Source organism: Astatotilapia calliptera, chromosome 7, assembly GCF_900246225.1.
Source record: "Astatotilapia calliptera chromosome 7, fAstCal1.2, whole genome shotgun sequence".
NCBI classification, from domain to species: Eukaryota; Metazoa; Chordata; class Actinopteri; order Cichliformes; family Cichlidae; genus Astatotilapia; species Astatotilapia calliptera.
In genome coordinates, this window is record NC_039308.1 from 31,991,609 (window position 1) to 32,113,504 (window position 121,896).

Genomic DNA, 121,896 nt, shown 5'->3' on the forward strand with positions numbered 1-121,896 from the left:
CACCGCGAGCAGAACTTCGGTTCAAAAACCGCTGTTTTTGAACACTTCTGTTTACTTAAGCATTTTTATGGGCTTACTTTGAAACAAAGTGCGATTGAATGATTATTGTTATGTGTTGCCTTGAATTCGGCTATGCTGTCTGTTAGACAGTGGTTTTTCTTTATTGTTGTTTTTGTATTGTTTGTAGCGAACGCTACTGGAATGTATAGATTAAGCTACGTAGCCAAGATGATTAATGATTTAACTGTTGTACATTGATTGATGATGATTTGCATTGTTACCTAGACTTGCAGAAGAATATATTTGTTTACCGGTACACTGAATCGAACTTGATGTGCTAATGGACATTTTTCTGACCTACAGGTCAGGTTTTTTCTCCCCTTTGAATTGATCTTCTTCATATTGAAGTGGCGAGCCGGTGGGACCATTCTTTGTTTTCCCCTCTTTCCCCCCACTTAGCCGTCTTTGGATTACGGACATATTTCCCATTGTATGAAGCTGGACCCTAAGGAGGAATACCTTAAAAGTGAACTTTAAAAAGAAAAGGACCAAAAAAAAAAAAAAGGGACTCTTAGCAAAAGGACTCTTGCACAGAAAAATCACAGCATTGATTTATTATTTAATTGTGGACATTTACATTGTGTGTTGTGTTAATTATTTTGTTCCATTTCCCCTTTCCCCTATTTATTCAATATATTTTTGGTACAAGACATTGCAGTTTTTGGTCTCATCATTCACACCATCTAGGCTCCATAAAGAACTATTTCTTCTGCGCGTCAGTCAGTAAATTCATCCATTGACATAAACTAGTCCTTTAATAACTTAGCGTTACAATTACATTAGTCTTGATACAGCCTCTGCCACCACATCAGATCAATTGCTCTGGGCTCCTTTGATCAGCTTCATCACCTAGTGGGGGTGGGGGGGTCATAGTTTGGTCCCGCCTTCACTGTTGTGATTGGTGTGGGGGTAGGGACAGGCTTAGGGCGTCGGGGGGTTCCCCGGAGGCATCTTTCTTGGGGGGCTCAACCCGGGGTAGCGGTCATGTCCAATTAGGGGCTCTGTTGGCTCTCAGGTGACTGTTTCCTCGTGGCTGCGTGCAGCGGGGCTAGGGGAGGGTCTGTGCTGACGGACATGGGTTACTGACCTGGTAGCCTGGCTGCCCCTGGGTGGGTCCGGGATGGGCGTGAGGTTCTGGGGGTGCTCCGTCTCTGGGCTGGGGCCCTGGCCGGGCCTCGGGGGCTTGGGTCCTGGTTGGTGTGTTGCCGGGGTTGTGGGTGCATGGGGGCCCATCCCTGGCGCAGGGTGCCGCCGGTGCGTCGAGCCACCTGGGGGGCTCTTCAACTGGTGGGGGAGGTTGTCACATCTTTCTTCTCTTCAGGAACTCTCTCTGCAGGAGGGGGAGATACAGGAGAGGTGGAGGAAGATCTCAGCCTGGGTGTTTATTGTCTTATGTAGTCTGGAAGAGGAGTGGATGGTGGGGTGGGTGCAGTTTTCTCTGGTGGGGTTGGGTGGACTGTCCCGGGCTCTGTGGGGCCGGGCGGCGCTGCTGCACTGGGCCCCGGTCTGGATGGGCCTGGGCCCCTTTCCCGGGCGGGTCGCGGAGTATGGGGGTGCCTACTGGGGTCAGCGGGGGAGCTGGCCCCAGGGAGGGGTCACTTGCCCCTCCCTTCCTTCCCTCCCCATCTCCAGCTGCCTCCCCCTTCCCGCTCCACCACAACCACCCACACATGCAGGACTTTGGAGTAGGGGTATGTCACCAGGGTGCAGAGGAGGCTACCCCCCCCCCCCCCCCTCTGTCCCCTTCTGGCTGCCTCTGCCTCAATTTTATCCTACAACTTAGACATTCACATTACTCACACTCACGGGCGTGTCACTGCAACTCCCCCTGGCTTCTGCTCCGCAGCTGCTGAGTGAGCCCTCATCTGGGACTCTCCTCAGCTCTCTCTGGGACAGTGGCGCAGCTGCCCCTCTGTTGGTCTTCCTTGGTCTCTTGTGTTCTGGGGGCCTCTGGATGTCTGGAGTTTTGATCTCCTCCATACCTGCTTGATGCCCTGGAGGACGGGGCAGTGGCCCCCCCACACCCTCTAGCAGATTATTACATGAAGGAACCTTTTAAAAACAAGCGCGTCCATGCTCACAGGTGTACACACGGGTGATCACACCCACAAACTACACCCTTTTTGGCTCCTACCTCAAAGCACACTGTGTTCTGTTGATCTTATGTGCTGCACAATAATGTTTAATATTTAGTATTTACTGTCATATTCCCATATATCATTGTGATGTTGCTTATTCTATTACTCTTGTTCTCTTCTGCTTGTTTTCTTTTTTTCTTTCTCAACAGGTGACCCAGGTGATCGATAGATGCATTTTTTTTATTTTTTTTTCTGCCCGTTCTGTTGGTTTTTGTTTTTTGCCCTTCTCCCCCGTCCCTCTTCTCAGCTGTCTCTCTTTCCCTCTTTCTTTCTTCCCTTCTTTCCCCCAGTCAAGTCTGTCCCGTATTCAGCAAGTGAAAATAAAATAAACAATAAAAGGTGAATCAAATGGACCATTATGGAAAGGCTGGGATGGTCAATTTGGTAAAGTAAATCCGTTGGGCATCTTTCTTTGCCTTTAGACAACAATTCTGATGGCAAAAGAGTCAAACGGGACAGGCAAAAAAAAAAAAGAGGCTGAAAAAAGCTTGTATTTATAGTGTTGTTATGGGATTTTAAGTTGTTTAAAATGAATTTATAAGTACACACCACTGTGTACTTATAAATTCACAGTGGTGTGTACTTATAAATCACAACAAACATTGTGAAGTCTGCAGACAACACAACTGTGGTTGGTCTCATCACTGACAATGACGAGTCTGCCTATAGAATGGAAATGGAGCAGCTGGAAGTGTGGTGTAGATCCCACAAGCTCACCATCAATGTGGACAAAACAAAGAAGATGGTGATCGATTTCATAAAGTCTGGCAGAGATCACCACACAGACCTCATCATAGATGGTGCTGCTGTCGAGAGGGTCAGCAGTGTTAAGTTCCTGGGTGTACACCTAGCTGATGACCCGTCCTTTTCCATTAACACTGCAGCAGTTATCAAAAAAGCACAAAGCGTCTCTACTCCCTCAGGAGACTCAGAAAAGCAGGATTCTCCACACTTCACCTCACACCATTGAAAACATCCTAACACAAAGTTTTACATATTGGTTTGGCAATTGCAAGTCCTATGGGAAGTGTCAACTCAATAGGATTGTTAAGACTACCAGGAGGATTGTTGGTGTCCCTCTCTCGTCTCTGGAGGAGATCTACAAACAGCACTGCATATGCAGAGCTATCTCCATCATCAGAGACCCCCACCACCCCTCGCATAGCCTGTTCTACCTCCTGCCGTCTGACAAGAGGTACAGGAGCATCAGCTGCAGAACCACCAGGATGCTGGAAGGGTTCTTTGCACAAGCTGTGAGAGTGATAAACAGACTGTGCCCCCTCCCCACCCACTCAGCTATTCACACAGCTACACTATGAGGTCCACAAAGGGACTGTAATGCCCCCGCACGCATGCACACAGACACACAGACTACCTAATTTAACCATCCCTTTCTGTGAAAGGACTGCTTCTACCTACCCAAATGAATGTGACTTGAGTTTGTTTTATAACTTAGATTTTATGTCATTTATCCATACCCATTGTTGCAATTTATTACTGCCTTTTTAAGCTTATTCTTTTTTAAACTGTATTGTTTATTGCACTGTAGACGCTGGCGAGAAACACTATTTCGTTTTTGCCTGGGTTACACCATACAAAATGACAATAAACTTCTTGAGTCTTGAGTCCTGATTTTGAAAGGCTACCGGAACGTCATGCGTGCTGAAATGTTTCCGCCCGGAGTTATTTTGGACTTGAACACATGCTCGTACGGCTGTTGGTGCAGGAGTTAGGTGTGTTTTCTTTCGTGTTCTTTTTGGCTAAAGTAGTTGGTTCATTACATTACTCTTAATTTTTAGTCAGCTAAGGAGTCAGTATGGCGGATATGAGGGACGCGAAGCTGGATTTTACTCTCAAAGAGCTGACGTTTCCCGCCGAACACGAGGATGTCCCGGGAAGCTCGTCCACCGTGGAGCTCCAGGACAAGAAGTTGGTGTGTGTGGAGTATCCGGGGGTCTTCAGCAGCGCGGACAGGATGCTGGCCACTTTGGGTGGTGAACAAAAAGTAACAAAAGTAAGCGGAAAGTAAGCTGGGACACAGATCAGTCTCGGGCTTTTATTTTGAAAACCATTGTGTCGGCTAATGAGCGCATAGAAAATATATTTTCATTTTTTTTAAACATTGTAACTTAAATACATCGCTTTATTTGATGTATCGCTTTATTTACTTGGTGTTTTAAACTATATCAGTTACAGTCTTTCAGCATTTTGTAATTCAAGTGGTCTGTGAGGAAAACCGGGATCTTTTCAGGCTTTGGATCAGCGCTGTAAAACGCATTTTAGGGCTGGGTCTCCTATACAGTTCCAGTTTAAAATCAAGCTGGCCACACCTCCCTATAATTTACTCTTTCTATATTAAATGTAAAGACGTAAACGTGTGTCCTGAAAACCTCCACATTTTCACATGTAATGAACCATCTACACCTTGATAGTACATGGTTGGACCCCCTTTTACCTTCAGAACTGCTTTAATAGTTTGTGCCATACATTAAACACGCTGCTGGATATAGTCCTCAGAGATTTTGGTCCATATTGGTATGATAGCATCACACTGTTGCAGATTTGTCAGCGTCACATTCATGATGCAAATCTCCTGTTGCACCACATGCAAAGCTGCTCTTTTGGATTGACTTCTGCTTACTGTAGAGCCCATTTCAGTGCAGTGAAACCAATTTTAGATGATCTTTGAGCTTTGTGACATGGACCGTCACATCAGAATCTTGCCGGAGACAGTTTTCCAGTCATCTGTTGTTCAATTTCTGTGACAATGTGTGAACCATAACCTCAATTTCCTGTTCTTAGATGATAGTAGTGGCATCAGGTGTGGTCTTCTGCTCCCATAGCTCATTTGCTTCAGAGTTCGATGCGTTTTGCATTCATTGATGCTCTTCTGCAAAACATGGTTGTAATGAGCAGTTGTTTGAATTACTGTTTGAGTTGCTGCCATGTGATTGGCTGATTAGATGAGCAGTTGAACACGACCAGTGAGTATATGTGTATGCATATAAAACATGAGCCTAAGTAAAAAATAAAAAATCCTATTTTTCAACTCCACTAAAATTTGCCAGTCATCAGAAGGTATTATTCCCTGTTAAATGAGTTTGATGCCTTAATGACTGAACCATTAACAAAACAGATGAAGGGCAGCCTGAGATATTTTAAGAAGAAAAAAAGATTCATTGCAACAATGTGTCTGAGCTTTTCCTCATTCAGTACATGCAACACGCAGCACCTGTATAAAAAAGGCCAAAGCCGACTGTACTTCCTCAGGAGGCTGAGGTCTTTCAACATCTGCAGGAAGCTCCTGAGGATGTTTTACCAGTCAGTGGTCGCAGGAGTCCTTTTCTATGGCGTGGCGTGCTGGGGGAGCAGCACAGCAAAGAAGGACTCATCCAGGCTGGAGAAACTAATCAGGAAGGCTAGCTCTGTGGTCGGCATGAAGCTGGACACTCTGGTGACAGTGGCAGAGAAGAAGACCTTAAAGAAACTGATGGACATTATGAACAATGCCGGGCATCCTCTGCACACGGTCGTAAACAATCAGAGGAGCCTATTCAGCGACAGGCTGCTTCTCCCAAAGTCAAAAACCAACAGACTTAAAAACTCCTTTGTCCCACACGCCATCAGACTGTTTAACTCCTCACTGGAGGGGAGAGGGAGGGGAAACAGGAGGACAAAGGAGGGGGGAACAACTGAGTTGTAGGGGCTTTTCTACACTGTGCAATATTTGCAATATTTGGTTTTTGTTTTGTTTTTTTTCTTATATTTGACTGTGCAATAATCACTGTGCAATATACTCACTCAAATGAGCAATCCTGTTTATCCATATTGTATATTCTGTATCTATATATGTGTATATATGGTGTATTTATGCTTATATCCTTACTCTCATTCCCCTTAATGTATCTGTAACTTGCAACTTCTTTCGGTGCTTTGCTACTGGAAACTGAATTTTCCGGAGGAACCCACCCGAGGGATTAATAAAGTTTCATCTAATCTCTAATCTAATCTACATCTGCTGAATGAGGAAAAGCTCATTCATGACCACCAGAACCTAGGATCACAGTGGAAAGGCAATAAACTGTAACACCAGTTGTTTTTTCCATCTTTATGATTATAACAACAACATTTTAACATTTTTAACCTTCCAGATAAAAAAGCTGTCACGAAGGGAGGAAGGCCATTCGTAAATTGTTACCCAAACAATTAGCACAAATTATTAGAATTATTTTGCCTTTTACCTTCTTTAGCTCCAATCCTTTGAAGACTTTCTCATGAGCGCCCTCTCCTGCAACCTGGCTTAATTACAGCCAGGTGCACTGGCTCCCATAGGTTGAAACAGAGAAATTTGAATGCTGTGCTCCACTGAGATACACAAATAACAAGTTGGTATTTAAATTTCTTTGAAGTTTAAATATTTCATAAAACATATGAAACATACGTTCCTGCCCTTGGTTGTAGCTTTGTGGGATTGGAGGGGAGAGCTGTTTTATTTAAAATGTATTGTCTATTTTGCATGTTAAATTGTTTTTTTTTTTGTGGGTAATTAACTGATACTCAAATCTTTCTCACTTTTGTGGTTAATACCTGTACCCTTTATTTCCCATTAATCCCACAGACCTATTCCAACCCCAGCAAGCGTCTCGAGCTGCGTTACCGGCCCCAAGACCCTTTCTGTCACTCACTGTACGGAAACCGCGTCTCATCAGGCAACCTCCTCCTCAGAGTGCGACGGCGGGCGCGAAAAAATGACCCCAAGGATGCTGAAATCCACATGGACATGCTCGGAGTCATTGGAACCACATACAAATTCACGGGTGTGTCTCTCAGTTATCCACCTGTAGCATAATAAAGTGTTAATTTTGTTCGCCTTTGGTCCTCTTTCAATGTTTGGTTTCACTTTTTTAAGAATCTCTAATATTTATTCGTTCCTCATACAGTTTATACGTAATTTAGTCATGATGATCTTACCGATGTGGCATCTTGATCATGTTAAAAGTGAGAATTTAAACAATCAAAGGAAATCCAGTTTGACTGATGCTGTACATGTTTACTACAGTGCCCTCCAGTGGCCAAATGGCAGATTTATTTATTTACTTTTTGTTTTAGACAACTTAGGAAGATTGCTTCAGACATCAAATGCCAGCACATGAAACAAGGAGATGAAATATGAAGATTATCGGTGCAATTTATTGGGCGCAGAATTTCTTTTTTTTTTCTTTCAATGAAATTCAGTAATGGGGGGTCACATCTGTGGGAATTATATTATATATTGTCTTGACACGGGGACCCTCCCATGATCTTACCAAACATCATATTAACTTGTTTTAGGCAGTGGTTTCTGGCATGCCACACTTCTGAAAGCGAAAAATGTCCATGCACTCAATCCCTTTGTCTTAAATTCCAGCATGGCAATGCTTTCTGTCACAGGGTGGTTTGATCTCAGACAGAAGATGACAGCGTATCAGAAAAAGTACAAATAATGCAAGTGACAATGTTTGTTCTGATGTTTGCCGTTTGCAGGGCTGGCAGACTTCCAGTGCCTCGCTGTGCATTCAGAAGGTGGAAAACATACGTCTTTGTATGACAAAATCATCCTCCGCAAACCCGAGAGTCAAGAGTTCTTTGAGCAGCCCATGCCTTACTTTCTCCCCCCACCCATCTTCTCACGCCTCGACAGTCCCGTGGATTATTTCTATCGGCCTGACGTCCATCTAAAGTTAGTAAACCACTGTAAACCCCCAAACAGCAATATTGGGAAGCCTTTATCGATCTTTAGTTTCAGGGTGATACCTATAATATTTCACCTCTTTTTTGCGTTTGTAGCCAAATGCCAGGTGACAGTAAGAATTTCATTGGTTTAAATCGCGCTGGCCGGCCCCACAACGCCATTTTTGTCAGCTTCACTGATCCCGTCGTGCCTGCAGAGTGCCTCGAGGCAGCTAAAGTGACCTGGAAGCGAATCTGCATGAATGAGTGTGACAAGAAGGCTGAAGAGCAGCTGAAAAAGGTGTGTCCAGCACTCAGCCACACTCTGATTGCAAGGGTCACTAGTTGATAAGCGCAGGAACTGAGGGGAGATTGCACAGCTGTATTTACATCTGCTCGGACACTTTGAAAACTCTGTCTTGTTGTGTTTTTTGGCTCACAATCTGCATCTACTGGTATTTTTGTTCGTTTTCCATCACCTGATTTCAGAAGCGCAGGTCAACCAACAATAATCAGCAGTTTTCTCTCCAAAATAGCAAAATGTTACAAGGCTATCTTTTATATAATGTTACATAAATATTGCTTTCCATCATGTTTGGTTATTATCTAATCTCAAAATACTTTGCACCTAGATGTTTGAGAGCCGGCCCATCTGGTCACGGAACGCAGTCAAAGCCAACATCAACCTCCACCCTGATAAACTGAAGCTGCTGCTGCCCTTCTATGCCTACTACATGGTGAGGTTATCAACGACTTCACTCAGGTGTTTTGAAATATTGAAATTTTAATTAAAAAAATCTGCTGTACTTACTCAGTCTGCCCTAAAATCTTAGAAATGTCTGTGTTTGCTTCCATTTTAATCAAATACCAGTGATATTGTCATGAATAAGAATGTACACTTATACAACTGTGTAGTGAATGAAATACTTAAAAAGACAAATTTAACCTATTAATATTTAATTTACTGCATAGCAATAAGCAGAATTTATATTTGTAGGGTGAATTTAAGCTTAGAGGTAATTTAGCTATAATAGTTTACTTTACATTTCCCTATTTGGCTAAAAGTTTAGCCATTGGTTTAAGGCTATGACTTATTTAATATGACACTGAATAAGTAATATCCATTTACTATACAACATTGAATCAAGTCAAAGCCTAAAATGCCACAAGTCCTAAAAAATAAATGCTCAAAAGTAATAAAGATTACTAGATTACATGCTTTTGTTGATATTGTTATGTCCATCTGCTGGATGAGAGACTTGTGCAGTCTCTCATTTCCTGTAAAAAGAGATTAACATAGGTAGACTTTTTGTATGTAGGTGACAGGGCCGTGGAGAAGCCTGTGGGTGAAGCTCGGCTACGATCCCCGAAAGACCCCAGAGGCCAAAAAATATCAGATGCTGGATTTCAGGATCCGTTGTAGCTCCAAGCACGGTGAGAGCAGGATTTCTCCGTTTCTGTTGAAACTTTTTCTACATTTAACATCAGCGTTTGTGTTTCAAAAGGGCAAAAAACAAACTTGAGCAATTTAGTCATTTTGCAAAATCAGCTAGTTTGTTATGATGAGCATTTTTGATTTCATTTGTTCCCATTTTTAGGCTACTTGCTATCCAACATACCAATAAAAGCCAAGAGAAGCTCCCTGAACTACAGTCTGCCAAACACATTAAACAAGTCGGGTAAGTGTTTTAGAAGTATGGAGGATAATGCACACAAATATTATTTGTGAGCCTATCAGAGCCTCTGATTTGCACATATATTCACACAAAAGGGAGAGCGGTGAGTGCAGTGTATGAATTGTCAAGACTCAAGTGTTTTAAAAGTAACCTTGTTACTAAGTTAGTAAATGAAGTCATTGCTCTATTCAGTGTTGTGCTGTCCTTTTTTCCCCAGCACCCCAGCCAGCTAGTGTGATGGATCTTCCCACTCAGGAGGGTCCCAGCAGCAGTCGAGATCCAGCTCCAGTCACATACCAGCTGAAGGTCAGTGACCATTATCAGAGCAAACATGCCAGATGTTTTAAGCACACACACCTTCTATAGTTACAATATCAGGCTTTAAAAAAACATTTTTGATAACACTTATATTTAGGCTTGATGAGGTACGCTTCCCATGATGTACTTCTCCTTCATTCCCCTCATTTTACTCCTCGTGTTTTTATAAGCCTCTGTTGATAGTCAGTAGGTTTTGTTTGCTCTCTCAGAAGTTGTGTTTGGTGCTGCTTGTTAATTGTTTTTTATATGTTCATATTTTCCGTTATATTTTTCCCCATCCAGTCAGAGCCTTGAACCTAGTTTTTCTGCCGTGTCTTCCTGTTAAACAAACCTCTTGCAGGATGGGGAGGGGATTTTTCATTTTGAAATTCTCTCTATTTTTGTGTCTTTAGAATATAAAGCACTGTAAGGTGACCATTGTTGTAAACTGGGGCTTTGTAAATAGAACTAAATTGAACCCAACTTGAATTAAAGCTCTCCTTCTTCATGGGACCCTGAGTATTCTTCTAGAAGCATGCTTAAAAAAGAATATATGATGGGATGAATTTCATGATTGTATGGCCAGAGTTTACAGTATTGTGCAAAGGTCTTGAGTCTGAAGCCATGCCTTATTTCTTTACATTTCGCTTGAAATACATACAGCATTTAAAGACTGAAACAGCTCTGGGGAGGCCAATCCATGACATGATTTTCTATCTTTTACTGTTTGGAAGTGGGTCGGGGATCATGCTGAAAACCGAACTGCTGTCAGTTGGATACTTTCCAGATCCCACTGCATGTTGGATTAAAATCTAAACACGCATTTCTGTGTTTATAATTCAGTCAGTTTTGACAAGACACCACTGGCTGAAATGCAGCCCCAAATAATGACAGAGACGCCACCGTGTTTTACAGATGACACTCAAAAGGAAATGAGGGGTGGATCAAAACTTTAGCCCAGTGCTGTATATTCTGTTCATTTATTGAAATCTTTTTTTTTTTTCTTTTTTTGAACACATTGACATTTCTATAGCATGATAGTGAAAATGCCTGAAGCTACAAAGGCATTTAATGACAGTTTAAATGCAAGCTGTCTTGCAAAAAAAGTAATGGAGAAGCTGTCTGTGTCCTCTGTTTCATCTCCACAGGAATCATCCTACATTTTCAGAGAGGGCATGCTGCCTCCTCACAGACAAATGTTTTACCAGGTCTGTGATTTGGATGTGGAAAGGTAATACACAGTAATGTTCATAACGGTCATATCTACTCGCATCTGTCATCATTTTTCATCTAAATAAAGTTGATCAAACTGATGTCTGGGTTTTCCACAGGTCCTTTCACCTAACTCCTAAAAATGTTGTTATCTAAAGATTCTCAAAGAGTAGATTTAACTGCTTTTCAGATATATTTTGTATACTCCGAAGTGCTGGCTGTTTCTGTTTTTGGTGGGATAAGAGAAGATAGCAAGATGTGCTAATGTTAATAGGGAGGAAAACATGAATGTACGATTCTGTGAAATTATTTTTTATGAATACATAACAGGAGCAACAATGAAAAAGATTTTATTATTTTAAAGTATCCAGTGTAGCATTTTAATTATCTGGTGGATTTATCAAATATGTCGTGGTTCCATTAGAATGACTAATGTAAGCGTTTGCCATTTTGCAGCATCCAAAAGGAGATCGAGCAGAACAACGGAAACGAGCAGCACTGTGACGAGCGTGACGGCTGGTGTGTCGTTGGCACCACAGACAAGCTGAGGGACATGATCTCAGCCATGATCAAGGCGGTGATCAGAGCGCAGAAGCCAGGTAAGGAAAAAGTTGTGACGCTTATTACTGTGTAACCGCCTTGATCATTAGAGTATGTTAACTTGACACAGTGTGCACCCAGAACTTGTTTTACTTTTACTCCAAATCATGCCCTGCTTTTAGTTTAGTTTCTCACCTGATAGTTTTCTTTGCTCTTCTCTATTCATTAGCTGCAAAGTTTTTTCCCTCTAAGCCTACTTATGACCAGCAGCTACTCCAGTTACATAGTCTAGTTTTAAGTAAAAGAGTGTGAACAACAACTGGATGGACTGAACTATGTTCAGATATTAACGTTAGTCAACCGGTGGTCCAACTGAGATTGCAGCCCAGGCACCTTTGCTGGGCACCTTTCTCTTTCTGTCACTATCCAATATCTGCAAAATGCCAACAATAAATCTTTAAAAAAAAAACATCCATGTTTCGAGCAAAATTGGTTTTAGCAGCTCTTGTTATCCATTAATGTTTTCTTTGATAGTAGGTCAACTTTTTATGTTTTTGGTTCCATGATTGGAGTCACAATTCCTGCAGAAACATTGATGCCCTGCGTTGTTCTAATAGAAAAATGCTAACATGCTACCCTAAAAATAAACCTGTTTGTTTGTGCACTAACATTTTGAAGCACTGATTATGGATTATCATGACAAACCAAAACTCATAGACAAAACTTAACAGTGACTATTTTCAGTATTTGAAGTAAATGAGTCATGAACAAGACCACCTGGCACCCACTTTTTACTTTTTGGTTTTGGCTTTTTGTTCTGTTTGTCCTTCAGTGCTGCCGGAATTACCCAAAAGACGAAGACGTAAAGGCCAAAGCGTAAAAGATGTTTATGCAGAGGAGGAGGAAGATGAAGTGGGGGAGTATGAGAATAGGGAGGATGAAGAGGAGGATGAGGAAGATGAATTTCAGCCATCTGAAGGAAGTGAAAATGAGATGGAGACCGAAATTTTAGATTACATGTAACACAATAAAACCACGTGTTGACATAAATTTGACTGTTAATATGTTGTGTCATCAGTTTCTTTAAAAATGTGACCGTGTAAATAAAGAAATTATGTTCTTTTGAAAGGTTTGTGTAATAGTTGTGTTCCCTTTGCTGTTAATGTAGAGAAACCGTTTGTGTTTGCGTTTAAATTGACATTTTTGTTAGTTACAGTATAACTGGAGTTCACCATGGACACAAATAAAGGTTCAGTTTTTCTGACCAAATAACATTCATAACCAACATTAAAAATCGCCGGATGCCATGTCCTGTTGTTGTGGTCTTCCTCCTTTAGGCGTATTAAATTAAAGATTTAAAAAAAAGATAGCAAAGTAACTAATAAACGGGTAATTACTTAAAATTTGCAACAAACGACTACAAATTGAATTTTGAATTTTCGACCGTAAGGCCCAAAATTGAGATTCAAACCAAACAACACTGTTCCAGTCTCCTGTTTTAAGTTTTTTTTGTTTGTTTGTTTTTACTGAACAAGGCACTCAGAAAGTACATGAATAAAATATTTAGAGTGTTCAATTTGAACTATGAACTGCAAAACACTGAAGAACAACATGAACTTTGGTCCTGTACTTGTACTGTTTTTGTGGATCTCTTTTTTTTTCTAAATATGTTCAGGCATTTTGGGTAAATAGAGGAGCCCCAAAAAGCAGTTTCTCTTAAGCTGTAGTCAAAGACACTGCTGACACTTCTGCTGGCAATTCAGATAAATGTGAGAAGGCTGACACTCCTATTTGTTACAGATTCAGCAGAGAAAAGCAGCTCGCTGGGTGCGCAATGCCAAGAAAAAAAGCTCAATTCAGTTCATTTTTGTCCCAGTGAAACTCCCAGTGTTTCTGACGGAGAGTGAGTGGGGCTTGTGTCTAGACACTCAGCCTGAGGAATAAGTGAAGAGTTTTAGGGCGAACGTTTTGGCACCACGCGCGCGGCTTTCAGCCATCCAAGCAAAGTGCCGTTTAGGACCTGGTCCTGATGACTTCATCTCCCGCTCCTAGAAATAAACTCTTTTAGCAGCAAATATCACAATCACGTTAATTCTTGTCCTGAAAGTGAAACTCTTACAAATACATATGCATGAGACCAGCCACCAAAACATCTCTGTTCACAACTTTCAGTCATAAAACTGACACTGTGGCGTTCTAGTAAATCCAGCAGCTTTCCAATGTCAAAAGCTGGTTTTGTGGTGCTGCTGCTGTCAGTTCATGTGGCCCTGAATGTTCCTTCTTTTTTAAAATTTTAACCTTTGAAATTAAGGAATATTTGGCTGTTCTTGTTTATACGACCAACACTGAAAAAAAGGGGGGTTGAACACGTTATGGTAAAGTCACATGCATGTTTTGTAGTCTATCTTCTGTATAGTTTTCACCCTGTTAAGGAGATACTAGTGTAAGGCTGTTCTGATTCTCAGCATACGCCTTGTCTTTTCCTTTGCAATTCTCCTGCCCACTTTTCCTTATCAGATGATAAGTAAGGAAAAACAGATATATATTGTGTCATGGTATTCCTTTTTTAATACACTGACTGTTTTTGAAGTTTTTGAAGTATTTAAACTAAATACAAGCCAAACACAATATTGGTGGCATCTGCACCTCCAGATATTCTTTAGATGTAGAGAAAACCTGCAAATAGAAGAAGTGCAGAACATAAAATAAAAAGAGACTATTTTTCTTTTTTTTCCCCAAGAAAGATTTTAATAACACCAGTTAACTCCAGCTAATTTTCACGAGTATGTATCGGAATTAGTTTTTCTGTTGACTAAGAATAAAAGTATTTGTGCTCCTTGTTTATCATTTGTAATTTTATTGTATATTTATAAATAATTATAAATAGCTTACCTACTTATTAGAGCAGACATTAAAAGAGATGTCTCATGATAACTACCATTAACCATTCTTTTTAGTCGATTTTGGTTTTCTAGTTAAATGTGGGGAAGTTTGGGGGAAGATGTAGTGTATACAAGGTGGTTAAATATTATTCAACAGTGAGAAAACCAGGGGCCACGGACTCCACGTTGGTCAGATGTTGTGCAATGTTGGTTCCTTTATAAAAGTCTGGCTGACAATCAGGGAAATTCTGACAGCTTGATCATGATGCTGAAGCTGGGGATTTTGTTTGCTGTTGCTGTTTTTCTGGAGACGGCCTCTGCAGCCTCTGTAAGTATCACATAAAATGTATTTTTCATGTTTACAGACTTTCTTTTGGATATCTCTAAAGGTTTCACTGTGCAGAATATGTTTCAAGTTCGGTTGTGCACTGATAATTCAGCTGTGACTGCGTGATTACAACATGTGTAATTTTGTTACACTAAGTGTTCAAATTGAAACATATTGTGCTCAATTTAATCAGTGTGGTAAAAAACCCAAACATCCATCTTTTTTTATGGCTCACATATTTAGTCCATTTATTGCCTTAATCTCTGTAGCTTGGCGTGGTGCAAACTGAGGGAGGGATGGTTGAGGGTGAAACAATTAGTCTTGGATTATCCCGTTCCATGGACATCTTCAAGGGAATTCCCTTTGCTGACATTCCTGGAAGGTTTGAGAAACCAAAGCGTCACCCTGGTTGGGGAGGTGGGTGGACAGCATTTTTCACTAGATTTGACCTCTTTAACAATTATGTTTGAAACTCACAGAAGCTTTTTCTGCTCATTTCCTTTTAAATATGTTTCATCTTCTGCTTGCAAAGTGAAATAAGTATTCGCTAAGGCCAGCTCTGTGTGAAGAAATATGTAATAATAACATACTTGATGCTTCATGGTAATCTTAAATGATAACACACTACTCTTTTAATGTGTGTTTCTGGTCAGGTGTTCTAAAGGCCACACAGTACAGAGACGAGTGCCTTCAGCTGAACTTCTTCCAGAATAGCTACGTAGGCAGTGAGGACTGTCTGTACCTTAACATTTGGGTTCCTCATGGCAGCTCAGGTAAAGACAGAAGCCAAAAATGTTTATATATTAAATTAGACCAGTGCTAACTGTCTTCATCCTTCTAGTATCTTCTGGTCTCCCTGTCATGGTTTGGATCTACGGAGGAGGCTTCATGATTGGAGGCTCCATGGGGCCTTACTACCTTGATAACTACATGTACTATGGAAAGGAGATAGCAGACAGAGGGAATGTTATTGTAGTGACACTTGGGTACCGTGTGGGACCTATGGGCTTCATGAGCACTGGAGATTCTGATTTACCTGGTAGGTACACACATCTTACAGAACCTGGTACATGCTGGACTGCCAATACAGAAATACTTCCATTTAAATAGTGATTCTTTCTACAAACTTGATTATATTTAATCCTCAGGAAACTACGGTTTGTGGGATCAGCAGGCCGCCATCGCCTGGGTGCACAGAAACATCCGCTCATTTGGAGGCGACCCTGACAACATCACCGTCTTTGGAGAATCTGCAGGTGGAGTTAGTGTTAGCTTCCAGGTAAGAGTATTTGTTCTTTTTCTGACCATCTATCCATAGGTGGAACTCATTTCAAAGCAGATAGTGAAATATGTATTTCTCCTGACATTCCACCTACAGACTCTCACTCCCCACAATAAAGGGATCATCAGGAGAGCCATCTCCCAGAGTGGGGTGGCACTTTGCCCCTGGGCACTCAACAGAGACCCTCGTAGGTTTGCTGAGGAGGTACATAGCAGCTTCTTTACATATAACCACTTTTCTTTTTTTTTTTGATCAAATAAGGAAATAATAATAGAAACATGCATAAAACATGGGGGTAATTACAGATAATTTGCACCCACTCTGCAGGTTGCTCGGAAGGTCAACTGCCCAACTGATAACAGAATGGCTTCCTGTCTGAAGATGACTGATCCTGGGACCCTAACAAAGGCGGGAACTGTGAATTTGCTCAGTTCACCTGATCGTAAGGACTACGTTCCACAAAACCTAATTTATACGTGATGAAAACAGTTCTGCTTAAATTACCCACCAAATTATATTCATACTAATTATTGCACAATTTCTGGCATATATATAATGATTTCTGATTGTGTGCATATCTTAGAGCCCCTTGTGTTGAACCTGGAGATAGCCCCTGTGATCGATGGTGATTTCTTGCCGGACGATCCTTCCAACTTGTTCCACAATGCAGCTGAAATTGACTACATTGCTGGAGTCAACAACATGGACGGGCATATGTTCACCAATTTTGATGTTCCATCAGTCAACCTTGATCTGGTTGTCACCCCTACGTGAGTTTGAGTGCTTTGATCAGCTTTGGAGTGATTTGGAATTGCATCATGAAACAATTTCAAACAACTTACACATCGCAAAACGGTAAACCATGATTTGGTGGCAGTAAGGAATTTTATCAGTTCTCTCTTTCTGATTGCAGTAATGATGTGAGGAGGCTTTTGGCTGCCTTGACAAAGGAGAAGGGTGAGTCTGGCCTGAACAATGCCTACTCCACGTATACCTCAAATTGGGGAAGTTTTCCCACCTGGGATACCATCAAGAAAACCATTGTTGATATTGAAACAGACTACATTTTCCTGGTTCCTACACAGGCTGCCCTTTATCTTCATGCTGACCATGCCACGTGAGAATGTGAACTTGAAATACAGATGTCACAGTTTATCTAATTAATTACTTACGAAATAAAAATACATATTTTTTTTAGCAGTGGTGGAGTTATCATCACATTAATTTTCCTGTTCTTTTTGTCTCATCAAAGAACTGGTCGCACCTACTCCTACCTCTTCTCTGAGCCCAACCTTCTGGGCGGTCCTTTATTGCCCTACCCAAGCTGGATGGGAGCTGACCACGCTGACGACCTGCAGTACGTGTTTGGAAAGCCCTTCAGCTCACCACTTGTATACTGGCCAAGCCATCGCCGTGTCTCTGACTATTTGATCTCCTACTGGACCAACTTTGCCAAAACTGGGTATAATTCTGCAGACACAGATTTTTGCGTCAAAGAAATCAAACAACTGAATCACTTATTGTAATACAAATTAAAAACACATCAGTGATGTTTTCAATTTCTCTGATCAACAGAGATCCTAACAAGGGAGATTCAGCCGTGCCTGCTACCTGGCCAACATTCACCAGAAGTGGTGAAAAGTTCCTGGAGATCAATTCTGACATGAACCAGAATTACATAAGGCAGGAAATGAGGCTGCGTTATGTGCATTTCTGGACCAGCATCCTGCCCAGCCTTCCCACAGTCACCTCTGAATAAAGGGCATGTACTATTCACTGTGGACATGTGCAGACATGTAGATCTAAATAAAGTATCAGTATCAGTGCTAGTTCATGAAAAATAAACATATTAGAGAAAATATGGTTGTCTTAGTTTTATTTGATCAACTATCAGGGGTTTCTATAATGTTTTCATCATATCTATTTTAATTCTTTCTTTTTGATTATATTATCCCTCTGTTCAGCACTTTGGCAGACACTTGATGTGCTTTAAATGTGCTAAATAAAGATGACTTTTGAATTTGCACCTGAAGCTCTAAATATGTGGAGACAAAAGGGCTAGCAAGCTAATGATAGCTTCATACCTTGCAAAGTTAGTTTAAGCACCCTTAGCTCAAAGGCCAGTTCAATTCAATTCAATTCATGTTGTTAATACAACAATATACACAGTATACAGCGAATCGAAATGCCATTTCACCCAAAGCCGCCCATGGTGCATTTATAAGAATATCAAAATATATCTGCAACAGATATAAAACTAGAAATTACAAATAATAATAACTCACAAAATTTAAATAAAATGAAAAAGATAAAAAGGCCCTAATACTAACTATATCTATGTAAGATAAACAAGGACAGGACAAGAGACAATACAGCTCAGAGTGCTTTAACACTGGGTTAAATTTTCTACGGTTCCTCATATTTTTCTCTTCTTAAAAAGTGAAATGGTTCCTTTTTTTCTGTGTTTAGTGATTTTGTGGTCCCAGATACCGATCATGTCACCTCCCAATGCCCACATTCATAATGGGTATCTCACTCAGCAAATTTGGCCACCTCATCCTTAAAAGATAATTCACCTGTTATTATGTCACGAAGGGAGACAGCGATTTGACTTGTGTAAGAAATGTGTCAGCTAGTAGGATTTTATTTTCTCCTCCAGCGCCGGCAATATTAGCATCGAATGCATGATGCACATCTCTTATTCTAGCACATCCCAAAGGTGCTCAACTGGATTTAGGTTTTGTTTTTGTGGAGGCCATTTAAGCACATTGGACTCAATTGGAAACCAATTTGAGATGACCTGGGCTTGTAGTCTTTGGCCTGTAGAATACTCGACCAGAAACACACATTAAAAGAGTTGAATATTACATTTGAAAAAACATCAGGATACGTTATGTATATTAGTCTCATTGTGCTTTATCTCTTTAGCTGGTGCAGACCGAGGGCTTCAGCCTTCCCACAGTGGGCTCTGAAGAAGGAGCATGTGCTGTCCACTGTGGACATGTGCAGACATGTTGATCTAAAAGTATCAGTATCAGTGATAGTTCATTAAAAATTAGCATAGCAGAGACAAATATGGTTGTCTTAGTTTTATTTGATCTATTTGAATTTACACCTGAAGCTCTAAATATATATATGTGGAGATGCCAGGGCTAGCAAGCTAATGATAGCTTCATACCTAACAAACCTAAAAGTCAACTCCTCTGATGTTTGACATCAACAAGGCATTTTTCACCCAGAGAACTGCTGCTCACTGGTCATTTTCTCATTTTCAGACCATGCCTTTGAACCCTAGAGATGATTGTGAGGGAAACTCCCAGTAGATCAGCAGTTTCTGAAATAGGATAGCATCAACAACCAAGTCATATTCAAAGTCACTTAAATTGCTTTTCTTTGCCATTTGGGGGTCAGCAGGTCATCTGGACCATGCTTACATTCCTAAACGCAATAGTTGCTGTCATGTGATTGGCTGACTAGATATGTGGCAGGTGAGTGTCATGCACATGCAGACACTGTTGCTGTATATGCATGGACCCCATAGGTGTATAGATTATGTCACAGATAAAATCAGTAGCCGTGGAAAAGCACATAAGAGATAACGCTGACTCAGCAAATTTGCACTTTATAGTAGAAATAGTTATTAATTGTAGGCTACAATAAAGGTATTTACAGTTTAGTTTTGAAGCATTCAAAACATAATGGTTAACTTTTCAGATTGGCTAGAGGAGTGTGACTCTGTGCACAGTCTGACAGCTGTGTAAACTCAATAGAGGATGGTTTCCTGATAAATAGTGGGGGAAAACTCACAAGTCACACGTGAAAGATTAATCACTTGCATGTCTTACGAAGGCTCTGGTCAGGACTGTAACACAATCTCTGTCTGTTTTGTTTGTGTGTTTTTTTGAACCAGCTCTCTATTTTTGAAGTAATTCATTAAATTAAAAAACGAGATGCCAAACATACTACTAGTAGCCTTCTTTGCATGTCCAGAATCAGACTGTCATTATTTGTCTGCGTGAAATATTTCAAAATACATCCTGACCTGTGGTCATTCTTACACATTAGGCAACTTACATGAACATTTGGCTAAATTTGTCTCTCTGCTCACTGAGTCTAAAACAACTTATTTTCCTTCTCGAAAATATGGAAATTAATGATATAATGATATGATACACGGGAAGTATTTGGGAAGGTGTAATGTACACAAGGTGGTTAAATATTATGTAACTGTGAGAAAAGCAGGCCCACGAACTTCACACAGGTCAGATGTTGTCCAGGGGAGGAGTCCGCTTTATAAAAGTCAGGGTGACAATCGGTGCCATTCTGCCAGTTACTCATGATGCTGACGCTGGGGATTTTGATTGCTGTTGCTTTGTTTCTAGAGACGGCCTCTGCGGCCTCTGTAAGTGTTACACAAAATGTGTATTTTTCATGTTTACAGGATTTTTTGTCATCTTGTTGTGCAAAGACTATTTAGCTACAAACGTATCAACATTTTTTTTATCTCATTGTGCTTTATCTCTTTAGCTTGGTGTGGTGCAGACCGAGGGAGGGAAGGTTGAGGGAAAATCGAAGAGTCTGGGATCAGGCCGATCCATGGATATCTTCTTGGGGATTCCCTTTGCTGATGCTCCTGGAACATTTGAGAAACCAAGGCCTCACCGTGGTTGGGATGGTAGGTAGACTGATTAAGTTTCTCATCAGTCTTTAGCTGTTATCTCTGAAACTCTCAGCAGCCTTTTCTGCATGTCTCCGGTTAACTTTAATCAGTCAATAGAAAATTACTTCTACTACTTGCAAAGGTAGGCAAGCTAAGACCTGCGCTGTGTGAAGTAACATACACATGTATCCTGATAATTTTTCAAATGTAATATTTAACTCTTTTAATGTGTTTCTGGTCAGGTATTCTACAGGCCACAGACTACAAGCCCAGATGCCTTCAGTTGAACCTTGTGATGACTGACACCATCGGCAGTACAGACTGCCTGTACCTTAACATCTGGGTTCCTCATGGCAGCTCAGGTAAAAACAGAAATGCACAAAAGTTTATTTTAGTGCTGGGCAATGATGAAATTTTTTAAATTGTGATCGCATGAATTGCATGATTCTCTGCGAGAACACGCAGGAAAAGGCCGCAGGTCGGACTCAAACCCAGGCCCACTGCTCTCCAGCCATACACCTGCTCACCCACTGAGCTAAACCGGCACCCATAGCACTGCTATATGAGAAGTGCACATCTCATATAGCGGATGTGCTATATGAGTTAGCAACGTTGCTATCAGTTAGCAACGCCTTTAAAGAAATAAGGTGCTTTTTAACAGCACTATTTCCTTAACACAGTAGCAGTTAAAACACTTCTTGTCGATCTCAACATAAACATGAATCTAATCAGATCCAACAAAGAATCACGAGCATAACTTTATAACAGGCACCTTTTGATCAACAGCAAGTTAACATTTATAAATATGTTGATTTTTTTCAGGTACCACCAGAAACATTTTCTGTTGTCAGGGAGATGTTCAAGATCATTTACTGTCAAAGGACTTTTATTCTGTGAAGTCTGTTTATTCTTGATTTCTGGTGGAGAATGAGAATCCCCCCCCCCGCCCCAAAACCCACCTTCACTAATCTAGATTGAGTTGACAAAATTTACTGCATTTATCTATTCCTCTAAATTGAAATTTTCTTACTCTTTGCCACTCTCTTCTGTTTTCGCTGCAGTCAGAGCATGCAAACGCAGCTCCCACTGTTCATCAATATAATGTACTGCAACTCTCAGGTAATTATGGTTACCTAGTGACATCCACTAGATTCCAGAGGGAGCAACAGCTAGTGCACATAATGACACAGTTGCTTTCATAGTGCTCTCCTTTTTGTACAGCTTGTGAATTCTGGTGTGTCTTGAGGGAGGCTCATCAGACCGACATCTTCCACGATAATAATTGACTTGCAGTTTGTAGCTAGCCACTTTGTTATGGCGATTGTTAGCTTCTCCCGTTTTGTTTAACTATACTTCTCCTACAAGCTGCATCCAATGTAGTCTGTCGATCCTCCTGCCACTGTTTGTTTGAGTGGGTGTTTTGCTGGCATCAATAGCGTGTAATGCATTTAAGTGATACTTCAGACTTGAAGTGCAGTGGTCCCTCGTTTATCGTGCAAGTTACGCTCTAAAAATAACCAGCGATAGGTGAAATCCATGAAGTAGTCAGCTTTATTTTTTACAGTTATTATAGATGTGTTAAGGCTGTAAAACCCCTCACTACACGCTTTAGACACTTTTCTCAGACAGACATGAACATTTTCACACTTTTCTCTCTTGTTTAAACACTCTCAAAGTTCAAACCTTCGTAGAAAAATAAATCCAGTATTATAGAATGAAACCAAAGATCAAACCCTGTTTAATGCGCCTTATAATCTGGTGTGCCTTATGGTCCAAAAAATACAGTAACTTATACCTTCCTTCAGCATATCCAGAAGTCCAACTTTTTGTGCGGTGGTTAGCATCTTCCTCTGCCTTTTGGGTGCTACCACAGGTGCCTTTGAAAAAGGTTTCGTTGACACTGTTGTGTTTGTTGGGGAGATAACCTACAAACATACAGTACAGCACGTAAGAGTCATAGTGCTAGCGATCAAAGATTTATGTTAATTTGACAAGCTGAACACATTCTGTACTGTACAGGAGACACGGCATGAGATTGATTGACAATGGTCTACAGTCAATGAGAACGCAGAATACAATGCGCAGGGGGAAAAAAGGATGCAAAATTGCACACAGACAAAAAAAAATCTGTGAAACAGCGAGGCTGCAAAAGGTGAACCGCGTTATAGCGAGAGACCACTGTACTCCGATGATAAGAAAACTCAACTTTGCAGCTCTTACAAATAACTTTAGTTCTATCAACTCTGCCCTGCAGTACTATCAAGCCCACCATAAATGATCTCATTGGTTGAGATGCATAATGTCACCCATTTCAAGCCTGCACAGATCAACATCCCATCCCTCCTGTGACCCGTGGCTTTTTATGTTCTGAGGCAGTTAGCATGGACCTTCAAAATAAAATAATTGTCGTTATTAATCAATGAATGCGTTGATGTGATAATAACGCATTAACTTGCGCAGCCCTAGGTTATTTGTTTATTTTTTAATGTAAATTAGACAAAGACTAAATTTCACTAACTTTGTCCTCTAGTATCTGCCGGTCTCCCTGTCATGGTTTGGATCTATGGAGGAGGCTTCCTGGTTGGAGGCTCCATGGGTGCGAACTTCCTGGATAATTACCTGTACAGCGGACAGGAGATTGCAGACAGAGGGAATGTTATTGTAGTGACGGTGGGGTACCGTGTGGGAACACTGGGCTTCCTGAGCAGTGGAGACTCTGGCTTGCCTGGTAAGTTACACACACTTTACAGAGCCTGGTACATGCTAGGTTGCCATTTAAAAAATACTTCCATTAAAGCAGTGATTCTTCTCATGAGCTGAAATATATTTGATCCTCAGGAAACTACGGTTTGTGGGATCAGCAGGCTGCCATTGCTTGGGTACACAGAAACATCCGCTCATTTGGAGGCGACCCTGGCAACATCACCATCTTTGGGGAATCTGCAGGTGGAGCTAGTGTTAGCTTCCAGGTGAAAATACATTTCCACAGATATGTATATATACACACATATATCAAAATCCTTGGTTGTTCGAACCAGTGACCATATTTGGACAAGATTATAGAGTTTTGAGCTATAAACTCACACTGGCAACTTAGTTTGCAAGGAACTGAAGAAGCGAATTCCTGCACAAACTGTTTGCTAAAATAAAAACACTGTAAGCAGTACAGCAACATCACAGTCAACAGATCAAATTTAGTAATTTATGTTGAGGTGACACTTACAGCAGACCTAGACCTGGTTCTCACCCATCTGCTACAGTGGTTACAATTGTTGGCTTGCTATTTGCACTGGAAACCATAAAGTTGTTGAACAAGATCAGACTAAGTATTCTTCCTAACCTTCCACCCACAGACTCTCACTCCCCACAATAAAGGCATCATCAGGAGAGCCATCTCCCAGAGTGGAGTGGCACTTTGCCCCTGGGGAATCAACAAGAACCCTCGCAAGTTCGCTGAGGAGGTACATAGCAGCTTCTCTGGATATAATCACTCTTTCGGAACAAATAATAGGAATACAAAATCTGTGTAAACAGCTTTAACAATAGCACATAATTATTAATTTACACCGACTCTGCAGGTTGCTCAGAAGGTCAACTGCCCAACTGATAACAGAATGGCTGCCTGTTTGAAGATGGCTGATCCTGGAGCCCTAACACTGGCAGGCACTATCAGTTTGTCCGGTTCACCCGATAGTAAGGATTACATTCCACACAGCCTACTTTACATTCTCATTTTAGACACGATGAAAGCTTTTCTGACAAGATTGCTCACAAAGTTCAATGGGATACAAGCAAATCCAACAGTTTAAACTATATGCTGGCTAACACAGTATATATAAAACAAAGTTTGTTCTGCATATAGTACATGTTCTAATTGTCTGCATTTCTCAGACCCCATTGTCTTCAACCTGATCCTGTCTCCTGTGATTGATGGGGACTTCTTGCCAGAAGATCCTTCCCACTTGTTCCACAATGCAGCTGAAATTGATTACATTGCTGGAGTCAATGACATGGACGGGCATATTTTCACTGCTTTAGATGTTCCGTCAATCAACTCAGATCTAATTAGCACCCCTATGTGAGTTTGAGCCATTTGATCAGTTGAAACAATAACAATGCCAACATGGATGTAACACTATATCAAACCTTAGGTGACAGTAAGGTGTTTTATCAGACCTTAATCCTCACTTTCGGATTTCAGTGACGATGTGAGGAGGCTCTTGGGAGCGTACACAAAGGAGAAGGGCACGGTTGGTCTGAACAATGCCTACTCCACCTATACTTCAAACTGGGGAAGCAATCCCAGCCAGGAGACCATCAAGAAAACCATTGTGGGAGTAGGAACGGACTACATCTTCCTGGTTCCTACACAGGCTGCCCTTTATCTACATGCTGACCATGCCACGTGAGAATATTATCTTGCAATACAGATGTCACAGTTTAATGAGATAATAGTGGTCTCAGTAAAATTTCATTCATATAAAGTAAATCCGTTGGGCATCTTTCTTTGCCTTTAGACAACAATTCTGAGGGCAAAAGAGCCAAACGGGACAGGCCAAAAAAAAACAAAAAACAAACAAACATTTCATTCATATAAATAATTACAGAAATGAAAGTCAAATAGTTTTTGTCAGTTGTGTAGTTATTGTCACATCAATGTTTTTTCTCATTAAAGAACTGGGCGCACCTACTCCTACCTCTTCTCTGAGCCCAACCGTATGGGTGGTCTTATCACACCCTACCCAAGCTGGATGGGAGCTGACCACGCTGACGACCTGCAGTACGTGTTTGGAAAGCCCTTTACCACACCACTTGGATACTGGCCAAGCCATCGCCGTGTCTCCGGCGCCATGATCTCCTACTGGACCAACTTTGCCAAAACTGGGTATAATTCTGCAGACACAAACGATTGTCAGAGTATCACAGAAACCAAACAACTAAACCAAGTATTGAAATATAAATTAAGCTGCTGTATTTATGTTTTACTTTTTTCTTTTTATGTCCACAGAGATCCCAACAACGGAGGCTCAAGCGTGCCTGTTAACTGGCCAACGTTCACCAGAAGTGCACCAAAGTTCCTGGAGATCCATTCTGATATGGACAACAACTACGTGCAACAGAAAATGAGGATGCCTTACGTGAATTTCTGGACCAGGATCCTGCCCAGCCTTCCCACAGTTGTTTCAGAATAAGCATCATGTGCTGTCACCTGTGGATATGTGTAGACAAGTATTGCATCACTAGCTCATAAAAAAATAAATGGATAGCAGACAAAAATACTAATCTGTTGGGTTTATATGATCATGTGTTTGGATTTACAATATGACCAGGGGTGCACATAAGTGGTCCGCAGGTGTGCATTTTCTGTCAAAATAAAAGACGCGCACCAGATAAGAAGTTGCAACACGCGTTTGCGTACATAAGATTTTCTGGAGGAGGACAAACATTTGTTTAGAACTCTTAAAGATGTCCAAGAAGCAAGCTCCTTTACGTAATTACTTTGGTGTTCTTCCACCTCCAAAGAAATGTCAGAAGGAGTCCGAACTGCAAAAAGTATTCTCGGAAAAGGGGTTGCAGGAGGTGAGCTGGCTTCAAACAAATGATGAACGCACAGAGTTTTGGTGCAGAATATGCAGTGAAAAAACCACTCTAGCAGACAAAAACAGTGGTTATCGTTCCCACCAACTTGTACCCGAGTATACACACTATCTCACTCTGTCTCTCTCTCACACAGACACACACTGTGTAAATGCAAAAATTACAGGAATAATCAACAGTATTAACTGTATCATTCCAGTGCCATGAACAGCAATCTCAAACGGAAGTTGGGTGAAGTCCATTAACTACAGGTCTTCACTGTGGTCACTGTACCAAACCAGCACACTAATGAATAGAATTCCTCATTCAATAACTATTTCTAATGGACCAGCTTCTCGATATATCCTACATACATCAGTCCTTCCAAAAAACAAACTATTGTTGAATCTGAATGTCATCTTTCTGGCTTTGCACTCAGCAAAGTAATTGACAACATTACTCAAGTCCAAATTTCTAGTGGTATACTTATCTTGCACTCTTTTGTCCTATATGTAAATGTAATTTATAACTGCGCCAACAAACTACTTCATGATCCATTCACCAAAAAACAAATTGTTTCATAGTTGATGTCAAGAGGTTCATTGGGCTTTTCCACAAATGACAGTGTTAGACAGACAGTTAGGAAGTACATGTAATATACTTCCCACTATGCCCCAAACCATTAAAACTAGGGGTGTATGGCGTTATTTTTGTGCCATTATTCTGAGCGCATGTAAAAAACATTTGCAGGTGCACGTGTTGCATTTTGAGGAGAAATTTATTTTGAGTGAAGAAAAGCTAAATTTGAGTGAACAAAACTCGTTGCTGTGTGCAAAACATGTATTTCAGTGTTTGCTATTATCCATACACACAATAGCAGCCCCTCTCGCTCAGTTTTTGCATTTGCGCTCGCTCCCTTAATCGATGTAATCAACTTTAATTTAATGCAAGTGTAAAACAAATGCACAGAAATCAATTATTTTTCTACAATAATTAAATAGACTCAACATCTTTCTTCAACAGAACTGCAGACTGCACAGATGGTACCTTCCCAAAGGATAAAGTACTATAGCTTACTAGGATGTATATTAGACTTATTAGTTACTATATACAATAATGGATTTCTATACATTTAATCAGATGGCCACTTTTGTTGTAAAATTCAGATAATTATTTATTCAAAGTTTTTAAATGACATAACAAAGAAAAATATTTCTTTGTGCCCCCCTTTCCCTGTTAATGCCCAACCTGGCCCCTGCACAGTTACCAGCCGACAGCTACGTAGAAAAGGATCCTGGTGTTATTTGTCTCTCAGAAACAGTTCATAACTTCATAACTTATCCATGTCACCTAAAAGGAAAACCTGTTTCTCCATCACCTGTTCAGCTGTGATGATTCAGTAAGGACATCTCCTGGTTTCATCTTCATGTTTCCCTCTCACCAGATGTCCAAACAGATATCATGACCAGCAGCTTTTACAGCTGTGGCTCCAGCAAACCTCAGCTGATACTAGAAAGTAATATTAAATACATTCTAACAACAGCTTATCATGCTTAAACGCGCTGCTGTTTATCCGCTGGTCTCCTCTTTCTAGCGCAAAGTGGGTGATAAACAAACAAGAAAGACGGGACTTGTGGCAGAAAAGCCGATCAGCTGATCATTGATCAGTTTCATGCTTGAAGTAATAACAGGAGAGGAAGGGGGAGTGAATGAGAGAAGTAGATGCAACTGCGCAGCAAAGACAAAAATGTCTATTTTTTAATTCTAGCTGAAGTACGGGACAAATCGCTTCCTTTTCACCTCAATACAGAACTCCGATGGCCAGTCCAGCTGGGGCTCAATATATCAGTTATCAGTTATTAAGCTTAACGTGGAAATACTATGCAAACATTCAGGGATGAACTTACACACTTGTTTTACTTCTCTGGGATAGTTTTCGCCGAGATGAAATGCCGCGTGTATGTAGCGTGTAGCGAAGCTCCAAATACTCCAACAGACCACCGACAGGTCTCGCAGACAACAGCCGCTCTATCACGTGACACATACTGCTCCGATGCGCCGAGCTGGGTTACGCCAAGTAGCGCGGTTTGTGAGGTGATTTTGTGACACTTCGGATCGGATTACATTTTTTATTTCTCTCTGATATCCGATCCAGTAATTTAGGTCAGTATCGGACCGATACCGATACGTAATATCGGATCGGTCCATCTCTATCACAAATATTAGATCTTGAAACCACATTATCAAAACAAAGATTTTTTTTTCTTTTAGGTATAACAGTTACATAATTGGTAAAATATACTATTCTGTGTTTTACCTGTCCCTTTCTCTCCTACACTACTGATAACTATTGGTCTCTCCCAGAGTCAGTGACCTAGTGGATACGGTACTTCCAGAATGAATGAAACAGGCATGACAGGAAAACAACAACAAAAAAAAAATGGTAATGCGTACCGTATTTTTTGTACCACAAGGCACACCAGATTATAAGGTGCATTAAGCGAAACAAAACAGTCAGATAAGTCAAACTTTACTCAATTCATTCTTCTTGCTTCCTCCACTTCCGTACTATTGATTCATTAATGTTGAATTCTCTTGCAGCTGCTCTATTCCCATGTTGTTGCAGTGTATTAATGACTAACCTCGTATTGTGGATGGATTATCTCAGTTGTTCTCCCAACTGAAGTTTGGTCCGTTTACAGCATCTTACCATGCAACTGCATTTGTCCCTAACTATTGGGAACCCTTGGAACTTGGAAAAAAGTTAGCGTTCATCCTCCAGCTTTACTGTTTAGTAGAGGTGGGAATCACCATACATCCCACGATACTATATTATCACAATACTTAACGCACGATACGATATTATTGCAATTTTTAAAAATATTTTGCGATATTCAGAGTCTGTACATAAAGGTAAACTTTATCAATATTCATTTTATCTAATATCAAATTCTCGCACTCAGTCTTTCTCTCATTTCAGTCAGTTTTATTGTTGACAAACTTGAACGGTTTGTATTACAGTCTAGTCCAACTTAACTGAATGCAACCATCTGGTACAATTATAGCTATTCTGAACTATGCAATTTTGAAAACTATGCAGCCCATTCAGCAACTGAAGAATTTGAAAGTAAATTAAAACAAAATATAATTTTGCATTAAATAAAAAAGAAACTAGCAAGCTAACTTCTTGTTAACTTCTAACTCCATTAAATTTAATAAATTCTGTTTTCATGGATCCCTGGCCTGTTAAACTTAATTGTCACACCTGGTAAAGCAGCAACGCTGATCATTTTATTAAAGGTGAAAGAATTTAGATGGTTTTTAACTCTCAGTGATGCTGCAGTGTTCGTTTGACTTTGGGACCTGAAACAGACGGAGTTTTGGACCCAGATTACTCCGCGAGGTTCCTGACTACAATAGCCGTAATGCTCCGTAGTGGTGTGCGATACTGCATATTTTGGTATTGAGCCGATACCAAGTAAATACGGACCTGTATCGCCGATACCAATACCAATACTTTTCAATAAATAAGGTGGGTGTGTTCTTGAATTGCTAAATCTCAATTAATTTTCATGACCTTCAGTGTTTTTTGTGTTTCCTTTTTATTATTAAATAGTTAAAACCCAGGACATAATTTAGACAAAGTTTATAATTGACCCTGTGCACGAGAAAATGCTAACTTCTAAATCATGTCCAAAACTCGAAAAATGGAAAGGTCGTGTTAAGTTACAAAGACCAGAAGGTGGGAACACTCACCACTGTTGTGTCATAAAAAATCTAATGATCAATTTTGATGTATAAAGCGTTTAGATCGATCAGTTGTTTACATCACTCAACACAAGCAGAACTGCATTACTGCATGCAGAAGACACATCATCCACATTCAGAAGCACATCTCTGTATAGTGACAGTTCTTATGATTTAAACAGGCAAATGTTCAGCATTCAAACTACAGGTGAAGAACAGTCAAACCAGATGTTTCTCCCATTATGTCGAGATCAGCTAGTCAAGTACACACCTACACAGCATGTTAACAAACCGTGAAAAAAGCCACACAAAAAATGAATGATTGCTGGTAACGGTTTCTATACATTAGTATTTACGAAGGGTATGTTGTGACTTACCTTAAAAATTACAGCGGTCCCTCGCTAATAACGCGGTTCACCTTTCACCTCGCTGTTTTGCAGTTTTTTAGTGCAAGTTTGCATGCTTACTTCTTTTTACATCACATTGTGTCCCGCATCCTGATCGCTGCAGACGATCTCCTCCATGACGTCTCTCCTGTACAGTACAGAATCGCTGCATCGATCGCTAGCGGTGTGACTCTGAAGTGCAGTACTGTATGTCCACGATGTCCACCAAACGTTTTGCACCGTCAAAAAATAAAATTGGCTACGGGGAAAAAATATTGACAAGTCGATGAACATCATTTACGGATATATTGGGTAAATGCCTAAGACATCTATAGAAATGTAAATCGCTGTTTGATTCATTCATTTGCTTAACTTGTTTTGGACCGTAAACAGGGCGTGAATAGGACACCGGAAACAAAGCTCCCCACAGGAGTTTCCGCACCAGAAGTAGCATATGCTAACGTGCACATAGTCAATTAAATAGAAAATGCTTGTGACGGGGCGTGGCCTGCAATGCCACTGCAGGTGAGAAATACTCACCTGTACGGCATCTACAATCACGCCTTGAAGGCTTAAAACCTGTTTAAACTCAACTGAGAGCTAAAACTCAGCAGAGGGTTCAAAGCTATGTGCCAGTGACTGAATATCAGCCGCTGATAAAGTGGGTTTGCCTATAAAGTGCTCTGTAGGGAAACAAGCACCAGCAGCTCTGCGCTCAGGAAACAAACCATATTTACTTACATGTCTGTTTCACCTGCTCTTGTTCCATTTCTGTTTTGTCCTCATTCTCCATCTCCCTCTCTGTTCCTCTCTCTCTCCCTCTTTGTGCTGACAATCAAGCCAAACACCAACATCATCAAATATACAGTTGAAAACAGGTTTTTAGGTTGATAAATATAAAAAAAACATAATTGTTAACTTTAAGAGTAAAGAGAGAAACTATCTGTATTTCTTAATTGCACATGGCACCAAATTGTATTCAAAATTGAGCCACACTTATGGAGGTCCACAATTCTTTTCCTGGTGTTTTGGTTGACATCTCTTGATTTTCCCATGTCATAGAAACAGGCTCTGTGTTTTGCCTTATATGCATCCACAGGTGTGCCACCAGTTTACTCACATGGACTCTACTAACCTATCAGAAGCTTCTTCAGCTCAGAATGGAATCGTCTGGAGTTTCTTATTAATTAACAACAAACTTGGTGTATATGTACTCCTACATTTGATGAAAGTGATAAAAAATAGACAGCTCTGTCTCTCTTTATTCTGACATTTAACTAATTCAAAAGATATTTCAATATTTATTTATCCAAAACAAAACAAGTTTACTCTAAATCAGGGGTCGGCAACCCTGGGCACGCGTGCCATAGTTGGCACGCAAAGGGTTAACTGATGGCACGGCCATAGCTGGACTGGCCATCGGGCATACCGGGCATTTGCTCGGTGGCCCGATGATTTTTATTTATTTTTTGTAACGGTATAAACAATGAAAGGTGTTGGATTGGCCAGATGCTGGCCGGTGTGTAAAAATAACTCAGTTGTTTGGTAGTGGCATCGCGGAGCTTCCACAGATTCAGTAAAATTAACAAGTGGTGGAGGCCAGCACTTGGATGAGGGAGATTGGAGGCAGGAGGAGGAGAGACCCGAGGCGGGGCGGTCCGAGTGTCAGGTGAACTGAACTTCAGGTAAGAAGTTATGGCCTGCAGTCTATCTGGGTCAGATATAAACCAAGTTTAGGTGGAGTTTATTTTCGTTGTGCTGACTTTTTACAGCCAGTTACAATAACTCGTACTGCGTACTAGCTAGCATGACGGAGTTTCTATACAGCTGGGTGGGTGCTACTATGTTACTGATAGTGAACTTTGTTTTATTCATAAGGTTAGTTAGTAGAGTTGCCAACCGCCCCGTAAAAAGACGGAATCGTCCCGCATTCAGAGAAATTATTGTGTGTTTCATGTTGAGCTGAGAGGGGACGCAGTTTGTCCCGGATTTCAGCTACAATGAAAAAAGACACAAAGGTGGAGTTATTCTTTGTCTTTGCTGCACAGCTGCCTCTTCTTCTCCTCCCATTCTCTCCTGTTGCTACTTTAATCATGAAATTGATCAATGATCAGCTGATCAGCTTTTCTCTCTTGTTTGTTTATCGCTCACTTTGCGCCAGAAAGAGGAAATTGCTGGATGTCACGCTAAACAACAGCAGCACGTTTAAGCTTGATCAGCTGTTGTTAGAATTTATTTAATATTAATTTCTAGTATCAGCTGATGTTTGCTGGAGCCACAGCTGTAAAAGCTGCTGGTCATGATATCGGTTTGGATATGTGGTGAGAGGGAAACATGAAGATGAAACCAGGAGATGTCCTTACTGAACCATCAGAGCTGAACAGGTGATGGAGAAACAGGTTTACCTTTTAGGTGACATGAATGAGTTGAAGGGAAGTTATGAACTGTTGCTGAGAGACAAATAACACCAATATCATTTTCTAAGTAGCTGACAGCTGGTAACTGTGCAGGGGTGGGTCTAGCAAAGTTTTGCCAGGGGGCCAGGTGGGGTGGCGGCATTAACAGGGAAAGGGGGGCACAAAGAAATACAGCCCGGGCTGTTTTTTTGTCCCAGTCCAGCCCTGGGCACGACATGCACTGAATTAATCTGAGAAGGTGCATCACATCGCAAATCAGCTCGCATAGACACATTAGTTGTGCCTCTTCTTAATGACGGTATCTTAACTAACAACCCCAACTACCAGATTCAACTTGTAATTGGCTAAAAATAACTTAGCCTACTGGTGAGAGGGACGTTGCTAGTTTTCCACATTCTGACACTTCAAAGCTTCAGGAGCTTTCCGCTCAGCACAGCATCAGCACCACGGAAATACACGGATACATCCGTAGACTCGAGACACAATGCATTTTTGGGACTTTCAGGTGTATGGACCAATGTTTTATTTTCTGATCAAACCAGAAAGCTTTAATGAGCAGCTGGGTTTGTCTCGCATTAACTGGCTGGGTTAATGCCAGTTAATGCAACATCGAAGCAGCTAGAATCCACAGCTGTGCGTGTTCATGGAGCTTTCATTTTCACCTGCTGGACATCACTACCTGACAAGTTTAACTGTCTTCAGAACATTGCAGAGGCCTTATTGACAGTATTTGGCTCTACATATCTGTGTGAGCAGATTTTCTCTCACATGAGTGTCCTCAGGTCTGAATGCTGGACACTCGGAGACCTGTGTCTCTGAGTGGGAGACCAGAGATCACATTAACATGTGTGTCTCTGTATTAACAGACATGCCATATTGGCCCAGTTTATTTTTCTTATCATTCTTGGGAGGAGACCATAAATAGCATTTGTATTTTCTGTTGTACAATTCATTTGCTGTTATGGATAAAAAGTGTCTTTTTGTTTCAAAATAGCTGATAACTATTCGCTGATAACATCTTCGAACAAATATAATTCTATAAAGTAGTTCTATATAGTGTGTAAGTGCTAATATAGAGCGTTATTAAATTTATTGCTAATGCAATCATATGGCACACTGACCTCTGAGGAAAATTTAAATGGCACTCACCATCAGAAAGGTTGCCTACCCCTGCTCTAAATTGATGTTGTACAGTAAAAAAATGTTCTTGTGTTTTCCATAAAGTGTACGTAAATATCTGGTTTAAACTGTGAATATACTGCTGTGTATTGAAATTCCTCTTGTTTTGCATAGAAATATACTGAACAACATACGAAGCATAATATAGAAAATAACATCTACCAGAGTTTTTTCTTTGAAAGAAGCTCCTTATGTCCATTCTTGTATATCAGTACATTACTGAAACTGATTTATTTAGCCGTGGAGGGTAACAACTGAAAATATGAAATAAACACACGTAAGCTAAGACTCTCTAAAGAAGCAGCATTGTTGTTGATCGGCTTTTCATTTCGCCATTTGTTGATTCACTTGAACAAGTAACGTAATATGGGTCAAGTGATCAGTTTGATATCAATCTTTCGTGATACACCGTCATATTTACATTATTTGTACAGTATGAATGATTTGCTTTGGTACCTGGTCGAACTTCAGTTTTCCTCTGTCTGCCTGTCTCCACTTCTCCAACAGCAAACTCGCAGGCAGCAGCTCCCCCCGCCCCCTCGCTCAGTCGTTTAGTGTCTGAGCTCGGATCATACCAATATTAGGGGGGATTTACGCACAGCCGTAAATTCCCACAGTGTGCACTACAATATTGTGTGTAGTTTTTGTTTTATACAGTTGTCAGCCAGGCATCTAACTATGAAAAAATTACACTCCAAAAGACGCCAGGCTTCTGAAAAAACAACCCGGGCTTAAGCCCAGTAAGCCACCCCCCCACCCCAGCTCCGCTACTGCTCCCAGCCCATTGTTCCCAGTGTTGCCTATATTTAGCGAGTTTTCAGACCCCTTTAGCGACTTTTTTTCTAAAAAGCGACTAGCAACAAATCTGGCGACATTTTCTGGTGTTATTGGAGACTTATTTATGACGACGTTTTGACGTGAAATGCTTATCGCTTTTACGCTAAATAAGCTGTGGTGCTGCCGTGGGCACCTCGCCAGTGCCAAAGCGCTCACGGACGGAGGATAGTCCTCCCCCAGCTGCTATCAGGGCACGAGACGTTCACACCTATGCGTCCAAACTGCAAATTAAAGTGCGTATGAGTGAAGCCGCTGCTCCGCACTGACTGTAACGCAGTCAGTTCTTCTTTTACTGTGATGCTGTTTTGTGGATCACAAGGTTTAAAACTACTTATTAGTGATGTGTGATACCACTGATTTCCTTTCCGATCTGATACCAAGTAATTTTCAGGGTGGTATCGACGATACTGATCCGATACCGATACTTTGTACAAAAACGTATTTTATTTATTGTATCTCAAATTATAGCATCATAATGATTGCAGGACATCAGATTACTTGTTCTTATCACTTAATGCAGAGTTCATCATATATAAATAAAAAAACTGAAGTTGTGGCTATCTGAACACCTTGCCTGCCTGCAGCACTAAAGGACTCCGTGAGAGACGTCTGTCTCGCCCTAGCAGCACCTGTCCCTCTCTTCTTCTTCAGTTCGCCTCAACATACGCTTGTCATATTCTGTGATATGATTTACTCTGAGGTGTTTGACAAGGTTAGTGATGTTGCCACAACCATACATGCCAACCCTCGCGATTTTTCCGGGAGAATACCGAATTTCAGTGCCCCTCCCAAAAATCTCCTGGAGCCACCATTCTCCCGAAATTTTCCCGATTTTCCACCCGGACAACAACATTGAAAAACCATATCGCAGAATTCATAGCGCGGCCCAGCCAATTCCAGTTTCCAACAACGGTGGCAGCTACTTAGTTTTAATATTACTCTTATTTCTCTTTCTGGGTCGCAAAAAACCTTTTAACATATTTACACAGAATGTAGCTGTGTAAACTTCAAATATCTGAGCCAACTGACACATCGTTTTCAATCCCCCACGGGCTTTCGCTACTCGGGTTAAACATGATATATAAGTCACTTTGATAACTTAAAAATGTTATTGTTTGGCTTTTTCAGTGTTTTATTTGTTCGTGAGCAAATCAGTTTGGCTGAGATTAAAATTATTAGATTAGATTAAATTAAATTTAACTTTATTAATCCATCGGGTGGGTTCCTCCAGGGTTTTCACACAGCCGAATAAACATCAAACAGAAAACTAATTAAACAGAAGAGTTTACGCCAGTGTCCGGTTATATTTTAGATTGCAAGGAGCAGACAGCAGAGTTTCACTCCACCAATGGAGCCTGTGACGTACTACCCGGCTTTCTTTAGACCGCGAAGGGCGGGTCCTCAGGTGGAAGCAGCCTCTGAATTTGGACACCCCCGCTGTTTCCGGGCCGGCCAATAATAACGGTGATATTTAACATATTTTATCCGATAAATAAACCCTGTAAAAGGTACAGAAATGCCCCCCCCCCAAGCAGCCCTTTTGAATGTCTCCCTAGTATGGCCACAACACCTCACTCTTGGAGCACTTTTTTTGCCACATGTATAGCAAACCACGTCTCAGCTGTTTGTGGAGGTAAAATACGTCCGCACAATTACGCTCAGCCATTGTTGTGAGTGTGCGCCAGGGGGCGGCCAGACATTTATACAGCCGTATTTCACACATGACTATGAAAGGCGGAAGAGGAAGTAGTTCCTTTGAATGTAGACAATCCGAATGTTACAGTTTCTTTCCACTGTGTTGCTGTTAATGATAAACTACAAATTAACCCTAAATTACTAAAATATCGATATTTTAATGTGAGAATCGATTCTAGAACATAAATGATTGGTATCGGAGGAATCGATATTTCAGGATCGATCCGCACACCACTACTACTTATAAACACACACACACAGTAACTCCACCAGAGTGCCAATTTCGGGTCACTTATGCCTGTCCAAGCCCGGGTAAAGGAGCAGGGTTGGAATTGTGACATTAAAAAACAATAATTGCTAAAAGAAATTTAATTTATAGTTCTAAATAAATTCTAAATGCATTTACAATGTTTTTACTCACTTCTTGTCTCTTCCACTATGTTATTTCTCTCTTCAACAACGTAGGTTAGATTAAATCACATTAGCATGACCAATTATGCAAATTAGGCAATGACGTCATTTAGTGACTTCTAGTGACTTTTAGGACAACCAATAGCAATTTTCCTTACTGAGGAGTTGGCAACACTGATTGTTCCTTCAGTGGTGCTAGTTTCAGTCATTATGAAGTTCAGCCTGTTTACAGCATCCTGCCATGCGATTGCATTTGCCCTGAACCTTCGGGAATCACGTTAACTTTTATTGAGTGGAAAAAAGTTAGCGTTCATCATCCAGCTTCACTGTTTATATTATGCTAACATAGCTATGTCGCTAGCGATCAAGTAGCACATCATTACATACCAGCTAGCCCGACTTCAGTAACCCTACAAACATCACTGCTGTTTAGTTTTCTGTCTTCATTTATGTTGGAAGTGATAGTAGAGCTGTACGTCTTAATTTGTGTGAATGTGTGGGTGAATGGGTGGATGACTGGATATGTAAAGCGATTTGGGGTCCTTAGGGACTAGTGAAGCGCTATATAAATACAGGCCATTTATCATTTACCAATTTGTTTCAGAAATCCCTCAGTAAGAACATGGTATGTTATATTTAGATGGAAACTAGCAAGCTAACTTACTGCTAACTTCTAACTCCGTTAAATTTCATAAATTCAGCTTTCATGGATGCCTAGATGTTAAACTTACTAGTTACACCTGGTAGAGCAGCAACGCGGATCATTTTATTACAGATGAAAGGATTTAGACAGTTTTTAACTCTCAGTGATGCGCTATATAAATACAGGCCATTTACCCTTTACCAATTTGTTTCAGAAATCCCTCAGTAAGAACATGGTATGTTATATTTAGATGGAAACTAGCAAGCTAACATACTGCTAACTTCTAACTCCGTTAAATGTCATAAATTCGGCTTTCATGGATGCCTAGATGTTAAACTTACTAGTTACACCTGGTAGAGCAGCAACGCGGATCATTTTATTACAGATGAAAGGATTTAAACAGTTTTTAACTCTCAGTGATGCCGCAGTGATCGAGTGACTTTGGGACCTGCAGCAGAGTTTGGGCCCAGACACGGCTAATGACATCAGACTTAACCCCTGGTTGTTCCTTAAAAAATGCACCCTTTCATGTTCCTAATGCTGGGCTTACACTGTGCGATTTTTTCAGTCGTGTTATTCAGCTTCTGCTCAAACTGTACGATTGACTTGCAGGGGTTGGAAGTTCGTAGGTCACGATGCAGGGTCTCACACTATACGGCCTGATGCGACCTGAGTGCTCACACTGTGCGTCCATAAAATGAAGGTTACAACAGAAATTCTGTCGCTCGCTCTCCCTTTCTGTCTTTCACTCACACAGACACGCACACCACCACCATCAACTTTGCTAAATTGCTAATGAAAAACATTGATCAGGCAGCTGTGATTGAGCAGCAGTGTAGATCCAACTATTTTCACGGTTGTTGTGGTCGTGATAATTTTGTGAAGCCACATCGAAAAGGCTCGGATGAGCTTGCCATAGTTCTACAAGTTGTGCCTCCATCGCTTGTGTCCAGATCACACGCTGCACTGCCGTGCTGCGCCGTCTTTTTCGCTGACATTTTTGTTTGCGTGTGCGCAGTGTGAGAAGCTGCGGTGACACCCTCACAACGGTCGCGAGGGATCAGGACCTGGTCGTGAGGTGTTAATCGCTTCTCGTTACCCCACGTATACTACACGATGCACGATGAAGGCCAAAATCGGGCCGATCGCCAAAACGACTCAAAAATCGTCTCAAAATGGGCCATAAATCGCACAGTGTAAGCCCAGCATAAGGCCACAAAACAGCCACGTTTGTGCTATAAAAATATTATATATTCATATTTTTTTCCACTTTAAATTAGTCAGTCTTTTAAAACTACTTCTCCCTGAAATATTCATATAAAGTTGTAATTATATTTCGGAGGTTTTAACCCTTTAAATCCCAGTTTCGTTACATGAGCGCACTGGTTTTTTAGCTGAAAAAAGCGTAAATATTTTCCATAAAATACATTTGAAGTAATATTTGAGTGTTATTATAATTAGGCCTTAAGATGGTCCAAAGATTGGCACTAACATTCATTTTGATCCACTTTTATTTTTTTTTTTGCAGGAGCACATTTCAAAAAATGCACCCTTTTGTGTTCCTAAGGCCACAAAACGGCCACGCCCCAAAAAGTGCTATAAAAATATTATATATTCATATTTTTTCCCACTTTAAATTAGTCAGCCTTTTAAAACTACTTCTCCCTCAAATATTCATATAAAGTTTTAATTATATTTCGGGGGATTTAACCCTTTAAATCCCAGTTTCGTTACATGAGCACATTGGTTTTTTAGCCGAAAAAAACAAAAAACCTAAATATTTTCCATAAAATAGATTTGAAGTAATATTCGATTGTTATTATAATTAGGCCTTTAGATGGTCCAAAGATTGGCACCAACCATTATTCTAACCAAGTACTGTTTTTTTCTAGGAGCACAGTAAATGTAATATAACGGTAATCATGTTTTCACATTTGCTTATGCTAACTGCTTATTACCACTTATTATTTACTTATTGCGTATTACCACTAAATGCGCGTTACATTGTTGTGTTCTAGAATAAAATATGAAAATAAAAATACAACATCACTTTGAACCAGAAAACATTTATTTTAGAACTTTAGAACAATGAACATATACTGTTTGGAATGGGGAAAGGTATGAGAGATATGAGATGTGAGAAAGAGTGAGAGATGGGAGTGTGGTGGTGGTGGGGCGGGTAGTCCTGCTCAGGTGGAACAGTTTTTGCAGATGGTCAGGCTGTGGTCCTTGCATGCGCCCTTTCCACATTTGCAGCAGGTGGTGACAACTCTTCTGTTTTCTGTGCAAAATTCGCATTGCCTCCTGCCCTTCGATTTGATGGCTGCAGAGGGGCCTGCAGAAGCAGCACCCTGCGCATGTTTGAGTAACTCTGCTAGGTGTGATGGGCGGGGAAGACGCTCTCTCTTCGCCATCTGCGGTTTAACTAACGTTTCTCCAACCTTCTCGATATACAACCTCCTCCTGTATGATTTGCCCTGCTGCCAGGCTGGGTCAACTGCGGTCCACAAGACGTAACCGTTGTAGTAAAGCGAGACGTCAATGACATGGTGGAAAAGGGCCAATGGCCACAGACTCGTTTGCCTACTACACGAGTAGGTGCCAACCACCTAATTAAAAAAAAAACAAAAAAACATTAAGCCTACGTATATTTTACACAAGAATATATGAGCAAGAATGAATAAATTCGTGCGCAACTGATGCGTAATGACACCTACCTGATCAAGTTTGTCGACACCTCCCTTGGATTTGTTATAATCCTTTATTATTTGGGGCTTTCTCTTTGGGTCACCACTTACGCCTGGAGTGCGGTGTTTTGTGCTCACCACCGTGTGCGTCATGGCAAAGGCGAAAATGGAGGAAAACACCTCTCTCTGCCTTGTCTGGAGCAGCTGTGGCGGAAACTCGGGTTTGTTTTTTCTAATGGTGCCAACCAGGGTCATTTTTCTCCTGAGCAGCTATTCTGACAGAGGAAAGGAAGTGAAAAAGTTGTCACATGTGATGACTTGTCCCTGGAGCCCCTCTGTCAGTTCCAGAACGACCCGCATCCCCTGGTTGACCTCAGCGCGTTCCCCAGCAGCTTTGCCTGTGCAGAGCTGCAGTCTCCAGGCGTATGACGTCGCAGACTGCCCATATTTTCAGACCATACTTCGCTGGCTTTTTGGGCATATACTGCCTGAAACCGCACCTCCCTTTGAACGGAACAAGTTCAAATGTCCTGGTCTGGGCAGAACATCATCTCGAGGCGGTGGGTCCACATATCCCAGATTTTACGAAATGGAGCAAATTTATTACCACGGCGTCTTGGTCTGGAAAGTTTATCATCAAATCGCAGAGCCCTGCTGATTTGATGAAATCTTTTCTGGGACATGGTAGCGCGAAAAACCATCTGCCCGGATTTCTCACTCCAGAGACTGAGCATAGATTCATTTTTGGAACGGTAAACACCGGCAAGAATCAGTAGTCCCACATAAGCGCGCAGTTCGTCTGTGTCCACATCTCTCCAGTATGCGATTGTGCGTCTCCCTTGGAGATTGGTCATTGACGCAATATGCAGCATAATTTCATCGGTAACAAACAGTGAAAAGCTGGATTGTGGGTCACTGATACGAGCGGTGGCATAATGAGTAGGTCCGGTGTGTCCCGTGGCTGCTGGAACATAGCGGAGCGTCTCGGCGTGTGTAGGAGACCACTTTATTCCGTTTTTTGCAATCCACACTGCTGGTGCTTCCTCCGTCTCTCCGCTCTCATTTTCAGACGACTCTGCTCCACATGAGTCGGAACCTGACTCCAGCTCCTCCGTTTCCTCCTCCGATGAAATCTCCGCGTCATCCCCAGAATCCTCGGCGGATGATGAGGAGCTATCCTCGGGGTCCAGGATCATTTTCAAAGCTTCCTCTGTGTTGCAGTGTCTTGCCATTGTGAAAATGACTACTCCCGCGCTTCTGCTCATTCTTATAACCACGGCTTTAGTGCAGCTGCATAAACAACCTGAGCTTGCAGACAAAATAAAGTCTAATTTGGCTTTGGGTTTTAGTGTTATATTTGATTTGTTTGTATTGCAGTGTGGACTTCAAAGGAGAAAAAAAGTTTGAAATTAGACGCACACTCTTTTATTCTGAGATTAGACACACCTTTATTTTTTTTAACACACACACATTGATAGTGACCCACGCTCATCATTTGAGCAGAAAGAAAATTTGCTGTAAATGTGGGATTTTCCAGCAGGCGCTAAATGTGAAACAATGGCGCCACCTGGTGGACATATAAAAACATTACAAGCCCGGGCTCCAAAGTGTCACCGTCACTTACAGGACTGCATTAACTTTAGTTAAAATAATCATGCAATGAAAAACAGCGTTTATAATGGTTTTCAATGGGGCACAAATCGACCACTAGGAACAATAGAGGATGTGTTTCTGTAGCTTAGCCACTGAAGCTAATTTAAGGAAATCAGACTGAAATTTTAAAAAAAAAACTTTTTTTTTTTTAGAAAATTTGGCTATATTCCATTCAACACAGTGCAAATGGCTTGGATTTGACAAATGCAAAAGCCACAAAATGATCCCAGGAACTCTTAAAGACTGGATTTCACAGTTGCTCGCTTCCGGCCTACCCGGCTTTCGGAGGACCCGGCCCACTTAGACCGCGAAGGCCAGGTGCTCAGGTGGATGCAGCTTCTGAATTTGGGCAGCCCCGCTGTTTCCGGCTGGACAATAATAACGGTGACATTTAACTTACTTTATCCAATAAATAAAAAATGTAAAATTCAAGTTTTTGGTATATATATGTATATGTATACTACTCCCCCCCCCCCCAACAGCCGTTTTGAATGGCTCCCTAATTCTGAGGTCTCAAGGTTGGCAAGTATGACTCAAACTAAAACTTAGCTTAGCCATAACTTAGCTTAGCTATATCTCCCACTAGGTAAAATGAGTGAACAGAAAATAACAAGAGCAATAAAATTGACAAACTATCCTTCTAAAACAGGAGATTTAATGTAACTCACCAATCTTGTGTACACACACTCTGAAAGAAACCACATCCACTGCCCCTAAGCATAATTTCTGCAAATTCACACTGATTCACACTGCCTCCATGAACACATTTCACATCCCAACAGAACATTACTCACAAAAACGACCGCGCCCTCTAGTGGCGAGGCAAACTGCATCACAGAATATCACATCTTCAGAATAACTAGTACTGGCAACGTCAGGGTCACGACATTTGTATATACTTGATATCTGATTGTACGGAAATTTGCGGAGGTGTAGACTCGAGTCACATGACTTGGACTCGAGTCAGACTCGAGTCATTAATTTTATGACTTTACTTGAAAAAAGGTTGTAAGACTTGTGACTTGACTTGGACTTTTACACCAGTGACTTGGGACTTGAATTGGACTTGAACCTGTACTTGAAAAGACTTGATATTTTACCCAAATCTAAAATTTAACATACATATTATATAAAAAGTGTGGACCATTAATTCACTTTATTCATTCATTCTTACCACACTCCGTATGTATGTGAGCGCGAGCTGTAGCACAGCCAATCAAATTAACCAGATTTACAAAAACAAAAACGCTCGAGCCAAAAATGCTCCCAAGAGTAATTTCTTTTGGCTACATAAACTACGAAGTAGTCAACAAAAAACGAAATGCAACATGCAAAACATGCAAGAAGAGAATTACAGACGGAGATGGAACAACTTCCAACTTTGTCCGACATTTGAAGTTGCATAAAGAACGGTAGGTGCTGCCTTTTTTTGCTACGATGAGATAGCGACTTAGCTAACTTCATCTTATTAGCAAATGTTCTCCGGGCTACGTTGATGATACTGTTTGGCTTTAACAGGTATGATATGTTTGTCATGCTATTTTAAATCCGGTCCTACAAGCGCATCCAAGAATAATATGCAACTTGTTAGCTCAGAATTGGTGAGCAGGGTCCGTTTCAGAAAGTGGGTTCTGTAGCTGTACTCAGGGAAGAGAGTTTCTCTCCGTCTCCTCCCCATCATTAACCCCGTAGATTTGACCCAGTTTAGACTGACAAATATTTATTTTACCATCACATCACAATTCAAAATCACTGTTTAATTTTCAATTAGTGTATGGTCGTGTTTAACTTTTGCAAGTCTGAGCCAGGGAAAATTTTTTTTGGTTAGAAAATCTGGCCCACCTTAGTGTGTAATTGAGTAGTCCTGCTATATATGGCCTTTTTCTTCTGTCATTTATGTCAATACATGAAATAAAATACTTTGATCTTATGTTATTAGCTGTTGTTTATTTGCAAAGGTCAGTTATTCTTAACAGGGATGCTAAACATTGCTTATTAGAACTGTATGCAGAGTTTTGAGAAAAGTGTTTTAATAAATATTGTTTATATATTTTTTATTTATATTTTTATTGTCTGAAAACTATGAGGGTTTAAGTGTTAATAGTTATTTATTATTATTAGGATCAACTTAATCAATCAATCAATCAATCAATCAATCAATCAATCAATCAGTCTTTATTTATAAAGCACTTTTCATACAAAAAATGTAGCACAAAGTGCTTTACATAGTTAAAAGCAGCCCACCCCACCCTCCAACTCACTCCCCGCACTCTCATTAACATAAATGATGTGAATACACACATATCTCCCCCCACCCCCCCACACACACGCACACTTAAAGTCAAATGCAATTCATGAATGGCTGAAATGGAATTTCTGACATGAGTCTAATTGACTATGTGCACGAGAAAATGCTAACTTACTGGTTTGAGACCGGATGTGGGGTTGTGCATTTCCGGTAGCTTTACTTTGCGGTCAATCGCTACTGCGAAGATATATTCCAAAATCATGTCCAAAACTCGAAAACGTAAAGATTGCGTTAAGTTACAAAGACCAGAAGGTGGGAACACTCACCACTGTTGTGTCATAAAAAATCTAATGATCAATTTTGACATTTAAAGCATTTAGATCGATCAGTTGTTTACATCACTCAACACAAGCAGAACTGCATTACTGCAGCAGAAGACACATCATCCACATTCAGAAGCACATCTCTGTATAGTGTCAGTTATTATGATTTAAACAGGCAGCATTCAAACTACAGGTGAAGAATAGTCAAACCAGATGTTTCTCCCATTATGTCGAGATCAGCTAGTCAAGTACACACCTACACAGCATGTTAACAAACCGTGAAAAAAGCCACACAAAAAATGAATGATTGCTGGTAAGGGTTTCTATACATTAGTATGTACGAAGGGTATGTTGTGACTTACCTTCAAAATTACAGCGGTCCCTCGCTAATAACGCGGTTCACCTTTCACCTCGCTGTTTCACGGATTTTTTAGTGCAAGTTTGCATGCTTATTTTTTTTTTACGTCACATTGTTTCCTGCGTCCTGATCGCTGCAGACGATCTCCTCCGTGACGTCTCTCCTGTACTGTACAGAATCGCTGCATCGATCGCTAGCGGTGTGACTCTGAAGTGCAGTACTGTATGTCCACGATGTCCACGAAACGTTTTGCACCGTCAAAAAATAAAATTGGCTACTTGATTTCACCTATCCCTGGTTATTTCTAGAACATAACACCCGCGATAAACGAGGGACAGCTGAGAAATATAACATTTGAATCCCTTTTCTCTTTTTCTCTGAGGCGCGGGGGAAAAATATCGACAAGTCGATGAACATCATTTACAGATATATTGGGTAAATGCCCAAGACATCTATAGAAATGTAAATCGCCACTTGATTCATTCATTTGCTTAACTTGTTTTGGACCGTAAACAGGGCGCAAATAGGACACCGGAAACAAAGCTCCCCACAGGAGTTTCCACACCGGAAGTAGCATATGCTAACGTGCACATAGTCAATATGCTTACCTCCATCAGATTTGAAGAATACCAGATGAAAAAGAGGATCACAAATGAACCTTAACAGCCTTTCATATCACAGTTTATGGACACTTGTGCCGGACAGTACAGCATGACTCATCCACAGCAGAAAGCTATCACGAATGCATTATTAAGTGACTTGATTATTGGTTGCAACCTGCCCCTTTGAATTTCAACCAGCATTCACTGTGTGCTTCCCCACTGAGCAAGGTGAGGAACATGATGATGATGGTGATCATCTTGACGACCCAGAGCTCTGGCATGACTTAACCTTGAAAGATCAGGAAACAGTAGGTGCTGCTATGGCAAAGACACAGCGCCTGCAGTGTTTTGCGCACACACTTCAGCTGGTGGTGAAAGATGGTTTGTCAGAGACCAAAGTGGCATCTCCTTCACTTTCAAAGTTATCTAAGCTCAGCTCTCTACTGCACACAAGCACAACATTCAAAGATGTGTTTGAAGCTGAATTTGGTGAACAGAAAGCGATCCCTGCAGCTGTAATCACAAGATGGAATTCAACACGGAGACAAGTGAAGGCAGTTATCCAATGTGAACATCTAAAACTCTGTGCTGTTCTTGAAATGGCTGGGCACAAGGAGTTATTATTCACAACACGAGAGTGGAACCTGTTGAAGGAGATGGTGGACATCTTGAAGCCTTTTGGAGAAGCAACAGATTTGACACAAGGTGAGAAAATAGTCACGATTAGTGCTGTTGTTCCATCCGTGCTGTCCCTCAATCACCACCTTGAGAAAGTGAAGCCTCAAGTCCGTTTCCTGAAAGGTCTGGTCAGGAGCCTTCAAGCATCTTTGAACAAAAGATTTCTTGGAATCTTTATCAATGTGCGAATGGCTAGAGCAGAAGATGGGATCACTGCCCCCTTTTCAGATCCAGTGTACCTTAAAGCAGCTGCTTTGGATCCAGCATTTTCTCTGTTGTGGGTGGAACACCATGTGTTGGGCAGTGTGACATAAAGACAGAGATGACACAGAAAGTTAAAGGTAAAGATTGAATATAGTTTATATTTTTTCTGTATTTTTTTGTCTAAAATTGTAATAAAGGCTCTTTTGCTGTTGTTAATTTGTTTTGCCAGATCTGATCCTGCAAGATGCGGCAGATCCTGCAAAGTCAGAGCAACCTGTCACTCCTGGTGAGGAACACCAAGAGGCCTGTGAAGATGGAGGACTCTTTGCTGCTTACTGTAAGAGGCAGAAGAAGGATGTGGGGAAGAGTCCAGCTCTACAGCTAAGTCACTACCTGGATATTGCTGATGGACAGAACGCCCTCTTGTTCTGGGCAATGAACATGCAGACTCTTCCTTCTCTGTTTCATGTGGCCACCAGAGTTTTGGTAGTACCTGCATGTAGTGCTCCTGTGGAGCGAGTTTTCAGCTATGGTGGCATCATTCTACGGCCTCATCGTGCACAAATGACTGACAGACTTTTGGCCAATTCGGTCTTTTGGAAATGCAATGCAGAATAGTTAATAGTTAACTGAAATAGTTAAAGTGCACATTCTTGCACATTCTTGTTCATTGTTCATATATATATATATATATATATATATATATATATATATTAGATGAGAGAGAGAGGACAAGCTAATCACACTGCACTAAATTTACTGCGATGGTTCATTGTTTTGTACATAAGGAAATCTGCTTCTGCTTTTGCATTTTTCACTGAATGTTTGTTCTGTGAATTTGTAATTTAGAGGAAGACTGTTCTTCCAGCAAAGTTTAATTGACCTGTACAAGGTGCAATTTCAGAATTTGTTTGTGCATATTTTGTAAGTTACTTGTTTCATCAGGTGATGAGATAAATACAGATTTTTAAAAAAAAGAGAGAACACATGGTCTATTATTTACACCTAACATATAACTGCAACATTGTTTTTACAAAAAAGACTTGAAAGGACTTGAAATTCAAAGTTTCGGACTTGGGACTTGACTTGAAAGTTGTCTGTCTTGACTTACGACTTGACTCTGACTTGCTTGACTTTACTTGAGACTTGACTTGTGACTTGAGGATAAAGACTTGAGACTTACTTGAGACTTGCAAAACAATGACTTGGTCCCACCTCTGGAAATTTGTATTGTCAAGGCTCCCAAATATGCTATGTCATTTCGTATATTAGATGGGAATCTGTGAGGACTGAGTAGGAACAAAGGCCCACCAACCAATACTAACAAGATCTAAGTTGTCACATATAATATAATTTGTTTTCTTGTAGTTAGTTTTAACTATAGGATCAGATCAGTGATATTTTGATTAAATCTAAAATCTTTATCATAGATGATCATCTTTAAATTATTTTCCCCAAGTCTTGGCAATGAGAGAACGTGAAAAATAATTGTTCTAAATTGCATGCATCATAAACTATTTCAGTTTATTCTTTTTTCAAAAAGCTTTTCTTCAAACTAGAACTTAACTACTGTTAAGATTGTTTGTAGCGTTGGGTCTCATCACCAGTGACGCCTCACTCAGAGGGTTAACTTGACTTTTGACATGATTCTTATTACAAAGGCCACTAGAGGGCGTTTACAGCACACGAGTCTAATCATGTTTCAGATAACATTGTAGAATCCTGCCAATATAACATTTAAGTATAAATAAATTATTATTAATAAAAACATATTTAATGTTAATTATAATACACTCATACACTGGCACACATCAATTTACATAACAGAGGGGGAGATACTTTGTCTCTTGTCTTGTAGTCATGAAACATACATATATATGTACATATATGTATATGTGTTCGTGTGTGTGTGTGTGTGTAATTTTCTCATCTACACGCCAAACATAAAAAAGGATTGAAGGATTTAATGTTAAACATTAGTCCTCAAGAGAGAAAGTCGATTTCACTATGAAATGGCCATCCCACTTCTGCGTTTATGTACACTGTAGTCGGCCCGGGTGTGGCTTAAAAAAAATGTTGGTCTGTGTCCAAAGTGCCCGGTGTTCGTTATAAAGTGACCGTGACAGTCTGCAAGTTAGAGACTCAGACATGTCCAACGCGAAGGCAGCTGCCGTCATCGGGCTGGGAGTGGGTGCAATGCTTATCACACAAGGTGGAGATCCGCTGGGCTCTGTGGGCAGCTGGTACCCGATATGGAGCGAAATGGGCTTACGCGGTGCCCCAGCCCGGGCCTTCTTTTGCTTCTCCGTCGGTGTTCTTTTCTTCGCTATAGGCTGGCTGTACCGGCAGCTCTTCAGTCCTCTGGAACTGCTCAGGTCGCCCGAAGACGTGGGATACGTCGAGGAGGACGGTCGCACCAAAGCGCAGGCAGCCAACGACGCCAGGCGCAGGAGGAAAATCGGGGAGCTCCCACCGGTTTACCCAAACGGCTGGTACCGAGTCCTGGACTCACACATGCTGCAGAGGGGCGAGGTCAAAAGTGTGTCTATTCTAGGTACGATGCATAGTGGTGGTTGGATCACTGCTCTTAACAGGGAATAACAGAAGAAACACAGTTACGTTACAGTATATGGTGTGCAAATGCTAAGTAAAAGAAACAAAAAGCACCAGCAGTTGTAATTAGCAAAAAATAAATAAATCAGATGCTGGTATACGGGCAGGCTGACTAGACAACGTGTTTATTAACAGAGTTGCAGCAAGTTAAAGAGTCATTTAAAGCTGTAAACTTAAAATTAGGCTATATATGTGTTCAATAAAAGTTTGGGGGATATTAAATGTGTGCTAGCAGCTTACTTTGGACTTTGGAAATTGGACAATGATGTAATGACCCTTCGTGACTGTTAAAGTTTAACTCAAAGTTTGATTGAGTGATTAGACTGAGCTTTGTAGGCTTATATGTAGGCTTATTTTTACAGGTGTTTATTCGGCTATGCATGCCTTTCAACAATATCAGAAATTCCATCTGCAGGGCTTTTCCACATAATTTATGGCTGACATAATTTTAATAATGGATAGTTGTTAATGGTTAGTTATTTTTGTCAAAACTGCATTTTTGAATGAGTAAACAAATTGCTGGTTGTTTTCTGGGTGCATGGTGAAAGTGTGGGGTACAGTATGGGGTAAAGTATAAATGCACCAAATTCAGTTTGCCCCCATCATGAGGGATAAGCTGAATTTCTTTTCAAGCAGTCAGGTAAGTGTTACAAGTGCCCGACACAGAATTATTTAAACTTTCATTTCCAGGTGTGTAAAAGAATAAGTGTGATACTTATTGAAGCACAGCAAGTAACATTATTGTCAGACCTTTTAGTTGTTTGCCACCTTTCCAGCAACCCAGATGTTTGCTATCTCATCCAGGTAGGACTGTTGCCAAGACAGACGAAACAAGCTCACATTACAATATTTTTGGAATTCAGGGAATGTAAAAGCATTTCAACACGTTGGCCAGGCCTTTGTTAAGAAAACGGTTGTGCATTATGGTGCTTAGTAACATTTTTTCTTTTACACAAAGGTTCAAGCTTCACCTGCATGTTTGGTTTGAAGGCGCCTTGGAGACACAGTGTTGCCATTACTGATGTTAATTACTTCACGGCAACATTAGTGCTTTGAAATAAGAGCTAGTTTCTTCATTAATTAATGCGTTAATAATTTTCTTGATTAGAGAATTAGAGAAGAAAACTTTAATGAATGCACATTTTCTAGAGCCTTAGGTTTGTTTTATAATTGTTTTTTATCATTCTGGTAACTTGCAAGAACTCTTCATTTGAATATCTAGTGTTTATTCTTTTTCTAATCCAACACTTGTTTATTATTACATCACATTTTATTATTAAGATCTGTCTTTAATGATAAGGTTTGATGTGTGAGCACTAGCTGACCCCTTTGATCTCCTGCATCAGGTTTTTCTGTGATCAACAACAAGACGGTCTCATCACTGATGGCCTAAAGTTTATGTGTATTGATTCAACCGCTGTTGTGTTTCACTTACAGATTTGTGCTTCTCATGTTGATATGTGGTGGGACTGTTTGATCTCTTCAGAGAGTTTCTTTGAGTTTGAGTTCAAAAGGGTTTCAAAGAGCCTGTCGGGCTTTTTAGGTTTCTGTCACATAGCTTTCAGTAAATGACAAACAAACAGTGTATGAGAGGATTTCACACCTGGAAAAGATATCCACCGGTAAAAAGTGAGACTTGCTCTTGTGGATTCAGCTCACAGTTGTAAATAACAGTCATCTTTTCATCAATTGCTCTTTAACACTAGGAAGGCCCAGAGCCCAGCCATTTGGCTTTTCTACCTTTAAAACCCGGAGAGCAGCCAAATGGCTGGTAGGCTTTTAGCTAAGCTTTAGCTTCAGGCAAGTGGAAGCTAAATTGGCTAGTCATTCATATGTAAATTGGGTTGTTACCTGGGAATTCTGGAGGGAGGGGAGTGGGGGTGTGTGGATGAGGGGGTGGGGGAGCTGCTAAAAGCGGTGAGCTTCCTTTTGTTTCATCTTGATGCATTCTCAATCATCCAGGGAAACAAATCTCCAAAAGTCACCAACTTGGAGTGTTTCAGTTTGCCATCTTAGGGAGAAATCAACACACATGGGTGTATGTCCTTTGTTGCTGAGATTTATTGATAAAAACAGTACAAAAAATCAACCATTTGTACACATTTTTACAAATAATTATAAAAAGTGAGTGAGTACATTTCAACATTTTCAGCAATCACTCACAATCCTGGCACTGCCATGGTATCTGTAGTCTGCATTTACCACATGTGTATCTGTTGCAGTGAACACATCGCACAGTGGCATGATTGTTCTTGCAATTGTGTTTGACCTGACACATGGCTCTTTTTCCAGGGCTCGGTGTGGAGGGTTGTGTCAAAGGCAACTGTTCTTTTCTTGCCTTCTTCGCAGCTACATGAGAGTGAGCTAACTCCCTTGCAAGCTCCACCAGGAAGTCCACCCGTCTTTCCTTCGTCCCGGAGCATGCTTGATACAGCACATGTGCATTCAGTGCTGCCATGTCAATCATGTTATAAAACACGGCAACTGGCCAGCGCCGTGTTCCTCTGCGGACAGTGTACTCCCGAACCATCTGGTCCATCACATCCACGCCACACTTTGTTTTGTTGTAAAGGGTGACAGTGTTTGGCTTCCTTTTGGTAGTGTTATCAGTCTGAACCACGCCGTGCATGCTGCTAAGAATATAGACTGTCTTCTTCCGTTTGGCCGCATACGCCGTCAGCGTGGCAGCAGAGGTTGAAGGAATGGAGAGTTTAAATGTTAGTTGTAAACAGCTATATCATATAATAACTGCAGCTGTAGCTGTGATCAGACATCCCCCTGCAGGCCCTGAAGCTGAGCTCTGAGGTCCTCACAAACCTGCTGGAGCCAGCTTCCATCCTGGGGAGCACGTTTTTGTGTTTCAGCGCGGGGCGAGGCACAAAACCCAGATGGTCCAGATGGACCAGATGGTTCGGGAGTACACTGTCCGCAGAGGAACACGGCGCTGGCCAGTTGCCGTGTTTTATAACATGATTGACATGGCAGCACTGAATGCACATGTGCTGTATCAAGCATGCTCCGGGACGAAGGAAAGACGGGTGGACTTCCTGGTGGAGCTTGCAAGGGAGTTAGCTCACTCTCATGTAGCTGCGAAGAAGGCAAGAAAAGAACAGTTGCCTTTGACACAACCCTCCACACCGAGCCCTGGAAAAAGAGCCATGTGTCAGGTCAAACACAATTGCAAGAACAATCATGCCACTGTGCGATGTGTTCACTGCAACAGATACACATGTGGTAAATGCAGACTACAGATACCATGGCAGTGCCAGGATTGTGAGTGATTGCTGAAAATGTTGAAATGTACTCACTCACTTTTTATAATTATTTGTAAAAATGTGTACAAATGGTTGATTTTTTGTACTGTTTTTATCAATAAATCTCAGCAACAAAGGACATACACCCATGTGTGTTGATTTCTCCCTAAGATGGCAAACTGAAACACTCCAAGTTGGTGACTTTTGGAGATTTGTTTCCCTGGATGATTGAGAATGCATCAAGATGAAACAAAAGGAAGCTCACCGCTTTTAGCAGCTCCCCCCCCCCCTCATCCACACACCCCCACTCCCCTCCCTCCAGAATTCCCAGGTAACAACCCAATTTACATATGAATGACTAGCCAATTTAGCTTCCACTTGCCTGAAGCTAAAGCTTAGCTAAAAGCCTACCAGCCATTTGGCTGGTGGCGGGTTTTAAAGGTAGAAAGGTAGAAGCCTGGGACTGCCAGTGTTAAGTGAGTTACACAAGTTAGCAACATACTGTAATCCTGTGTTCCTGCCCTGTCTGCAACACCCTTCATAAAGGAAAAGCAAACATCATCGAACAACAGTTGAGTTAGGCTGTTGTGCTACAAAAGTCTCCACCAACTGACTTCACCAAATACAACCTTTCACGTCAGTATACATTTTATTGGATCTTACAATCAGAGTTAGCAAAGCAATCTACTGGTCTTCACATCAAGGTGGAGCTGTAGTTTATTAATGCAATCTTCATTAATGTTCGTGGAGACCTTTTCATTTGTTTGTTCGTTCTGTATTTATAGAACGACTCATTTACTAGATCATTGCATTTTTAGATTTGTATGAGGGTTTGGCATTGTAGAAATACACCGTGCTCAAGGGCTAGGTATGTCCCAGGCCTGCGTGAGTGTGAAGGCAGGCGGACTGAGATGAACAAAAGAAAGCTATTTATTAAAGGCTGATGGCAGGATTGAACAAATGCAAAACACAGAGTACAAAGGAAACTGAAAACTACAACAACTTGAAACCTAAACGTGGAAACACACTAAGGCCAAGAAAACAATGAAGCTAGGAAACAAAGAGGGAGGAATAAAGCTGGAATCTCATATTTAAATGAGATTCAGATTTATTTCTCCCTCTAGAAACTAGAAAGTAAAAAAAAAAAATCAGCACCATAACAAAGCCACGTTATAGCAGCTACTATTTTCATTTCACGCCAATTTGAAACACCACCTGATATCAACCACCACAGACATTTTATACATTCCAATGCTGTCTGCTGTGATTTAACTAATCCCCTTACATCTGTTATATTTATCCTTTGTAAACATGTTTTATCAGAAGAGAGTGTCGCCTCTAGTTGAACTGCACCCAAAAGTGAACTGACATCATAGTTTCTATGACTGGCACTCTGTATATGTTTATGGGACTAGTAACTAAAAGGGATACCATAACACCAATATCAGAAATGATCAAACACGTTGTGACTGTGCAATTATTTTTTAACCCTGTCCATAACAGAGAATCACGTTACAAACTACAAGATGCATTTCCATCGCATTAGCTTGTATTGCTAGAATACTTAAATCCCAAGTCAATTTGCTGAACCAACTTAAATGCATTGCATTGCTAAAAAGATCATTAGAATTAATCCAGGTAAAGCACAAATTTGAAAAAGTTGTTGCACAAAAACAAAACGAAAATAACTGAGTTGAATGGCATTCCTTCAAAAAAGGGAATGAACTTTTATGTTTCACTGGAAAATACATGAAAACAATCATGACAGTTGAAAATAAAAATAAAACATTTTAAACTGTATAGTATAGTAAAAAAAGGCAATATTTTTAAAAACAGTATTTTGAAAAAATTTTGTTTTGAAAACACACATTGAAAGCTCACATGTCATAAGGAGCTCCATATTTTGATATTTGAATGATATAACTATAGCTTCAGATATGCTGATTCCCTAAAGCTGCCTTGAGGTTTATTTTGAAAATATTTCATTTCATTTGATTAACTGGGTGCCTTTATTTCGAAAAACAAACAACAACAACCAACACTATCTGGTACATTTAAATCATCTTTAAAAAACAAAAACACTTTTTTTTTTCATGTCTATAACATAAGAAAAAGAAGCAATTGCAAGGTTGCAAGGTTTGCAAACATAAAGATATCAAAAAGCTGGAGGTAACGAGTGAAAGAGGCTTTGAAGAGAATTTGGAAAGTATATATGCTAAAAAAAGATAAGCAATTGAAAGGTTTTGTAGCTAAAAGTTTTCTCAAGTAGATGCATGTTGACTGATTGGTTTTTCTACACGTTGGGAATCTTACTGTGAGTACAAGTGTGGCAGGTTATTAGACCTCCTACACACTGCAAGTGTGATGCAGAGCAGTGGTTGCCAATTTGAGAAGTTGCCAGAAACCCACCAGGGTGTGTCAGCATGTTGGAAAACATAATAAGAAGCATACAGATTGTTTTTCTCTAGATAACATACACATTTCTCTACCCATAATTCACACTGGATATATTTTATTTTTCTAACTTCTCTTTTCCGCTTTCTTCCTCACTATATCTTCTAGGTTCAGTTCTCCCTGTAGCCCCTGACATTTTACTCCCCCAAATTCTTTTGACCCAAAAAAAGATTGGCACCCATTCAGGATCTGCATCCTGCTGTGTCTCCCTCCTAACTTTTCTCTGCAGTAATGCATTCACATATTAAATTCTGCTGAGTGTGTCTTTTCCACCGTGCAGTTCTCTGTAGTGTCGTTAAATTCTGCTCTCCCAACAGTCTGGGGGCAGCAGTGCAGTGCTGTGTCACCCTTCATCTGGATTATTTGGTGTCTCAGATTCTTTTAGTACCCTGACTAATCACTAGTAGAGCTTGCTCAGCTGTCACTCTATACTACAGTTGCTCAGCTTGCACCAACCTGAGTGCTGTCTGAGCACGACAGATCGAAAGCTCAGCTAAAAATCCAGCAAAGACAGTAGGAAGAGATCTTCTGATCTTGTGTCAATTTAGACATGCACCACAGGAAGCACTTTCCAAGAAGACCTCCACTAGGAACGCCATTTGACCATAATAGGTGTGCACCGTTCCATTTAAAATTTTGTGCCGCAGTAATTCTGATGCAACTGCATTTGATTTTGTTTCAACAAACAAAATAAAGCTCATCAGAATCATTTCAAAGATCATACAAATCTTCTATGGGTGGCATTAATTGTTAATGGAATAATTTAAGAAACACAAAGTTGTGCATTATAAAATGTAAAATCTGGCATAATAATTACTAATTCTGTGTATGGGTTGGGTTGTTTCTTGGAAAATTTGTGTGTTTCTTCGTTAATAAGTGCTGTCTATAATTAGCTATATTGCTCCAAGTAGGGCACTAAGGAACATACTAAGAAGCGGGGAAAAGGGAATATGCTGCAAAGAATGCACGTTTGTTTTTCCTTTCTCTTGAACTGTACAATAAATATGCAAACACTGGTCTGGTTTGGATAAAACTGTACAAAAACTACAGTTTGCACAGTACTGTTATCCACTATGGCCCATTAGTGACAGTTCACAAACCCAGTATTAAAACCTTTCTCTGCTTATAATCATAGGTGAGCAGGTGGCAGTGTTTCGGGGCCACGATGGAAAGGCCTATGTGGTGGATGCCTACTGCCCTCACCTGGGTGCCAACCTTGCTGTGGGTGGACGGGTGTTTGGGAACTGCATCGAGTGTCCATTTCATGGATGGCAGTTTCAGGGGGATAATGGTGTATGTGTGAAGATTCCCTATGCAGAAAAAGGTATTATAATATTGTTATGTCACAGTTCTAAGTAACCTTGAATGTTTGGATAATATGCTCGCTAAGAAACAAAAATCACTATTTTAGAAAACCTACATAAAGAAAGCAAGTTACTGAACATTTCATTGCGATTTGTAATGAGAAGACATTTAAAGCCTTCATAAATATTAGGTCCAAATCTGAAACTGATGGCAGTTTAATCTTCAGATGTGCATGAATATGCTTAGCCAATGGCTTAAAATATTATATAAACTTAGAAGTAAACAGACCAGGGTCAGATGTTATTGGTCAGTTATTAGTTATTGGATTGGATTGGTTATGATTATTGGTTATTGGATGTTATTGGTCAGATGTTAACTGACATGGGTGTAGGGCTGCTCGATTATGGCAAAAATGATAATCACGATTATTTTCACTGAAATTGAGATCACGATTATTTGACGATATTTATTTCGTCCGCCAGAGCTTATATTATTTTTTTACATGCTGTAGTGCCATTTGTGGGAGCATTTCAAGTTGCTATACATCAATACAACTGTTATAGCCCATATTTTAAAAATGTGTATGCATTAAGTCCATAGTAACTACATTAATTGCAAAAAAGTGCAATAAACTACAAAAAAATTGAAAATCGTTTTTGTTTTTACATATATTTCTACTTGGAGAAATTTAAGAGGTTTATCCCTCAAAACTTTAAATACAAAAAAGTTGCAAAAAATAGTTTACAACAACAGGAAATTTATTTTGAGTGTCTTCATAGTTTTATTTTTGGAGATACAGCAATTTTTATATACTGCAGGAAAAACAAAAAAACAATCCTATGATGCAAATTTGCAAAGAATGTGCATGTGCATCAAAATAAACTATTTCCAGCAGTGCAATTCGAGTTCTAAGGCCTACAAGTAAAAAACTACATTTTCCGCAAAAACGACGTCACTTGCGATAGTTCGCGTTGGCGTCTTGTTCAATGTGGGAAGTTCATGATCGGATCGTCAAAGCGTGTTTCTGGAATATTATGTTTTTGTTCCTGCAAGCTCTTTTTATGCAATTTTTGCAAAGCTATATGTGGAAGGAAACCGTGACCGAGGACAAGCTGATGGCATAAGAAGTACGTACAACTCCTCTGGTTTCATATGGAAAAAAATTTATTGTGCTAGCTTAGCGTTCAGGTTCTACAGGGATTTAAAAATAGTTACACAAAATGAGCATGCTGCTCTGACCGGCTTTAACCCTTTACAGCCGATCGGAGCGGGCACGCTCTGTTTTGCGTAACTACTTTTAAATCCCGGTAGCTCTGCAACCACGTAAGCTAGCGCAATAATTTTTTTTGCATATGAAACTGGAGGAGTTGTACTTACATCTTATGCCATCAGCTTGTCCTAGGTCACGGTTTCCTTCCACATATAGCTTTGCAAAAACTGCATAAAAATCACTTGCAGCAACAAAAACATGATATTCCAGAAACACGCTTCGCCGATCCATCAGCTGTTTGTAACACTTCCTACGTCCATCAGCGCGAACTATCACATGACCGCATGACCTGCCCGAAACCGGAAGTGACGTCATTTTGCGGAAATGTAGTTTTTTACGATCGGGACCTTATGAGCTTGTGTTTTACTTGTTATGTGTTTTAAAAAGTTATGTTTGACTTTATGACTTTCTGTGTCGTTTCTGGGATGCTTAGGACTCATATTGCACTGCTGGAAATAGTTTATTTTGATGCATATGCTGTTATTTTGCAAATTTGCACTATAATATTTATTTTCGTTTTTCCTGCAGTATATAAAAATTGGTGTATTTCAAAAATAAAACTATGAAGACACTCAAAATAAATTTCCTGTGGTGGGAAACTAGTTTGTGTAACTTTTTTGTATTTACAGTTTTGAGGGATAAGCCTCTTAAATTTCTCTAACTAGAAATATATGTTAAAAAAACAAAAACGATTTTCAATTTTTTTGTAGTTTATTGCACTTTTTTGCAATTTATGTAATTACTATGCACCTAATGCAGACATATTATTAAAGGTTGGGCTATAATGGTTGTATTGATGTATAGCAACTTGAAATGCTCCCAAAAATGGCTCCACAGCATGTAAAAATATAATATAAGCTCTGGCGAACTTGGTTCTATGGTAGGTCTTAAAGGGTTAAAGGTTTAACAATAACAATGTATTGAATAATGACTTTAAAAAATAATATAAAATAGTGTGCAAATACTGATAACAGCGCAAATGTTTGCAATATAAGAAATAAATGAAAAATGTGAACTTTGCAGTGTTGCTCTGTGGTGCAGCTACGACACCATAGCAAAGTTTACACACTGTGTCTACTTGATCCACGTCTGACTCCGCGAAGCCATAATGTTTCCACACCACTTAAGTTTTTTTTTTTTACCTCTCTTTTCAACCAACGGCAGTCCACTCCTCTCCAAATAACTTCTGCTTAGCTTTCCGAGCTTCCCTCGGGTCCTGTGTAAGCATATTGTGTGGGCCTGATCCCTGCCATACCAATATTGCTGTGTGGGTGTCAGTGTGTGTGGTCATGTATTACTTATTGTTGTGGGGACACAAATTTGTTTACACACTCATATTGTGAGGTCTCGCCTACTTTATGGGGACAAATTGCAAGGTAAATCATTCAATTTTAGGGTGAAGGCTTGAGTCAGGGTTAGGGTAAGGTTCAGGCAGGGACTTGTGATGGGTAGAGTCAGGATAAGTGTCCAGGAAATTAATGTAAGTTAATGTAACGTCCCCAAAAGTGATGGAAACACAACGTGTGTGCGCGCGCGCACGTGCATGGGGTTAGGGTCAAATGTTGGATGTATTTTGGTGTTTTATTGTTTTGTGAAATGTTTACATTGTTTATTTATGTGTTCATCCTTGTTGTACTAATACAACTTATTATAGAATAACTTGGCATTTTACTACCTTTGTTGCACAGTGTTGCCTTGAAGCAACAAACTAATATCTGTTTAGGGGGGGGCAGGGTGTCAAATTTTATGATTGATATATTATTAGGGATCCTAAAGCTCCCCCAAAATAGGGAGAAATATTTTTTTCCCCCAAAATTAAAAAGTCATGCAGTAGAGGGTTAAAGGGGTTGTGATTTAGTCTGGGGTTTCATTTGTCCATCAGTGCCTGATTTTGCCAGCGTGCGCAGCTGGCCCAGCTGTGAGGTCAACGAGCAAATCTTGGTTTGGTTTCACTGTGATGGAGAAGGACCTCAGTGGATCGTCCCTGAGCAGCCGGAGATCACAAATGATGAGTGGGTCTATCGGGGGAGAACTGAGCATTTTATTAATGCTCATATACAGGTATGGTTCATACATCTGAGTGGAAATGTATGGAAACTTGTATCTTCTCTTGTATCTTCTCTGTTTGTCACCTATTAGAGATAGGTGACAAAAAGATATAAAGATATTAAAAATATAATGACATAATGTTTTTCAGTGGCAGAAGCAAGCTTCCATAAGGAATTCCAAGTCACTCTATAAATAAAATGTATGTTGTGACAAAAAACTAATCTATCTTCTAATGATTTGTATGTCAGTAGTGTACACTGTCTTTAGGGTAGTGTTTCTATATCCATCTGTACATCAGTTACCTTCAATTTAGCATCAGTTTCCTTTTCATGGTCACTCCTCACACACTGCAATGAACCATGCATTGTTGATATTTATTCAGATTGGTTCTGATCAGAAGCAAAGCTACAAGCTTTTCATCTCCCTAAAACAACACTTGTGCTAATACTAAGATATCTCTAGAGTATACTAAGGTGTCACGATCCTGGGTCTTATGACCCAGCGTTTTGGGTTTTAGTTCATTTTGATGTTTATAGTGTATGTTTAAGCTCATTAGGTTTTCTATGTTCATTTGCTTATTATATTCCCCTTGTGTTTTCAACCCTTGTGTTAAGTCTCCCTTATCCTTTATGTGTTTCACGTCTGTTTCTTATGTTGTTAAGTTCATGTAGTCATGTCAGTGTTTCATTGTTTCCTATTTTATTTTGAAAGAGGTCCTGTGCTTCTGTGTTTTGTTTTACTCTTTCCCTGTGGCGTCATTATGTCTACTGTGCCTTTCTGTCCCATGTTTCACGTCTCTATGGCTGTGTCCCAATTCAGGGTCTGCACGCTTGAAGTACGCGCACTACGCGTACTACGTACAGTGCGTACTATAAGTACGAGTAGTGCGGAAGTGAGAGGCTTGTGAAATGGGACGGTCTGGCCTTCGTTGCGCTGTTCAGGTTGCCTAGCAACCATGATACTAACCGCAAGAAACGCAAGATAGTATGACATAAATGAAGGAGAAAAAATGTTTTGTTGGTGATTCATTTTTGTCATGACATAACTTTGATTAGTTGAGTATCTGAGGCTGAGACCACGGGACTGTAAAACATGATTGTTGGGCTTCATTTCTGTACTGAACAGTCAGTTCAAGAGTAGTTAGTAAATAACAATTAGCTCTTGTTGTTCATGAGACTAAAGTCATCTCACTGTGGTAATGTAAATATAATATGACCAATATTATAGTATTGTCACATTATTATGATATATATACATATATATATATATATATATATATATATATATATATATATATATATATATATATATATATATATATACATATGTAGAGGCTGAAAGTACAAACATCACTAATGTCACATAACTTTGCCGACATGTGGGCAACAGCAATGTTTTAATGTTCTTCGTTATTAAACATTCGCACATAAATAAGTGACGTCATATTGAGTACTTACTATTGACAGTTCACTCTTAGGCCGCTCCCTTCTGCCGTATTTTGCGGCAAAATTATCCACACCCACCGCCGCGCTATGAATTGTGGGATATATGGGACCACGAAGCGTGCACCGGACCACACTTGATATTTGGGGAAATCGACGGCGCATTTGAAGTATGCATTTGAAGTACACTTCGAATTGGGACAGCCGTCATTGCGTGGCGGTGACGTAATCACACTTAAAATGCGTACTTCAAGCGTGCAGACCCTGAATTGGGACACAGCCGTTGTTCTGTCTCCACAGTCGGCTAAGTTTACATGTTTTGAGTTCAGTCAGTGTGTTTCCTTTTTTACTTTTACAGTCTGTCCTATGTTAATGTTTCTAGTTTTGCTTCCCTTGTCTCATCCTGCGTAATTACTCCCAGCTGTGCTCTCCTCCTGTGGCTCATTATTTAAGCCCTGTGTTTTGTCAGTGTTACGTACTCCATCATAGCTGTGTTAGTCGCCCTGTGTTTTCATGTATGATTTAGTTGTAGTTTTCTCAATTTCTATTTGTTCTTTGTTTCCTTTCCAAGCCTGCAATAAAGCAGTGTTTTGAGTTCATTTTTGTCTCAGTGAGTTTTGCATTTGGGTCCTTCTCTTGCCTGCACACAGCCAAAACATGACAGCAAGGCATTTATGCATTTCATGCAGTATAGTCAATACATGTTCTTTCTTGCAATCTTTGAATATATTTAAGGGACTTTACATGTATCTTAGAAATCAACAGACAGAAACAATATACCACATGCTAGCATTTTATTTTTTTTGCTAATAACTAGTTGTCTTCTCTTCTGTGTAGGAGATTCCAGAAAATGCAGCGGACATAGCTCACTTGTCGCACCTTCACACTCCAAGCATGCTCAGTGGAGCAGATCTACGTTACACCAATAGCAAAATCTGGGAATTTGTGCAACATGACTGGAAGGTAAACTGGAAACACTAAACTAAATTTGATGTTCCCGTTATCCACTAAGGTGAATATGTTCGCTGTTATACCTGCAACTTTTGATTTTGACACTGTTTTTCACTGTGTGTCTTGAAGGTTGACTGGAAACCAGAGTCAGAGCCTAACAAGCATTGTTCTCAGATGTTTGTGAAACATGCACTTAGAGTGTTTGGATGCCACTGGCCTCTTCTGGATGTTTCTGTTGTGGCGAGACAGGTACAGTACACCAGGAATGCCATTTTTTAAACAATTCCCTATGATTGATTGTACATTAAACTGGCACAAATCACTGGTCTTGTCTATAAATTTTATTCAAACTAGATATAACCAAAATAAATCATGCTAGATCTGTAAGCGTCCTTTTAAATTGGATGAGAAGTACATTTCAACAATAAACATTATGTTTCACAGTGCAGTAACAGTACAGTTTGCTGTCGGCATTGTAACAAAACCGGGTTTGACAAAGCTTCCTGTAATCTCTAATGTCGAACATCACTGGCCTGATCAGCCTGAGAAAAATGGTCGTTTTTGCTTAAGCAAAAAACACAGCACAGTGTGACTTTTTGCCTTGCTGCGTGAGTAAAAAAATGATATGCAAGTGTAGCCTGAAACCACTAATTTCCCTAGGTTAACCACAAGGCTGCAGAGGGAGCTGGATCATTTACACGCAACACAAATGTTGGAAGCAGGATATGTTTACTGTGGCCAGCAGTGGGAGATCGGCAGCAATATAATATGAGAGGCAGGCATTATTGAGCTTAACCATGCATGTAAATGTGTTTTTCAAGCATTAATTTCTCATGAACAGACTGATGCTTTTTTGGCATTTAATTATCTGGAAATAAGGCTTGATGTTAAATGATGCAAAATACATTTTTACTACAGTAACTGCTAGTGAATCTGACTAAATGAATGAACCCTAAGTGTATAGATATGCTTATCAGGAAAAGTTGAAAACTTTAAATTGTGCTAATATTACATGTTTATCTTTCAGGTTGGCCCAGGAATAGTATTTCTGCTGTTTGACCAAACTTTCTTGGGCCGGGGTGTAATCATGCATTGTGTGACTCCTGTGGAGCCTCTGTTGCAGTGTGTCACTCACACCATTTTCTATCAGTCTAATATCCCACCTGTGGTGCCCAAGTTCATCCTCAAAGTGGAGTGCATTCAGGTGCAGTACCATTATCTTTTATGATAACTATAACACAGGCTTGTTTACATATAATTTATGCTGCCATCATTTGACCCTTATCTATCTATCTGATAAATGGATTGGCTCTTATATGGCACTTTTCTGTTGTACTTGAGAACTCATTGAGGCTCATTTGCCCTTTAACACAAGCACTTGTTTCTATGTCAAAGTTCTTTCTATCTTACATTCATACTCCAATGAACACATCAGGAATAACATAGGTTTTAGCATTTTACTTTGGCAGGCAGACTGGAGCAACCAGGGATTCAACCACCAACCTTACAAATAGTAGATGAACTGCTCTAACTCACTAAGTTTAAGGCAGTATCATATAATGGCTTTTGCTGAAAGGCAAGCAAAGAAGATGATCCCCTCCCCCAAAATAGACACAAAACAAAACAGATCCAACACTGTTCCACTAACATGACAGATTGGAGCTGATTAAAACATATAGGATTTTTAATGATTTTGTCCTGGATGACTTTTATTATCTTCTATATCTTGCTGCACTGAGCCTTAATATATTCAACTTTCCTCTACGTCACACATGTTAGCCAAAGTGATAAGAGACAACTTACCTGCACTTTGATTGCTTAGTAGCAAATGTTCCCTCTTGTTTTCACATGTGTGTGGACATGTGTATAATAATGTATAAGAACTAATAACTGATCTCACATCAGTGAAATGCAGCTCCTATCTCAGCTTCCCCAGCTGCAGTCTTTGATACTGGGTTACAAATCCCCCTGTGAAAATGACAGAAACTATATTTAAGTTGAGCTTCCAGAGACAGTAGGTACTTTTGGCCAAAAGATGGCAGTAACTTACAGGATGGATGCAAACAAGGAACGATTCTTTATAGGACCAAATACTAAATTGTAAGGTGAGAGATCGCTTTCCTTTTAGTTCACTTTTATTGTCCATTTTCTAGATTTCACTTGGCAAGCACTGCTTGCCTTGCATGCCCCACTTACTCTCATCTAACACCCATAGTTTGTTCAAACAAGGGTTTCCCCCCCATCTTTTAGTCAATGGGTGGGCTATTATTCACTGGTTTGTTCCATCACATTTAAACTTTTGTTGTTTATCTTTCATTTCATATATCAAAACTGCAATTTATTGCTATTTATTAGTGAGATATACCCCAGTGCTGCTCTAACTTGGAGAGATCACTGTGCACATTAACCTCCCACTCTGCCTTTGATTAAATTCAGCCTCCACATTATCACGAGAAGTAACACCACAGTCACGGATAAGGTGTGAATAATCCTCATTAAACCTGATAATTAGCTTGGTGATAAAGACACATAGTTGCACTTTAACAAGAAATAATAGTAGGCTCAAAATACTTTGGGAAAAGTTGTCTGGTTCTTAAAATGTCTAGACTTGTCCTCCATTAAGATTTTCTAAAAATATTCAGACAAAATACTTTGATTAGCTAGATACATAGTTTAATTAAAAACAAACACAAGATAAAGGAAGATGATTGCACAGTTTCATGTTCCAAGCTTATGTTTTTAGATTAAATTTTTTTTTCTCCACTTGGTATTGACAGCAGTGGAAGGGCGTTCTCACTGAAATGTCAGCAGCTGACGGAGTTACTATGGAGTGACATTTAATGAGCAGCACTTCACAAAGAAACCCCTGCTGATAAAGTATTGTAATTTAATGCAAAAAGACACCAGTATAGTTTTCATTATTTAATTCTTGTTATACTTCAGTGAAAATCTGTTCCTTTACAAATTGTATTCAGCTGGGCTGCTTCATTATCATCAAGGACAAGTTGGATATTGTTAAAAATAAAAATGTTTGAAGTAGGCTTAAAACTTTTACTGTATAAAAATCTTATAATTATGTTTGATATTTAGTGCTGTCCCGTGACTCTCTCTTGTTTTTGTTTTGTCTTCAGTTTGAGCGTGATGTGATGATCTGGAACAATAAGAAGTATGTCTCCAAGCCTCTTCTTGTAAAGGAAGATTCAGCCATCCAAAAACACAGGCGCTGGTTCAGTCAGTTCTACAGTGAGAACAGCCCACGGCTGCAGTACCAGCGTGACAAGTTGGACTTTTGACCTCCCCGAACCACAAGAGGAGATTTAAGCAGAGATTATCAGGTCAGAGTACATTAATCTGACGCTTTGGACGAAGGCGTTCACCAATCATTTGTATTTGTTGCTGATGAAAAGGGGAGCCAAGAAGCCTGGCAAGTTTAAGCAATTTAGATATGCATTTTTTTGTAAAGGACTCAAACCTTGTCTTGTTAAAGACCTCTTTTTGGGGTATTTTTGATGTGTGTAATTTTACTTTCCAGCCTTATAAAATGCCTGAAGTGCCACTGAGATTTCACAAACATCTAAACAACCAATACCCTGACACCAGAAATCCCCTATTGACTGTTTGATTGTCAAAACTGTTTTACTCTGCATCAGGCCAACTATCTATAACATAAACTGTGAAACATATACATAGATATCCCAATATTTGCTCTTGACTAAGGGACTTTCTCTGTTTTGTTGTTTTTTAGTCTGCCTGTAGTTTGAGATCATAGGAAAGGCTTCCTTCTTCTGCCTCAGAATGCAGTTATTACTTCTTCTCCCCTGTTATGCTCTTATGCCTCACACTGTAAATTTACATCTTTAATGTGTACTCAACCTTGGCTGTGTTTGACCTGCAGGTGTAAGAGCAGGCGTGTTTGTTTTTTAAATGATTTCTCAGGTTACTCAGCAGCCAGCTGACAACAGTCTCTTTGTTTCAGTGGTGTGACACGACAACTTAAAAGGACCATGTAACAATTTTTAAGTCTTATTTTATTTTATTTTATTTTTCAACCAAGAGGAAGCCTCTGAAGTTGGAGACGAAGGCAATGCAATGTGTCAACAACTGCAATACCTCTAGTGGCCACTTGAGGCTGGCTCCAAACATAATTCAATCCCTACAGACTCCTGTGTTGAAACCTTGTTTACAGCCTGATTTAAAAAAAAAAAAAAAGGTTTCTGCCTTTATTTTGTAGCACTTTAAGGTGTGTGCATTACACCTGTGTTGTCCATAGAAGCAACTTGCTAACCAACCTTGCTAGCATTAGCATTAAACTGAACTATCAGAGGTTCGATGAGATGACTCGAATTAGCTAAGGTGAAGCCAGGTAGACATCTAGCAGTTATGGTCACCTGTGTTCGCATAACATTAAGCCTCAGAACAAAAATATTTGCACCCTCCATACAGTTGTGATTAAGATGAATATTTGATAGAGACCAAAATAAAATTTAGCAACAGGCCAAAAGTATGTGTCATAAATCCAGGCATTTTAGCTTCAATGTCTATGGGAATCTATTTATTTTTGGAGCTCAGAATTGCAGGTTTTTACATTTTGTTCTACATTTCTTTGTCTTGGAAGCTGCTGCTTGAAAACAAATCAGTTTTTGGTCTGTGTGCTATTTCCCTTCAAAACAACACTACTTGCTCTGGCTACATATTTGCACAGTTTTCCAAGGTACTGCTTGTCCTGCTTAGTAGGACCCATGTCATCATCTGCTTGTTGGTTGTATGGCTACAAATGATTCTTTATGACTCCAGTTTTGTGAAATATTATGTCATTCATATGATGACTTGGTTCCCATAAACATCTGAGAAAACCTTACACCTACTAAATGCTCGTGCCAGAACTGCTGCTTGTTGTTTATTCCTGGACAGTTAGCATGCAGTCATTTTTTTCAGTGAGAGAGAAGAGGACAACAAACAGCTGTTAGACAAACACACGGAGGTGAAATGGAGCTCTGCAAGCAGCTCTGACCTTTTCCACCTACATGTGCTCATGTGATTCTTTGTTGATATGCAAATCATGATTATAGCAGGCATTGAAATATTCATTGTTTTTTTTTAAGAAAATAATTGTTCATATATATAATGCATTGCAAATGATGAAGTGATCATATCGGTGTGATTTGATAATTGCAATTTATAATGCACTGTCACAAATGCTTGCTGCTGCACATTTGTTTTAATGTGATAAGACACTGATGCTCAATTAAATTTAGGATATTTTTTAAGATTGTGAAAGCAGATAGCTCTAATACATAGAATGCTAATATTTATACTTATATTATATTATTATTATTATATTATATAGAATATTACACTTGGGTGTTTAATTAATCTGGGCATATGTTCCCAATGTAATCACTGATGACTGCAGTACTGTGAGGAGTCTTTACTACACACTATGGTGTTTAACTGTATAAAGGTTATAATAATGTCTTATTGCATTTGCCGATGTGGCTTTCTGCACTTTTAATTTCTGTTGGATTGCATTAGATGAGAGAAGACACATTTCAAAGCAAACAAGCAGCAATGTTAAAGCACAATAGTTGTTAAAATATCAGATAAACTGCTTCCTACCTTCTCAGTTTTAACATGTGCTTTGTGCCTGTCTAATCTGCAGATGTGATGTTTGTATAAATATGAAGAATAAATCTGTCCCTTATGCTCTAATGTGCTTACTCATGCATTTGTGAACCGGCAAAAGCTTTCAGTTGCAGTGAATATGTTAGTATGTTAAATTGAGCATAATGCTGAAATGTTCACTGTTCTTCTTGGCCAGTGGCACTTCTCTGAGGTGCACATTATTTCTTAGCACTCCTTATCTGCGAATGTACTTTTCTTATCTCAGTTAGAGGTGGGAAAACTGTGTTGCTCTCCTTATACTAAAGCATTACATCAGTACTTGGCCCGCTTAGTGCAGGAAGAAAGTAGACTTGCCATAGTCGACTTTGTGCTAGAGCTGTGTTGCCTGTATTAAAATCTTATTAATGAAGGATGGCTGAAGCAAAAGTGTTTGACACTGAGGAGGAAGGTGTTATTACACTGGAAGAAGATCAACAGTCATCTACAGAGGAAGCTTATTTCAGAGAAGTATACAAATCCAACGGAGAAAAAACAGAAGATGTAAGCGACTCAGTGATAAAGCCTCTGCTTGGGTACAAACATCAGGACAGCAGTGACAAGAATCACAAAGCAGGCGCACAAACAGCGACAGATGGGACTGACCAAAAGACATCTGTTCCACAAGAGCTGGAATTGGCTGGCAGGGATCAGCCAGGCTGCAGTGAAAGTGTCAGGAGTTTGTGCAGTGACAGCAGTCGGCACGAGTGCCCCATCTGCAGCGAGCTGTTCGACTCGCGCGGCGATCACAGTGTCACCTTACTCAACTGCAACCACAAAATATGTCACCGCTGTACAGATGCCATCATGAGCCGGGCCAAGGACACCAGCCGGCTTCAGTGCCCCTTCTGTCGACAGACCACCCCTTTCCCTGAGTGGGAGATTTGGAGACTTCAGGAGGAGTCTTACAGTCACGGCACATATGAACCCGGACCGGCCCTCAGCATCAGTTCAGGTCCTGAACTTCAGCCTGCGCCAGCACCACTGTTATGTTGTTTCACTCTGGAGAGGCAGCTGGAGGCTGACACATGCAGAAATATATGCGGATACTGCTGTAACCATTCCTGTCTGGTTGAAGTACTGAGAGCCAGGTACTTCCTGTGCTTCCTGCTCCTCCTACTGGTAATGCTGGGCTGTTTTCTGTACATGGTCCTCCCACTTAAAATGCTGTCCATATTTTAGATGAATGAGTTCTAAGTGTGACCTGGCAGTGAGATATTTCTCATGCGCTTTGATTGACATTTGAAATATATTCCTCTGGCTTTTCCCACATTAACGAGGGAGCATGGACATTTATCTTTTCTTCTCCAGATTTCAGATGTCACCTGTTCCTGTTGATTGATAAACCTCACTTATTGTCTTCAAATTCATGGTGCACAGCTCTTTATTCTAAATAGATTTCCAATTTATAGATGGCACAAGTTCACTTGACTCCTAAATAATGTCAACTGGAGGTCTGCATGAAGAATTACGTTTTACCACTGTAATAGTTCATCTTACGCCACATTTAAAATATCTCTAAAACTGAAAGCATCCAATCTGCTGTCAGCTTGTCAACCTCCTGACTCTTGTTTTCTTTGAAGAGTGACACAGCTTTGCAGGATTTGGTGCTACAGATAACAGAGGTTTGACTTTGAATCAAAACTCCTATCTTATCTTTCTGGGTCTCATATTGACCTATTTCTCATTACAACATCTAGGATGTTCTGTGCTGTTACTGCTGCATATTATTAGCAACAAAAAACCCAGCTTGATCTCCTTTCCAACTGCACATGAAGGAAACCTGTCCCTACAATTTAAGCCTGTTTTTCTTTTCTTTTTATTATTATGCTTTGTAGTAGATGTACTTGCACTCAAAGATTTGTTTCTATGTATCTGTGGAAAATGTGTGTATTATCTTGATTTTTCAAGTGAACTGTTAAAAAACAAAATAAAACCTTGCAGAAGTCGGTGTTTCAAACATCAGTTGTGATGTGCAAAAGTTTGTCCACCCAACTTTGTTTTTTTTTAAACTTTGTACTTTTATCCTAACATTTTTTTTATCTTCCCTATCGTGTCCTGACTTTCACAGTTTCCATTACCTGGTATTTTTTCATAACATTTCAAACAGTGGAAAATGTCAGGCTGCCTCCTGAAATGGCTTTGACCCACTGAAACATGGACAGAGGGCATCTGGGGGTGTGCTGTAATGGACTGGACTGGCAGTTAAATGGAGCTTTTCTACGGTCACCACTCAAAGTAATCTAGACTACAAGCCTCATTCGATCATAGATTCATAAAGTGCTTTATTCTGTACACTTTAAGCACTTTGTCTGCCTCATATTCATGGGCACTGATGTAATGAAATGTGTAGAAGCTGGACAATTTTTGAGTCCTGTGAGTTCCCACATGGGACCAGTTGAAGAAAAACATGTTCTGCCCCAGAAGCAGGACCAGTGCTTTAGGATCTTTGTCACCACTCTGTCATATTCCTCAAAATGTTGCTCGACATTTTAAAGACGTTTTTACAGTGTGATTGGCTCATAAACTGTGTATAAAAGCTTGATGTTCCCTCTAAATCATAAAGGCAATGGCAAAGTGATTCCTTTGGTTGCAAAAAGGAAAGCAGTTTATAGATGTTTATGGAAAATTGTCCCTTCTGCTGAATAAATGTGTGATTTTATTGAAAAATGATCATTTTAGGTTATGAATTCAGTTTCTAGCTTCAAGTCTTAATTAATACAGCACGAATTTCATTTTCAAAATTATGGTACCGTATAAAGTAAATTAAATGTAGGTTATGTTTTGGAGCTACAATGTGATCAAGCATGTAATTGTGCTGTTTTTCAGTCAGATTCCCCTCTTACAAAACAGAAAAAAACTAAATTATAAGAGCTTAAATGCTCAGCTCAAGGTTTCAAAACAGGACTCACAAACCAGTAAGCACTGGCTATTTCAGATTTGTGCATGCAGTATTTGGCTGGGCTGCAGGAGGTTGAAAGGAGTCCTTGTCATGTGGGAAGATACTTGTTATGCAGTAATTTTTAGGTGGGTGGCACATCAATAAGATTTGGCCATGATTACAAATTGCTATCCTCTTTGGGTGTCAGCCAAAATACAGTTCTCAAATGATGTCAAATGTTATAAAAAGCTACTTTCGGCTACTCCTTTTAATCATAAGGGCTTTACCACAATGGATAGCTTGACAGATAGTGTCACCTGCTTCAAAATGTATTATCATGTAATAAAGTTTTCCCTTGATTGATGTGTTTTTCCTTATAATTTACATGAAATAGCATATCTCTTTCTTCTCTTGAGTCTGTAATAACATGAATGCTTGTTTTCCTTATCCCGATTCTCTCCTGACTTGGTGGACTGTCTCCGTTTTAGAATCACAAATTTGGAGCAAGCAGGCCTCTCTAATGTGTAACAAAAACATTGATCCATATCGATCCAACTCTGAGCCCTCACACAGGGCTTTGCAGCATGTTAGGAGCAGAGCTGGAATCTAAAATTCGTAAGAGTCTCTGTGTTCTCTGCAGCATCAATGCTTCAGCTCGGCATCAGGACAAGCGAGCGAGCACCGAGTGGGCTCACACATCTATAATTTATGCAAGGACTTCACACTACATGAGAAACGCATCAGATAGGCAAGCATCCATCTGCAGATGACTCATTTAGGCGACCCATTTCAAAGGCCTCACTGGCTCTGTTTATATCAAAGAAACATCAGAGCAGGACCTATTTCACGTCTCGCTTCAATCAGATAATGTGGGCGCCATATTAAAAGCGTCCAACTTCTACAGACAATTGTGTTCTGCAAAATGCTGCTCCATCACTTCTCATTTATGGTTCTTCGCAGCATTCAGCTTCGACATGTTCACGTCAGAGCAAATGTGTTCTGAAAAATGCTCTCGTGAAACACTGCCACACGGAGTCATGCGCTAAAGCATGTAGGAGTTCAAGTGCGACATCGGTTTCTGTCTTCCGCTTCATTTCCTCTTTATGGGTTTCATAAATGAGAGATTTGTCATTTAAAAGCACTTTGAAGATATAACGCGAGTATAGATGACACTATAGCAAGAAAGGTTTTATTCTCATAAGCGCGGCTGTAAGTGGCTGAAGATGGTCCTGGATTTGGTGTCATTTTTAGTTCTTTGTTGTATTATTGAGTTTGAGATTTTGACTGGGTTTTCTGTTATTTTAAGTGTTGATTCATATAGCCTATTTGCTTGGTTGAATTGTGGGTTCAGATTTTGCTATCTTTGTAGAAATGTTGAGTTCTTGTGATGCTGTTAAGTCTTTCATTTCTCCTTTCATGTCATGGTTTTCCAGATTTTGTTTTGTAGTCTTGCATTTTGGCTCATGTTTTCATTCTTATTCTAGTACAATGAGGGTTCTGATTAAATGGAGTTGTAGATTCTTGTTTAGACTGTTTACTGTCCTAGTGTTAGTTTTCAATTTCTTGACTTTTATTTAGCTTCAGCTCCCTAAATTAAATTTTATTTCCCTCAGTTCCTTCCTCTATTTCTCTGTATGTCGCTTATTCTGATAGTTTTATCTGCAGCAATCTGTAAAAAATAAAAAATAGAAGAGGCTATGTCACACTTTGGGGCAGCAGTTCAGCCTGCGGTGCTGGTGACCTTGTCAAATTGATGCAGTTACTATATGAATGCAACACCATGAAATACCATCTAGAAAGTGTCAGATTGGCAACAGCTTCATTTTTCAACATGACAATGATCCCAAACTCGGATCACTGAATTGGTCATGGATTGGCCTCCCCAGTGGCTGGAGCTCGACATTTTTGAAGCAGTGTCCTGACAAGGCAGCCAATACCCAGAGAAGAGCTTTGAATGTCCTTCAATGTATTTTCGAACTTGTTAGAATTGTACAACCTGTGTCTTTCCCTTGTAAACTGTATTTCCATGTACATTTGCACGTTTCAATAAGCTGCTGCACCTATTTCCCATTTTACTTGCAAAATATACAGAAATAAGAGGTGACTCAAGACCTTTGCAGAGTATTTTACTTTGCATATTCACTTTGTATTTTACTCTCATACATAAATGAAAATGAAGTGGGAAGGTAAATAAGTAGAACATTTAATGAAAAATAAAAATGAATAAGGGATATCAACATATGTCACATTTTATTTTAATTGATGCCTAATTTATTTTACTGTTATATTTGTTGCATCTAATTAAATATTTATTTATTTATTTAGCAGTAGTTGTCCTCCTGTAACTCCTTTCGTGTATTCGTGTGATTTTAATGATAAGCATTTTTGTTTCATTCTGGCTTTAAAACAGACACATACACACACCCATATACGCACAAAATATCCTTTCCTCACAGTGCAGAGGACAGTGTTGGTGTTGTATGGGTCTGTGTTACATCTGTGTGGGTGGGTGGCTTAAAGTGTGAACTCGGGGAGTGTGTACATGTGCGTACACTTCCACGTGGATTTTCACATATGTGAGGAAAGCTTCATACTATGTTTAAACGCCTGTGATGCTCTTTGTGTGCTCGGCTACATGCACTTCTTGCAATGGCCTCGCTGAGCTGGGGAGTCTTTATGAAACTGTGTTGAGCTGCTCCAGCAACACACAAAACAACTTGTTATATAATTGCTGCAGAGCAGACTTGTCCGGCTTTATTGATGTGTTAGCATTGTGGATGAGTGGGCTGGAAAAGAGACACAGGAGGGTTCATCTAATAAGAGGCCTTCATGCCATCAGGGCCGTACAATAAGTGGTGAGATTAACAGTAACTGGCTGTGGCAGCAACACCAAGACTGGAAGAATAATCATTAGATGTTTTGTTCAACGTTATTGTTTCTTTCAATTGTCAGTGCTTTGATCATTTGCTCTTAAATATGTGGCAGACACACTGAAAGCAGTATGCGGTCAGGCTTTTTGTTTACTCGCCTCAATTTGGAAAACGATGTCTGAAAATGGATCTGTCCAGGCTGAGCTCCAGAGGGACACTATGTACCAAAAATCCTGGACTCTAACACACTAGTCTGTCAATAATTCATAGTAATTCTCTTTTCTTGAAAGGTTTATGACTACAAAAAGATTTCTCCCTTTGGAGCTACGGTATTGATTTGTTACCTATGGGGATGTTTCCTTCCTCTGCCTCCAGTCATTTTTTTGTGGTTATTATTTTTTTTTGCCACTATTTTTGTTAAAAATGTGTCACTGTTCAGTAATAACTAAAGATTTTTGGATTTTGGGAAACCCAAAGGATTTTAATTTGAAAAACATCCTATATTTTATAAAACATATATACATTGAGCTCCTGTTCTTTAAAGATTAATGTTGTTATGAAAGTTGTGTGAACTGAATAGCAACTGGGAATAGTGTGATGAAGAAACATGTTTCAAATTCGTTCAGAGTACTGCTTTGTGTGTACAGCAGTGTAAAGACTTATGTGGGTGTACATACACCTATCATCCACAACAATAAAACCACTAACAGGTAAAGATTGTAACACTAATCATGTCATTAAAAAGGCTACTGTGAATCCTTGGGTCATGGTATTTATATGGACCTTGATACATACCGCCCTTTAAACTTATTTTAAAAACCAACAAACAATATTAGAGAGAAAACCCCAAGGATCAGTCAATTCTCTACAAGCAAGCACAGGCACAGACCTCTGGCTCTGGGAGGGGCAGCCATCTGCTGTGGTTGGTGGGTGAGGGGAAAAGGAAAAGGAAAAAAAGGGACAGCACACAGGCTGACCACGAGCAACAGACTGGTAAAAATGCAAACTGCAGGAGAGAGCAGATAGAATTGAATGACATGCAATAGTGGCAGATAAATGCATACGCACTAAAACGTGGGAGTAGAGAAGAAATGCTCGGTGTATCATGGAAAGTCACCCAGCAGCCCGAGCCTGTAGCAGCATAAACAAGCTCAAGTCTAATCTTAAAAGCAGAGAGGGTCTTTCTCCTGAACCCAAACTGGATGCTGGTTCCACAGAAGGAGACATGATACCTGAAGGCTCTGCCTGCTATTTGCTATGATGACTCTAAGACATGATGAGGTCTCATCATTCAAGACTTTGCGCAGTAGAAGGATTTTAAAGTCAAACTGGGCTAGAGAAATGCAAAGAGACCAAAATGTTGACTTACACCATCTCAGTCTATAAAGGATCCCGTCCTCCTGCCGCCGATGTTTAACATCACGGGACGTTAGCTAATCAACAAACAAACAAAAAACACCCCCAAGGGTTAGACCAGTGGTTCCCAAACTTTTTTCGCTGGGCCCCCCTTTGTTTTACAAGAAAAATGTTCGCGCCCCCCCCCCCCCCCCCCTCGCGCGCGTACGCACACACACGCACGCACAAATTCATCCTCCAACAACACACACCCATATTTTGCTCATTTCACACCTCAAACATTTAGTAAACAATTAAGCAAATACAAGTAATCTGCAGGTAGTAAGAAAATAAACTACTAACTCTTTTACGCTATGTCCGCACCTACACCGGTATTTCTGAAAACGCAGCTGTTTAGTCCAGGGGCGATTTTAGCCATTTTGGGGGGTGCTTCAGCCAAAATTAATCAATGCACCCCCAAAGATTTCTTACTTTTTTTGACAATATTTGCTGTTTGTGTGACACACTACTAAAAATATAAAAAGCATACAGTACTGTACTTGTTTGAGACATAAGATTTTAACAACAAAAGTATAGATACCCCCCCCCCTCCCCTCCCAAAATGGTTTGTTCCAGCTCGCCTCTCCCCTACTCTGGCTCTAGCCTCTTGCTGCCAGAGCGATGGTGGCTTAGACGCAGCAGAGCGGAAGTGTAAGTGCCTGGCTTAAAACAGGACATATTAGCTGCATTTAACCTTCAGTTACTCTTTATATAGTTAGGTAGGAGTCAGACCATGTTTCTTTTTAGCTGAAAAACATTACACCAGGTAACCTGCAGTGTTGAAAACATGTTTTCCGACAATGTTTGCTACCCTACAATCCGTCCTGCTCTGTAGTAAATTCAGCGACATTTGACCGTCCTGTTGCTCCCATTGAAATGTATACAGCCTATTTAAAATCTAAAACTTGTCCGCAGCCTACTGTTGGTTACCACTGTCCTGTTTGAAATGGATACTAACTAGCTAACTGACTGAATGCCCCTTAACCTTATAACTCCTGTTGTGTGTGTGTGTGTGTGTGTGTGTGTGTGTGTGTGTGTGTGTGTGTTTGTGTGTAGAGACAGCCAGGTCCATAATGGATATAAGGAAGTTTTTTCAAAAAAAGGAGTCACATTCAGGTAAAAGTGTAAGATCAAATGATCCGTCAATCAAGAATAATGTTGGATCAGTGTTTCAATGTTTATATCTTTTATTAGATGTTCATGTGGTTATTTGCCTTTTGGTTGAAAGTACACTGAGAGGACTTTTTGTTAGCGATCTTAATAGAATTTTTTTCATATTAATGTAATTTTTCATCTAATTGAATACAATCTATTTGTGTATGATTGTCAGTCCAAAGAGGGAGCGAGGAAAGAGGGGAACGTGAGGACAAAGTACAAGGTCAGGAAGAACCAGGTAAGGAAACAGACAGGGAACAGTGACAGGCACAACAGAAACTATTAAACTGACAAAGAGAAAAAACCTGATTTTACTCACACAATCTGGAAGTTGTGTTCTCCCTATATTAAAGCTGCTATACAGAATCTGCAAAACAAACTGGGTTGAAACATTTTTGACCCTCTTTAACAACATTCCAACATAACATTATAATTGATTGGGGAGATTAAAATCAATGATATATTTTTATGTGGTTCAGCCACAACTCTACTAAAACCTCAGCCAGTAATAGGTAGGCCAACTTTTGGACCGTCCACTTGTCTGTATGACTGCCGCAGTACGTACGTGAGGAGCTGTAAAGAGAAGCAGAGTTCTCTGTTTATATTCTAAAAATGTTTTAAGCTTGTTTCAAAGATTCTGTACTGCAGCTTTAAATGTTTTCCAAAAGCACACACACACTTACCTTATCAGTGTTTCAGTGTGATACCACCTGAGAAAATGTCAAGCTCTCCTAAGTACCACTATGAAAGCATAAAACTCATAAATCTTACAACACAAAATTATTATTATTAAATTAGTAAAATTAGTATCTACAATAAAGATTTTTTCATACATTGTATACATTCTACCACAGGCTAAGTTGCCTCCATTTTTATAGTTTTATTAATATTTTGTAATAATTTATTTGTAATAATTTATTCTGTTTTGGGAGTTTATTTTTATGTATCTGTATTATATTATACATACACATTAAAAGTGAATCTCTGTCCAAAAAATGCACTCAGTTTACTTTTTACTCACTATGAGCATCATTCATTATTCTCCCCCAGTAATTAAGGTTAGGATTTTTTCTATTCCAATCCATTCTTCTTTTGCAGCATTTAAATAACATTGATCAGATTTGATGGTTTTGTTACAGACTTTTCAAAAAAGTGTTTTGCTTTTCTTTCACAAATGTGGGGATTAAATTGTGTAAAATGTACAAAACAGTAATGTCATGTATTAAGATGAGGACCCAGGCACAGAGAGACTTGATGAATTTAAGAATCTTATGATTTAATAAAGAAATTTGCAGACTTGCACAGAAATGGTAAAATTATGATGACTGATAACGGAGATGAAGACAACAGACGATGAGGACAGGGAGGAACAGGGGTTTAAATGCACCAAGGAAACAGTCAGAGAGAACTTGGGACAACCTTTAAGGATGCAGGGACTGACAGAGACAGGTTTATCTTGCATGGCTGGGCAGCTCTCTGGGTGCTCAGCACCCCCAAAGTTCTGATCCTATAATCGCCCCTGGTTTCGTCCACACGTAAACGGCGTTTCGAATCACCGAAAACTGAGATTTTTTAAAACTCCTTTTTTGCTTTTACGTGTGGACGAGGAATACAGAGTTCGTCACGCAACGTCAAAGGTATGTGCCTTTTTCACGTCAGCTGTGCGCCACGTTATTGTTTACATGACATGAATTGCAGAATGACAGATAGTCAGATTAACAGTATTTTGTCTCTATCTGCAGGTTTTACACTCTTACATATAAACACGCAGTTACTGTCCCTCCATTTAGAAAGGCAGAGGCGTCACTGTGTGATTATTTTACATGTAGTTGTTTTTTCCTGTGTAATAATATTCAACATTGCTATCAAGAAATTTTTCAAAAAATGCCTCTCTGTGCAAAATGGGTGTAAAAACATAAACAACTGTGGGATACTGTTTGTCTGTGATTTAGACAGGGGGAACAAATCGTGGCAAATAAATTATTACTGATGTTATTTGTATCCCGCTGTAACTTTACTGTATAAAGAGCTAACATCTCCAATATGTCAGGAGTAGTTAGTCGTTACAACAAGTGTTTGTGAACTAAAAATCAAGAATGTGGGATACTGTTTGTCCGTGATTTGAAGAGCCCAGCGATGCTCCTGACGAAGGGAAAACCAATTCTGCAGGGGAGACCTACCTTGGCACTTGTGCAGGTGAAGCCAAAGGGAAGATTTGTTCCACCATATTTTCTAGTCTTTGGCTTAGAATGAAGTTGGTTTGGAAACATATTCTGCTATGCTTCATCTCCTGCTTTGCCTTTGTGTAGGCGCCCCGTGCTAGCAGTGTCCATGCCGGGCCCCCCCTGCAACGGTTCTGCGCCCCCCACACTTTGGGAAGGTCTGGGTTAGACTAATCTTTCTGTCAAACTCTTCTCTTGTTGCTCTTTTCCTCTCTTCCACTCTCTGTGTGAATGCATTTAAGTGAGTGAGCAGCTAACAACGCTTTTGTGTTTCAGGGGTGGGATTCCTCTTGGCTTCCTTCCATCCTTCGGTCCTGTTCACCCGGAGATGATGAGAACATCCATTTGTCATCGTCTCATTGTGCTGCTGATACTTAAGCTGAGGGAAGACATTCAGTTGTCGCCTGATCACTGATTAAGACCGTTAGTGATGTTAGTTCCCCATGTCCGTATTTTTGCTCTGTTTTTGACGGTGACTTACACTTGCCTGTTTTCTTCCTCTGTGCAGAAAATCCTGGTATGTTCCTGAGAAAGCATTTCAGAGAGACAATCTGTTGTGTAAAGAGTTAGTGAAGGACTTGAACCGTCACTAACTGGAAACCCTCATGTTTGCCTTTTGTTTCTGTTCATCTTGCTGTAAATAAACCTGAGTCACCCACTTTGAGTCCAACATCCTCCATAGTCCACAAAACAAATTACATTTGAAGGGTAAACCACTCTCTCTAGGGCCCAGTGGAGTTATGAATCCTCTGCAATCAATACCATGACATGAGTGACCCCTTGCTGGGCCAGAACCGTGGAGAATTTTGTGTCGTATAATGTTTATGTAAGCCAGTGTATGTAAGCCGACTACTGTAACCATTAAACTAGTTTTTTTTAACAACCCGAAACCATCAGTAGAATTAAAGAAGTTAAAGAAAATTAGAGCAGACGATGTTGTGACTTATTGCCCTTTGCCTTCTGTTGTTCAGCTGATATCTGTCCACTTATCTTCCCTAATTAAAGCAGACTAAATCATTCTCTCTTATGGCACTAGCAGCATGAAGCCTGCAGCTACAGCACACAGCTGTTTCAACTCTGCAACACAGTGTGTGGTATTGCAAGTGCTGGGTCTAATTTTGTGGTAAAAATCTACATTAGCATTCACTGTGTGCAGCTTGGAAGCGAGGATGGGCAATCAGATCCCAAAAAACTAAATCTAGGACACATAAATGCAAAGAACTTGTCTAATATTCTTCCCCATGCCACAGCAAAAATGATGATAATAAAGACAAAAACTCTAGGAACTTCCTTCCACAGCCTTACCTTGTATGGAGTATTTCCCTCTCTTTATTGTAGCTGCATTTCCTTTTCTTTGTAGTAGTCTTCAACATTTTCCTGTCAAATGCGCAAAGCCTTTGACTTTGTGGTGACTCACAATGTCCCCCGTTGGTCATACTCTACTCTAACCTAAATGTGAGTGATGTTGACAGTCTTCTCTGCTTTCTTAGCAGCCATTGGATAAAAGTAAAGTGTCTTTACAGCAGATGCAAGTTTTCCAAACTTGAACCAATCAAAATGCGGGACACTGCCTCAGTTTGTGGGATGGGGGATGGGCAAGGGACAAATATGCAGGACAAATCCATGTAAACAGGGACACCTGCACACTCTAGGGACAGACAGCGGCTGGCAGCTTGGCTTTTACCCTACAATTGATTATCAGACTCCCAGAGGACCAATGAATATGTCTCCGTGCCTCAGGGATGTTCAGGTAGGATGATGGGAAATCTCTAATAATGGCTTTAATGTAATGGTGCATGGTCACATTCTTGGTGTATATGGGCATTTTCAATTCAATTCAGATTTTTTTTATGTAGCACTAAATCACAACAACAGTTGCCTTAAGCTCTTTTCTACAGTAAGGCAAATAGCCTATGGTGTTCTGGAGAAAACCCCAACACTCAAAGGTCCACTGCTGCATAACTAAAGGATGATTCAGGGTTGCCTGATCCAGCCCTTACTATAAATCTTATAGAAAAGAAACGTTTTAAGTCTAATTCGAAAAGTAAGGAGGACACCTGTCTCCCAAATCTAAATAGGGAGCTTTGTGTTGCTAGTTTCATAAGCGTGTTCTGTGAATAGACCAGTATCCCGAGTGAGAGAAGCTTGATCAGAGATTGTTATGGTTGAGCACCCAGAGAAAGGTGCAGCATATATATGCTGACAACATACAAGAACCTGCTCTATTAGGGTGCAGACCATCACTCTGATAAGCCCTCCAAGCTCTCAGAACAAGTTAAAGTTGGCTATAAAAGTCATCTTGTAGTTGCAACAGACTGACTAAGCTCAGCAAGCAACTGAAATGACCCACCCTGCAGTAGAGAGTAGGAATTGTGTCTGAGATGAAAGTGCGGTAGTTCAGAGACTCCATTTGATCCGACATGGACTACAACATACTTCAACTTAGCGTGGTCCCATATAGTCCCCGGAATTTCGCTGTCTAATTCCAGAACTCAGGTATCTTCATCCCGATATTCCAGGCAACAGGGTCTCATATAACCACGGCCGTGAAGCAGGATGGAGCAAGAATCAAGGTGAGGATCAGCTGTGGTGTCATGGAAGGACCTGGCTGTGGATGGACTGTGAGATGGTGCACAAGACCATGGAGAAACCAAGACCGTGGCATCTCTTGTGGAGCCAGGGTGACAGCCAGTGGGGTGGCAGGTTACATTGAGGAGCCTGGTCTAGTTAAATTGCCTCCAGTGTTCTTCAATGGAGACAGAGGCTTCTCATTAGTGCAGCAAAGTCCCAGTCAACTGGATGCTAAATTTGTTGATTAGCTGGCTGTCCTGGGAGCGCGGGCTGGAATCTGGACACTTTCTCCAGTACTTGCTCTTTCAGATTGTGGTCGCAGGCTTCACTTGCTAGGCAGTACTGCTCACTCGGTCTACTTTGGTTGTGGCATCCAGTGTGCTCCAGTTACAATAGAGTCACCTTCTTGGTAGAGGGTGGCAAACCTTTGGTCCAGTTCGGTGACACAACAAAAATAAAACTGAGTTAAATGCCTGATTCTGTCTAGATCAGGACGCAGAACCTAATTTCCTGATTTAAAAACAACGATTGAAAAAGAAATGCTAAATTATTTATCTAGATTTAGAAAATAGAGTCCTACAAGACCCACTGTTAGACTAAAAGTACACCAACAGAACAACACACAAGCGCAGTAGTGAGACACACAATCTCTTTTTAAATTAACTTTGTGTAGGTTTGTAATACAACCTACACAAAGTTAAATTCATGCAACACCTTTCTCCATTCGTTTTTTATTAGAACTACTGGTAAACATGTGTCAGGTTTCCTGCGAAATTGAACCGTCATGCCTAATATCCCCTTTGTCAGTGCACATTGTTAAAGTTATAAAGAAAACAGTCAGATCATACTTGAGAGGAGCTCACTTTGGAAGGAGAACAGCCTGCAGCTGATGAATGTTGATTTCTTTCAGCCTTGTGATTAATTTATCAGCTCACTGCGAGCAGAGAGACACCACAGTGTTTCAGTGATTTAGAATTCGGAGCACTGTTCAAACACTGGCCTCATTTCAAAACACCTTTTTTTTTTCCTACGTAGGAATTGTTAATACCGGGAATAAACGCATGTACTCTCAGGGGAAATATTGAAATAGTATCCAGCTTATTATGATATTAAAAATAAAATGATAAACTGATGTTTGACCATTTGAATCCTTCCGATTAAATGTCCTCTTTTTAATCTTTTTCTTTTCATTTTGGTGTTAATGACCGTTTTGTTACAGAAAGATATTTTGACGTTTCCTGCAGTGATGAATAAACTCATTGTCTCACTGCTTTCCATTAAAAAAAAATTGAGAGAACATTTCCTCCGTGTGAAGCTCTCCGCTGTGTGCAAGCGCGTGTGCGTGTGTGTTGTAAAAGCCAGTTTCCTAGGTAACCAGGAGGTTGATTCTGCTCGTGTCTTCAGCTGCAGGGAAGCAAACAGTTTCATCAACAGAGGGGTCAGATATAATGCAACATCCACAATATCTACAGTGTGTTTCTTTTACTTCGCCTCTGCACACACACACACGCACACACACACACACACACACACTCTATCCTTTACAAACACACTTCTCTCTCTCTCTCTCTCACACACACACACACACACACACACACACTATCCTTTACAAACACACTTCTCTCTCTCTCTCTCTCTCTCTCTCTCACACACACACACACACGTACAAAAATTAGAGAAACAAGACAGGCGAGTCATCTTCTGCAGAAGAGTGACGGGCTATGACTGATGATGCCGACATCCTGTGTGATTAATGAGCTGCTCACGGAGGTCGGTCCAGTTTACGAGAGAGAGCAGTATGAGAAATCAGGCTCTCTTTCCAGTTCCAGTTCCGGGGGGGCATGACTACTGTTATACTAAAAAGACAAACGCCTTCCCTCCTCCCTTCTGACCATTTCAAATTTTATGCACCAGCAAAGCCCACAACGCTAATATAATTTTTTTTTGCAGCCCATTCATACTGCTCCTGCCTTTCGTGTCCTGTTATGACAAACATGATGATCGAGTGTGTTTTTAACAAGTGATTACATGTATTTTTCATAGGATTAGCTTCTTCGCCGGCATCATTAGTAGCTGAAGCAGCAGCAGCAGCACAGCACGCCAACGCGCAAAACTCCGGAGCAGGGAACCGATACAGCGGGAGCGCGCACCACAGGCGCGCATGCACAGCTGTCAGGACCAAGGACAGCAGCAGCAGCAGCAGCCGCTCAGCCCGGAGCAACCAGCGCGCCACGCATCGGTGCTGAGTTCGGAGAAAGCGCACGGGAACAGAGGCTGGAGAGAGCGATACTCGCCCCGGAGAGGAAGCCGTAAAAGCGTGGGCTATGGTTTAAGTCTTTGTGGCTGCCACTAGAAGGTTTTGCAGCTCCTCAAAGGAGAGCAAAGAAGGTGGACAATGCGGGTTAGATGTCCCCGGTTGACAGCCTGTCTCTAACATGATCATGCACATTCCTCCGCATTGCATATAACCAAACCACCTTTTTTTGGACAAAGTCTTCCTCTTCCTTTTTTGGCCTCCCTCCCTCGCTATCACCGCCCACCTGGATTGTGCCTGCAGTCGCGCATTCAACTGGCTGAGCTGTCCAGAAGCTGGTCGAGCCGACCCGCCACCGGGGAGAAAAGCGACCGGGCTGCGCTGTGCTGTTTGGTGGTCCACACGATGCGTCTGTTTCTGCTGGCGGTGCTCTTCTCGTGCTCCTGCGCGCGGGCCGGCTGCGAGCCGAAGATCGTGAACATCGGGGCCGTCCTGAGCCAGAAGAGATACGAGCAGGTCTTCAAAGATGCCGTGACCCAGGCCAACCAAGTCTATGGCAGGGACAAATTCAAGCTGACCGCCATCTCCGTAACGCATAAATCCAACGCGATCCAGATGGCTCTCTCCGTCTGCGAGGACCTCATCTCCAGTCAGGTACAGTTTACTGCCAATGGGCTCTAGTTGCCTTATTCATATCTTTTAGTATATTTGCCACGAGCTAAATGCCAAGTCCACCTACCTAAAGATAGTTGCATCCGGGTGTCTTTGAGGGACTGCTTCTTAACAGAGAAAGTTTGTGCTTTCGGTGAAATTGCTTACATTTCAGAAGCATCTTTGTTTTTTCACCTTTGCACCGTTGAAGGGATTGGTTGTCATAACTAGCTTATTAGTCTCAAATTCTGAATTAAACCTAGACAGACTATTTTATTAGATCTTCAGCTGCAGAATATCTATCAAGCAGGAACATGTTAATGTAGGGGCAGGAAGTTAGACTACATATTATGCTGGCCTTCTGTTGTTCCATTTGGCACTATTCCACACTTTAACTCACATTTTAGTTCACTTTGTATAATACACTGATCCCTCTACAGCTCCATCTGTTTTCCAGAAATCCAAAAATAGGCTGTGGTTTGGGGCAATAACTCGGATGAGAGGGCAATTGTACTTTATAGGACACCCAGCTGCAGAACAACTCAACTGCAAAGGAACCAGTCAGGAGTGAAAATGTGCAATATGTAATTTGTGATTAATGGCTTGGCTCTGACCGTGCGTGTTGCATGATGAGTGAACATTTTGGAAAAAGGAGGCTGGAATGGTTTGAGGTAACAGTTTAGTATGTTTGGTGGATAATGACCTCAGTTCCTCTGATAGTGATCCGAAGCATGGGTGGCATGAGAAACTGTCTTTGTAAGGTATACTAGGAGGAGGCGCATGTTAAGAATGACCTGAAATGTGAATTATCTTGGAGATTCACGCCATTTGTGCTGCAGATGTAGCCAGCAAAACATATGTCATAAGTAATACATGATTAGAGAGTGTGTGCCTTTGAGAGTTGAAGCATGCTGACAAATGCACCGACCATCCTCTCGTGGTGATGCTCAACACAGCTTTTAAAAAGCGCCAACATTATGTCACAGCATGTTGAGGCGTGAAGTCCCTCTTGCTCTCACTCTTCTTTCTCCCACACACATAATTAAGCTTTATAAAAAAAAAAGAAAAAAAACACCCACAGCTTCAGTGTTGCTTTCATGTCCCTGGTCCTCTGCTTAATACAACGAGTCTAAGAGACACAGGCTTGTAGGAATAAAACCATCATATTCTGTCTCTGTCATACAAAGTAAGAGTGTACAATCCACCCACACGAGATTCTAAAGACAACACCAACAATGTTCTCTGTGTCCCCCGTGAACTTAAGGGACATTAAACTGATTTACAGTGATTTATTGGGGATATTGTTTACCTTAACTACCTGCCTAGGCCCTTAAAAGACCGCATTATGTTAAAAATTTCAGGTTCACACTTGTTCACCATACACATCCTCACAATGTGAATGTGTATGAAGAGCAATAGTCACACACACACACACACACACACACACACACACACACACACACACACACACACACACACACACACACACACACACACACACACACCTCTTGTGAATGAGACTAAATCACACTTGAATTGGACAGAAAGTCTATCGAAGGTGTAATCTGATGAGATCAGTAGGTGCTAGCAGTCACAGAGGAGGGAAGACTGTGGCAGATGGAAGAGTAGATGCCTGGGAGCAGTCCTTGGAAGATAGACCTCATTTTTGACCCAACCATACGGACTCCTCATATCCAATAATCCATTCCCGCACAGCCATGCCAACTTTATTCCCCTTCATCCACATCTCCGGGGCATTTCTCAAATCGATTCTCACATAAATTCATCCTTTTACTTGAGTAGTTGGTCAGCTTGGGCTCACTTTTTGCAGGAATAAGACAGCACAAATTAATATTAGTCTGCCAGCCCACACAGTGAGCATCATCTCAAGGAGAAGTTTCTTTTTTGTTTTTTTGCTTCTCTCTATTTTTTGTTATAGATGTGGTTGCCCCTGGCTACAATTTATGTCTAGATTCAAGGTTCACTGAATGAATAATGAGTATATTGTATGTTAGGCACACAGAAGTTTCATTCAAGCTAGTGTGGAGCAGGGAAATTATTTTACTGCTATTGTTAAATAATCATCATTATTACCATTGCATTAATAATATAATCTGGAGTTTATATTGCATTCAGGGGTTGAACAGTGTGTGTCTTTCAGAAAGGCTAAAAGTAACAGGACAGGAAACAGGCTTGGAGAGTTTTGCAGAAGTGAAAGTTATTTTGAGCAGCAGGCTAAGACGAGGCTTTAACAATGTAACAGATAGCTTTAAGAAAGGCCTTAAGATGTTATGCATACAGTTATTATGTTGACCTTGTATTTCAGATGCAGTTATAACTATTTTATACACAATGCATATCTGTGCTTATTAAAGAGTTGGAGCTCGGTCAATTAATTGGGGGTTGGAAGCTTTGTTCGGCGCGATGTCCGGACAATCTATTGTGCAAGTGACTTGGAGCCATAGAAGGAATTGCAATACATGCTTACAAAACACTTATATCAGGTCATTTTATATTAAGGTTTTAGTAGAAGTTCTTGGTTAAAACATTTATTTAGTAGAAGACATACATATAGTCTCAGTGAGCCTCTGGTCTGGTGAAAGGTCAGAAGTGCAACAGGTGAATTGAGAAAGAGCATGTGAGGTCGTGACACACACACATGAGTTAGATTTATTTAGAGGAGAGATTAGTCATGTCTCGGTAAAAGAGGAACCGTCCTTGTTGTCTCGGCAAGAAAGAGGAACAATTCACTTTAAGACAAGAACGGAAAGTACCAGCCATGAAAATAGAAGATGATCTTCTGATCTATGTATAAAATGTATCTGTGACGCATGAAGGGGCGTCAGTAAATCAAACCCTGATGCTATAAAATATCTGTTCATGCTTTGATTAAGTCGAGGACTACTGGCTGTCTGCGTACAGAGTGTCTTCCCACACGTGTGTTCATTAAAATCATTGTTGGACCAAGAGCTTCTGGACCATGGGTGGTTTGTACTCTCCCTCCTCAATTTTGAACCTTAACACTAAAAAAAAAATAAATAAATAAAAACCCTGATGTTGCCGCCAAGGCTTAATTGCTGGCTCTGTCTAGTGGACAGCTTCCCCAGGGCTATATATGCTCACTGGCCTCCAATGTCCTAGATTCTGTGAAGCAATCAGTTTGTGATCAGTGATTAATTCCAAATAAAAACTGAAATGAAAAGACTTTAACACAATTCCTGCATTTTAATCTAGTCTTAAAGGGAAACTGCACATCAAATTGCACAAGGATGGAGACATACACTTTTTCCTATTCAGTAACACACACACACACACACACACACACACACACACACACACACACACACAAAGCCACAAACTGAAAACACTTGTGTGGAGCTGCTTAAAGTGACAAAAACTAAATTTGAAAACTGGCCTCTTTCTAAAAACTATGACCCAGTTACTCAAAAAAAGTTTGAATGTTGGAGCTTTTTTCTTTTCACTGAACTACACTGTCAACTGCATTACTATGCAAAAGAAGGACTGCATCTCTTGCATGCTGAAAGGCTCACACTTTTGATGTCATCAGTGGCTTCCACCTGCTTTCTTTAGGTGGTTGGCGCCATTATGCTCAAGAGAAGGCAGACCCAGACCCAGAGGCTGGGCAACTCACATCTAAACAAGACCTGGGAGAAGATGTGTGTGTTTGATTTTGGAGGACACTGTGTCTTTAAGGGTCTGTAAAAATAGACTGTATATCAAAGATGGATGACGCCACCTGGACATCAACTATTGATTTTTTTTTCAAGCCTAAGTATTGGTATTTTGTGCCACAAGTATGTAACTTTAAGCCTTAATGTAATTTGAACAGGTCTCTTATTAAATATTGCGACTCAACCCCCTATCCTAAAGATTTTGGTATCTCTAAAGGCAAAGACCAAAATATTTTTTATAACAAACTGTAAAATAGTCTTTTCTCCCAGATGCACCGATTCACTTTTACTGTATAAAAAGGTGAATAAAACCATTGTGACTTCTGGCATTTGTTAGTGAAAAGATGAAGTTCATCATGAAGCTGATGGATACTGCACGCAAAAAGGAAAGACACTTACCAATCACATGATAAAACGTATCATACGTTATCCTTGTTTTTTAAACCCTTTAAGACCTAACCTAGAACCAAGTCTGCCAGAGCTTATCTTTATATTTTTACATGCTTTAGTGACATTTTTGGGAGTATTTCAAGTTACTATACATCAATACAACCATTATATCCCAAATGTTAATAATATTTATGCATTAAGTCCATAGCAACGACACAAAAAAGCAAAAAAAAAAAAATGCAATAAACTATAAAAGAAAAATTGAAAATGTTTTTTTAACACATATTTCTAGTTAGAGACATTTCAGAGGGATATCCCTCAAAACTGTAAATGCAAAAAAGTTGCACAAAATAGTTTTCAACCACAGGAAATTTATTTTGAGTGTCTTCATAGTTTTATTTTTGAGATACACCCATTTTTATATACTGCAGGAAAAATGAAAATAAATATTGTAATGCAAATTTGCAAAAAACAAACATCATTTGCATCAAAATATACTATTTCCAACAGTGTAATTTGAGTTCTAAGCATCCCAGAAACTATAAGAAAGGCATAAACTCAAACAGGAATTTTAAAAACACCAGCATATCTTTGTAAATGCCATATAAGACAAAAACTACATTTTCCACAAAAATTACGTCACTTCCGGTTTCGGGCAGACATGCGATAGTTCTGTGACAGCTCTGACCTCTATTCCAACGTAGGAAGTGCTATAAACAGCTGATTGGATCGGCAAAGTGTGTTTCTGGAATATAATGTTTGTATTGCTGCAAGTGCTTTTTATGCAATTTTTGTAAAGCCATATGTGGAAGGAAACCGTGACCGGGGACAAGATGAGTGTATAAGATATAAGTACAACTCCTAAGGTTTTATATGCAAAAAAAATTATTGTGCTAGCTTATGGCTTATGAGGTTGCAATTCTACCAGGCTTTAAAAATAGCTGCGCAAAACGGAGGCTGTCCACTCTGACCAGCCATAAAGGGTTACCTGGAACCATGTTTTAAATAATTTTTTCATTGAGATATATTTAGCTTGGCTTCTTTGTACAACAGGAAGCATCACTCCCTCTTGGCCATTAAAAGATTGGAAATTTAAGACACCTGGTGTGTCTTCACTTTTCGGACCTGAAAGCTACTTCCATCTTTAATATACAGCTTCTAAAGAAAGAAACAAAGATAGAAACTGCTGCCCCCAACATCTATCGGAGTAGGATGAGTGGTCTTAACATTTTATCTTAATGGCAGTGTCAAAATGACAAAGGGTCCTTCTTCTGTATCTCTGCAGGTCTATGCTATCCTGGTGAGTCACCCTCCCCAGTCCAATGACCACCTAACCCCGACGCCTGTCTCTTACACGGCAGGCTTCTACCGCATCCCTGTGGTGGGGCTCACCACCCGCATGTCCATCTACTCAGACAAGGTGAGTGATGGATGTGAGAGATGTAAAAGGAGACAGAGAGAAAGAGGGAAACAGGAAAAACAGGAAGAGCGTGAACACAGAGTGGAGGAATAAGAAGCTCCCCTGGGGCATCTTCAGAGGCTTCCTAGATTAAACGTCCCATCAGTGTCCATTAGGGGAGCTGTGATTAAATGGGTTTCCAGCTGAAATTTGAAAGAGCATCATTAATAATGCCTCCGACCTGACTTGTGTTTTTAAGAAGCACAAGCAACCAAAATGAAACTAAAGCAATCACATAAATGCCAAAGACATGAATTGAGTGTTTAAAGTGACACAGTCCATAATCTCCCAAAATAAGGGAAATGAGAGGCATTCAATTCAGAGATTTAGATAGGCCTGGGGGAGATGTGAGGAAGGAAGATCAAGGAAAGGGATTCCATATTGTTGTACATGATATTTATCCATTGTGTTTGCTTTTGTTCACTGCCACAAAACATCTTAAATATGTGGTGCATGATTTGTCTAGAACAGATTGAGCAGCTAAAATGAACAGCATACAAAACCATATCCCAGATCACCAAAAGTATGTGGACACTCAATTAAAGCTATCCAGATGTAGAGACTTGCAGCATCTTCAAATAATCCTGTTTTTGCATTCAAGTCTTTATTTTGATGGCTAAGGCTCTTCACTTTTATTTGTGCCCCTACTTTTTAAAAAAAGTATTTATTTGTTTAAAACTCCTGGTGCAGACTCTGGACTCTCAGCCAGAACATAGTAGTAACTTCAGACTCCACTCAGTCTCAGAGATCCTCTTTTTCCCAAGTGGCTAATTACTTCCTTTATTGATATTCTTCAAAAGAGGAGAATTTTGGGGATGCAGCGCATGTCCACTGCATACTGGATTACTTTTGGGTACACTGTGTATACTTACAGTCTTATGTTGCAATCAATGAGACCATTGGAAATTTAGCTGTTATGTAGTTCTACATGATACATTTTTTTTTATCTTGTGCACACGGGATAATTATCATGTTGTCAGAATATGATTTAATATTATTTCCACTTGATAACAAACAGATTTTAAAAAACTAATCATGCATCTTTGCTGATCACCTTATTTTCTGCTCAATGCTCCTCAGAGTATCCACCTGTCCTTTCTGCGGACAGTCCCTCCCTACTCTCACCAGGCGCACGTGTGGTTCGACCTAATGCGCGAGTTCAACTGGAACCACATCATCCTGATAGTGAGCGACGACCACGAGGGCCGGGCTGCTCAAAAGAGGCTCGAGACCCTCTTGGAGGAAAGAGAAACAAAGGTGAGATGCTCTGGCTCCCGGCCTCCTAGCCTCCTCCCCCGTCCCCTCGAGTGTATGAGCATGAGCGTGCGAGTGTTTAAGGCTTTTAAACCTCAAAGGTCTTCTATGTATGTGACTGTTTTCCTTTCTGTTGTGTGGCCACATCTCTTTCTCACCATTGTGTAAACATTGGCTAACATTCCTAGAGACATTACCAGCGTTTAATGTGGTCTAATCTTACAAAAGTTTGTATGTTTATTTGCTCATCTTCACTTTGCTTTTCTCCATAGTCCAAATTATCCAGTGTCTTTCCACATTGGGAGCCAAATAGTGGAATTTAACATGGGGCTTTGCAAACCATCACAGATTTAACTGTTTCACTGGAGTCAGGTGTTTCTTTGCAGGCTTTGTTACTGCACACAGAGGGCTTTCCTTTATTGCAACCTGCTACTTCATGTTTGGAAGATAAGAGGATTTATTTTTTTCTTTTTAGCGCTGATGCTTCCATTTTAAGTATTGCTCTGGGCTGTGTATATGGGTCAGTGAAATGCTGATCTTTGAGCCAAAACAGACTTGAGACTGTGATGATGTGTGCCCTTTGGGGCAAAGAGAGTTAGATGGCTAGAAAGATGAAGAAAAAAACAAAACAACTGCATCTATTTCATCCATTTAATAAGATGAAATCACGTTGCGATGCATTTTCTCTTTGTACTCTGCGTTGCTTGTCCCTCTCTGGGGCTCTTTTGCTGTAATTGTGTGGCAGAGTGAAATGAGTCCTGATTCGGAGACTTAATTAAATCAGAAGATGAAGAGACACTGGGTATGACACACACCCGAGGCAATTTTGCAGAAGGCAGCTACGGTTAAAGCAAAGCTGCTTAAATGAAGCGACCGGGATCGGCGTCAGACACCAATCGGAAAAAAAACACTCTCGATTGTGAAACTGCAGCTGCGCACTTTGAACCATAACCAGTGACAGTCAGATGGTGGAGATGTGACTCACATCCTGCACTGGAAAAGATAAATTTGTATATTAAAAGCCTGTGCAAGTGCAAAGTCTTCGTTTGGATCTCAGAATGAACCCATCTGTGCATTCAGCTCATTCAGTCCCATAAAGCTGAGCGAAGTGGCAGCGACTCTCTCTGCTGATGAGAGCCTCTACCGGTAATTATGAATATATTTAGTCCTCACTGCAGTGCCAGTTTGAGAGTTTCTGGGCCCTGAGAAGGATTTGTTTGAGAATCTTTCCAAAAACATGCAGAGATAATTACACTGAAACCAGTGCAGAGCAGCATAAGACAAGTCCTGTATACTGCTAATGACTGTTTTCGCCATATCCAAAGGCTGATGTATGTCTTTCAGCTGTGCCGTAGCGCTCAGCTGCTGTCGATAAACCATAAAAAATTAACGAATCCTGCTGTCACACTGGCATCATCCTTCATTACCACGAGCAAATCCTCTATAGTTTGTTTTGAGTCAGTCCAACATACACTCATCTATACACTACTGGGTAATGCCTGTTAATCCATAGCTGAAAATAGCCGTGAACAAATGGTTAATCTGGACTAACATTTTCTCAACACTACAGATTCCAGCTCTTCCACTAAATTACTGCAGCTTTTCTTTCTTAAATGAAGCATTAAATAGGAAGAAATATGCAAGAGGCTTAGAGCCACACGCATGTGGAGAAGTTGGAAAGCTTTAAAAGGCACGCTGATGTAGTTCTGGCTATGCTGAGAAAATATTAAACAACAGAAGCCTTAATATCTTAAAATGCAACATGATTTTCATAAAATGTCACAAAAGAAGAATCAAAACTTGGTCCCCAGCTGACAGGACAGTTGGGGTTTTACGCTTGGCAGTGTGACAAAATCCGGGAGTGTAACCTTCATACTCTTAAATGACAAGAAAAGAAATGTCAGAGAGCAGCTGCTCAGCTCACTTTCCCCTCGGCTCTGACATCCCGTGTGTCACTTAACAAAATAATCATGATAAAAAAATCTTTTTCACTACCAAACCAGCTTTTTCTTTATAGATTTGTCTGGATGTCATATCTCCAAATGCTTTAGGTGATGCTGAAGGATTTCATTTTGTCTCAGGTAGACCACGCTCTAATTAAAACTGAGAAATGTTGCTCTTGCTAATCACCTTGTTGTGCTGCATAAACTCAGTGACAGGCAAGATGGAGTATTTTTAGCTCCGTGGTAAGTCTTTAGCGAGGTCACACAGTCACAGGGGGGCTGTCACCACCAGTGAAAAGGCGCTGGACACAGTGGACTTAGCCAGAGAGCAAATGTGGCCAACACAAAGTGAAATATTAATGCCTGGCTGCAGATACAAAAATAGAGTGCTCAGAAAAACTCAGGGGATAAAGACAAAGTCCTTTTTTTCTGGAAGGCTTCAGAGAGGGTTTCTACTTGAATTAGATGCAAAAAATTCTCAGTTTATGATAAATTTCCAACTCGATTTTTGCCTTTATAGTTGATAGGATACAGAGAGAAATGCCACTGCCAGGAGCTGAAGATCAAACACCATTACCGTAAGGTTTCTGGGACACTTTTGTAACATTACTTTGAAATAAATTTAGTGATCTGTCACCACTGATGATAATTCCAGATATTCCAAATATTAGGTAGAAGATCCTTTTGCAAAAATACAATTTATATACACTCACTGGCCACTTTATCACATAGAACCTAACAAAGTGGCCAGTGAATACCACAATTCACCTTGATGCTGATTGTTGCAGGCAGCTCCTTTGAGTTTTTTATAAGGAACAACTTACTAGTAATGGTTTGAACCCCTTTTGTTCTTCAGAACTGCCTAAATTCTTCATGACATAGATTCAACAAGGTGTTGGAAATATGCCCAAATCATTATACCACCACTGTCAGTCTGAGCCTTTGACACAAGGCAGGATGGATCCATGCTTCCGTGTTCTTTATGCCAAATTCAGACCCTACCACCTGAATGTAGCAGCAGAAATCGAGACTCCAGACCAGGCAACACATTTGATTCGCTTTCTTGATGCTCGTCTGTATAGCTTGGTTGTAATAAGCGATTGTTTGAGTTACTGTTTCCTTCTTATTAGCTTGAAGCAGTCTGGCCATTCCTCTCTGACCTCAGACATTAAAAAGGCATAAGCCCCCAGAAAACTGCTGCTCACTGGATATTTGCTCTTTGTTAGAAATGGTTGGGCGGTAAAATCTCAGTAGGTCAGCAGTTTCTGAAACACTCATTTCTTCCTCGTTCTGATGCTCAGTTTGAACTTCAGTGGGTCATCTTGACCATGTTTAGATGCCTAAATGGAGTTTCTTGATGACTGGCTGGGTAAATATTTGCTGTTGAACAGGTCTATGCAATGAAGTGGCTGGAGAAACATCTATGTGTTGTTTTTATAAAATAGAAACATTCTTTTCCTTTGTTTTTTGTTCTTATTCTCCCATTAGCATCCAACAGTTCTCATATCTATATCATATATGATAATTTTTTTATGGGCTTTTTATTCTTTTGGAACACAACAGCATCCACACAGAGGTGTTTAACATTTGTTTGTTTGTTTGTTTATGTGAATAAAAGATTTACTAGGCAGCATCTGTTGTCAGTTTGCTGAATAGTGCATTGATGCACAGTCAGCCTGAACTTTGCAAACGGGGGAGTGCGGACCAGAGTGCACTGAGGTGTGAGCTCTGAATCCAGGCAGCTGTGAAAGAAACCCTGTGATGCAGAAACACGCAGTTTGCTATTTTACTGCAAAATGGCTTCTAAACTCAGCCTGGACTCCCAAGTGGCTCCTCTCGCAGGATACAGAACAGGACCAGAGTCTGAAATGGTGACACCTCAAGTGTTAGATAGCCTGAATGTAATTAAACGTGCATAGGAATCCCCTATCGGATTGCTCTGTCTCGCTTTCACAACACATTATTTTTGTTAGTACTGTGCTACATGCTTTAGGTGTCAATCAAGCTGAAAATGCCACAAAAAACAAAATGCTGCAGATGGAATGTGAATGTTTTTTGTGAAGATTTATTACTTAATTTGTAGACCAAGAGCTTTCTGGACCTGCCCTACAGCACCACCACTCACACTTTATTAACTCTGATTCAGCTCTGTGGGAAACCTTTGTTTCCTTTGTGCAATAAATTTTGAAAACAAGAGCTTGCTACAAAGTCAGACACTTTTATTGAGTGCTATATTTTTATTTTTCTAACATTCCCAGTTTAGACAGTCACCCTCAAAGACTGCCGAGAATTAGTCTGTATAGTGCCAAGTTGGGACAGAAGTTTTCCGGATTTGCTGGATTTTTACGGGGTAAAAAATGACTGCGTGTTAGCAGTTGATGTTGAATTACTGCTGTTACTGCTTGCAAACTGCAGCCAAGCTTTTAATGATTGTGTCTGAGGATGCTAAGTATAGAACGAGCTTCTGAAGATGATGTTGAATGAGCAGATGGTTTTGTGGAGTAGCAGTTTCTTTTGCAAGTGCGCCATACTGCGAAAAATTTAATGAGCTCTTTGTGTTTTTGTTAAGAGGCCAAAAAAGTGATCACATAGAGCTGATTTTTAAGGCGTGCTGGAAATCTGATCACTCTCCTTGACACTTATGTTTGCCTATGCGGCTGGATTATCACTAATAATTGATGCATCACATGCACAGTACATGTAAATGCTGTATATACTTAATATCTGTTTTTAATAAGAGGACATAATCTCAGCATGATTGCAAGTGGTCATCTCTGATGTTTTTGCAAGCCCCACTGTTAAAGATCCCAATTTGAAGCAGAAAAGTGGAGATTTGTTGGAATGCTTTACTGCCCTCCATTTTCAACTGTTTATAATATTTTTCTGTGTCTGCATATTTTCTCTGTGCACATTACTCATCAGAATAAAAAAAGGAACTATGAAAACCTCGACCAACTGTCCTATGACAACAAGCGAGGACCTAAGGTATATTTGCATGGTCAATGCACGCCGCCCACCAACTTTCCAAACGTAGCAACTAGAAACCAGACCAAACCAGTCACCAGCCGACCCAGAAATGTCCCTCTCTTGGTAGCACGTGTTTTCTTTAATTTTTACTTTGAGACATTTCCCTATGATTTAAATGAAGAATGATTTTGTTGTGAAAAAAAATCTATAATTTTTTAACATAAAAAAAAAAATCAGTGGCCAGCGCCTCGCTTTTATCATTTTTCATTTTTTCCTTCAGTAAAGGAATGCATGTACTCAGAACACACACACTCACACACACAAAAAAAGTTTGCAACTCCATTCCTTTGTGGAGAACCGGTAGTGTGGGACAAAACCGTTTCCCAGATGCTACTTCCTCCTGTTCTGTAGCACTTCCCCAGTTTTCAGCAGTTTTTTTGTTGGGGGAAAACGTCCCTCTCACCCCCCTTCACCTGTTTTTAGTTACTGGTTGCATTGACCTTCTTCTTTCCCCCTACCTAACACATGCACGTCCTTCTTTGGAGCCTTGATAACCCTCAGTTTGCATGCGAACAAATGCAAAAGTTTTTTTTCCCTTCAAGCTTTTTTTATTTTTTTAGTTCAGCCGGTTCCCCTGGATCGCTTTCCTTTTTATATCTCTGTCTCTCGTTTTCAAACAAAATCGGCCAAGCTCAAACCAACAAGGTAAAGAGGCAGCATGGTGTCTGAGGTAGGGGAAAGTAGCTGGCTTGACCTTCCTTATGCCCCAATCACAGGCAGAGAAAGTCCTCCAGTTCAGCCAGGAGACTAACTTAACTGCTCTGCTGCTGGAGGCGAAAGAGCTGGAGGCCCGAGTCATCATCCTGTCCGCCAGGTGAGGTGTTTTATTTATTTATTTTTTAAATAAATAACATACATATATTTATAGACCTTCTGGAGAGTGCTTCAAAGGTTTTGGCTGCACTAATATGGAAAGTTGTAGAAGTCCTGCAGCTCTATATTGAGCTTTGTATTTACTTGTACTTACATTTCTGCATTTCAGAGGAAAATAATTCAAATGTATTGTATTTTCATAGAAATGTGTCTATGAATAGAATATACACTTAGATTTCTTTTTGATGTAAGTAATCATACACGATTGATAGTGATGGATTCTGACACAGGGCATCAATGTGTCCAAAGCCTGACATCAGTTTTTGTCATTTCACTCAGTATAAGAATAATATAGCTTGAAGTAAATATTGTAAAAGTGAATGCAATATCTAAAATATGAGTGGGTTTTTTCTTTTAAATTAAAATGTGGGTAAAGTCAGCCTTAGGGTTTTTTGTCATCAAGTTACAAATATGTAAAGATCTTGTGTGTTTAGCAACTTTATGATAAACGTGTCTCCCTTATATGAAATTATGTTTTGGGGATTTTAAGAATATAAAGCAGAGGATTCTCTGCAGTACAGAGTTGTGTGTTTTGGGGCCTTTTTTAGCTTTCATAATTGGCTGCCCGGGATGATATGATGATTTCTGAAAAAATCTGGGATACCAGTTTAGCTCACGTGGTTGAACAGGTGACCATGGTTTCAAGTGTGACTCCAGGTCTTTTGCTTTCACCATTTTCCTCTCTAACTCTTCACTATTCTATCAAATAAAGACGTAAATATCCCCCCGAAAATGACAAAAAACTGAAATGATAAACCTTCATCAATAGAAAGCCATTTCTTCAGACTAAATCATAAAATGCTGTGCAGACTAGAGAGCTTCATACTGTTTTCAAGGAAAATGAACTTGCATAAGTGTCCATCCATCCATTTTCTTCCACTTATTCAATTCAGGGTTGTGAGGGAACTGGAGCCTATTGCAGCTGTCATGGAGCATGAAGTGGGGTTCACCCTTCACAGGTTGCCAGTCTGTCGCAGGGCTACAGCTAAATGTATCGTAACAATTTACTATGCGACATGTACACGATTGGAAGACAGTTATTGGCTAGATTAAGGGGGAAATGACCTAAAGATATTTATTACAAACCAGAATTACAAACTTTGTCTAAACCCTTAAAATTTAAAAGCAACAATTACATTTTCTTCGGTTTTGTCCTATAATGACTCACGATGATCTATTTTTAATGAAAAGTTTTTAATTAAAAATCCATGAGTGTCAAAACTTTAAATTAATAATATTTTATATCATCATGGCTGACTTTGTTTCTAATGCTCGGAAAAGCCGTCAGGTTGGATTTTGTTTAGTATTTTTTGTGATTCATGTCACTGCTCCTGTTTTGGTTACTTGAAAGCCTCGACAGACTCGCATATCAGATCAGCATCATCTGCTGGTTAAAACAATCAATTGTCTTTTATTGATTTAATTTTAACAAATTCCAGTGAGGAGGACGCTGCCGCAGTGTACAGGGCTGCCCGTTTCCTCAACATGACGGGCTCCGGCTACGTGTGGCTGGTGGGCGAGCGTGAGATGTCGGGTAAAGCCCTGAGTGAGGCGCCAGACGGTACGTTCATCCAGCTTAGATCACTGGGAATGCACCAGTTTACCTCGGCTTTACTAAGAGGCCGAGCATAACACACACAGGATTAGAAAGATTAACCATTTATCGATGGGTTTATTACATGATTATTTGTATTACTGCTTGTTTCGTGTTGAGCATTTAAACGTTTAAGCATTCTTTGTTTAAAGGTTTAAATGTGGTGTGTACACTCAGTTTTTACTTTAAATGTGTGTGTATCCTGGCTCATCCAAGGCTAAATTCACTGTGCTAATCTGCCATATTAACATCCTGGTCTCTAATGAATTATAAAGGGAGAGTTTTGCAACAGATAACTGATAGAATGGTAAGCCACAACAGTCTTTTTGTATGTATTCGTGGATATTTTTGCACATGTCTCACAGGTCACGGTATTTTATCACTTTCTGGTCACAAATGTCGACCGTTTCTCCCCCAGGCACTCAAACACAAGCAATCCCCGCAGAGCATTTGTTGTCCTGTCCGTGTCCAGTCTCTTCCACCTGCACTGCAGCTTCTTTTAGGAGCCTGCAAGACTGATGGACCTGGTTGCAATCAGAAAACTTAGCTGAAGTTGGATTGTTGCTTGGTTTAAAAGTAGGCCTGGTGGTATTTTTGTTTAGCGAGAACACAAATAATATGTGTGCCTGTGCTGAGTCCTCAAACTTTTGCCAGAAGGGCTGAAAAATATAAATCCAACTTCAAGGGACTCCTTGCACATGCTGCGAAAAGGTCATCGGTGACAACATCAGAAAAATGATCCACTTATTTCTGCTGTCTTTTATGAGACACTCTTATTGAACTTACCCCTCCCAGTGGATCAGAGCTGGATCAAGCAGCTGATGTCTGACCTTTTTTCAGGATGTTTAAACTGGAGGCCCTATAAGTTTTTTTCCACTTTGCGCATTGCAAAAGGCTCCTGAGAGAGTGTGCCTTGCTCAGGAAGGTGATTATCTTTATGTTGTTGGAATGCTCTCAGGTCTAATCGGCCTCCAGCTCATCAACGGGAAGAATGAGTCTGCCCACATCAATGACGCAGTGGCTGTGGTAGCTCAGTCCATACAGGAGCTATTTGAGAAGGAGAATATCACAGAGCCTCCAAGGGGATGTGTGGGCAACACTAACATTTGGAAAACAGGACCCCTTTTTAAACGGTAAGCTTGGCACAGAAGCTTTGCATGTTTCATGGTTTTAAAATAATCCTTTTTTTAATCTTATACAATATATGGCCCAAATGTTTCGGCTCCTCTACCACTTCCATCTAAAGTAAATTACAACTGATTGGCTTTCCCTTTGTAAACAAAAGGTTTGAACAGCAGGTGGTGGGGCTTTTAGGATACCATACAAACCTATTTAGTTAAAAAAAAACTTTTTTTTAAACTAAATAGGTTTTAATCATAAATACTGTGGCTTCTTCATTAGAAATCTTTAATATGAGCAGCTATTATTACAACAGTGTAGACATATGACAGAAAATGTCATATAAAAAATGTCTCAATTAAAAATAATTGGAAAATTAAGATATGTTAGAATTTCCATTATTGTGATAAAGGGCAAAAACATATTAGACATGCTCAGGTTTAATTACTGAAACAGGCCTGCAATATAAATAAGTTGTATGCTGCATTGCAGTCATTTCCCCCCCATTGTTGACAGTTTTAACAGATTCATCAGATTTATCAGGTTTTCCTGAATGTACCATAAACCTTGTATTTGTTATTTCCAAACGAAGCCAGTGAGTTTCAGCTGACCCACTTAGAGCAGCTTCGAGGCAGCATAACAAAATATAAAGCGCTGCTTCCAAACAAATGCAACAGCAAGTATTGTCAGCACTCAGCAACCACAGCTCTGCCTTTCGTTAACAAGAGATGTGGTGAATCAATTTTATTTATTTTTTGCTTCGTGCACTGAATTAAGAGCCCTACACTGAGCAATTTACAATAAAATACACTGTTACACTAACATGAGATGACGCACAATGGCCTTACATGGGCACATTTGCACTGATTCACACAGATAACAGTTTTCATGTGCTTGCCACAGGGTGCTGATGTCATCTAAATATCCCGAGGGTCTCACAGGGCGTGTGGAGTTCAATGACGACGGAGATAGAAAATACGCCCACTACAGTATACTGAACTATCAGAAGTCCAGACTCATCCAAGTTGGCATATACAATGGGACGCAGGTACACAAAGGCACCTACAGATGTCCATTCCCTGTTTTATACTCACAAACCATGTGTGGATTTTGTCTTGCCCACATACAGAATCATCTGTTTTTTATTTATTGTGGGTGGGTGGGAGTCAGTTTTCTATCTATACCACATACCAGGTAATGTACATCTACTCCGCATATCTGTGAGCCTTTGCATAAAAAAGGCAGTTCAACAAATGCTCTTTTCTATTAGAGGGATATTTCAGATTCTTTTACTCATCATATGATGACAATATTGGTAAATGTAGCACAAATGTCATTCAGAACTCCTGGATGCAATGAGGGCAAGAAGAGAAAGTGGCAAGATTATAAAATCAGTCTTTCTTTTTTTCAATCCTGCTTGCATTGCATGAAATGGGAAATACAACCAATCATGAACCCCAAGTATGCAACAGAAACCGATAAAGAGGAAATATTTCACTCATTTACCATTTTGCAAAGCACACAATAAACTTCCAAGTACATTTTTTAGCGCTGGCTGCTCATTTACTCACCATGAAAATAAAGGTTTTAGTACATTTTATTAAACTTTAGTGAGGAAACTAAACAAACACAGCCCTTGTTTTGGCTCTAAATGTACTCTTCAATCTTCCACTGATCCAGTTCGGGTTCACGGGTGAGCAGGAGCCTACACCAGCTGTCACAGGGCAACAGGCAGGTTACCAGTCTATTGCAGGGCTAACACAGAGAGACAGGCAACCATTCACATTTTTGGCAATATTAGAGTTGTCAATTAACCGAACATGGATGTCTCTGGACTATAGGAAGAAGCCAAGTACCCATAGAGAACAATCTCCATTTAGAAAGGCACTAGGCGGCACATTCAAGCTCAGGACCTTCATGCTGTGAGTCAATGGTGCTAACCACCAAACCACCATCCTGCTCTGGTCCACTAACGATGTATCCATCTGCGAGAGTGCCAGCCTCACTAATATCACCAGAATAGAGCTGTTGTGCAGTTTTAATCAAATCCAAGCCCAATCAGAGTGTACTAAATGTAACAAATTCAGTTTCTGATTCTAATTTTACTGCTTGTTCTTTGAAAATCCCTGCAGTTTGTAGCAAGTAGACTAAGGTGTAGCATGTGACTTACTTCCCATTACCGCTAATCCAACCCTTCTGTAAAATGGAAGCTGTTTTATAAGCCTTGTTTCCATCCCACTCTATTTTAGCTAATGGTGGATATTCAACTCAGCCAGGCAGCCGATAAAGGCTGCAAGGATCAGCTCTTCTAAGCTCTTCAGTTATTTGGCGACAGGTGGAAAAGTAATAATTTCATGAAACCCTGTATCATACAAAAGTCAGAGGTTGATGCAATAAATAAACTGCTGAGCTGTGGTTATGTAAAGCTGACTCATTAGTGATGCTCACCCACAGTGCTGAAGCCTCATCAGCAGCAGGCCTTCTGTCAGCACTCACCTATAATACTGTATATGTGTGTGTGGCATCGCTACAGGTGGTAATGAACAATCAGCGGAAGATTATCTGGCCCGGAGGAGAGACTGAGAAACCACAGGGCTTCCAGATGTCCACTCGACTAAAAGTAAGACACCTTCACTTTGCTGCTGCAATGTGGCACTCATGTCTACACGGATAGACTGCGGACCTGAGCCGAAATACTCGTGTTGGACAGTGTGCTAACATCTCTCTCTTGCAGGGAAGCTAATCTGTGTTCTTAAAGCAGAACTGACATATTTGCTGTGACTTTTATCTCTTCACTTCTGTCTTAGGCCTCGAGAGAAGCTCATCTGTATCCTTGTTTATTATTTTTACTTTCACCTGTCCATCCTTGCACATCTATATGTTTTGGTGATGTGTAATGTATGTTTTTCTCCTAAAGCAGATGCATCTCCAACTCCGTGATAAACAGCTTTCTGTCCCGTCTGTTGTAGATAGTGACAATACACCAGGAGCCATTTGTGTATGTGAAACCCACTCTGCCTGACGGTACTTGCAAGGAGGAAATGACATTAAATGGAGTCTTAATTAAAAAGGTTATCTGCACTGGGCCCAATGAGACCATCCCAGGTAACACATCAGGGACGTTTACATTATCACTGTGCTTCTAGCGCACCCGCCAAACATCCACCGGAGATGCATACATATATATGCAGCAGGTATCTATATATGTATGCATGTAGCCATTCAGACTGAGTGATTGTTGGGATGCTGGCACACACCTGGTCTGTGTGCAATGAGGCTGTGTGAGGTTGTCTGCAGTGTATCAGTGTGTCATGCATTCTGTGCAGTCTACATGCGCCGCCTTTGGATTCAAAAAAGCAAAAACAAAAAGAAACCAACAACAAATGAACCAGTTTCCACCAGGTTGTGCATAACTTCCAAATGTTGCTGTTTTCGTTACAGGACGCCCAATCGTACCCCAGTGTTGTTATGGATTTTGTATTGACCTCCTGATAAAGCTGGCTATGACCATGAACTTCACCTATGAGGTGCATCTGGTGGCTGATGGAAAATTTGGAACTCAGGAGCGGGTGAGTTTCACATTAAGATCCATGGTTGGTGTATTTTGGCTCACAAGAAGAATATATTTTCCATCTGCAGTCATTTAAATCTGGTGGCATGCCTTTATTTTGGGACTTTCCTGTAGTTCCACATGAATGTGTTTAAAAATCACTCAGATCTAAAAAGGAGATCATTAGCTCAAGGCAGCAAAATTATACAAATTTCCAGTTGTCAACTACCGATGAGTAGTTGCCTACCAGTTGCAGAGTGGCCTGCAAGCCACCAAGCACTTCCAAGGTCACCAGGTTCAATATGGTTTTGAGTATTTGTCTTTTTGGATGGCGTTTAATGCTTTTGTTAATCGTTTTTTATGAGTCACACTTACTTCACAGGCTCAGAGAACTTGACTCACATTGTCTGTCCTGTCTTCTAAATAATTCAGAAGACAAAGGGAGTAGAGTGCCATTTAAATTTAATCATGTTTATTTTTGACTCGAGTCCAGCTGTTTTACTGCGATCCAGCCTTCTGCTGCACATCCTTCAGCTTTCCAGCTGCTTTTTTTTCTTATTGATTGCCATCTTTGGATCAGATCACTTATATATGAGTCGTAGCTGTCTTGTTGCCAGATTGTGTTTTTACTGCACCGCTGCCAAATCTGTTCTGTGATCCATGAAAATGGAACACATACAAACTGTACATACCACCACTTGTGTGCTGAAGATTTTTTTTTGTGGTTGTTGTTTTGGCAAGGTTTGTTCATTTTTTATGAACCCCTCCTGGGAAAGAGTTGGGTTTTGTGCAGATAAAATAGGACACATGCCCTGCTAGGATCAGCTATATATAACCTAACCTTGTATTGCTCAAGCAGCACACCGTCATGAGTGCACAGAAACTAGCCTGTGACTTATCTTTGTAACCAGTCCAGTCTTTGGTTTCTCTGTTTACATTCTCAACAGATTGCATTACTTTTCCGGGAATCTGCTAATCATCAACTACAATACTATAGAAATATGTTAACAATGAGCTATCAGCAAATATTATTGTATAATATAAAAAAATGTAAGCTATCTTATTTAATAATAGCGGCAATGTTACTATTAAACTGCACTGGCTTATTTAAGATGAAGCTACTACAGGCCTACATGAGGTGCGACTTATGTGTCTATTAATTCTGATGTGCAATAGAAAATGTAATCATTACATTTTTATAACCCAAGGGCATCTTCTTTTGTTCCTGTTAAATGCTTGTAAATGACGCTCAATTTTACTTCCATCTAGGAATCTTTTTTTTTCAGTTCAACAAGGAAATAAATTAGTGTGCTAATAACACTTTATATAGCCTGAGGACATTTTGAATGGAATCACACCATTTTGAGTCAAATCATGCATCATTTGGAAGAACAGAGCCTCAAAATATACAATAATAAACCATTTGAGAATCACAACAATTATAAATGTATACTACAGTGCATAGCACTTGGTAAAACAGTAGTTTCTTGCCTTTTTCAGGCATCTCTCTGAGCATATGTTTGTTCATTAAGTATGTACTGTAATGCACATTGTTTTTAAAGGCAATAGTCAATCATACAACATATTCCTAAGCTTTTAATAACTGTAGTGAAATGCATTGCTATGAATTGTAAAATTATGCTCTAATATTAAGAAGTCTAAAAATGGCCAACACATTTTATACCAACACAAAAGTCATATTATGTCCTTCATGCCTGTCCGTATTATTTTTGTGACAAAAGAAATTGGTGCAAAGATTTTCAGGTGTCCCTGTGAAAATATTCACCCTTCTAATGGGTCTTTAGCCCCAAAATCTCAAGAGCACAATCCACTGTATATAGGTGACCTGAATTAGAAAGGACATAAAACAGATTTAATCACCTCCTATTACCATTCTAGTATGTTCAGTGCAGATTTCATGTATCATTGCATGTTTATTTTTAGAGCATTAATTCTTATTTGTCACATATTAAACAAGGATGATCTCTTGAAATTGAGTCCTTCCCTCACAGCGTGAGGCTGTAACATGTCGCAGAAGCCGTAAGAACTGCAAGAAAGCAAAAAGAGAAGAAACTAGATACGCTGAACTGAAAACCTGCAACCTTCTGAAACCTGAAACTCTGTTCTTTAGGCAAAGCAAGAACACGCTGTTCTATATTTTTGACGTTTACTTGGTTTAACCCAAATCCTTAAATCCTGAAGCAAATCTGTGGTCTAGACAACAGCAGGGCTAAAGCTGATTCAGATTCTCAACTTTCTCAACTCCTTCCATTTTGGGACTCCAGGTCAACAACAGTAACAAGAAGGAGTGGAACGGCATGATGGGCGAGCTCCTGGGAGGCCTGGCTGACATGATTGTAGCTCCGCTGACTATAAACAATGAGCGAGCCCAGTACATCGAGTTCTCCAAACCCTTTAAATATCAAGGCCTCACTATCCTCGTTAAAAAGGTAAGCAGGATATTTGGTACTTAGACCTATGACTAGGGGAGATGCATCTATTGCTTACTTGTGCATCTGTTCATTTATGTAAAAATATAATGAAGCAGAGACAGAGATTGTATGGCTTCAAGAGAGATACATTTTAATACAATTTGCTCAGCTGTGGCAGAAAAAGGTAGTAGAGGTGGTTTCAAGATACCATCTATATTATTTGTATACCAGGTTAATGACAACACGACAAAGAACTACGTAGCTGCAATTTAAAGTGGTGGATGGAGATCAAATCACCCCTGACAGTTTGGAAAAATATTGATTTGATCCGTTAACTTTAATTTCCATAGGTTATTAAAATCTCTAAGTGGACAAAGACCTAGAGGGAATATGAGGTGATGCAGTATCAGTTAGCCATTGCCTCTACCATCTTTCTTTGAAAGAAATGAATGCCATCTGGGAAGGATTAGCCATGGATTACACATCTCAAACAAGTGTTAAGATAATGCGTTCTCATTTTCTGTCCTTGCAGATTTTCGCAGACACAGAAATGAGCCTGAAACAGTAAAAAAGACACAACTGTGTTCAGATATAAATAACACTGGTTAAAATGTTAAAGGCATGGAAACAGTCAAACTTATTTTATCTCATTTGCCAGGTTTAAACCTATTTGATGTATGTGAGTGCATAATAACCTGCACTGTTGTGTAAAAGACACCCTTTATTTTTGATCTTGCATTTTGCACTCTGCATTTTAGTCAGAGGTGTTGGGGATTTTGCCAAAGATGGAATCGAATTATGAATGCAGAAAAATACCATCAGGTTTTGACTCATCATGCATTAGCATGTCGAAAGTGTGTCTTCATTTTCCCAAACACACTGCCAATGCATCAAAAGCATATCCACTGAAGCAGTGTAGGATCATTTTGACAGAGAATAGAACAAAAGGCAGCCAACATCCAAAGAAAAGCGTTGAATGTCCTTCAATAACCCTGAAGAACTATTCCTGAAGACTACTTAAAGAAAGTACAAGAAAGTTATCAAAGCAGTCATGCAAATATTGACTTGAAGTTTACAATATTTGTACAGTTTCTGATTTTGCTTCTGTTTTTATCTGTACATGTTTCCCATTTTCCTAGCTGAATATAAAGAAATGAGGGATGGCTCAAGACTTTTGCACATTACTCATAAAAAGACCTAAATATTTTTTACCCATAGTACATTTTGAAAAAATTTACATTTAACAGACCACACAGTTACAGAACATATGAGCATATAAGTTTTTTCTTGCTAGAATCCTACTTCAGTGCAATATGGAAGGTCATGGGTCTTTGTCAGTAAAAAGACTGTAAAACCTGACAATGAGCCAGACCAATGGTTCCATAAAATTCTAAAAGAATTCATTATCAATCGATAATCAACTGCCTGTATCTGTTTTCAGGAAATTCCTCGCAGTACACTGGACTCGTTTATGCAGCCGTTCCAAAGCACGCTGTGGCTGCTGGTGGGTCTTTCGGTGCATGTGGTGGCGGTGATGCTTTACCTACTAGACCGGTTCAGGTACAAGGGGGGCCTGTATGTGTATTCATGTATCCATATGTGTATGAACGACTGTGTGTGTGAAGTACATGCTTGTGTGTGTGTGTACATGGACTCCTGAGCACTGCAGATCTTCCCTCGATGTGGACAGCAAGGCAGACAGAGGTGAAGATTGGTTCCAGTCATCCCACAGCTCTGTGCCACCGTCTTCACCCTGTTTTCTTTCTGAGGACTTTGTCTTGTTTCGCCCACTCATGTTCAGTTTTCCTCCCTTTTTTGGGGAATCACTGGGTTTTTCACATTCAGCAAGTTGTTGGACATTTCTCATTTTATATCTTCTGCAACCCTCCCAATTTCTTCCCATAGCCCGTTTGGGAGATTTAAAGTAAATAGTGAAGAAGAAGAAGAAGATGCCCTCACCTTATCATCTGCCATGTGGTTCTCCTGGGGAGTATTGTTGAACTCTGGTATAGGAGAAGGTGAGTCATACCCAGTTGTTGAATTTTCTCTTTCCCACAGAGCTCCTGGATGATGTCTTCTAGTCTTTGAACAGTTTTGCATTTGTAAAAGGATTGATATCAAGTGTCTGTGTGGCTCCAGATATCCAGCTGCTACTGTCATATTTTTCTTTGAAAACGACAAAGAAAAAAGAAAAAAAAGAAAAGCTGGTACAGCTTGTAACAGTTTTGTTATCTTATTTGATTTTCTGTCAAGTGTTTCCTTTTCATGATATTTTATGAGTTTTATATATGTATATAAAAAAGCTACTTTTGCAAGGCTCCCTTTAGGAGAGCCCTCTCTTTAAGATTTTATACTCATAAACAAACTGATCTATCCTCATAAACTTAAAATGAAACCATTAAAAATCTATAGGACTGGGTGCCAGTTTGTAGAAACCATGTCGCTGCGCCATCTTGAATACAGTGGAAATAAATACTGTCCCCGATGTTGTTCTAATTGCTTATTGTCAGCAGGTTAGACACACAACCCTGTTGTCTCCCGACTATTGTTTAGCTAGCTAAACAATAGTTGTTGCTTATTGGCTAATATTATGCCAGCTTATGTTTGGTTCAAGTGTTTTAAAAATCACACTTCCCCTCTAAGAAACAGTTTGATTAAATTCTCACATGTTATTTAAGTTTATCCACTAAGTGTTTGAGTCCAGCAATGTTAGAGCCCCTCCAAAGAAAGTTTTAGTTACACTAGCTAACAAAAGCTAACAGAGGCTAATAGTGGCTAACAGCAGCGACATCAGAAGCACTTACTGACTGAAAAGTTCAGGATATCTTCAACCACTCGACACAGTATCGCTGTCATGAGTCAGAAATTATGTTCACAGACTCATCGACTTATATGAGAATCCTTTCACAAAGTTTTACATCCACGTCAACATGAGTGCTTCTTACAGCATTTGACAGCACTCACTCCAGAAGAATGACAGCCAGAGTTTTTGAGATGATTGTGGGCTAAAATTGTAAAACTACTGCAAAATATTTAATTGACACATATCCTTTTTTTAATTCCTGATTTATTGGTGAGTGTGGATATTATTAAAATATGTTTATATCGTGTACAAAAATGTAGCAGAAAACAGTAGCAAAGACGCACCCGCCTAGTGAGATCATTATGGGAAAATGCAGAGTGCTCTGGCTGATATTAGGAATATCCACTTCACTGCCATCACACAGATCCAAAATCAGACAAAATCTATCTGGAACTAATAGTGTAAAAACGTTATTTAATTTTTTTTTTCATATTCTATACGAGTATCCAGTATATATGACAGAAAAAATAAGCTGAAATTGACAGTTACTGAGATGAAAACTCAAAACTTGGACTCACCACACAGGTGCACCACGTAGCTTCTCAGCGAGAATCCTGGGCATGGTGTGGGCTGGTTTTGCCATGATCATTGTGGCTTCCTATACTGCCAATCTGGCTGCCTTCCTGGTGTTGGACCGGCCTGAGGAGCGCATCACCGGTATCAATGACCCACGGGTATGTGAAACAAGGAGCTTATTACTACACATTACCTTTTTTCAATCATATTAACAAATATATAGACTGATTGATTTTATTCTTACTTATTGTTCATCAGATTGTGCTTTTCCTTGTCTCTTTATGCAGCTGAGAAACCCATCAGACAAGTTCATCTACGCCACAGTGAAACAAAGCTCAGTGGATATCTACTTCCGGCGGCAGGTGGAGCTTAGCACCATGTACCGCCACATGGAGAAGCACAACTATGAGAGTGCCGCCGAGGCTATCCAGGCCGTGCGTGACAAGTGAGTCTCGGCCAGGCCGGGCCGACCAGAGTACGTGTCGGCCGGCTGTTCGACCTATCAAGCACGTAGACCAGGGCTATTCCAGTTAACTCTAGGGGAGGGACATGGACCTCCGGATCAGGTGGAAGTGGTAGGCTTTACTGCGACATTCGCCCTGATTCAGGCCCATCGCCCAGCCAAGGCAGGTTTCCAGGGACAGCAGCAGGAGTGGACGTGTCAACAGCACTGACAACAGTGTGAGGTTGAGCTAACATTGAGTCGAAGAGCCCCCTTTTTCAGGTTGTACCCAGACGAACATCTTTGAGATTGGGGGAATCCAATGGGGGACGCGCCCTCACCCATCTGGCATTGGATTTCATTTGGGACATAAGCAGCGGTAGAGATTGCTGGTAAACGCTGACTGACACACACGATGTGGTGTGAGAGAGAGAGAAGGGTGGGAGCCGTAAATGTGTATGTAAATCATTGTACTGTTGCACCGTAACCCCCTCCTTCCCCTCCTTCCCCTTCCTCCCCACTTCCTCCTCCTCCTCCCTCCCCCTGCCCCCACAGCAAGCTGCATGCTTTCATCTGGGACTCTGCGGTGCTGGAGTTTGAAGCCTCGCAGAAGTGCGACCTGGTGACCACGGGAGAGCTGTTTTTCCGTTCGGGCTTTGGCATAGGCATGCGCAAGGACAGCCCCTGGAAACAGAATGTGTCCCTGGCCATTCTCAGGTCTGTCCCAGCCGAAGCTGCATTACTCGTATGACCTTTTTTTTTTTCTTTTTTTTTTTCTTATCAATATGATTTCATGGTCACATATTGACCCTTTATAGCCATCCAATACATTGCCTTATGTCACATCTTTGTATCTCCCCTTTCCTGCCCTGTTTGTCTGGTTGTCTCTTGTCAAGTGTATCACTGTTTGTCAGTACACGTGTCTGTACAGCTGTCTGTGCTTCATCTGTGTTGCTAGCTGGGAGTAAGCGGCTCAAACATTCGGTCATTTGCGGCATTCATTAACTCTGTTACCTCTCTCCCCACTACCCCCAACCCCCTGCAGTTCTCATGAGAACGGCTTCATGGAAGACCTAGATAAAACCTGGGTGAGATACCAGGAGTGTGACTCAAGGAGCAATGCCCCAGCCACACTCACCTTTGAAAACATGGCAGGTATGGTCCTTATGGCGTAGAGAAAGCGTTAAAAGTGATTGGACAAAAACTGCAGTGGTAAGGTACTGTAGCCCTTTTTTGTCCAATACCTTTACAAAATCGTTGTTTTAGTGTCAGCGTGGTGCTCTGTGGGTAGTGTGCCGTACAGTATCTTGTCCTGTGATTTCGTGCGGTTGTGGTTCTCTATTAATATTGTGTAGTTTGCAGCAGTCGTCGTCAGTAGGAGCTGGTTGAGAAAGGAGGGCGACCACTGAGCATGACAGTCAGACCATGCGTTCATGCTTAGTGGGAGCGGGGGAGATGTAGACAGGAAACTCACGCATCCCTGTGTCTGCTCTGTTTCTGTTCATGTGTCCCTCCTTCACAGGGGTATTCATGCTGGTGGCTGGAGGAATAGCAGCAGGGATCTTCCTCATCTTCATTGAAATTGCCTATAAGCGCCATAAAGACGCCCGCAGGAAGCAGATGCAGCTGGCCTTTGCGGCCGTCAATGTCTGGAGGAAGAACTTGCAGGTAGGATTGATACCCTGCATCCACTGAAGGTGGAAGGGTCAAAACTGGGGTGGAAGAGAGCCAGAAAAACCTCCCTCGAATGAGGGTTGATTTCTGTTTCTCAACCCATCTGAGAACTTTGGGGTTTTTTTAAGTAGTGATCAAACCAGCAGATCACCATACAAGAAACAGTGATCTCTGATGCCTACATATAATGTAAGGCATGCTGAGTGGCCACCCTGTGGGTTTACACAGTTCCCTGAGGCCAAATGCACCCGTGTCTCTTGTGTGTGTGCCTGCAGGATAGTAAGGAGACTTCTGGAAGTCAAGCGGTGGCTGGAACTCCCTCTTTAGTATGTAGTAGAGCCATTTCCACCGTCATGTCACCTCTCGTTCTTGGCGTAACAATAAGATAATTAGAGATTCTCTCACACAATAAATCTCCAAATGAAAACTCTCCACTACCCACGTCCATGGCATGAACCAGTAGTTCTAAGCTGCTGCTGTGGCGCTATATTCTTCATAAGGTCATATGATTTGTACATGGAAATCCAGCAGAAAAAACAAATTCCCTGCCAGAAACATTGAAAAAACATTATTGACAATGAATACTCTAAGGTTGATGCATTTTGCTCGCGACCCCATTGATTTCCTTCTCTCTGGCAGCAAAACTAACAGCAGCCAAAAGCTGATAAGACAAATAGAGCATAAAGAGTCAAATCAATGCCCTGGCACAATCATACGGCAGTGACCGTTCCACAATTGTCAGCATAAGTGAAATGTGCAATGCTGCAGCGCACAGTGTGTCTCCTTATCCACCGCAGTGTTCATGATGCAGACACCAAGCAAGAACTTAAAATCTCGCATGGCAAAGGCTTCGTGCAACATTGCCTGAACAGGCATCAATCTAAAGGCTCAGTTCACTCAAATATAATTTTATAAGTCCTTATTTTCATACCTGCTCTAGTGGTATCTAACTATACAGCTAACTTAGATTCATTTTCAGGGGTTTTCAGAAACATTCACGTAATTTAAAAAAAAACAATAAATGGAACTTCTTTGCAGTTTAAAGTCATTTTCATGGCCAGATACCACTATGAACATTTTTGTTTTTTGTTTTTTTTTGAATGAACTGACCATCTGAGCTATAATCAAGCGATAAGTTCCTTTGCTCAGCCAGTGAAGAACATGATTTCCCCTGCACTCTGATGCAATCAGTGCTGCTTTGAAGGTACAGGGTTTCCACATTTGATGGCCAATCACAGCCTGAGTCTGTGATGTGGCTGTGGCAGTTTGTCTGCTGTGTCTCTCTTGAACCAAGTGAAATGAGACAGCAGGGCTGGAGGAAGGTACAGTATAATTATCACAAGTGCCTGTCAGCAAATCAATGTCCTTCTAAAAGTGTCTACCATCAAACTGATAGCTGTATGTAACTGTCGTATGTGTCCTCATATAGCTGTACATATAGATGTAGGCGCATACAGCAGATGAATGCATGCAGGGGGGCGTCACTGAGAAAGGAGAGGGACACACTAAACTGCCCGCAGACTAATGTAATTTATATCCATGTCAGTGATGATCATGCCAATTTCTCTGCATCACTAAACAAAGATGGCTCATGCTTGCTCATCTTGCTCATTCACCATCACTCTGGGCCCAAAAGCTAAAATTGCTAGACACACATTGCTCTAACTATAGCTATTACAATGGCGCCTTACGCAAGAAGCGCTGAGAGGACCCATGAAGTAAGGCTAATCAAATCTGCTTTGCATGAAAATTATTCAGGATCTTATTCACACTGTTTAGGTACGCTGATTTGATTACTCACAGTGATCTAAATTTCTGAAATTAAAAATGATAGCTTGGTTTTCCAGGGTACAAACTCAATCTAAGATCACAGTTTATGTGGCCTCTTCCTTCTCTAGTACAGCAATCACTAAAACCTCGATACCCATTACTGGCATCGTTTCGACTGCTTCCATGTGTGTTTTTTGTTATTATGTGCTTTTAAATGCCTCAGGTTGTATTATGCAAAGCAATGTGCAGGACTGTGCACCCAAATGCCTTCAAACAGAGGTTTAACTTCAGAGAAAGTGCACTTCTGAGTAAATCTGTTCACAAAGTAAAATCCTCACTAGTTGCCACCTTTGCATTATCTCTGCACCCAGTTATTTTTAAAAGCTAAAAGCTCTCAAACAAGAAGTTCATTAGGTGTCACGCCACCATGGCATTGGTTTTGCAGACTTTTACTAAGAAAGAAAAGTGCATGTGTGTAGGTTGCCCAGGATTGTAAAACTTTAAAAGCTGTAGCAACATACATGATGAGTGAGTAAAGGGTCTTTGGAGTAAAATTTATTTTTAGTTTTTTGAGTTCTATAATGAGAAATGCTAGTTTACTGGGGCATTTCCTACGTTTACCTAATTTAGCTAATGCACATGCATTTTTGTGTGTGAGAGCTTTTTATTTGGTTGCCGATGGTGCCTAAATGATATTAAGGCTTAACTGTCCCTTTTAAATAAAGGCATGATATATAGTAATGGGCCGAAGTGTCCGCTTATTCCATTATTCAATTTATAGAAAGAAAATCTTAGTATAAACAGAACCAGTATGACTTTAAAGTAAAAGTAGTTGTGCCTTTCAAAGTATGTTGGTTGGAGGGGAAAAGAATTAAGCCAAACCGATAAAGAAATAACCTAAATAGCAAACACAATTAATAAGTATACGTGTTACACAGTCATCTATCTGTCACTTTACCATAGCTGACTGTGAATAAATCGCCTAAGGGTGCGACCACTCGAGTGCAACGATTGCTATAATTTATGTAGGGTGTGTAAGTAATAACTCATCTTCATCTTTAATAAAAGCTGTCAGTTACATTAGGACTGGGGCAGGGTTAGGGTTAGTGAAAGGCTGCTGCTGATCCACTCTCTCTGTTCTCTTTTTTAGAGGTGGACAATGTAGCTACAATGTGAACATTTATATTATAAAAAAGTTACATTGTGTTCCATTACTAAGAGACTACACATGTGGCTTCTACATCTGTCTTTTCAAACGGATGTTACTTAGAAGTGCACTGTCTGAACCAGATTGAACCTGATGATAGTTTGGGATGAAAACAAAGCGTCAGAAAGTCTGCTGCGTGACGATAACAGTGATGTTGTATAATGATGCTGGACTATGACAGCTCACATCTGTTTCCAACGGGAAACACGCAGCCGATGTACACGGTGCAAGTCCCATGCCGCTCTTCATCTGATGGTCCAGCATGCCCTGCATGGCCGGGACTGTGCACACGCAGCGCCTCATCAGGGCTCTGGATGGCCGGGCTTCACTCCTGCAGTCTAACATGTGTAAGAAAAGGGGAAAGTAAAGATTAAACGAACACCTGACGTCACTTGGGCATTGATTTTTCTGAACCAAGACCAATACGCACGCTGACTTTAACCATTTACTAACACGAGATGTCATCTTCCAACAGGAAAAAGATATTTTTTGCACTAAAATCGAACGGTGCCGTGCACCAATCACTCTTCTGCCAGCTTTCATCTATCCTGCACATGAGATAATACCTGCTCGCCACCTGATATTATGTCATCAGGGGGTTGAGAGAGTGCTGGTTGGCGGGGTGATGGTGGAACAAATGTGCCCTGAAAGAGCCTAGTCATGTGACCTGATGAAAAAGGATGAACTGCGGGGCCAGTGCTGGCCAGGATTGATTTGTCGTGCTATTTGTTTTGTGTTACTTAATCTATGTTCCCCCTTTTATTCCTTCCCTCCATCCATAAAACGATTTGGCATGTTGAAATTCACACCACACTGCCCCGCCCACCCCAAGGGCCTCCCTTGCTGCTACTAATCTGTCATCCTCCACTTATACTATACTCTTTTTTTTTTATTAGAAGTAGCATCTTTTAGCTTTCATTTGCTCAGTTAATTATGAATTTATCATTTAAACACTGACTTTTGTTTTTGCACTTTAATTTCAGTAGAAAACAGGCTTTTTCGTTGCTCTAGTAGACAACCATTCCTTCTTATTTTTACCTTTATGCTCTCCATCTCATCCCATTCCCTGGTGTGTGGGGTGAATTTCCATTATACCCCTTAAAGGTATAATGACGTTAAATGGGCTTTAATTACTGACTTATGTCGCTGTTGTTTTCCTTCTATGCATCCAATACTGTAGCTTTTTTATTATTATTATTATTATTATTTTTAACTTTTTATACCTGCCTGGCTTTGGATGTGAATGTTTGCTTTGCTAGTTTTGGGATTTTTTTATCTGCCATTTTTGGTTCCCTTGGCTTTTGCTTAAGGATATTCTTTAAAGTAATAACAATCCAAGTGGATGGACATTTATTTTATTTTTCTTTTCTCCCCCTATGCAGCCCTCTTCCTCTGTAGAGACTCAGGATGTAAGAATACCTTAATATGAGTTCTTAATATGAGTTCTTTTTTTATTGTTGCACACAGACATCCAGTAATTGTGCTGAGAATAGCTGTGGGGCACTCTGATGGTATGAGGGAGCGAGGGCACCAAATTGGCTCACCATGTTGTAAGAATACGGTTAATAGTGCTTCTTTTTCTTTATGTTTTTATTTTATTTTGACAGGTACGCATTTGAAGATGTTACCTGTGTGTTACTGAGTAAGAGTAGATTGAAGATTAATCATGTGCTGAGATAAAGAAGTGGCAGCTTTAAAGTGTGTGTGCACTCACACAATAGCGAGTGTACGGGTAGACTATTTTAGATGGTTTAAAACCTAGGTATCACACCCACTGACATCTTTACTAGTCATCACTCATTCCAGTGCATTTCTAGGGCCAACTGAGTGTGTTTCTAGAGGACTACTGTGCCATCTTGTGCAGTCCAAGTGTGATTATGTTGCATAAAATGTAGACAAATGCCCTCATATCAGGCTGAACAGACTTTGTTCACTCTCACATCTAACAAGCTTTATCCCCTTCTTTCTCCCTCTTTTACATTTCCAAATGGTGTAGTGTTTTTCACAAGGACCCTCCCAGTAATTAGTCTATTAAAAACATAAGGTAATCTATTGGGGTGGCAGTGGTTTTGGTGGTGGTGGGTAGAGAGAAAACGGGTGAGACTGAAACCACGGTTATCACCCCAGCCATAGGACATGAATAATGTTTCTACATATATTTATTTTAGGATAGGAAAAGTGGTAGAGCAGAGCCCGACCCCAAAAAGAAAGCCTCTTTTAGGTCCATCAGTACCACCCTGGCCTCCAGCATCAAGAGACGTAGGTCCTCCAAAGACACGGTAAGGAGACGGAAGAAGCGACACCTTCCCTTGTTTATTCTTTCCTCTCTTTCCTCTTCTCCTCCTCTGTCTCTGCTTCCATCTCTTTGTCTTTCGCTGTCCTCTCTGCCCCCATCCCCATATCTGACCTCAAAAGAGTCCCATGTTCCACTCACTCATTTCCACACGGCTCCGCTGGCCTCTGCCACGTGTCTGTCCCTTCACCATCGATCAACCATTACCATTTAGCTCTTATGGTTCCTCTACAGCATAGAGGGCATCAGTGCAGGATCTCAGGTCAGGCCAGGCCAGGAGCTGGGCTCTGAATTTGGAAAGGGAGCGTCCCAAGTGTCCAGGATTTGGGGGAAAAGGGGGGAAGGATTTAATGGGATTAGTGTCTTCTGGAGGAAGGGGCGCGACAAAAGCAAGCAGTCTGCCAGTGGTGTTTTGTCTTGGGCTGCTCTTCCTCCCTGCCTCTGGTTTGGACGTGGATTCTGTCCGTATTTGGTGGTGATGGTGGTGGTGGCACTGTGGTACGTGTGTGCGTGAGTGTACCGTATGCGAGCGTGTCTGTTTATACGTTTCTGTTCATGTCCTGTCGTTTTGACTGCCTGATCCTTCGTATATCCATTGTTTCTTTGCACCAATCCTGCACTTCCTCTGTTTGGGTTTCAGCCGCTGTTGGTTTGCTTATGGTTTGAAAAGCATGCGCTGGTGTTCTGTCATTTTTTTATTCCCAAAACCCTTTTTTAAAATTTAAGGTGACGTCCAGCCCTCCCGAGAAGAAAACTAATGTGTTGTCATATTTTTCGGTGTGTCTATTTCAGGATTCCACTCATGGATTTCTATTAATCAATTTACTTTTTTGCATTATCATATTTTGTTTGTCATAATTCTTGTTTTATTTCCAGTGTCCTTGTGGTCCGAACTGTGCATGCCTTTTGCAGGGTATATTTTCAGGTCGTGAAGACAGTCGACGTTTTACATATTGTTTTTATTGTGCTAAAAACTCTGTGAAGCCTTAGACTCTCACTGTGTTGTGATGCAAGAATAAATACAAGCTACTGCCCCCCCCCCCCCCCCCCCATTCTTTTTATATCACTCCTTTGCTGCAGTACAATGAGAGTGTCAGGTTTTCTGCATTCCTTCACAGTTCGGTTGAAAGGCCCTGCTCATTGCGGTTTGGAGATTGCACTACACAAGCTTGGATCGCGCTGAAAAACCGGTGACCCACGGTCATTTGTGCCCAGCTGATCTGCCAGGCATAGCTGGTTGTTAACCAAATCTGGGCTTTATAAAAGAATGGCAATAATTTGTGGAGATAGCCTTCATAGCCTTTTGCACTAACACTATGCTTTGAATGTGTTTCTCTGGAGAAATGTAGCCTATGGCAGCAAAGATAACAGCTTGCAACATTTAAAAAAAAGTTACGATTTGATTTTCTGTTTCTCCTTTCTTTCTCTTCTGTTAACTATCTGTTGTTGTTTTTTTGTTTTGTTTTGTTTTTTTAACGGATGTTTCAGCAATGAAGCCAAGCACCTTTACTCTTCCCCGGCGTTTTTCCAATAGAATTTCTTTCATTTTATGAGAAGAAGAGCGGGATCGCCACTGCCACTTTGTCTGTATGAGGTTTCGGATGCTGGTTTGGGAGCCCTATTGGGGGAAGAAAATGTCTCAAAGTGTAAAATGAAACAGGATTTAGTGTAATTACAAAAGATGCTCCAACTGAAAGACCTACCATCTTCAGTCTTTGACCATTATTTTTGATTTTATATAAATGTTCTTCTTTTCTATTAATGGATATCAATGGACTTGAGTGTCAGTGTCCCTCACCCACATGCCACACTGCTCCTCTCTCCCTCTACAAGCATGCTAATTACTTTAACTGTCATAGATGTAGTAACCGTAGAAGTAGTAATACTCTTTGTAGCTGTTCCATATATGACAAAAAACCCCAACAAAAAAACGTCATCTTAGTTGTGCTGAATAAGTAGCTTTTAACTGTGGTTGTGATGTCAGTGAAGTGTTTCTCTTTTGCTGGTCCACTTGACCCCAGTAGGGTGCGCTGTTAGCAGGCCCTCAAGGTACAAGACATGTGGAGACCCAAATGGGGGCTGTAAGCTATGTGATGATGCAACTTGCGGGTCAAGGAGATGAGGGACATCCACTCTGACTCCTATTTATTACCTTAAAATAAAAAGCAACAATTTTCCCATTCAGTCTGGATGCCCCCACATCTGTCAGCATGTTAGTTGCATCATACCAACTTCTGAAACTCACATGCTTGAATGTATCGGCTCTATCGGCTTAAAACGAGAGGTGCTTAAATCAAAAAAAGTGACAAATGAGACGGGTACACCTTCCCTGTTTTGGTTCTGAATGTCATTAATGTGCAGTAGTAATGTGCTTAATGTAAAAAGAAAAGATGCTTTCCTGCATGCTTTGCAACACAGCACTGTGAGTCAGAATTTTGATTGGCATGTTGGAAATTAGCTGAATTATAAAGGACATAATGCAGTTACTCCACCCAATCTCACTGTGTTTCAAAACATGAAGCAATTCTACAAAAACAACATGTTCTGCAAACTCGATTTATGATGTATAAAGCGGATTCTGTAATGTAGGATTTCTGTGTTTCTATGTAAAAGATAACATTTTAAAAAATGGCTTACTGCTGCCAAAAGCACTAAAAACAACCCACTCAAACGAAGCATATGCATGGATATGGGATCTTGCCTCCCCTCTCAGCATTGTAGAAGCCTATAATTCAACATATTCTGCTCTTAAAGAAGCACAGTGATGCAGGGATTGGACGTAAGAGTCGGACACAGCAGCACTTGTGCAATCAGCCCAAAATTCATGTTCTCCTCTTGAGCTAAATATAGAGAAGCTGCCTGTCTGCATGCACACAGATGACTGTGGGGGTGATAAATGAGCTGCCCATTTTATCCATGGCAGGAAGTTATCACCCAGTCATGTTGCTGAGGCAAAAAATAAAATAAAAAAATAAATGACTGCTGTTGTCAAGACTCTCGGGATCTTACGTCAGCTCCAAAACTAGCCCACCCCAGGCACAAACTGTTCTACAAAAATTCAGACTTTAAAGAAAATGACACAAAATTAAAGTCTGCCTGAGAGGGGTTAGAGCAACATCCAGCTTCTGCAGAACACAGTTGTTCCCTAAATTAAAATTAATATTTAGACAATGCTAGGACAACAACAACATCGGCAACAAAAGGGACACTAAATTTTGTCAAGAAATGACACCCTGTTATGTGTCTCTCTTCCTCCGCCCTGTTTTTCTTCACCTCTGCAGCAGTACCCACCCACTGACGTCACGGGCCAACTCAACTTGTCTGACCCGTCTGTCAGCACAGTGGTGTAAACGGAGAGGGCGACAATGAGGTTCACTCCCCAAGGAGAGGAGGAGAGGAAGCCAAAACCGAAGCTTTTATTTCACCGCCTGCCAGCGGAGCTTTTGAGGAAACTGCTTGCTGAGGAACTGGCTGAAAACACTCAACTTGCACCTTTCTTTTTCTTTTATCTTTTTTTTTTAAAGACGAAATGACTTTAATGTTCGTAGGGTCCCTGAGCATGCACAGAAGAACCCATCCGACATATACAATCTTTTCCTTCTGTATATTATTACCTAACTTATTTAACGTTGTTTTGTCCCTTTAATTGCACACATTTACTTAATGTTTGATGTTTTCCAATTTCCCAAGCAGCTTTATAGCTTTTAGCAAGCCACGTTAGTTCGGCTAAGTTTATGGACGAACCAGTTTGGCTGCGAGTATTGTACTGGACATTTCACTTCCACTTAGGGCCTAGAAGTCACAATATTTAATATTTCTTAACAACATATACTGCAATACAAAATGGTCTGTAAGCTCCGATGGAGGTCAAGTATTTTTTAATAGGACATACCTGTGTTTTTATCCACACTAATAATGGCACTACAGAAGGCAGTTGGCTAACCATGTCAACCAGAGAAGATGATGAAGGCATGGGTGTGCTTGGGCAAGGGTATACATCAGCTTCTGGAGATGAACAAATTGAACCTTTCCCCACTTTTATTTTGCACTAACCTCAAAATTTGCATGTGTTTCTATTTTTAACAACAATTCAAGTTTGAAGTATTTAGCTTTACTACTATTTATAGCACGACATATGCAGGTGATATAAGAAATCACATCCTACTTAATTAGTTAAATACTAGTGGTGTCTTTCATATTCAGCCATATTTGAGACAGTTGGCTGTGAGCCATGCTGCTGTTTTGGGACGCCCTCTCTCTTCCTCTCTCCTGCCGCCGCCACTGCAGTCTTTCTCATTTCCAGTCTCCAAGGGGTTGCATCAAAGGGCCAGGTTTTTCACCCAACCAGCACTCGGTCTTTCATGCAAAACCTCCTCCCCTGTGCAGCGCCGGAGAACTTTTACACGAAGGAAGCCGAGTGAATTTGAAAGCTTCGCTCAGCTTGCAAGCACATGTGCAGGTTTGGTTAGATGCAAAAACAGGCCGTTTCCCAATTTCTGGAGATGAGAAACCACTGCTCTGAAGAAAACTGTAACATTCTTTCTGGTGTATGGCACTGCATAGCACTTTATGATGAGGAGTCTCCCCAAACTGTATTTAAACAAAACACCGATTCCCAAAACAGAACGACAGTCATACTGTAAAGTATCTTACCGGTTTCCTTTTTAATTTGCTTTATTGAGAAAAAACAGAGCAGGATCTACAAAGTCTTTATAGGATTAAATGATTTTAATTTGAGCAAAGAGGTTGCTTCTGATCTCATTCAGACCTGTGCATGCTTATGTGTTATTATTAATGCTTTAGTTTGGATGCGTGCTGTTGCCATGTACAGTTAGCTGAGCCGTGAGGAGCACTTAAAGTTGAATGAAATGTAAATAGAGTCTGGCTCTGTGTAGATGAGGTTCATGAGCTCGTACAATGACTGCAGCTGGGAATGTCTTATACTATAGTTACACAAAACAGGTGTGATACACAGGCATGCATCAACACACACATATACACATGCATATACGCGCACACACACACACACACACACACACACACACACACGCACACAAACATTAAGGGAAGGTTCACTTGTTTTTCTTACCTTTTCCAGTGACGATCTTGCATTGAATCATGTTGTTTATACACCTGTAAATAAAATACACTTACATTGTCATGTCTAATGAATCCTTTGCTTTAATATGCTAAATATAGGGCTCCAACTAACAACTATTTCTCTCGTCAATGTCAAGTAATTCTTTCAGTTAATTGATGACATCTACACAATGTCATATAATCAAGGCAAGCAAAAAAAGTACAAATAGGGCTACAGCCACTCCATGCAGGTCTGTGAAAAACTTAGTGTATCATTACTGCAGCCATAGAAATTAAGAGTGAAAGTAGGAGACATATGCTGCTAATCAAATTCACTTGATTAACTGATTGTCAGAAAATTTTGGCAGTTCTATAAACGCAGATGTTTTGGCAATTTGATGGTTTTAAGCATCCAGATGTGTAAACACAATACTACAGTCTTCTCAGGAGTGGGCCTCCCAACAAATTCACTTCAAGGTCTGACCGTGCGATGCTCAGAGAAACCGCAAAACATCCAAGAGCTACATCTCAGACTCTACAGGTCTCATTTAGCATGATAAATGTTAACATTCACAAGTGCAAAGGTAGAAAAAAGACTAAACAACTTTAAAATGGTAGCATAACCCAGGTTCACACAGTTCCATCTGAACTATCCACAAGATTCCTGGAACTATGTCCTCCAGACAGATGAGACTACAGTAGAAATGTTTGGCCATAATGCACAGAACCACATTTGCAGTAAACAAAACACAGCATATCAGCACACACACTTCATATTAAATGCCAAGCACGGTGGTGGAGGGGTGATGATTTGGGCTTCTTTTTCATACACACCCATCTGAGCTTCTTGCACATGACTGCAAGAATCTAATAACTCCTCTGTATACCACAGTGATCTAGAGTCAAACCTGAGGCCACCTGTCCAACTAGCCAAGTCTAGTGATATAGGTTAAAGTTTGTGAATCCCCATAGCTTTGTTTCTGTTGTCTACATTTAGACTGTATAGTTGTCTGCTGCTTTTACTCATTGTTATAAAAGTATAATGCAAAGCAAAGGTGTGTCTGAAGTACTTTTTACATGTTCTCCTCAGCTGCTTCTCAGTTTGGTCCCAACTGAAATATCTCAAAAAACAGCCATAAAATCTTTGTAGATATTAACCATAGTACATTTCTGCATTGTAACATGGATCTCATTCGCAGGTCAACATGACAGCAGTATTGCTGTGAGTATATTAGCATGATTAGTAACATTATCGATTAGTTCAGAAGGAGTCTGCTAGCCAACTTGTTTTAGTT

General features: G+C 40.4%; 5 protein-coding genes and 1 long non-coding RNA gene across 14 annotated transcripts; all 6 read left to right on the top strand.

Moving 5' to 3' along the window:
- Positions 1–3,856: 3,856 nt before the first annotated feature.
- gtf3c5 (general transcription factor IIIC, polypeptide 5) lies at positions 3,857–12,687 on the top strand. Its single transcript, XM_026174352.1, has 11 exons — positions 3,857–4,212; positions 6,817–7,015; positions 7,722–7,917; positions 8,025–8,208; positions 8,540–8,644; positions 9,227–9,341; positions 9,506–9,586; positions 9,801–9,889; positions 11,029–11,111; positions 11,549–11,691; positions 12,465–12,687. Exons 1-11 carry the CDS (start codon positions 4,015–4,017, stop codon positions 12,653–12,655), a joined length of 1,584 nt encoding a protein of 527 aa, XP_026030137.1. The 5' UTR covers positions 3,857–4,014; the 3' UTR covers positions 12,656–12,687.
- A 1,996-nt stretch (positions 12,688–14,683) lies between these two features.
- LOC113026003 (bile salt-activated lipase-like) lies at positions 14,684–17,983 on the top strand. Its single transcript, XM_026174353.1, has 11 exons — positions 14,684–14,842; positions 15,112–15,259; positions 15,496–15,615; positions 15,684–15,881; positions 15,991–16,121; positions 16,221–16,328; positions 16,452–16,566; positions 16,708–16,894; positions 17,038–17,241; positions 17,377–17,586; positions 17,700–17,983. Exons 1-11 carry the CDS (start codon positions 14,777–14,779, stop codon positions 17,881–17,883), a joined length of 1,671 nt encoding a protein of 556 aa, XP_026030138.1. The 5' UTR covers positions 14,684–14,776; the 3' UTR covers positions 17,884–17,983.
- A 2,476-nt stretch (positions 17,984–20,459) lies between these two features.
- On the top strand, positions 20,460–26,067 carry LOC113026004 (bile salt-activated lipase-like). Its single transcript, XM_026174354.1, has 11 exons — positions 20,460–20,526; positions 20,652–20,799; positions 21,027–21,146; positions 23,315–23,512; positions 23,623–23,753; positions 24,138–24,245; positions 24,363–24,477; positions 24,676–24,862; positions 24,986–25,189; positions 25,460–25,669; positions 25,793–26,067. The coding sequence occupies exons 1-11, from the start codon at positions 20,461–20,463 to the stop codon at positions 25,974–25,976; spliced, it is 1,671 nt and encodes a 556-aa protein (XP_026030139.1). The 5' UTR covers position 20,460; the 3' UTR covers positions 25,977–26,067.
- A 22,278-nt stretch (positions 26,068–48,345) lies between these two features.
- LOC113026005 (cholesterol 7-desaturase) lies at positions 48,346–69,385 on the top strand. Of its 2 annotated transcripts, XM_026174355.1 has the most exons (7): positions 48,350–48,983; positions 55,886–56,074; positions 59,208–59,386; positions 61,654–61,779; positions 61,897–62,016; positions 62,795–62,971; positions 64,899–69,385. In XM_026174355.1, the coding sequence occupies exons 1-7, from the start codon at positions 48,578–48,580 to the stop codon at positions 65,058–65,060; spliced, it is 1,359 nt and encodes a 452-aa protein (XP_026030140.1). In that variant the 5' UTR covers positions 48,350–48,577; the 3' UTR covers positions 65,061–69,385. The 2 variants fall into 2 exon arrangements, with proteins under 2 accessions (XP_026030141.1, XP_026030140.1); XM_026174356.1 differs by lacking the exons at positions 62,795–62,971; positions 64,899–69,385 and adding an exon at positions 62,428–62,782 and having other exon boundaries at positions 48,346–48,983.
- An 8,692-nt stretch (positions 69,386–78,077) lies between these two features.
- LOC113027427 (uncharacterized) lies at positions 78,078–78,909 on the top strand. The gene is made up of 3 exons (XR_003273051.1): positions 78,078–78,106; positions 78,225–78,371; positions 78,457–78,909. It is a non-coding gene; the product is annotated as an uncharacterized LOC113027427 (long non-coding RNA).
- Positions 78,910–82,966: 4,057 nt separating this feature from the next.
- grin1a (glutamate receptor, ionotropic, N-methyl D-aspartate 1a) lies at positions 82,967–120,683 on the top strand. 8 transcript variants are annotated; one of them, XM_026174360.1, is made up of 22 exons: positions 82,967–83,427; positions 88,792–88,926; positions 90,046–90,222; positions 95,085–95,147; positions 95,906–96,003; positions 97,502–97,623; positions 98,615–98,789; positions 99,679–99,823; positions 101,309–101,395; positions 101,745–101,892; positions 102,217–102,344; positions 104,611–104,775; positions 106,199–106,317; positions 106,663–106,775; positions 108,146–108,294; positions 108,424–108,581; positions 109,134–109,295; positions 109,624–109,733; positions 110,101–110,246; positions 114,612–114,638; positions 115,398–115,508; positions 118,804–120,683. In XM_026174360.1, the coding sequence occupies exons 1-22, from the start codon at positions 83,179–83,181 to the stop codon at positions 118,870–118,872; spliced, it is 2,856 nt and encodes a 951-aa protein (XP_026030145.1). In that variant the 5' UTR covers positions 82,967–83,178; the 3' UTR covers positions 118,873–120,683. The 8 variants fall into 8 exon arrangements, with proteins under 8 accessions (XP_026030145.1, XP_026030146.1, XP_026030147.1 ...); XM_026174361.1 differs by having other exon boundaries at positions 101,745–101,880; XM_026174362.1 differs by lacking the exon at positions 95,085–95,147 and having other exon boundaries at positions 101,745–101,880.
- The last annotated feature ends 1,213 nt before the right edge of the window (positions 120,684–121,896 follow it).

Bases quoted from the DNA above. Each gene is read 5' to 3' on its own strand.
- gtf3c5 (XM_026174352.1), top strand. From the start codon at position 4,015: ATGGCGGATATGAGGGACGCGAAGCTGGATTTTACTCTCAAAGAGCTG. The intron at 9,587-9,800 runs GTAAGTGTTTTA...TTTTTTCCCCAG, and splicing joins AAACACATTAAACAAGTCGG to CACCCCAGCCAGCTAGTGTG. The intron at 11,692-12,464 runs GTAAGGAAAAAG...TTTGTCCTTCAG, and splicing joins GATCAGAGCGCAGAAGCCAG to TGCTGCCGGAATTACCCAAA.
- grin1a (XM_026174360.1), top strand. From the start codon at position 83,179: ATGCGTCTGTTTCTGCTGGCGGTGCTCTTCTCGTGCTCCTGCGCGCGG. The intron at 101,893-102,216 runs GGACGTTTACAT...TTTTCGTTACAG, and splicing joins CATCCCAGGTAACACATCAG to GACGCCCAATCGTACCCCAG. The intron at 102,345-104,610 runs GTGAGTTTCACA...TTGGGACTCCAG, and splicing joins AATTTGGAACTCAGGAGCGG to GTCAACAACAGTAACAAGAA.
- LOC113026005 (XM_026174355.1), top strand. From the start codon at position 48,578: ATGTCCAACGCGAAGGCAGCTGCCGTCATCGGGCTGGGAGTGGGTGCA. The intron at 59,387-61,653 runs GTATGGTTCATA...TCTTCTGTGTAG, and splicing joins TTATTAATGCTCATATACAG to GAGATTCCAGAAAATGCAGC. The intron at 61,780-61,896 runs GTAAACTGGAAA...TGTGTCTTGAAG, and splicing joins TTGTGCAACATGACTGGAAG to GTTGACTGGAAACCAGAGTC.
- LOC113026004 (XM_026174354.1), top strand. From the start codon at position 20,461: ATGATGCTGACGCTGGGGATTTTGATTGCTGTTGCTTTGTTTCTAGAG. The intron at 21,147-23,314 runs GTAAAAACAGAA...TTTGTCCTCTAG, and splicing joins GGTTCCTCATGGCAGCTCAG to TATCTGCCGGTCTCCCTGTC. The intron at 24,863-24,985 runs GTGAGTTTGAGC...TTCGGATTTCAG, and splicing joins GATCTAATTAGCACCCCTAT to TGACGATGTGAGGAGGCTCT.
- LOC113026003 (XM_026174353.1), top strand. From the start codon at position 14,777: ATGATGCTGAAGCTGGGGATTTTGTTTGCTGTTGCTGTTTTTCTGGAG. The intron at 15,260-15,495 runs GTGGGTGGACAG...GTTTCTGGTCAG, and splicing joins GCGTCACCCTGGTTGGGGAG to GTGTTCTAAAGGCCACACAG. The intron at 15,616-15,683 runs GTAAAGACAGAA...TCATCCTTCTAG, and splicing joins GGTTCCTCATGGCAGCTCAG to TATCTTCTGGTCTCCCTGTC.